The 111553-nt window shown below is 49.1% G+C and overlaps 1 protein-coding gene and 1 pseudogene across 3 annotated transcripts; both read left to right on the forward strand.

The window, feature by feature from the left end:
* The first annotated feature begins 30561 nt into the window (after positions 1-30561).
* Positions 30562-31090, forward strand: LOC148164725 (uncharacterized protein KIAA1143 homolog pseudogene; annotated as a pseudogene).
* A 26663-nt stretch (positions 31091-57753) lies between these two features.
* On the forward strand, positions 57754-109119 carry STEAP3 (STEAP3 metalloreductase). 3 transcript variants are annotated; one of them, XM_028101276.2, is made up of 5 exons: positions 57754-57996; positions 89721-90220; positions 91847-92374; positions 98798-98962; positions 106300-109119. In XM_028101276.2, exons 2-5 carry the CDS (start codon positions 89729-89731, stop codon positions 106579-106581), a joined length of 1467 nt encoding a protein of 488 aa, XP_027957077.2. In that variant the 5' UTR covers positions 57754-57996; positions 89721-89728; the 3' UTR covers positions 106582-109119. The 3 variants fall into 3 exon arrangements, with proteins under 3 accessions (XP_027957077.2, XP_087877887.1, XP_087877886.1); XM_088021761.1 differs by lacking the exon at positions 57754-57996 and adding an exon at positions 65526-65655; XM_088021760.1 differs by lacking the exon at positions 57754-57996 and adding an exon at positions 89301-89407.
* The last annotated feature ends 2434 nt before the right edge of the window (positions 109120-111553 follow it).

Here is a 111553-nt window from a genome sequence, read left to right on the forward strand (position 1 = left end):
GTCTATATCTCCTCTGTCTTCTGACCCCCAAGAATATGGCAGGCCCCTGGCTTCTTCCTGCCTCTCTTGAAGCCCTCAGAAGTGTGTCAGGCTCTGGGGCACCCCCAGCAGGGCGTCCGTTCCTCCACTGAATGACAGACGGAACCCCAGCCCTCGCCCGGCAATCCGGTCTGTCCCTGGCCCCTGTGAGGCTGGGGGGCAGGAGAAATAGCTGGCCCTGGCTCCTGACAGGGATTCTGTTCGCATCTCAGCTGCCGGGCCCTGCAGTCTGACATCTGGTTCTTCCATGGTCCTTTATCCCCCTTTCAGCTGTCTAGAAATGAGATGGGCTGACCCAATGCTGGGCGCAAGCCTGCCTTCCCTTCCCAACAGCCTCGTCGGCAGCTGCAGGACTCCTCCCCTACCTTCAGCCCCGACCCCCGTTCACCCAACCCCACCCCACCCCCAAGTGACATCCACAGCCTGTGTTTCCTGCCCAGAAAAGATGAGCTTTCACAAATATTGAGAATTTGCCATTTCTTAACGAGGCTGGAGAGACAGCAAAGCTTAAGCAAAGGGGGCAAGCCACAAAAGGTGGGCTTTCCAGCATGGGCAACAGGACACCACAGAGTGTCATCTAGATGCTGAAGGGACCGTATTCTGCCCGAAGGCAGGCCTATTGGTGGGCAGGTCAGACTTGCAGTGGAGAGTCCACATGAATGCTCTCAAATTCCAGACAACCCCTCTCCTCCAGACTCTTACTCCCCGGATTCAAACTCAGGCTAGTCTGAGTCCAAAAACCATGAGTTTTTCCCCAGAATAGGGATTGGGATGAGGGTGGAAGAAAACAAAGCAGGCCCCTCCCCCAACCACCCCCTAATTTTGCCTTGGGGTCGGGAGAAGCCACAGAGGCAGGGACCCCTCTCTCCCTCTCCCAGTTCTAGCTCTGTCCCCCGGGCTGGATCCCATTCTGCTGGGTCCACTGGGGCTCCCTGTGTCCTCCCTTGGCCCGCAGGCCCCAGGGGTCAGAGAGTCCAGCCAGCCCCAGCCAGCCCCAGCCAGCCCCCTGCCCACCCTGGGCCCTGTTCAGAGGACAAGGCTGAACTGATTCTGTCAGGAAGGGTTAGGCTTATCTCCCAGGCTGGCTGGATTCGGGGGGATGAGACAAATGCATCTGGACAGCCTGGATCCAGAGCGCTATCTGTCAAACACAATGGCCACCTCTCTGGCAGGCAGCACACATCCCAGAACGATCAGGCAGACTCCCATCCATCCTCTCTTGAGAGGGCTGATGTCAGGGCCTGAGGTTCCAGAGAGGAGACAGGAGGAAGCAGGTGCCTCCAAGCCGAGGATCCTTGCGGGCAAGGCATCAGGATGGCTGTGTCTAGGCCCCAGTGGAGAGGCCAAAAGCCAGCACCTTCTTCTCTCTGCCTCAGGTGGACGCTGATGGGTGCCTGATTCCTGGATGCGGTTATAGATCACGAGCCCCGCCTGGGCTTTTGCCCCACCTGACATGTTGCCCCTGACTGGGTGGATGAAGGGGGGATTGATGACGGGGTGAACACGACAGGCCTCACTGTGAGAGGGCTCTCGCTTGCCTCCTGAGGAGGCTCCTACCCTCCCCACCCCCTCTCAGACCCCCCACAAGCTTCCTGCCCAGACCATCATGGCAGGGGGAGCAAGCATGCTGGATGGGGTAAGCAGGAAGGAAGGCCACAAGCCTCTGAGCCCCTCCTCAGGGTGAGCTTGCAGGGGGCAATTCCACAAGGCTGAACGCCTCATGAGCCTTCGGCCTGTCAGTGGCCCCATGGATGGCTAACCCCTTATCCCGAACCTTCCACGGCCTTCTCCTGATAAATGCAAGAACCAAAACCTTCACTGAGGTGATGGAGTTCCACTAACAGGAATTTCCATGCGTTGGGTCATCTTAAGGGCACAGAAAATCTGAGCATCACCCCACAGCATTGGGCAAAGCAGATTGTTTGTCAATTAGTTTAGCTCGTTGGAGGCTGCCACCAGGAACACGACGGTGTCAGGGTCTAAATAACATGGGCAGGTGTTGTGAACTGAATGTGTCCCCCCAAATTCATGTGTCGGTCCGCTACCCCAGCACGATGGGATTAGGAAGTGGAGCCTTTGGGAGGTGACTAGGCTTGGGCGAGGTCATGAGGGTGGATCCCCAGGAATGGAATGAGCAAACCCTTAGAAGAGTCCCAGGAGAGCTTGCTTCCTCCACACTCTCTGCCACGTGAGGATCCAAGGAGAAATTGGCCATTTACAACCCAGAAGAGCTCTTGCCAGGCACCCGATCTGCCAGCACCTTGACCTTGCCATCTCTAAAGCTGTGAGAAATACATTTCGTTGCTTATAAGCAACACCCAGTTTGTGGTGTTTTGTTATTCTAGCCTGAGCTAGGACAACAGGTTAGAGCAGGAAAATTAGGCTGTCATTAGAATCATTCCTGGCCATGATTCCTGGCCTGGCCTCTGACTGGCTATGTGACTCTGGCAGGTGCTGGAGCCTCTCTAAGACTCAGCTGCCTCCTATTTGGTCTGTTTTGCCCAAAAGATGATGGGGGAGCAGCTGTCGCCAACTTTCCTAACAGCACATCCTAGGTGCTCAGGTAATGACCATCGGCCCTGTGCCTGGTGTTTTTCTAGGTTCTTGGAATACACCGAACAAGGCAGACAAAAGTTCCTGTCCTCAGAGAGGTCACGTCAGAGTGGATGCGTCATAAACATGCGCCTTCCTCTTCATAATGTACTCACGAATATCGGAAGTCTTCCCCTCCCGCAAGCGCACGCATGCTGCGTAAAGCAGGCTGGCCCCGTACTGACTCGTGAAAGAGCCAGGCGGTGTGAAAGGGACCGCAGGTGGGTGCAGATGGCAGGCCCACCCTCAGGCCAGAGGCAGGACACTCCAGTTAGACCCTGTAGCTGCGTGTTCAGGGCCCGTGAGCCTGTCGGCACTAGAGAGGCTTGGGGCCTTTCTTGAGCCCTTTTAAGAAATGCTTCCTCCAAAACGACAGATGTTGGCAGGGATGTGGAGAGAGGGGAACCGTCTTACGCTGTTGGTGGGAATGAAGGCTGGTGCAGCCACTCTGGAAAACAGTATGGCGGTTCCTCAGAAAGTTGAAAATAGAGCTACAATACGATCCAGCAATTGCACTACTGGGTATTTACCCCAAAGATACAAATGTAGTGATCCAAAGGGGCACCTGTACCCCAATGTTTATAGCAGCAATGTCCACAATAGCCAAACTATGGAAAGAGTCCAGATGTCCATCGACATATGAATGGATAAAGAAGATGTGGTGTGTACACACACACACACACACACACACACACACACACACACAATGGAATATTACACAGCCATCAAAAATGAAATCTTGCCATTTGCAACAACGTGGATGGAACTACATGGTATTATGCTAAGTGAAATAAGTCAATCAGAGAAAGACAAGAATCAGATGATCTCACTGATATGAGGAATTTGCGAAACAAGACAGAGGATCATAGGGGAAGAAAAGGAAAAATGAAACAAGACTAAACCGGAGAGGGAGACAAACCATAAGAGACTCTTAATCTCAGGAAACAAACTGAGGGTTGCTGGAGTGGTGGGGGTGGGAGGGATGGGGTGGCTGAGTGATGGACATTGGGGAGGGTATGTGCTATGGTGAGCTCTGTGAATTGTGTAAGACTGATGAATCACAGACCTGTACCTCTGAAAAAATAATACATTGTATGTTAATAAAAAATTTTTTCTTAAAATAAAAAAGAAATGCTTCCTCCAGATGTAGACCCTCCAAGGTTGGCCCTGTGAGCGGCTCAGAGGTGGGAGGTGCCCCCATCCCAAGGCCTTCCATCCTTTCCTTGGTTGGTTACCTTGATATCAACAAACCCCAACCCTGCCCCATGAGGACTTAAGTGCTGCTTTCTCCATGAAAACTGGTCAAAGAGTGGGTTCAGGACATTTTCCCCAAATCTCCACCCCATAACATGAGACAGCAACCCAGGGAGCTTGCAGTAAGATCTGAGAAAGAACTGGGGGCCTAGAAAGGGGCCTTAAGGAAACCTGAACCCTTATAATCCAGCTACAAAAATGTGGCTTGCTTCCTACCACCTTCTTGGCCACTGCAAAGACCCTCACCCAGCACCACCCCTGGGCACTGACTGAGCCCCCACACCAAGTCTACCAGATGCCACCAAGTACAGACTCCAGAAGAGAAAGCCAGCCCCTTCTCCTCTCACTACCTGAGGCCCATCCTTACATATATGGCTCACTGGCAGGGAACCCTATGGGGAAGAGCTCCCTTCCAGAAGCCCCAGCTTCTATCAACAGGTCTATAGCCTCACTACCGGGGGCCACAACAGAGAGACAGTGTCTCAGTGCGATACAAGAACCCCAAACTCAATCAGAGGAACCCATGCAGCAGCCGAGGGAGCTGGGCCAAGGGGTGCAGTGAGGAGCTGTCTCCCTTCAGTGGAGAAGGTGCAGCGGGGAGGGGAGCAAGGTTAATCAGATGGTTCCACAAAGCTGAATGGAAGCTCGGCCTAAAACTTCTCCACCTGGGCCACCCACCTGCGCTGCCCAGAGAGTTCTGCTCCCCCAAGAGCCCCCAAGCTCCCCCAGAAGGAAGCTTTAGCAGCTGTTTCCAAACCAAGCCAAACGTGTGTGCAATGTTTCCTAATGAATGCAAAGGCTGTCGGAGGCACTCCAGCCCCCTCATTTAGCTCTGAGGTGTAATTAATACATAAATTAAGCTCCTGCAGACTCACAAATGCCCAGGAAAAAAAACTGAAAGATATAATTAGTTTGCCCATATGACTCCATCTGTCAGCTCTGAGCGCAACGCCACATAGCAAATCCGGAGGGCTTCGGCCGCATTGGCCATGCCAGGCACTGCTCCTGCCCTGCTCTGGGGAAGCGGGCTCGCTGTGGCAGCTGCACGGAGCCAGGGGGCTCTGGTCCTGGGCGTCTGGGCCAGCAGAAGGCTCTGGAGTATGTGCATCGCAGGCTGGCAGCATCCAGAGACCTGCCGATGTGGCCCCGGGGGTGGCGAGGGGTGCGCAGGGCATCCACCGGGAATCTGAGTTTGTGTCTTCCAGCTGCATCCTCCAGGCAGAAGTGAGGGTGGGGGGACGGGGAGCCGAGAACTGCAATGGGTCTAAGACTCGTTCTTCTCCAAACTGTCATCTGTGTCACATCTTATCTACGAGAAGAGACAGGCTGGAAAGGGTAACGGGAACTTGAGGGGAAGGAGACAAGAAGTCGCAGGGGGCTCAGAGGCAGACAGAAATAATGGTAGGGGGGTAGAATTAAAAACTATGAAAAATGAAAAAGAGAAAATGGAAACTATTCTACCATATTTATGTATAATATAAATGGTATATACTATGCCAAGAACTTTCACGTATAGCCTATCACCAGATTTTCAGCACTTTGGGAAAAGGACAAACAGGGTTTTTTTTCCTTCCAAAAATTATTTCTATCACATGTTGGTTTAAAAACATTTAAGTAAGAGTATGGAGTAAAAAAAAAAAAAAAAACAAATATTTCTCCCCCTCAGTCCCCAGGGGATTATATCATTAACAATTTGTCCTTTTATTGTGTATCCTTTTGTTTTTTTAAGATTTATTTATTTATTTTAGAGAGAGGGAGAGAGAGAGGGCGTGTGTATGTGTGTGAGCAGGGGGAGGGGCAGAGGGAGAGAGAATCTCCAGCAGACTCCCCACTGAGTACAGAGCCTGGCGCAGGGCTCGATCTCTTGACCCTGAGCTCACCACCTGAGCCTGAGCTGAAGCCAAGAGACAGAGGCTTAATTGACTGCACCACCCAAGAGCCCCATACTGTGTATCCTTTTTCAGTGCATTAATATTCAGGGCAATGATTATTTTTAAAAGTGGGATGGTACTGTGCATATGGTTTGGCAACTTACATGCTCACTCCCGGTTATGCACACCATCACGTACGCATCTTTCCACCCTTATTGTTTTAGCCAAATGCACAGTACTCCAGCATATAAATTGGTTTATACATGTTTTATTTATATTTACCACTTAATTTATGTAACCTTCTATTGATAGATTTGGGGCTTACTTCTAAAATTCAACTTTTGTAAATAAAGCTGTGGAGATACTTAGGGCTGATATTATTTTTCTTGCTTATTTTTAAAGACTTCATCTGATAGAGCAGTTTTAAGTTCACAGCAAAATTGAGAGGAAGGTACAGAGATTTCTCATACGTTCCCTGTCTCCACACATGCACAGCCTCCCCCGTTATCAACACCCCCCACCAGAGTGGTACATTTGTTACAGTCAATGAACCTGCATTGACACATCATTGTCACCCAAAGTCTAGAGTTTGCATCAGGGTTTACTGTTGGTGTCATACATTCTATGGGTTTGGACAGATGTTTAATGACCTGTATCCATTGTTATAGTATCATACAAAATATTTTCATTGCCCTAAAAGTCCTCCAAGCTCTGACTATATTTTTGTTATTTTTAAAGATAGAAATAAAACAAGATCTGGGAAGATCGGTTGACTCACCTAAGAGCTGCACAGCTAGGACATGGCAAATCCCACCCGTAAGAGAGGGGAGAAGGGGAGGAAGGTTCAAGAAAAGAGGCAAAGGAAAAAAGGGGAGGGCAAAGGATTGCATAGTAAGAAGGCCAGCAAATAATTATATTAAAAAAGGTTAAAATGTTTTAAAGCCACATTTATTAAAGCAGTTCTTTGCAACCTTGTACACAATTATGAGAAATTGACCCCGCTAAGTGTCCAGCCATCTCTGGGAGGTTGGACATCTAAATCTGTGACTGATGTTTTACTCCTGTTAGACTGGAGACAAGGGCCCTCTGTGAGGCTCCTGGTGGGCTGCCTTCCGCCATCCCCAGCCCAGCCCTTACCTGCTGCCTCCCCAACCTGACGCTCACCTCAGACCCACAGAGGGTCGCGGCTGGTCTCCTCTTCGCCTCCTGCTCTGGCCTCAGCCCACCAAGTGACACACATGGCAGTGGCTTCCACCAAGGTCATCAGACTTGCAGGTAAAGCAAGCCCAGTGCACACATCCAGACTCTCAAGTTCTCCGGATGGCACACCCACCTGTCCTTCATCATGGCACACCAGGATCAAATGACGAGGCTGCTCTCTCCTGGAGGTGACCTGCCCCAGCTCCTCCTCCAAGGTCACGGGGGACCGACATCCCACCCTTCAGGGTCTATCAGCACCACTGGGGCACTGGGTGGGAAGCTGTGCTCTGCAGGATTCCAGGTACCCACCTTCACCCTTGAAGTGCTTCTCTTTGGGATGGTGGTGGCCTTGTGCTTCCGCCTTTTTCCAGGGAGGCAGAGTGATGTCATGAGACCCCGCCTTTCATGATTATGCACGTTTCCAGTCACCCCAAGATATGCATACTTAATTATTTTTCTATCTAGGAACTAGATCATTAATAAACACATCGATACATTAAAAGCACAAGCAAAATTACACATTAAAGAGGAACATATGTTGATAAATCTTTTCAAGAAAATGTTTTCATTTTACTCATGAATAGTACTCAGTAAAAGTACTATTATCATACTCAGCTCTGCCACCTTCTTTTCGTTCACGTGCGCTCTCCTGATCAGTACCTTGGCCAGTCCTTGGTGACTCGGCAGATCTCTTTCTAAGTTTGTGCTTACATTGGGAGGTTTATTTGGTGAATGGACCCACCTGAGCGTGTGAAACTGCATGCATTCCAATAAGCTAGAAAGGATTTTCTCATTTCAGTTAAAAAACGTATAGACTTAGGGGCGCCTGGGTGGCTCAGTTGGTTAAGCAACTGCCTTCGGCTCGGGTCATGATCCCGGAGTCCTGGGATCGAGTCCCACATCAGGCTCCCGGCTCAGCGGGGAGCCTGCTTCTCCCTCTGACCCTCTCCCCTCTCATGCTGTCTCTCTCTCTCTCTCTCTCTCTCAAATAAATAAATAAAATCTTAAAAAAAAACGTATAGACTTATTTCATTTAGCATAATACCCTCTAGATCCATCTATGTTGTCTCAAATGGCAAGATCTTGTCCTTTTTTATGGCTGCATAATATTCCATTGTGTATACAATATACCACATCTTCCTTATCTACTCATCTATCTATAGACACTTAGGCTGCTTCCAAATCTTGGCAGTATTACTTGGCTAAGTAATACCACAATAAACATAGTGGTGTGTATATCTTTTTTGAATTAGTGTTTTTGTTTTCTTTGGGTCAATACCCAGTAGTGGAATTGTTGGATCATATTGTAATTCTATTTTTAATTGTTTGAGGATCCTCTGTACTGTTTTCCACAGTGGCTGCACCAGTTTGCATTCCCACTAACAGTGCACGAGGATTCCCCTTTCTCCACATCCTCGCCAACACCTGATGTTTCTTGTGTTGTTGATTTTAGCCATTCTGACAGGTGTGAGGTGATACCTCATTGTGGTTTTGATTTATATTACTCTGATGATTAGTGATGTTGAGCATCTTTTCATGTGCCTGTTGGCCATCTGGACATCTTCTTTGGGAAAACATCTATTCAGTTCTTCTGCCCATTTTTTAATCAGATTGTTTGGGAGTTTTTGGTGTTGAGTTGTATGTATTGGTATTGGATACCAACCCTTTATCAGATATGTCATTTGCAAACATCTTCTCCCATTCCGTAAGTTGCCTTTTTGTTTTGTGGATGGTTCCTTTCCCTGTGCAAAAGCTTTTTATTTTGATGTAGCCCCAATAGTTTATTTTTGCTTTTGTTTCCCTTGCCTCGGGAGACACATCCAGAAAAATGTTGCTATGGCCGATGTCGGAGAAATTACCGCCTGTGCTCTCTTCTAGAATTTTTACAGTTTCAGGTCTCACATTTAGGTCTTTAATCCATTTTGGGTTTACTTTTGTGTCTGGTTATGAAATGAATAAGTCATGGGAATAAAAGGCAAGCATAGGGAATATAATCAATGGTATTGTAATAGCCTTGTATGGTGACAGATGGTAGCTACGCTCCTGGTGAGCACAGCGTAATGTCTAGAGAAGTTGAATCACTATGTTGTGCACCTGAAACTAATGTAACATTGTGTGCCAACTATACTCAAGTCAAAAACATTGCATATCTATGTGATATGGCTGGCAAGTGGGTGCTGGCTGTAGGCTTGGGAAGGGGTCTTGTTTCCTCACCGCTGGCTGTTTGAGAGAACTTAGGGCATGGTAATGGCTTCCCCCAGAGCAGGTGATGCAAGAGGACAAGATGGAAGCAGCAAGACCTGTCCTGACCTAGCCTGGGAGGTCACACCCTGTCACTTCTGCCATACTTTGTCAGCCACACAGGTCAGCTCTGGGAAGAGACCCAGGCATAAGTGAGAACGGGAGGTGAGGGTCGGTGGGACCCTCTCAGAGCTTACGGCATCACTCACTGGATGTGTGAGCTCAGGGAGGTGTCTGTGTGGCCCTGTGCTCTGTTGCCTTGTCTACAAAATGAAGGAGATGATACCCGGAGCTAGTTTATTGAACAGACTACACTGCACTAAAGCATAAACTGGCCCTATTTTCTCCCTCCCTGTCTCTTGTCACCTGGGCGCTGTCCCTGAAGGTCATTTGAGGCCAGTGTCCAGTGTCCAGCCCAGTCCTCTTTGTAACTTTACTCTCATCTCCAATCAATCACTTGTTTCCTCTACTGTTGGCCAGGCCAGGCCTCTGGGCTCTGCAGCAAGGTGGGGACATGGGATCTGCCTGTCCTTCCCTGACCTCCCCTCTGCTAAGTTCCTTTCTCTCTCAGGGGGTTGGGCTGGGAGGAGGGGGTAGGCAGAGGAATGACTGTCACCTCCTGACCAGGTACTGCCCATAGGGTGAGCCCATCTGTGTGGCTGATGCCCTAATGCCACTCTCTGGGGCATGAGCAGATCCTTTGACAGGTTTTCTCAGAGCTGCAGGGCTGCAGCGTCCTCTAACATGAGTGATCCCTTCCGTGGACCCCCTTCTGCCACTCCATCCCAGAGGGGACCCCAGCCTACTCCTTCCACAGCACCCTGGTCAGGCCACCCCTCAGCCAGCTCCTTTCCACCCGCCTGTCTCCCACCAGGAATGAGGTGCCAACCTGCCCTGCTTGCAGGCACCCCACTGGCTGGGAGGCCTCCTCCTGGGTCCCTTCTTGGCTTCATAGAGGCCAGGACCCACTTCCCTGCGGTAGGAGGAGAGCAGGGACAGCTGCCATACTCTGTCCCCAGGCCAGCCACTCACCCCCTGTCCTGTCTCTAGCTCCAGCTCTGCTTGCAGACTCTGGGAGAGTCTGTTGGACTAGTTTATCACCTTGTTAGTAAACCCTGGAGCAGTTCTGGTTCCCCCATTGTTTTGTTTTTGTTTCAAGATTTATTTATTTGAGAGAGAGAGCACAGGGTGGGGCAGAGGGAGAAGGAAAGAAGCAGAGACTGCTAAGCGCAGAGCCCAATGCGGGGCTCGATCTCATGACCCTGAGATCGTGACCTGAGCTGAAATCAAGAGTCGGACACTTAATCGACTGAGCCACCCAGTTTTCTGGTTTTCTGCTCTGTGTAGAGCAGAGCACTCGGTAGCCCTCTGTCCTCAGCTTCTATTTACAGGAGTCCCACTTCTGGTGTGATTGGGCAAGTCCCACCGCCTAATGCTGTCTGCCTATCCCCAGATCTTGGTATGAAGGATCAGTGGGAGGAAGCTCTCCCCCTGTGACCGCTTGATTTCGCTGTCCCCAGGGCCTTTGCACTCTTCCCTCTCCACACACAGGGGTCAACTCTTCTGTCCACACCCTCACTCACTGACTCTCCTCTCCCATCTGCCAGAATGACTTTACAAAAAGGGAATCTGACCCTGCCACACTTGTGCTTAAAATGGCGCCTCTCAGGTTAAGTGCCAACTGCTAGGGATGGACCTCAGGGGCCTCCATGTGAGGGCAGAGGACAGGGTTAGCCACTGATGACCCTAAAGGCTCTTTGGGTCACCCAGCAAGGACTGAAGGTGCCCCCACCCCAGCATGTGGTCCCAACTGACCTCCTGGGTCTCAATACAAATCATCCTACAAAAAGGGGAGAGCCATGGGGTTGGGGTCCCCTTCCAGGAGCACAGCCCTGTTGTGAGTACAGCTGCATGGAGTTCGTGGAGCAAGCATCTCCCCAGGGCGTTCAGAGAGCCCCGCAGTCCTGGCTGCCCAGCTGCCTGTGAGTCTGAGCCTGCTGCCCATCCTGCGCTGTGGTTTGCCTGGGCCGGTGGCTCAGAGCCTGGTGCCATCTCCCAGAGCGTGCTCCCCCTCTCCTCCCCTCCATGCGAGACACCTCCTCACCCACTGCCGTCCAGCCACAGGAGCCGCCCGGCTCACGCTCTTCCTTCTGAGCAGAGCGTTCCTCGGTGTCTTCCCCACGCTGCCCCCACCGCCCACCCCCGCAACCATCAGTCCCTAGGGTCGCCTCCTCTGCTCCCCTGAAGACTTGAGCACAGCTGCAAGGAAGCACTTTTCACGGGGCAGTAGGCGCGGGACCACAGAGAACATTTGGCCCCTGCCTCAAGGAGCTCCCGGTCAGTTGGAGACACGCGGCGGGATGATGCAAACACAGAGCGTACACAGGCCCACTGTGGTGCAAGAAAGAGGAATGGATTCTGCTGATTGGTAGAGGGGAGGCTCCTGCTGAGAAGGGGCAGCTGGGCCTGGTCACCCCAAGCTGTAGTTGACTCTTCTTTCCCCGCCCCCCACCATGATTCCCTGCTGACAAGACCACGTGGTAAAAGGAGGGGGTGCTTTCCTCTGACACAGTGACCTAAGCCGGGATGCCGCCGCCATCTTCCCATACCCCATGACACAATTAAGTAAGGCTGGGGCATTGAGTGTTCAAATAAGTCTCCACTGAAAGCTCCCAGAGAAACAAAATAACAACAATACGGCTAACATTGGTCAAGTGCCGGCTATGTTCCATACACGTCCACATGCTTTGTAAATATTAACTTACTGAATTTTCACCAATAACACATCCCCATCTTATAGATGAGAAAACCCAAGTTCAGAAAGGTTAAGAAACTTGCTCAAAGTCACATGATTAGTATGGCAGAAGCAGGAGATGAACCAGGGCATGAGTTTGGTTCCCAAGCTCACGCTTTTTAAATTTCTTAACTTTCCTAAAGGAAAAAAATTCAAATGTATATAAAAATGGAACAATATAATAAAACCTCCTGTACCCTTCACTCAGCTTCAACGATGATCAGCTCATGGCCAATTTTGTTTCACATACGTGGGCACCCACTTTACTCCTCCTGTATTATTTTGAAGTAAATCGCAGACTTTGTATTATTTCATTCATGAATACTTCAGGAGCATTTCCTAAAAGATAAAAACTTTTTTAAAAAAATATAGCCAGGATACCATTATCTTGCCTTAAAAAATTAACCGTAATTACTAAATGTCATCAAATATTTAGTCACTGTTCAAATTCCCAATTGTCTCACAAATGCCCTATTATCATCTCAGTGTGTTTGAATCAAAATAGAAATTAGATCCATGCATGGCTGCTGGATCTATATTTTTTAAGCTTCTTTTAGTCTGTGGGTTCCCCCAACTCTCAATTCCATCTCTCTCCCTTTCTCAGTGCTGTGATTTATCTGCTGAAAATACTGAATTGATTTTCCTCTTAAATTTCTCACAGTCTGGATTTTTGTTGATGGCAACCCCCTGCTGAAGATTACTCATGCCTCTGTCTTCTGTATTTCTGTAAATTAGCAGTTGAATCTTAATCAGGTTAGGGTTGGAATCCTTGGCAAGACTCCTTCAAAGGTGGCGTGGTGTTCTCCCGCAGGAAGGCACGTTGTTCCGAACTGTGGTGATAGCAGTGGTTGATGCTTAGTGCTTAGTTCCCTAATTCACCAGAGGTTGCAATATGGTGATGTTCCAATTCTGCCATCTCTTCCTCCCTTTCTCAAGTCCAGTATTTGGTCACCAGGGGCTATGATTTATGCGGGAGAGGCAGGATGGTTCATTCTCTCCCTTTATTTACCAGTTTTCAATACAATGTATTCATTTACTGGCATCCTCCGCAGAGATCAAATAGATCTGGGTTTCTTGGGAGTTTGGTGAAATATCATTTTTTTTTGGTATGGTTTGGTTTTTGGGTTTTTTTAATTTCTTTTTTATAAAAGATTTTATTTATTTATTTGACAGGGAGAGAGAGAGAGAGATTGAGAGAACGAGTGGGAGGAGAGGCAAACGTGGAAGCAGACTCCCTGCGGAGCAGGGAGCCCAACATAAGACTCGAACCCCGGACCCTGGGATCATGACCTGAACCGAAGGTAGACGCTCAAATGCCTGATTCACCCGGGCACTTGAGAAGTGTCATCTTGAACATGTGGATTTAACTATATCTGGTGGTTTTCAATTTATTGTAGTTATTAGGATTAATTATGTTCAAATTAATCCCATCTCTGGCCAGGGGAGCTCCAAGATAGAGCTGGCTTCTGAGCCCTTGGGACAGGGTCCAGTCGTGTTTGAAAATGTCCTTGTTTTGTGATATGACAAGATGTTCCAGGCCCCCAGCCATCTCTTGTAACCCCTGCACACAAAGATGAGTGATGGTACCCACCTATCTCTCTGGACATCTAAATACCTGGTGCATCGCGATTGCTCACCTCATAGCGGAGTATAAGGGAGAGTCACGCATCGGGATCTGGACTGCTCAGACTTTCTCAGATGCGGAGACGACCCTTCCGTGCCTCCTAGCCCCCACCTGCCACCCACAGTATGCCTCCATCTGCCCCACCTAGAACAGAGGTTTCCTAAACCCACTGGATTATTGGACTCCACACGCCAAGTGGCAGGATCTCCACCCTTCCCTTCTTCCAAATTCCTGCTGCCGTTATGGGGCTGCCCATCTCCTCATCTCTTTGAGCCACCATCAGCCCCCAACCACTCCTCACACAAATGCCAGCTTCACTCTCCCCTAAGCCGCTGATATTCCTTCTGGCCCATCCAGTGAGAGGGCTGCTCAGCAGTGACCCCCACACTTGATTCTGCTTTGGGGCCTCTGCTCTCTCTGAGGCTGCCCCCACTGGGGCCTCCCTGTCTGCTAGCCTCTGGGCCCTCCACCTCATCACCCCTTCATTTGTTGGGTCCAGCTCTTGTCTCTCTGGGAACTGTGCTCGCTCAGTGGTATGATCTCTGACCTTGGCCTTTGACATCCCTTAAGTCCAGTCTCTGGCCACCATCACCCAGATATATCTCTTCAGACCCTGACCACACCTGACTTTCATCTTTCTTTCTCTTTGTCTGCTCCTCTGCAAGGGACCCACTGGCCTGCCCAGCTCTCTGCTGGGGCAGGAATGCACCCAGAAAAGGCTGAGCCACTGTTCTGGGAAGGAAACTGAGCAAGGCCATTCCTCGACTCGAGGCTGCCAGGGCAAGTGCTGGAGGATAGGAGGGCTGAGGCAGCAGGTAACCTGCTCACATGATTTATGAGCATTCTCCAGGCCTGAGAAAAGTTGGATCAGGTGGCTCTGCCTGCCAGGATGGGACCAACGTCTGACTTTCCCACTTTGGCAGGGGGTGAGGAGGGTCTGTGGGTCAGCACACCACCAAACTTTCTACTCCCGGCAGCAGGCTCCCATCCCCAGCCAGTCAGCAAAATCATTCTGAGCACCTCCCATGCAGCAGGCACTCTGTTCTGTGCTGGGGACACTGCTGGGCAGTGGAGAGGGGGCACCCATACATAGGGTCCTATTCTTACTCCCCACCAGCTCCTGGATCATAGGAGCACCTTGAAGCAGGACAGGTAAGCCTACTGTAGGGAGATAGGCATCCTTTGTTGGGGCAGTTCCCTGGTACTCCACAGGACTAGAGTAAAATAGAATCCCACACCCACCCTCAGCCCCATTTTTGGTCCATTTGGAGGTCACAGGAAGCACTGTGATACCCTCCCGGTCCCACCAGCTGGGTTGCCCACTCCCTCCAAGACTGCTTTAGAGCAAAAACACAGCACCATGGGCACCCATGCGGGGGGAGCAGCAACCCACAATACCACCCATCACACCACCCTTGAGAGATGAGATTGAAAAGCTGAACACCCTCTCCTGGATTAGAAGACTTAATATTACTTAGGATTAGCATTAATATTAGCATGAATATTAATGTTAGATTATAATATCAATATTATAAAAGGCTCAAACAACCAAAGTGATCTACAGATTTGGTGTGATCCCTACCTAAATTCCAATGGCATTTTTATAGAAATTTTTAAAAATCCTAGAATTCATATGGAATCTAAAGAGACACCAAATACTGAAAACAGCCCTGGAGACCTCATACTTCCTACCGCAAAGCAACAGTAATCAAGATGGCGTGGTACTGGCATCAAGACAGACGTATGTACCAATGGAACCGAATAGAAAGCCCAGAAATAGGCCCTTGCCCTATATGGTCAGATCATCTTCAACAAGGGTGCCAAGACCAGACAATGAAAGACAGTCTCTTTAACTAAAGGTGCTGGGGAAACTGGATATCCACAGGCAAAAGAATGAAGTTGGACCTTTACCCATACCTATACAAAAATTAACTCAAACTGGATTAAAGACCTAAATATTATGCCAAAAACTATAAAACTCATAGGAGAAAACACAGAAGAAAAGTTCCAGGAGACTGGGTTTGGCAGTGATTTCTTGGCTATGACACAAAAAGCAGAGGCAAAGGAGTACCTGGGTGGCTCAGTCGGTTAAGCACCCGACTCTTGATCTCAGCTCAGGTTTTGATCTCAGGGTCATGAGTTCAAGCCCTGCATTGGGTTCTACACTGGGCATGGAGCCTACTTAAAAAAAAATAGGGGTGCCTGGGTGGGCTCAGTCATTAAGCATCTGCCTTCAGCTCAGGTCATGATCCCGGGGTCCTGGGATCGAGCCCCACATCGAGCTCCCTGCTCCTCAGGAAGCCTGTTTCTCCCTCTTCCACTCCCCCTGCTTGTGTTCCCTCTCTCACTGTGTCTCTCTCTATCAAATAAATAAAAAAAATCTTTAAAAATAAATAAATAAATAAATAAAGCAGAGGCAAACAAAAACAAAAACAGACAAGCAGAACGGCATCAAACTTAAAAGTTTCTGCACAGGGATGCCGTGGTGGCTCAGTCGGTTAAGCGTCTGCCTTCAGCTAAGGTCATGATCCCAGGGTCCTGGAACTGAGCCCCAAGTTGGGCTCCTTGCTCAGTTGGGCTCCTTGCCTGCTTCTCCCTCTTCCTCTGCAGCTCCCCCTGCTTGTGCTCTCTCCCACACTCTCTCTCTTTCTCAAACAAATAAATAAAATCTAAAAAAAAAAAAAGAATTAAAAAAAACTTCTGCACAGCAAAGGAAACAATCAACAAAATGAAAAGATAACCTACAGTTTAGGGGAAAATATTTGTAAAGCATGTATCTGATAAAGTGTTAATATCCAAAATATATAAAAAACACATACAATTAAATATAAAAAATATAAACAATCTCATTAAGAAATTGGCAGAGAGACTGAAAAGGCATTTTTCCAAAGGAGACAGACAGGTGGCCAACAGGTACATGAAAAGATGATCAATATCATTAATCATCAGGGACATGCAAATCCAAACCACAAGGAGATATCACCTCACACCTGTTAGGATGTCTACTATCAAAAAGACAAGAGATAACAAGGGTTGGCAAGGATGTAGAGAAAAGGGAACTCTTGCACACTGTTGGTGGGAATGCAAACTGGTGCAGCTACTCTGGAAAACAGTATGGAGGTTCCTCAAAGAATGAAAAAATAACACTACCACATGATCCAGCAATGCTTTGTCTGTGTATATATTTAAAGGAAATGAAATCAGTCCCTTGAAGAGATATCTGCACTCCCATGCTCACTGCAGCATTATTTACAGTAGCCAAGATCTAGGAACAACCTGTCTGTCAATGAATAAATGGATAAAGAAAATGTGAGATAGATAGATGATAGATAAATAGATAAGATAGATAGATAGAGAGATAGATAGATAGATAGATAGATAGATAGATAGATAGATAGAATATTATTCTGCCTTGAGGGGAAGAATGAAGGGGAGTAAGTCGGAGGGGGAGACGAACCATGAGAGACGATGGACTCTGAAAAACAAACTGAGGGTTCTAGAGGGGAGGGGGTGGGGGGATGGGTTAGCCTGGTGATGGGTATTAAAGAGGGCACGTTCTGCATGGAGCACTGGGTGTTATGCACAAACAATGAATCATGGAACATTACATCAAAAACTAATGATGTGATGTATGGTGATTAACATAACAATAAAAAAATTTTTAAAAAGAATATTATTCTGCCTTAAGAAAAAAAGAAAGAGATTGCCATTTGTGACAACATGGGTGAAGAGGGAAGACATTTGTGCTAAGCGAAATAAGGTAGACACAAGAAGAGAAATACTATATGATTCCACTTACGTATGGCACCTTGAATGGTCAAAATCCTAGAAACAGAAAATAGAAGGGTGGTTGCCAGCAGTTGGGGGATGCTGAATGGTGAGTTATTAGTTAATGGGCCCCGAGTTTCACTGTTGCAAGATGAAGAGTTCTGGAGATTTGTTGCATAACAAGGTGAATGTACTTAACACCACTGAATTGTACACTCAAAAATAGTCAAGATGGCCCAGCAATTGCACTACTGGGTATTTATCCCAAAGATAAAAATGTAGGGATCCAAAGGAGTACGTGCACCCCAATGTTTATAGCAGCAATGTCCACAATAGCCAAACTATGGAAAGAGCCAAGATGTCCATCGACAGACAAATGGATAAAGAAGATGTGGTGTATACATACAATGGAATATTATGCAGCCGTCAAAAGGAATGAAATCTTGCCATTTTGCAACGACATGGATGGAACTGGAGGGTATTATGCTGAGTGAAATAAGTCAATCAGAGAAAGACATGTATCATATGATCTCACTGATATGAGGAATTCTTAATCTCAGGAAACAAACGGAGGGTTGCTGGAGTGGTGGGGGGTGGGAGGGATGGGGTGGCTGGGTGATAGACATTGGGGAGGGTATGTGCTATGGTGAGCGCTGTGAATTGTGTAAGACTGTTGAATCACAGACTTGCACCTCTGAAACAAATAATGCATTATATGTTAAAAAAAAAAGAAGAAGAAGAAGAAGATAGCAGGAAGGGAAAAATGAAGGGGGGGATTTCAGAAGGGGAGAGGAACCATGAGAGACTATGGAGTCTCAGAAACAAACTGAGGGTTCTAGAGGGGAGGGGGTGGGGAGATGGGTTAGCCTGGTGATGGGTATTAAAGAAGGCACGTACTGCATGGAGCACTGGGTGTTATACGCAGACAATGAATCATGCATGGAACACTATATCAAAAACTAATGATATAATGTATGGTGATTAACATAACATAATAAAAAAAAATAGTGTGCTAAAAAAAGAAATATCAACTACAAAACAAACAAAAAAAATAGTCAAGATGGCAAGCTTCGTGTTTCGTGTGTGTGTGTATCACCACAACAATGACAACAACCACAAAAGCTGAACACTCTCCGGCACCATAACGCCCTGTGAATTCTTGGGGACCTCACCCTTTCCCTGGGATCCTGCCACAGGCGGTCACTGCACCCATGGGTTGCTACTATGCCAGTTCCTCCAGCCGCGGGACTTGGAGGGGAGGGGGCTGGCTTAGACCAGGGTCGCTATCCCATCACCAGCTGGGCCCTGGGCCCTCCCGGACTAATGCTGCCTGGGTTCTAAGCAGGTCTATAGAGTCTCTGGCAGCCAGCCTCAGCAGCCAAGCTGTAGACCGCCCCCCCCACCCATGTGGCTGGCCGCATCTGCCCAGAGCCCCAGAGAGGAGGCCAGGGCAGGCTCCTAACAGAGGGTTGAAATGGTTGGCAAGAGAGAAAATGGAGATAGATGTTCCAGGAGAGTTGGTGGGTTAGGGAAGGACAGAGAGCAAGGGCAGTAAGCCAAGCACAATGTGTTGCTTGATTTTTTTTAAAATGGGAGGGTAGAGGGTGAGAGCGAGGAGGCTAGAGAGATCCACAGAGGGGTAACACTGAGGCTCTGAAGGGTGAAGCAGCTCCTCGCCCAGCGCTTTCCCCACAACCACCCACCCCCTGCAGAACTCAGGTGCCTCAGGTTAGGCTAGAGGCCTCCACAGGAGGACGTTGGTGCCAGGCTGCCTGGTGCTCCCAACCACTGCATTACCCCCTTCCCCCTCTGCCAAGAAGCTTAACTTTATATTCTCAAAAGCCCTGAATTATATTTTTATAAAGGGCATTGCATACTTAAATTTTGGAAGTAAGATGACAGCATAAGAAAATACATACAAGTCAAATGGGTTCAAGGAATTATTTACACGGAGTTTTCCACTTTGCCATGCCAAGAAGAACACTTCCCTAATTAGCCTCCTTGTAGGGAAATATCAGATACTTGCTTTCTTAATTCTATAATCATTTGACAAGAAAAAGAAGAAGAAGGGAAGAACCTACAATATAGGGTGATACATTTGAAAATGAAGTGTGCTTGTGTATGCACAGAATATTTCTGGAAGGATATGCCAGAATTGGGAATGTGTTGCCCCCAGGAAAGAGCCGAGCAGGCTGGTGGAGGCAGAAGGAGGCTGACGTTTCACGATAAATACTTTTGTTGTGTTTTCGTTTTCTGTCATGTGCATTATCACTTTCTTCCTCTGGAAGGGAGCTTGTTTTTGTTTTTTGTTTGTTTGTTTGTTTGTTTGTCTGAGGAAAGAAATTCTATCTATTAAAAAAATGACAGTGACATTCAGTCACAGTGCCACCTCATATCAACTGATTTACACGCGGTTTAAATGTAAATGGGGGGTAGCCCTAGGGCTGGTTATTGAGCAGCTCAACAATATGACCAAGGACCAGGTCCTCTCCATCCCTCTGCTCTGTTGTCTCAGTGTCTGGACTTGGTCCTCAAGCTTTCTAACCTCCTGGCAACAAAAGTCAGGCAACTGATAAAATAGGACAGTGCCCAGAGGTGGAAAAGAGGCCAGTTCTTCCTTGGGTCTATTTTTAGGAGTAAAGAAACCTTTCCCCCAAGCCCTTCTACAGATGTAGTGCATATATCTCCCCTGGCCAGAATTACGTGGCATGTCAATGCCTGAGCCAGGCACTAGCAGGGGAAGGGACCAGTCTGACCACCTTAAAGCAAGCAGTACACCTCAACCCATCAGACCCAACCAGCCCTCCTGGAAACAATTATTCTTAAAACAACCCCCCTTTGGTCCAGATACAAAATTCATAGATGACATAATTTACCTATAAATACACATTTCAAAAAAGCATCAAAGTATGCTTTAACTGTAACGTAAAATAGAAATGAAAAGTAACTTATAATAAATGAATATACTTTTGAATAAGCAAATGCCCAGGCAGCAGAGTCTATAGGATGGGATGGAGTCATGAGATGCTTGCAGCTACACATGGAAATGCCAAGGCTGTGACAGCCACAAATGCAGACGGATGCAGGAGATGACTCAACCAGCACAAGGCCATTGCCACAGAACAGCACGATTTTCCAGAATGGTGAAGAACTCTTGAGAAAGTTTCAAGCGAAACACTGTGCAGTCTTCCCTTGATTTATATGGCAGTTACGTTCCTAGGGAAGTCAGAGTGTACCAAAAATATGCAAAAAGATACTTGGAGTTTAATGTCAAATACAACGAAGTCCTAGGCTTCGAAACGGTATTTGTTTTTTTGTTTGTTTGTTTTAACCTGTATGAAGTATCATGGGACATCAAAAAGTTTTCATGGGACATGGGACAATTTTCTCAAGAAGGACCGTCCCACACTGCTGGAAATTTAGCATTCCTGGACCCCTTTCATTTGGTGCGTGTGGCAGGGGCCCTCCCCACAAAGCCTCCACCTTTCCAGAACACACTTAGGGAACGGCACCAGCCCCTCTGAGGACTGTGGGCTTAGACAAGCCAGTGCTCCTGACCCGCGTGACTTCACAGAGTGGGGTACCTGAACAAAACTGCGTTTTTATAGGAAACATGCAAGGCAACTGAGATTAAATACAGAATCAGCAGTCTGCTAATCACAGGTAATGTTTGGACATATTTGCTTCAAGAGTTTCCTACAGTATACATATTTTAAACTACAAATAAGCATATCTCATTGATTGGGCAGAACTCATTGGCAATAAATGAGAAGTGGCTCTGTTTTTAATTGTCTTGCTATTCTTTGGTTTGACTCTGTCAGTGTTCCTCTCCTAGTCCCAGATGACAGCTCAGGCGGTCCTGTAGCTTTTCAGTCACTTTGAGCTATCCTAACCCTTGGGGTATTTTCAAGCAATGAAAGGCAGCCTCGGCTTGTCTCCATCGAGTGAGGCTCCGTCTGCCATAAGCTGCTTCCTTCCTCCTGCTGCGACCTACCCTGGCACAGAAGGAGGGGTGGACCTGTTTCCTTGAGCCCTCTCTACCTCCCTCCCCAAGAAGTTCCTCCATGTGAGTGATGCGCTGATCTTTTGTGACACACCCTCTCCGGCCCTCAGTGGTTCACCCTTCACAGCCCTTTCCCCAGGGACTTTCTCCCCCACAAGCTGGCAGTTCTGTTGAGTAGACTTTCAAGATAACCTAAGCCAACTTCTGGGAGGGGGGTGTCCCTTTGGTTCCTAGAAAACGTATGCATCTTTGCCTTGCCCAAGAGGGGAAGCGCATCTTCCCAGCAACTGACTCTCCCTCCTTACCTGACATCACAGCTCCAGGTCTGTCTCCCGCCTCGAGAGTTCTCCAGAGAGGAAGCAAAAGCCCTTCTCTGCTCATCTTCAGTCCCAAATTGTCATGGACCCTTGCCGTGCAGTACCCAAAATTTCCTCACCAGCCGGCCACTCGGGCACCCCGGGCAGGGCAAGCACACGGCTAAGGGAGAAATGTCATTCTCTCCCTCCTGTAGGAATCCCACCGTCCACGAGATTTTTTTCTTGGAGCCTCTTTTCTTGGCTTGGGCAATCTTGTCCTGCATGAAGAAAGGGAACAAATAGACAAACTCTATAATTCTATAACTATAAATTAACTTCAGTGAATCTCTTTTTGAGTTTCTAATCTTTTGTTTTTAAAGCTTGGGGAAGAAAGGAAAGTTAGGGAGTCACAGAAAAACCTAACATTTTCTTAGAGGACCCCCACTCATACCCCAGATTTCTTCCCTTGCAAAATGGTGTGTATAAATCCAACACTTTAAATCAATTTATGTGTGTGCGCTTAGAAAATATAGGGATGCCTGGGTGGCTCAGTTGATTAAGCATCTGACTCTTGATTTTGGCTCAGGTCGTGATCTCAGAGTCCTGGGATCGAGCCCCGTGTCAGGCTCCACGCTCAGCGGGGAGTCTTCCTGTCCCTCTCCCTCTGCTTCTCTCCTCCCCCTGCACTTCTGTGCGCACGCGCTCTCTTCACTCTCTCTCTCTCTCTCTCTCCAATAAAAATAAATAAATAAAATCTTAAAAATATATATATACTATTACCTGGATGGTTTTGTAACTTACATAGATGACATCTTGCTGTATGTATTATTCTGCAACTTGGTCCCCCCCCCAACATCATGCATTGGACATCTTTTAGACACCATCTCACATTCTCCTGGCCTGTCTTTTGCACACAGTTGCTGTGGCAACCAACTGCTCCCAGGTGGACACTGACAGCCTCAACCTCAGCTGCACCTCCTGTCTTCCTTCCCACCCCAGGCATTCTGGTCATTGGTAAACCCAGAAGTGCCAAGGAGTTCACCCTCCTTGGGGCCATCTTTGACCGAGGGGAGGTGGGAACCGGTGAATCAATATACTACACACTTCCGGGTCTCAAGCACACAATCCTACAGCATATTCTACATGGTTTCTCGGGGGTCCCCAGTTAAACTGAGTCCCAGTTGCCCACAGCAGTTATCACCTTACTAACACACCCCCCAACTGGCTTTCCTTGCCTCCCCATTTTATTTTTCTCGGTCCTCCAATGCCTGATCCCAGAAATCACTTCCCAAAACACATTATCTGAATGCAGTCTCTTGTCTCAGGCCTTTGGTGGAACCCAAGATCAAACACTAAATAAAAAATATTGTTAAAATCCATATTGATCTATTTGAGTGTTTCTTAAAAATGTGATCTGGGGACTTAGTGCCTGAGACTGTTTCTGGGGTCAAGCCATTTCCATAATCACAGTGAAGTTATTTGTCTTTTTCACTCTATTCTCTCATGAGTCTACGGTGGAGTATTCAAGAAACTACATTCTATGTGGGAGTGCAATAGTCTGAATGCAGAGGCAGATGTGAGAATCCAACTCTCTTCTAGCAAGCCGGAAGTTAAAGAGATTTGCAAAAAGATGCAAAATACTGTTCTCGCCACTAAATTTTTTGTTTCGGCAAATAGAGGTATTTTTTCATTAAAATATTATTTGTATTAATATAAATATTATGTTAATATGTAATAAAGTTGACCTTTGAACAACATGGGTTGAAATGCATAGATCCACTTACATGCAAACTTTTTTCCAATAAATACCATAGGGTATTATAAATGTATTTTCTCTTCTTTATGATTTTCTTTTTCTTTTTCTTCTTTTTTTCGTGAGAGAGAGTGAGTGAGTGTGTGCACGCACAAGCGGGGGGGAGGGGCAGAGGGAATGAGAGAGAGAGAATCTTAAGCAGGCTCCATGCCCAGCGCCCAGCCCCATCAAGGGCTCGATCTCACGTCCCTGAGATTATGACTCGAGCTGAAATCAAGAGTCAGATGCTTAACCTACTGAGCCAGCCATGTGCCCCACTTTATGATTTTCTTAATAATGTTTTTCTTTTCTAGCTTACTTTACTGTAGGAATATAGTATATAATATATATGTCATACAAAATATGTGTTAACTGGCTGTTTATTTTAGCCATAAAGTTTTCCATCAACAGCAGACCATTTGTAGTTAATTTCTGGGAGTCACAAGCTATATGGGGATTTTCAAATATGCAGGGGCTAGTGCCCCTAGCTCCTACAGTGTTGAAGTGTTAACTATAATGGGTTTTTTTTTAATGAATTAATAAATACTTTTAAAATTCCTCAGTTTTGTAATTTCTAATGCTGTAAATATCAGTAGATATAACCCATATTTTTTTAAAAAAGGTTTTTGAGGTCCTCCATAATTTTTAAGATGGCAAAGAGGCCCTGAGACCAAAAAGTTTGAGAGTCACTGATCTGTTACATTCTTTTGACTTCTAAGTCCAATGAAATTCATTCTATCAGTGTATGTGTCCTATCGATTTTATCTATTTTCTTGGTGAACATTTGGACTATTTCATTTTCTTCTGTCACAAAGAATGGTGCATAAATATCCCTGGAGCTTCTCCTTGTACATGGGTGCAGGTGCTTCTTACGGTCGACTACTGGAAATGGAATGCTAGGTCAGCAGGTATAAGCATTTTTAGTTGTAAAACTGTGCTCTGTATTTGCCTATACAATTTACATTTCCTGTAACAGGATACAAAGTACTTATTTATTCAAACCTTGTCTCAACACACTTTATATTGGCCAACTTTGATTTTAACCAATGTGAGAGTCGCACTGGAATTCTCTGACCACTATTTGTCTTTGGATTTCCCTGATTACTAGTGAGGCTGGTCATCTTTTTACAGGATTACTGGCCATTTGTACCTTCTATTTTATGAATTGCTTGTTCATATCCTATGTCCATTTTTTCTGCTGGATCGTGCATCGTTCTTTTTGATTTGTGGGAGCCCTTCCTATACTCTGTATATTAAACCTCTGTTATATTTAAGGCCAACATGCTCTTTCATTCTTTACATGTTTTTTAACTTTGCATTTTCTTTTGTCATGTCCAAGTCGTTCCTTTTGATGTTAGATTTATCAGTTTATTCCTGTATATTTTTTCTTCATGTGTTTTGTTTAAAAATCTTTCCTACTCCCAAATCGCAAAAATATTCCCCCGTATTATCTTCTAACACTTTTTAGTGTTATTATTTCACAAACAAGTTTTTAATCTACATGGAATTTTTGTTTGTTTGTTTACAATATGAAGTAAAGATCTAATTTAATTTTTCCAGATAGCTAGCCAATTATCCCAATACTATTAAATAGTCTTTCCTTACCTCATTGATTTATGACACCAAGTTCCAACATCTAACAAGTACCCATATAGACATAGGCTCTCCATCTCTCTATCTACCTAAACCTGTTCAGTACTTCCCTGTGGGAATTACCATAACTTTAAAGCATGTCCTCTTACAGGAGAGTTATTTTTCCTTATTGTTATTCTTTTTCAGAATTATCTTAATAGTTCTTGCCCTTTTAGCTTTCTGGCTTAATTTTAAATCAATTTGCCAGGTTGCATTAAAAATTTTGTTGGCAATCTCATTACGATTATATTAAGTTTACAGATTACTTTAGGAAAAAGTATTATTTTTTATAATATTAAGCTTTCTAATTCATTTATCTGAGTCTTCTTTCAATTTCTTCAAAAAAATTTATAATTTTTTGCATAAGATGATTATGTATTTTTGGTTAGGTTAATTCCAAGGTATGTTATAGGTTTTTTGTATGTTTGTTGCTGTTTGGTTTTATTATTATTTTTTGCATTATAGTTTTGATTTTCTTTTTTCCTATTGTATTACTAATTGATCATAGTTGGAACATATATATGTACATATACATGTACATATATATATAAATGTTATTGGTTTTTATATGTTGGGTGTTTTTTTTTTTTTAAGTAAGCTCCACACCCAGCATGGAGCCTGAAGCCGGGCTTGAACTCACAACCGTGAGATTGAGACCTGAGCTGAGATCAAGAGCAGACTCTTAACCGACTGAGCCACCCAGGTACCCCTTTATATGTTGATTTTATATCTGGTCACTCTTTCAATCCTAAACCCTGTATTTGTTTTAACAGTTTGTCAGTTCATTTGTTGTGAATTCTGCGTATATGATAATATCACCTATAATTGTGATACATTGTATTTTTCTTTTTATTTCTTTATTCCTGTATTTCTTTTTCTTGTCTTATTACACCATTTAGCACAGTATTCAGTAGTAGTAGTGATAAAGGATATCGTTATCCTGATTTTAAATCTGTTATGTGGTGAATTTCTTTGATGGATAGTCTAATATTGGGCCATTGCTGGGATAAACCCTACTTGATTGTGATGCAGTAATATGTTAATAAGCTGCTTGTTTCAGTATAGAAATATTTTGGTTTTTTGGTTTTTTTTTTTTTTTAGAGATTTTAATAACCACTTGGGGGAGGCAGGTCTTGCATGTAGAGGTTGGAGGGTGGAGGCCAACTGCAGGGCACAGCTGGAGGGGCAGGTGAGGGATGAAAAGGTGACAGTAGCTCAGAAGGGCACAAAGGATGGCAGAACTTCTACTTTTAAAGTAGTGGTAGGGGACACCTGGGTGACTCAGTTGGTTAAGCGTCTGCCTTCAGCTCAGGTCATGATCTTAGGGTCCCAGGATCAAGTCCCACATCGGGCTCCTTGCTCAGCGGAGAGCCTGCTTCTCCCTCTCCCTCTGCCTACTGCTCCCCCTGCTTGTGCTCTCTCTCTCTCTCTCTCTGACAAATAAATAAATAAAATCTTAAAAAAATAAAGTGGTGGTGGGACGCAGTTAATGAAAAAATAAAAATCAAGTTACCTCTGCCATCAATGAGAAAGAGAAGGCAAGGGCACAACCCATTTGTTCAATTCTGCAAGAGTGTAATGACATTGGGAGTACTGATTGTCTTGGCAGGGTGGGTGCACATCCAGTGGCCAGACACACTCTCTCTGCTGCTCACCAGCTGTGTGACCTTGAACAAGACAGCCAACCCTTGTGGACCTCATCTATTGGAAAATGGGGACATTAATACCCATATCACAGTTTGTAATGAGGCTTTAGAGTCCACATGTTTATTGTTCAGAACACAGCTTGAAAAATCTAGAACTTCTTTTCCAATCTAATCCCCCTGTCCTACATGAGGACAAAAGTTGAGTCTTACACACCCATGAATTCCTAATGCTTAACACAGGATCTGGTGCTAGAAGGCATTCAATAAATGTGAAGCAAGAAAATAGTGTATAAACACCAGATGAGCTAGTTCTCCATAACTGGTAAGGATACAAAGGTGCAAGGCATTGTCAATGTTAACAATGATAGTGGTCCAGGCAGTGGAGAATGAGTGCTTTCATCTTGGTCACTAGGTCCCTAGTGTCAACAGGACTCTCCATCAGGAGGTGCCTTCATTAAACTAAGAAGCAGATATCTACTCTGAGCATTAGCAATGCTAGGGCCATTGGCTCAGGAACCTGCAGCTAAAGAGGAAAGAAGTAACTGGCACACAGTTCACCCCTTGGAGACTTCTACCCTGGAAAGACCTGAGGGGGACCAGTGTGAAATCTGTTCTTACTTCATGGACCGGTCTGAAGTCTCAGGAACAACAAATGCAGATATTTGTGGAGTAAATCAGTGAATGGTTACTGGACTTATGGAGAAGATGACTAGCTGCTCATGAAGACTAGGAGACATTTTGAAATATCCAGAGAGGATGAGGATTTGGGCACAGTCCTTGTCCCTTTCTTCATCACCTTAGACCTTTCTTCTTCCTATGCCTCCCCTGCTGAGCTCCTTCTCTGCTTAGCCCTTTTCCCTGCCCCTGCTGCAGGATTCTCAGGCACTCACCACCATGCCCCCTTGAAGTTTTGTTTCCCTTATTCAGTGTCCAACCACTCCTTTTTTTTTTTTTTTTTTGACAGAGAGAGACACAGAGAGAGAGAGAGGGAACACAAGCAGGGGGAGGGGGAGAGGGAGAAGCAGGCTTCCCACTGAGCAGGGAGCCTGATGCGGGGCTCGATCCCAGGAGCCTGGGATCATGACCTGAGCCAAAGGCAGACGCTTAACAACTGAGCCACCCAGGCGCCCCTCCAACCACTCCTTGATGTTTATTTCCCGGATTCTGAGGAAGCTGGGTGTAAGGTTCTGTTTGCCCTCTCCTTCTTCTTCATCTTCCCCTTAGTGCTATCTTGCCCCATTTCCCCTCTGTCTTGTACTGTCTTGTCTGCCCAGGGGTGTCCACAGAGCAGGGCTGAGCTGGTATGGGGTCAAGCAGAATGTCCAGGGATTAAAAGCAGCCTGAGACTGAAAGAAAATCAGGGTGGTCTAAAAATAGCAAGGATTTTGGAACCACGGGGAACTGGGCTCAAGTTCCAGCTCTGCCGGGTACTAGCTGGGGGACAGTAGGCAAACAACTTACCAGCAAATTTAACATTTATAAAGTGAGGATAGTAAGAATAATCTCATTACAGGGTTGAGTTAATCATGTGAAGTGCTCAGAACAGTGCCTGGTACATCATAAGTGATTAATAATTGTTGGCTATTGTTATGTCACTCTGCACAGGAGACCAGAACACTTCTTAGAAAAAGGAACTCTCCCAACCTGGATTATTCTCTAGGGTTGTCATAACAAAGTACCACAATCCAGATGGCTTAAACCATCAGAAATTTATTGTCTCACAATTCTGAAGGCTCGAATTCCAAAATCAAAGTGTGGGCAAAGATGTTCCTTCTGAGCCCGGTAGGGGAGAATCCTGCCTTGCCTCTACCTAGTTTCTGGTTGTAGCTTTCAATATGGCAACATCTCTCCCATCTCTGCCTCTGTTGTCACATGGCATTCTCCCTGTGCATCTGTGTCCAAATTTCTCTCTTCCTATAAGGACATACCGGATTAGGACCCATCCTAATGACCTCATCTTAACTTGATTACATCTGCAAAGACCCTATTTCCAAATAAGGTCACACGAACAGATACCAGGGTTTAGAGCTTCAACATATCTTTTTGGGGGACACAATTCAACCCATAATACCCGCCAATTATTTTAATATTTATCTTCTTGGCACCCAGATTGTTACAATCAGGTGAATTTGGCTGGGGTCCTAGACTGAGAACGCTAACAACTCTTTCTTTTCAGACATTGGCATCCCTTTGCCAGCATCACAAATTCCTAGAAGCCTTCCCATACTTCCTTGGGAGTTCACGCATTTTTAAGGTCGCCACCTGTAAGCAATGGTTCCCCAACCTCTATTTCCAGGCCTGACCTTATCTTGCAAATCTAGCTGCTTAAAATTTGGAAAATAAAAATCTTACCCAGTTGCCTCCTACATGCTTCATTCTGAAGGTTCCCTCTTCATCTCAATCTTGCCACGTCTAAAGCTAATCTCAGTGCTTCCCCAGCCCTGCTTGTGCCAGTCTCTCAGGAGAACCACCCTTCTCCAAGACTATGAATCTCGGAGTCATTCTTGATTCATCCCTTACCGTAGTAGGTCCCAATGCTATAGCTCCAAGATGGCAGTGAGGGAGTATCCACAAATTATTTTCAACATTTCAGGAAGCTAAATGGAAACCATGCCCATAATAAAACATCAAAGGTAACTAAAGGTCAAGTTCTTTGTTGTTGTCTGGTAAGGTATCGATTCTGGGAGGTAATACCAGCTATATAATGATGGCCAGAAGCCCTGATTGGCTGTATTTGAGCACAGCTCCCGGCTTCAGCATAGGTAACTAGGCTCTTGTGAGTTCTAACCTCACAAGCTGCCTTTCGGCTGCCTTTGTTTTTTCAAGACAGCAGCCAGGCATGGACTAAGCCACTAGGACTCTCTGGCAGGTTCTGGACTCCAGAATCCATCTGATTTCACCTTAACCTGCTCTCTGAGCTTCAAGACCAGAATATCCACATAGCCTGAGATGGTCCTAGCAGGGACTGGCCAAGAGATTGTAACCTGTTCCTACATGTAACTCCCCCTTCCCAATCTTCCTTCTCACAACCCCTTCCCACCACCATTCACTCTCCTTGCCTGGATTCTCAACACCCAAATTATGCAGAAGGACTTGGATTCAGATGCTCTGGGGTGTCCACACTTTAGGAGGTGAGTTTGAGACAAGAAGGAAATTTGAGACTCTCTAACCAACTGAATCACAAAACTGCTATGTGCCTGAACTAACTTCCTTTCCTTCTCTGCACATCTGGACCAGGAGATCTAGGTCTTGCTTCCCTGACAAACTATGAGGAACAATTCCAGGGTGCAGAAAATAAAAAGTCTCAGAGAATTCATCACTAGCAGACCTGCTTTGAAAGAAATGATAAAGGAAGTTCTACAGGCTGAGGTAAATGCTACCAAAGGAAAACTGGAAATGTCAGGAATGAAGGAAGAACAATAAAAATGCAAATATCTATGTAAATGTAAACTACTTTTCTTAAGCTACTTATGACTATTCAAAGCACAAATTATAATGGTATCTGGAGTAGTTTTCATGTAAGACATGTATTACATGTAATACATATGACAACTGTAAGATGAAGTCCAGTGGGGGAGGGTAAGGGGACCTATATAGTTACTTCCACATATGATTTGAAGTCGTAAAGTATTGGGGCACCCGGATGGCTCAGTCAGTAGAGCGTACAACTCTTGATCTTGGGGTTGTGAGTTCGAGCCCCATGTTGGGTGTAGACATTACTTAAAAATAAAAAATCTTTTTAAAAAATGAAGTGGTAGGGACACCTGGGTGACTCAGTTAGTTAAACATCTGCCTTCGGGCCGTGGCCGATGTACCATCTCCAGGCGGCCCCGGTAACTTGTTTTTCCCCGGAGCAGCTACGAGCAAGCGGAACCAGGTTTCGTACGTGCGGCCGGCCGAACCGGCGTTCCTGGCTCGCTTCAAGGAACAGGTCGGCTACAGGGAAAGGCCTACCGTGGAAACCAAGAGAATCCAGCCTCAGCTCCCAGATGAAGATGGTGATCACAGTGACAAAGAAGATGAACAGCCCCAAGTGGTGGTTTTAAAAAAGGGAGACCTGTCAGTTGAAGAAGTCATGAAAATTAAAGCAGAAATAAAGGCTGCCAAAGCAGATGAAGAACCGGCTATAGTTGATGGAAGAATCATGTATCGAAAACCAGTCAAACGTTCCTCGGATGAAAAATATTCAGGTTTAACAGCAAGCTCAAAAAAGAGGAAGGCAAATGAAGATGAAATAAATAAGCAGGACTCAGTTAAAAAGAACTCACAAAAGCAAATCAAAAACAGTTGCCTCCTTTCTTTTGACAATGAAGATGAAACTGAGTAAGTGTAAATATTTTGGACCTAGTCGTCTTTACGAGTATATGGGATGTTTTTTACAGTGACACTTTTTTTTTCTATTTAAAGATAATACAAGTTCATTATAGAAAATTCAGAAAAAATTTAATATGATAAAAATTTTGTCTACCAATACCCCTTTCACATGAGGCTAACTCTGTAGATATTAACTACTATTAACATTTTGGAACTCCCACGTGTGGGGTATGTATTTTTTAAACAACATTGAGATTATATTGCATATGTTTTCTGTCCTGCTTTTCACATGACATTATATTCTGAGCATTTTTCCAGATCAGTAAAATTAAAAAATTTAACATAATTGCTACAGAGAATTTTGTCATTCAACAGATCTTCTTCATTAGCAGAAGCCCACTTTGGAGGAAGATGATAATGTGCCTATTTAAGAATACTTCCCCAGCTCCTGCTAAAGGTAGCCATATAACAGCTCTGGCAATTTTAGAGATAAAAGTGGATCTTGTACAAGTGAGCTTCTAATAAAAGGGATCTTGATAGAAGAGAGGATCTAATGCATAACATGGAGACTGTAGTTAATAACACTATAAAAAAGAGAGATACAAGTAGAAGTCTGCTTAATAAAGCTCCCAGGCATTTGATACAAGAAGCAGATCTGGCAAGCACAAACCTTTGTCCTTCTTGCTACATCCTGCTACATCCAGGAGCACATACATGAAACCTAGGAGTATTGGAGCCATTTTTTGGCCTAAGGAAGGCAGATCCTTTCTCTGGGTGGTACAGTGGAAAGATTCAAGGCACTTGGATCCTGACAGCATGCCTCTCGAGGAGCTGCTGCACCAGCCACAGGCTGCGAACCTCTGGACTTCTTGTTACACGAGAATAAACCAAAAGTTGTTGGTCAGTAGTACCATTTGCTGACACCTGAGGGGGGGTGGGGGGAAACATCTGCCTTTGGCTCAGGTCATGATCTCAGGGTCCTGGGATCGAGTCCCGCAGGGAGCCTGCTTCTCCCTCTGCCTGCTGCTCACCCTGCTTGTGCTTGCACTCTCTCTCTCTCTGGCAAATAAATAAATAAATAATCTTTAAAAAATAAAATAAAATAGGGACACCTGGATGGCTCAGTCGGTTAGGCGTCTGCCTTCAGCTCAGGTCATGATCCCAGGGTCCTGGGGTCAAGTCTCATGTCTGGCTCCTTGCTGAGCAAAGAGCCTGCTTCTCTCTCTGCCTGCAGGTCTGCTCCTTGTGCTCTCACTCTTTCTCTCTCCCATGCTCTCTCTTTGGCAAATAAGTAAATAAAATCTTAAAATAAAATAAAATAAAGTGGTAAATTATTAACTCTAAATAGACTGTAAAAGTTAATTATTGTTATGGGTTGAACAGTGTCTCCCCTCAAATTCATACACTGAAGACCTCAGAATGTGACCTTTTTCAGAGATAGGGTATTTACAGAAGTAATCACATTAAAATGAGGCCATTAGGATGGGCCCTAATCCAATATGACTGTGTCCTTATAAAAAGGGGAAATTTGGGCACAAAGATAGAGACACAGGGAGAACACCATGTAAAGATTGGAGTTATGCAGCCATAAGCCAAGGAACTACCAGAAGCTTGGAGAGAGGTCTGAAATAGATCCTTCCCTACTGCTTTCAGAGGGAGCGTGGCCCTGCCAACACCTTGATCTTGGAGTTCTGGCCTCCAGAATAAATCTCTGTTGTTAAAGCCGCCCCGTTTATGGTACCTTGTTACAGCAGCCCCAGGAAATAATACAGTTGTATATATTAGATTCTGTAGCACTATCAGTGAAACATACAAATAGATATAGGTAAAAAACCAATAAACTAAAATGGAATACAAAAAGACTATATTTAAATAATAAAAAGAAGGCAAAAGCCAGAAAGCAGGGGGGATAAAAGCGGGAATAAACAGAAAACAAATCATAAAATGGTTGAAATGGGGCACCTCGTTGACTCAGTCAGTTAAGTATCAGACTCTTGATTTTGGCTCAGGTCATGATCTCAGGGTCGTGAGATCAAGACCTACGTCAGGCTCTGCGCTGCGTGTGGAGCCTGCTTAAGAATCTCTCTCCCTCTGCCCCTTCCCCCACTCACATGCACATATGCACTTTCTCTCTCTTTCTCTTAAAAAAAAAAATGGTTGAACTAAATCTAACCATATAAAAAATAACATTAAATGTAAGTGACCTAAATCCCAATCAAATAGCAGAGATTGTCAGATTGGAATTTTTTTTTAAGACCAAGCCATATACTGTCTTCAAAAAAAAAAAAAAATTTAGATATAAAGATATAAATAAGTTAACAGCAAAAAGATGGAAAAAGTTATGCCATGCAAATATTAATCAGAAGAAACTGGAGTGACTATATTCATATCAAAGTAGTCTTCAGCACATGGAATATTATCATGCACAAAGAATGACATTATATGGTGATAAAAGGGTCAATTCAATCTTGAATATGTATGCACCTAACAACAAAGTTTTAAAACACATGCAAGGAAAACTGATTGGAATAAACACAGAAATACATAAATGCACAATTATATTAGGAGACTTGACAGTAATTAAGAGAAAAAGTAGACAGACAATTAGTAAGGATATAGAACGAGTGAATAGCATTATTAGCAAGCTTGACCTAATTGACCCAACAATAGCAGAATACAGTCTTAACATGTGCACACAGAACACTTACACAATAAAACGTATTCTGGCCCATTTGGGAGGAAAAAAAAACTTAAACAACTTAAAGGAATTGAAAACATACAAAGTATCTTCTCTGACCTAACAAAATTAAATTAGAAATCAGTAACAGAAAATATCTGGGGAACCCCCCCAAATATTTGAAAATTAAACAACAGACTTCTAAAGTTTTTCATAGGTCATAGATGATTGCACCGGGGAAACTTGAAAATATTTTGAATTGGATGACAACAATACATCAAAACTTATGAGATGCAGGCAAAGTAACACTTCTAGGGAAGTTCAGAGCACTAAGTGGTTATATTAGGGGGAAAAAGATCTCAAATCAATAATATTAGCTTCCAACTTAAGCTAGAAAAATTAGAACAAATTAAACTGAAAGCAAGCAGAAAGAAGGAAATAATAAAGATAAGATCAGAAAACAAATTCTTTCACTGAAACTATACTAAAAACAATAGAATCAATGAAACCAAAAACTGTTTCTTTGAGAAGATTAATAAAATTGATAGATCTGTAGCCAAGTTGACCAAGAAAAAAAGAGAGAAAACAGAAATTTCTAACATCAGGAATGAAAAAACGAACATAATTGGAAAAATCTATGAAATGTTAGCAAATTGAATCCAACACAATGTAAGAAGGATAATACATCGTGACCACTTGGCATATATCGCAGGAATGCAAGGTTTGTTCAACATTCAAAATCAATCAAAGTAATTTGCCAAATAAAAGACTAAAGAAGAAAAAATGTACGTCAATCAAAATAGTTGCAGGACAAGCATGTAACAAATTTTAATACCCATTCCGAATAAAAAGAAAACTCTCAGCCAACTAGGAACAGAAGGCACCTCCTTAACCTGATTAAGGGCATCTACAAAAAACATACAACTAACATCATGCCTAACAGTGAAAGACTGAAAGCTCTCCCCCGAGTTCAAGAGCAAGGAAAGGATGTCCACCCAGCACTCCCATTTAACATTGTTTTGGCGGCCCTAGCCAGTGCAACTGCTTGTGTACACAGACATACAGATGCAAACGTGTGTGTGTCTACATACATACATACATACATACTCTCACACATTGCTTCTATATACAGACAATACAAATGCAAATATGTATGTGTGTGTATATATTTATATATATATATATATACACACACACATACATACTCCCATATAGTGCTTGTATATACATATGTATACATACAAACGTGGGGTGCCGGGGTGGCTCAGTTGGTTAAGCAACTGCCTTCGGCTCAGATCATGGTCCCGGAGTCCGGGGATCGAGTCCCACATCGGGCTCCTGGCTCAGCAGGGAATCTGCTTCTCCCTCTGCCCCTCCCCCTTCTCATGCTCTCTCTCATTCTCTCTCTCCCAAATAAATAAATAAAATCTTTTAAAAATAAATAAATAAATACAAATATGTGTGTGTGTATCTACATACATAGTCTCACACATTGTGTGTATATGCACGCAGATACAAATAAATACTTGTGTGTCTATACATATACATACGTACAAACTCTCACCCTTTTCTCGTGTGTATACACATATAAAATGGTTCCGCCACTTTGGAAAAGAGCTTCGCGGTTTCTTACAGTTAAGCATAACTTATCACATGGCCCAGCAGTCCCACTCCTTGGTACATATCCAAGAGAAATAAAGCATATGTTCACACAAAAACCTGTATACAAGTGTTTATAGTGGCTGTATTCGTAATCACCCCAAACTGGAAACAACCCACCATGTCCTTCAAGTGGTGGATGGATAAGCGAATTGTAGTACCCACAGACAAGGAATCCCTGTTCAGCAATATAAAGAAATGAACTACTGGGGCAACTGGGTGTCTCATTCAGTTAAGCATCTGCCTTCTGCTCAGGTCATGATCTCGGGCTCGGGGTCCTGGGATCGAGTCCCAGGTCCGGCTCCCTGCTCAGCAGGGAGCCTGCTTCTCCCTCTGCCTTTGCCCCTCCCCCCTCCCTGCTCTTTGTTTCTCATTCACTCTCTCTCTCAAATAAATAAATAAAATCTTAATTTAAAAAAAAAAGAAAAAAAATGAACTACTGATACACAGACAACAACATGATGAATCTGAAACGCATTACACTAAGTAAAAGACGCCAGACTCGGAGGGCTGCATACTGTATGATTCCACGACCTTCTGGTAAATGTCATTGACATTTTATGACATTCTGGAAAAGGCAAAATTATAGGAACAAATCAGTAGTTGTCAGGGGCTAGAGACTAGGGGAGGAAATGACACAAAAGGGACAGCAAGAGGTCATGGTGGGGACTGGGGCTGTTCTGTAAATTGATTATGGCAGTGATTACATGACGACATGCATTTGTCAAAATTCCTGCACCACGAAAGTGTGGATTTTCCTGTATGCAGATAAATGTTTAAGAGTGAATAAAGGAACATGGAACCTGGGAGCAAAGGGGCAGGGGCTGGGTCAGGGCTGCAGCCAGACTTAGGAGGGCTGGGGAGACAGTTCAGGCCAACGATACGGAGCAGGGTAGCAGGAGGGCTCAGGGTGGGCAAAGACTCGGCGGAAGGACCCATCAGGGCTCCACCGGAAAGACAACAGCGACATAAAAGCCTGAGACTGATCTCAGACATCATGTCCAGCGCTTCCCCAGCTCGATGTGTCTCAGAACCCCTTGGAGAACGCATTAGAAAGACAGAAGCAAGCCATGTCGCTCAGGTGCTCCCCTGGTGCCGAGTGGGTACCTCTTTTGTGGACAGCTGAGGAGGTTCCAGCATGGGTCATGGCCCCTGAGAACGGGGACAGGTTCAGACCTGAGAACAGCTCTCTTAGCAGCGTGAAAGGGGACAGGCTGGAGGTTCTACAGTGAGGTTTTCAGGGAAGAGGCATGAGCTACTCTGTGAGCCCAGATTCAGGCTCGGACAAAGTCGGTAGCAGAGGCAAGCTCACACAGCTGCCCAGGGAGGGTGTGAACAGAACTGCTACATCCCGGGGCACCTGGGTGGCTCAGTCGGTCTAAGCGTCTGCCTTTGGCTCAGGTCATGATCCCAGGGTCCTGGGATGGAGTGCAGCATCGGGCTCCCTGCTCAAGGGGGAATCTGCTTCTCCCTCTCCCCCCCCACTCATGCTCTCTTGAAAAAATAAATAAATAAATAAAATCTTAAAAAAAAAAAAGAATTGCTACATCCCAGCGGCAGGCAGGAGGGGTCTACTACATCCCGATGACCCTACCATATTTTCTCCATCCTTCCGCTTCCTTTATGGTACGGAAAGCTGGTAAGGCACGTGCACAAGCATACTGCACTGTTCTCTATTTGCTCCATGACCAGTGATTTGTTTGGATGGGCATCAAATGGATTTGGGGGGGGGGGAACTATTTTATAAAAACTCCCCCTTTCTCCGTTACTGGCTGGCTCGTCCCATTTTTATCTTTATCTTTCAGTAAACTGTTTTTGCTCTCTCTCTCTCTTTACCAAAAACAGATCCTTGCATATCTTATTTGGAGAATTTGAATGCTTTTCACTGTTTTCACAAAGCCAGGGACCATTTTGCCACTTTTTGTGCACACGGCTATTTCTATAGGGCAATCTGTCTTTAGGAGGGGACACAGCACTCTAAGCAGAGACTTTTTCCCTTAAGTCAGGCATACGGTTATTTAACTACAGTTTGTTTGTTTTTTTTTTAAGATTTTATTTATTTATTTGACAGAGAGAGACAGTGAGAGCAGGAACACAAGCAGGGGGAGTGGCAGAGGGAGAAGCAGGCCTCTGGTTCTGTGGCCCTGGCCTAGGGGTCTGCATTTTGAACAAGGGCACCAAGTAAGCCTGACGCTACAGACACCCACGAGCCTGTGGGACCTGCTAGTCTAATCTAGAGATGGAAAAACCAAGGTACAGTCCCGCTGTTTGATTGAAGCTGGAAGGCTCTGTTGGAGGCGGCCCCTTACTTTACCTAGAGGGAGGAACAGAAAACATTTTATTTTATTTTTTTATAAAGATTTTATTTATTTATTTGAGAGAGAGAGAGCACATGAGAGGGGGGAGGGTCAGAGGGAGAAGCAGACTCCCTGCGGAGCAGGGAACCCAATGTGGGACTCGATCCCGGGACTCCAGGATCATGACCTGAGCTGAAGGCAGTCGCTTAACCAACTGAGCCACCCAGGCGCCCTGAACAGAAAACATTTTAAACGCCAGCAGGTGCCTGATTCAGTGCTTGCTGACATGAAGGCACAACAGGCCTTTAACAATCGAAGGTGGATGGGTTGTGGAATGGGGTCCAGGCTGTCAGCACCTGCGCAAGGCTTGCAGCTGGAGTCTTAGGCTGGGTTTGAGGCAGTAGAGAGGGACAGCACAGTGGCATTCTGGTACAACAGTATGGGTTCCTCTTACAGGATCTGGGGTACTGGAAAGGGAAGCGTTCCCATCTACCTGCCCAGCACCCCCTCCACCAGGAAACCAGTTCTTCCTCCCACGGCTGTGTCATGCATAATCGTAACCCCAACTTTCTATCCACAGTGCCCAAGGAGCAGCTCTGGTTTGCGGCGTGTGCTAAGGGCCGAGTATGGGGATGTAAAGCGCAGGGGCCAAGAGACGGGTGAATTGACTTGGGGGCAGAAGCCGGTGCCACCTCCTCCCGCCCCAACGGTCTGAGTGCCCCTCTCATCCCAGCCCCCTTGCCAGCCCCCAGGTGGGGTGGCGAGCAGACCAGGAGAAGCACTGGGGTTTCGGTTTCACATTCAAGCACTCCTTGTCACCGTTCTCCCTTCCTTCCCTTTCTTCCCACTCCAGGAAACACTCAGGGTTTTTTTTTTTTTTCTTCCCCCTTCATTCTGTGCAGGAGACAAAGGCTCTTCCACTGTCATGGGTAATTTCAGGCTCTTTTCAAGGCGGAGTTTCTCATCACACCTAAGCCTGACGTCCTTACTTGCGTGGCTTTGCAGATTACTCAGAGGGCATAAACAACAGTAGCACAGAGAACAATTCCACTCCTTCTGGGCAGGAATCCATTTTCCAATTATTTCTTTATCCCATTTACTTAATGACCAAATCCAGTGTCATCCCCTCTTTTATGGCTATGAGCAGACCCATGATGAGGGGAAATGGCTTCATGCCACTGCCAACAAGGGGCCCTGCTTCCTCTGAGCCTAGAGGGACCCAGGGATGCTTCCAGGCTCTCCCTCTCCCTGCACCTGTGCCCCTGCCACTCCTCCAGGATCTGCCACCCCTTCCCACCTGTGAATCTCCAGCTCTGCCCACGCCTGGGCCCCTCCCCGTGGCAGTAAACCCCGGGCTCCAGCTCCACAAAGCCCCTTCTCACCCTGGTCCCCCTTTAAGAAGCCTCACCTCCCCGCCCCCGCCCTCCACAGGAGCTGCTCTACCTGGCGGTAACGCCAGCTGCCGGTGACTGCCACTCTCCACAGCAAGGCTCCACGCCAAGTGTTCTCCCAACTATGTGTCCTTTAGTCTCGGTGACGATCGCGTTTTATATAGGTTGAGATACGGAGAGCAGAGAGGTCAAGTGATTTGCTCAAGGTCACACGGGCAGCAAGTAAAAGAGCTACAAGCTGAACCCGGCTCTGATTCTGAAACCCCGTGTTCTCAATCACTGCCCTGGCCACCAGGGGCCTCCCCAAATCAAGCCCCTGGCCCCCCTTGACATCCAAGCAATGTTCGACCCTTCTGACTTTGGAGACCCCCTTGGCTCTCCTCCTCTCTCTCTCTTCCCCTCAACCCTCCCCTCTGGGCCAACATTGCCCTCCTCCGCCATCTCCCCACCCCAGCTTGGATCTTCAGCCTTCTCCTCTCACTCAAATTTACCCAGTTGGCTTCCCAAGTTTCGGCTCTTATCTCTATCCCCATGCATGTCCAATCTGTGTGTCCAGCTCTCCCCAGACTTCTCCTCAGCTTCAGAGGTGTGTTTGCAAGGCTTCACCCACCCTCCCACACACCCTCTACCAGAAGCACTGGAGCTAACCAGGTGCCGATCTTCCTGCTCTTCCTGACACCCCAGGGTCAGCTTGGCCTCCTTCTGTATGGCCCAACTTTTCACTGTGGAATCGGCCGTCCACATAGATCTATGAATTCTCATCTGCCATGTTGCAGCTTGGAAGGCACCAGGGGCTCAGAATTGCCACCCTCTTCAGGAACCTGCAGCCCCTGATGGGTACCATTCCTAGAGCCCCTCACCCAAGTTGAGTCCTCTGTACTTAGCTGGCTAGTCAAGTTGGCACACACAAGGTTAGCGCTAGACTTGGCTCAGAAGCCACCACCCCCTGGAAGCCAATCCTCTTATGAGGGCACGTTCTCAACTGGGTTCCAACAGCACCTGGACGAAACTTAGTGTGCTGTGTTGTTCTGTGCTGCATGCCGTGGACAGCAGTGAGGAGAACATAGAGTCCCTGCCCTTGTGAAGTTCCCCAGTTTTATTGGAAGAAACCAATAGCCACGGAGAAAATGTGTGAGGTATGTCTCCGGTCAGGTCTGAATGCCAGAGGTTGACGCTGGCAAAGGAATGACAGAAGCAAGCCTGGGCCAAGGGCAGAGTTAAACTGAGATGCAGCCACAACAGAGTCCTCAGCCAGCCCTGTGAGGAGCTCTGCGCTTGATGACTTTTCAGAGTTTTCTCCAACTGAAGCAAGAGGACTGGCCTTTCCCCCACTCCCATCCCATAGAACGTGGGCTGCTCCCAGCAAGGGCCTGAACTTGGCCAAGGCATCTGCCTCCCGCTGAAGACAACGGATAAGAGAGAGCTGCTCCATTGTACCTTTGCAGCCCCTACTCACGGCAGCTGGGGAAGCAAGTGCTTCCGTCCAAAAAGTGCAGCCCACCACAGCATCCACTCCAGGGTACAGGATGCCTACAGAGGGGCTAGCCAATTCTAAGCTGAAGGGAAAAGAAATAAAGGATCAATAGGAGATCTTCCCATTTGTTCTGGATCTTGAAATATACATTAGGTCTTTGTAAAGTAGACATTTCAAACATCTTCAGTTCCTTCCGTCCCTCCTCATATAAATACAACAAGTATGGTTAGTATTTCCTCTGTGTTTATCATGCGTCAGCTCCTATGCTAAGCTCTTCGCTTATATAACTTACTTAATCTTTACAGTACCCTAGGAATGAAGTATGGTTATTGCCCTCATCTTATATAGACAGAAAGGAAGGCTGAGAGAGGTCAAATGACCAACGTCACACGGCAAGTAAGACTGGCAAACCTCACATAGGAGATACCTTGGGAGGCTGACCTTAAATCCTGAGGGCCCCAACCTCCAGCTGCAGCCTGCCTGGGAGCAGAGGGACCACACTTGCTGGAATGGGACTTAACGGAGTAACCAATGAGAGCAGAAGACAAGGGGGCTTTCTCCGGAATCTATACCCCTGGTGAGGCCCGCCCAAAACACGACAAATAAGATTTCTCATCTATCTTGACAAATGGGGGCTTGCAGTCAGTTTAATTTGACTTAAAGCAGAAAAAAATAATGTGACATTCTTTCACCCCCAGCAAGAATGAATCCCTTTCTTCAGTGTTCCTACAGCATGGAGTCCATTTCCCTGATAATGGCTCTTCATATGACTGTCCTACCTCCCAAGGAGACCCTGATCTCTCCTTAGGGGAGAGATGGCAACTTTTTCACCATTTCTGCATCCCGTGGACCTAGCAAGGGCCCAGCACACTGGGGGTCTTCAATAAGTGGGATCTATTGTAACCAAACTTCCTCTGGGTCAGCACAGAAAACACCACAGTGTTGTTGCTCATTTGCATTTCTATATCCCCTCCCAGTCCCCTCACCTCATTGCTCTCCAAGCACATAGAACAGTGCCGAACCCAGGGCAGGTGTTGTGTGGATGCACATGTGGGTGCAGGCATGCATATGTGGTTACGTGGACTGACAGATGGGGCTAGTGAGCAAGTGAGAGAATGCTTGCTGTGGCATCTCCTGCCTATTTGGGCCACTGCTATTTCCTGTTGGCTGAGCAGTGAGCTTGCCACAGGGCCAATCAAATTTAAATGCAAGGAAGTGTATGGCCAGAGGAAAATTCTGCTGTCTCTCCTTCATCCTGGCAGCCATAACCTTGAGGGCTAACAGAGGCCCCCCCAGACCAATTCTGCTATCGGGAAGGAAAAGCCCTGAGAAAACACTTTGCATTCAGAAAATTAACATTTACAATGCAGCCAGAGAACTAGGAAATATTTCCCCAGCCAAGCACAGGACAATGCCATTTTGGTAGGGTCTGAGGGGCACTGGCAAGCTTACCTCCACCTTCCTTACCTCCTCCATATTCCAGATTCCCCTGGTATGGGACAAGGGGTCTCATTCCTGTATGTTGCTCTTGGGAGTGCACACCAATACAACCCCTATTCAAGAGCAATCTGGCCATATCTGGTGACATTTTAAATGAGCATACCGTTTGATCCATGCATTCTATTCCTAGGAATTCATCCTGCAAATACAGTCACATATATGTACAAAAAACAAACAAAAAAACAAAAAAACCCACAAAGCCCCATAAACATTGTTCGTAAAAGCAAAGCATGGAAACCACTGCACTTTCCATCAAAATGGAGATAAATAAATAAGGCATATTTTGCAGCCATCACAAAGAGTGAGAGAGTTCTACTGCCCTGATACGGAGCAATCTTTAAGACTCAATGCTGAGTGGGGGAAAAGCAAGGTGTAGACCTGTGCACATCATTTGCCACTGTTTGTGATGGTCTTATTTAGCACAGAGGGAAGAGAAGGGACTGTACTATTTTTTAGGCCCTCCAGTGATCTAGGGTTCCTCAGTTCATTGCAGAGTTTGTGGGTGGAGTGAGCATCCCCCTACTTTTCAGCAGGTCCTTCTTTCCTAATGAGGTTTTTTGTGGTCCTGGCCTCTTTGGGATGCCGCCAAGCACCAAGGTCAGAATGGCCACCAAGACGCTCTCTGGAGATGCTCGGCAGCACTGAGCCAGGCTCCCTTCTCCAGTATTCCCAGAATGTATGAGGCCAGCCTATGACCAGGCTGCTATCTCCTAGGGACTCAGTCTCAAGCTGCCTTGTCATGCCTTGGCTATGAGCTCTCTAAGACTTGGACCGTGTCCTACACAGGAAGACCAGGAATGTACAGAACACATAGTAGGAGGGACCTAGTATCTGGACCACCTCCCCATGTGTCAGGAATGGGCCACTAGGTGAATCTTGGGGTGGGGTAGCCCTACCTCCTCCAGAAGAGCTTCAAAGGCCTGAATTTGCTCTCGTTAGCCTATGTGGCTGGATGGCAGCAGGTGCCCTAAGTTCAGACGATGGGTGCTCCGATTTAGGTCTAGAGTGAATGAGAGCTAGAAGCAGGGCGGACCAGAAGTCCTGCTGCCTGGGGTGGCATTGCTGACCCCGGCAGCAGAAGGGGGGTGGTGGTGGCATCTGGTGTGCACACTGATGACCACAGCGTCCTGTCACATGACCTCAGCCATCTTTCTGGCGGCCTGCGGTTCCTCCCTTTTTCTTCAGCCTCCCTAGATCCTGTGAGGGCCCATATTCTGCTCCAGACAGTCAGGGCCCAGGTCCATTGTGGGCAGTCCCGAACCCTGATAGGGGTTGGGGGAGGGAGGGAAGAAGGAAATAGATGGGGGTAGATCCCTCTGTGGCATCTGGGGGGATTCAAGGTTGTTTTCCACCCAGTTCCCACCGTCCCAAGCAGCTGGGACAAATGGCTTCACGTCTCTCTCATTATACGTGTGTTCCTGGCACACACGTTTGCCCTAACACTCGTCACCTTGTATTGGTTAAACCTCATCCTCCTTCATTTGCTTGTGGGTGTTTGGAGGGCATTTCATTATTCCTCTCCCTGAGCCTTAGTTTTCCCATCTTTAAACAGGTGATCGGATAGCATTACCTCCGAGGCTGCTTCCACTGATCATTCTGTGGGTTGGTTCACACATTCAACCAATCAGCCCTCCTGGAAGACTCTGGCTGGATTAAAAACTTGGGGAAACTTAGGCCCAGAGAGACGAAAGACGACTCATCCAAGGTTAAACAGAACCAGAAGTGCAGACATACTACTTTAGGACTCTGAATTCTATAAAAATTGATGCCCGTTCTGTAAACAGAGCCCTCTTCTCTTGCACTTAAGCATTTGTTTGCAGATCAATACCCATTAACAATTGGGGGAGATGGGCAAAGACTCTAGCAAGGGCCCCAGGTCTCCCTGAGTGTGTCCAAAACAGCAGGGAATCACCGTCCAGGGGTTCGATAAGTCAGCAGAGGGCCTGTCACTCCCCCATCTGGTTCTCTCGGACCCCTCACCGTACCCCTCCAGGACCTCATGTTGAATCAGTCAACACAGAGGCCACCTTCAGAGGTCACTTAACTTCTCTCTAACAAAGCAGGCACAGTTGTTGACCAAATGAATAAGTGAACCTCAAAATCGTTGCATCTCTAAGTGAGAAGGTTACACTAGATTAAGACTCCTTGAAATTCCTTCCAGCTCTGACATCATCACCATTGCTAAGTGGCTGTGAGACTGGATTATACAGGGTCCTCTGGCTTTATCAACTGTTTGGAACAATCCTATTTTTTACCCCAGCTAGAGAATGATGTGCCCGAGGTCAGGGAGTGTGTGCAGGCCTACCTCAGTGTCTGTGGATTGTATGGTGGGGGTCTCAGCGCCGGCCCGCGGGGTCTGCCCCTTGCTCTTACCTCTAGGGCCCATCTCACACCCCTTCTGACCGCAGCTGGGCCGGCCTACCCCTGCAGGTTTTCACCCCTCTCCTGTCCCAGGGCTTCTCTTGACACCGTGACATGAGTCAAGTGGACAGCCTGTCCCACAAGCAGGCGTGCATGGTCCAGAGACGCAGGGCAGTTAGGGATCCTCAGAGCAGCCCCGGGCCATGGCATGGGGGCGGCAGGGCACAAGCAGATACACTCCCCAGGAGCTTCCAGCAGACTGGAGACCAAGTCAACGATGTACCCTTGATTTGGATTTTCCTTCTCCCCCTCACTCATCCCTGAGCTCCCCTCCCAAATAAACACAGGCACACACAGCCGGCCTAAGGCTCTGCCCTCAGTGGGACTCCAGGCAGAGGCACAGGCCCCGGGGATCTGAGCTAGAGCCAAGAGAAGGCAGGAGGGTGGCAGGAAGCCGCCAAGGAGGGCTTCCAGGGTGCCGAGTAGAATCTCAGGCAGGAGAGAGGGAACCTGATGTAGAGCAAGGAAGAGAAACACTAAAGCAGAAACAATCGTAGGAGGATTTCTCTCAGACAGCCATTGGGGGGCTTTGGTTGATCCAGGGTTTCTCAACCCATGGATGTCTGTAACCGGATAATTCTTTGTTGAGGAGGGGCTGTCCTGTGCACTGCGGCATCTCTGGCCTCTACCCACTAGATGCTAGCAGCACCCTCCCAGTTGAGATGACCAAAATCGTCTCCAGACATTGCCAAATATGCCCCGGTCTGGGGAGGGGTGGGGGAGCAGTGCAATTGGCCCAAATAAGAACCACTGGGTTAATCAGAGATGATTCAAGAAATATACCCCAGGGGGCAGTTTGAGGGCTAGTCACCAGAGAGAGTGGGTAAGCCTATGGACTCTGGAGTGCCATGGTTTCTTCAACAATAAAATGGGGCTGATGGTAATGGACCTAGCTCATGGGTTGGCCAGAAGGCCTTGATGAGATCATTAATATATGTCAGGACACACATGACAGAGCCTGGTACATGTAAGGGCCATGGAAGTGCCTTTCAAGGAGAAAGGACCCTAAGGCAAAACCGGAGTGCAAGCTTCCTTTAGGGGGATCTTGGTTTCTCCTTACTGATTCCCCAGCCTAAAGAAAATATGAAGGCAGGAGCGCCTGGGTGGCACAGTCGGTTAAGTGTCCAGCTCTTGGTTTCAGCTCAGGTTGTGATCTCAGGGTGGTGAGATCGGCCCCATGTCAGGCTCCACGCTCAGTGGGGAGTCTGCTCGGGTTTCTCTCTCCTTTTCCCTCTGCCCCTCATTCTGTGTGTGCACTCGCTCTCTCTCTCTCTCTCTCAAATAAATAAATACATCTTTTTACAAAAGAAAACACGTAGGCAGAGTTAGCAAACACTCAGCAAAGAACAATGGCAGCCTAGTGTGTGGGAGGCAGCAAGAAGCATAGGGCCGCTTCTGAAAGTCTGACTGGAGAGACAGCTACAAAGCCAGAGGGTGGGCCGCCTGACTGTTGCAGAACCAGAGCTTCTTGGATGTTCAGGGGCTCATGTTTTCCTGGCCAGTCCACACAGCAGCCTGCCCCCAGCCATCACTGGGGCTTATCCAGCTCAGTCTGTGTGTCCTCAGGGCCCCAAGACAAACATAGCCTGCTCTCTTTTCTGACAGCATGCCCCCCAAAAGTTGTTACAAGGCAGGCCTTCCAGACAGGCACTCACTGAGGTCTGGGAACACTGGAACGTAACTGACATGTGGGGCTGGAACCACTTGCACAGTTTCTAGAAAGAAAGATGCTCCTAGATCTCTCTTGTTTCAGGGACCCCTTCTTTCCAGATCTCCTTCCTATCCAGCGTGGAGCTTTGACTTCTCACCCTTCCCTTCCAGGTTGCCTGAAATTCAAAATCCCTGCTATTTAAAATGCGGGACAATTTATCTCCCACGAGTCTGGTCCCTCTCTCTGTCTTTGGGGGTGAGGTGAAGGGGTCAGAAGGGAGTTTGCCTTTTGGGCGAACGGGGTTCTTAAAGGTGGCATCCCAAAGGAGCAGATCTCTCTCTCTCTCTCTGTCTCTCTGAGAGAACTTCCGCCTTCCTTCTGGTCCAGGTGGCTCGAATTATAGCCTGTTTTCAAAAAATAATGTAATTGTTCTCCTCATTAAAGAAACATCCTCATGTACCACTAGGAAAGAGATAGAACCTCTAAGTGGTAAAGAGCTTGCAGGAGAGCAGGGCGAGCTGATCTGGAGCTCAGGCCCCGGCTCATGGCTTACAGGTGTTTAACTGTGATTTCTGCATTGCTGCATCCCGGAGGCTGATGTCCAAAGGGCTGGAGAAGGCCTGGCAGAAAGGAACATCACAGGCATCCTGGAGACCCATCCTCAGCAGCCAGCCTCAGGCCCCTCTCCTCTCCTGCCGCCCTCCTTCCCTATCCCCCTCCTCTGCCCTGCTCCCCCTGCACAGTTGCTACCCCCCACTCGGCCTCCGGTGACTCACTCATCCCTCCATGGCTCTGGCCTCTATGAAGCAGGATTTTATAGACTAGGAAGCCAAGTTTAAGTTGCGGCCATCCCAGAATGCCCCAGCTGCAAAGGCCCGGGAATGTGTTCAGCTGTAACCTCAGCGCTCGGAGCAGGGAGATGAGGATGACTAAGTCAAAGGCACACGGGCCCATTGGGGAAGCTGGGGTCCCTGCAGGATGCAGAGTATCCCTCTGACCCCAGCCAAGCCTTTGAGTACCTGCTCAAGAGGGTGTGCGGCTGGGGCCATCCTCTATCTGTTTCTCACTTACAGGGGCTCCAGTTTACAGATCCCAAAAGCCACAACCCACCAGCACGGCAACCACCATGCCCTGGCAGCCCTATATCCTGACCCTGCACACGTGGCCGCCAGCCAGCATTTGCAAATTTCAGCATACAGCTTTATTAGAGGGTTGGGTCAACAAGCTTTCTCTTTAATGCAATGGAATAGAATTAAATGTAAAATATCAGATATTATCACATGTCATAAAGGTAAGTCTCGTCTCTAAACGCTTTTGTTTCAGTTATGGATCTATAATCTATACTTAAGTGGGTCTGTACTGGGTTGGGTTGTACAACCCTATGAAAAAGCCAGAAAGCCGTTGCCTTACAACCCATGTGACAAATCAGCCACCCAATAAAAGCTGTCAAAAATAAATATTTGCCAACCGAAATAGACACCTTGAGCCAGGAAGAACTCTACTCAAGTGCCCTCCCCATAGCAAGAAAAGGTGGAGGCCACATTCCCACTCACACTGTACTGAGCTCGGCCGCCCCTAAAGAACCGTCCACCACATGACTTGGTTTGATTTCCACCGCTAGAGGATCAGTGTTCTCGGCTGAGAAACGGGCAGATGGAAGACCTTCCTGGAAGAGTGCCAACAACATCAGAGGCAATGAAAGTGGAGCGCCCCGCACCAGCGAGTGAGTGTTCAACAACAGTTGATGGCAGCTGGTGGGTGAGGAGGCCCAGTGGCAGGCAGAAGGAACTCCAGGGTCTTCTGGGCCCTCACCCAGCATGCTCTCCTGCCCAGGCTTAAGTAGGACCTCTGTGCAGGAGGGTTTAAGACCAGGCTTCTGCCTCAAGAAAGCACCTTTGGGGGCTGACCGGGAAATGTCCTGTCTTCAGAGCACATGCCACGATGGTACGCCCTCAAGGAGAGAGGGCAGAGCCTTGGAGTAAAGTCAAAGGCGGGGACACTCAAGTGGGGACCATGCAAGAGACACCCCTCAGGGTCACTGCCTCAAACACACTCAAGGAGGGAGGTGTGGGGCTGACTCCGTGCCTTTTCCTTCTCTTTTCCAAAAGGCCCTGCCCGCCTCTGGCCCACCCCTCAGGTCAACAGCTTGCATTTGAGCACCTGAGGGGATGCTCCTCTCCAAAGTGCATTACTGAGGCCTGTGGTTAATTTTTCAGTAGCTGCTTGCCTTGCTAATGGTCTGGGAAACTGGCTGGGCCTCCACCCCTGCCTAAGTGCCCAGGCCTCCCCCACCCCTGCCCTACTTGGGCAGGAAGCCCAGCGCTGCCCCACAGCCAGGCCCACCACACCACCATCAGCTCCTGTGTGTCCTCTGCCAAGGACTTGGACCTCTGCCGTGAGGCCTGGCATTGTATTTTACCCATAATTGTACCTGGTCCTTGCATGATAAGCCCAGGGAAGTGAAAAGTTGTGTCTTATTTCACCTAGAGAACCAGTCACGTTCTGAAGTAAAGGCTACTTAGGAAGACATCCCAGGTCTCCAAAGTTGATGGGAAAAGGAAAGTGGCCTTCTGGGTCTGGAGACTCTGCACTGTCACCAGGGCCATTAGGATGCCCAGCCCCGGTCAGCTCTAACTCTTCCTTCTGCCACCACCACACTGGCCTCAGTGGGTCTTCACCACGCTGTGCCTCGCCAGGCCCCAGGCCAGAGACCAGGCTGGAGTGTGTGGGTCTCCAAGCCCATTGGCCTGTGACCCCCCAGAAGAAAGCACCCTTGCTTTTTAGGCTGAAATCATTATAGTCTAAGTCCCTACCACCATCTACCCTAAGTGTACCTGCCCCACCTCCACCACGGTTTTTCTTAAGAGTGTTTCCCAGAAGACCGCCGGCAAGGGCTTCCGAATGAGGCCCTTCCTCCAGCGTCTGGTTTTGCCACCACGTTGTCAATGACAACATGAGATGGCCATGTGCCCACTTGTGCAGGCATGGCTCTTTCCACAGAAACCACTGATGTCCCCACTTGAGGGGGAACAGGATCCCCGGTGGCCCACAGCACAACCAGGCCCAAGAGTCTCTGGGCAAAATGTCCCACGAAGCTTGGAGTTAACCCACATCCAGCACTCTGGGCTCACACAACCCTCGTGCTGACCCTGCCACTCCACTCCCCTTGCCTGCGCCAACATGATTCCCTGGAATGGAAGGGTGGACCAGGGGCTGGGGGGACAGGTGCAGCTCAGTCAGCGGGAACTCTGAGCTGCCAGGCCAATGCTCCCCAGGCCCAGAGGGCACCTCCTTGCCCAGTGCTGAGACCCCCTCATTTCCCACCCCAAGGGAATGACCAGCTAATAGAACATCCATTCTCTGCAGCAAGAAAGCCACCCAGCGTGTGGTCTGGCCTGGACACTGGCTGACTTAAGAAAAGAGCAACAAATACCCACCTTAAAGGCACGCTTTCCATCCTTGTCCTTCATGAGAACAGTTGCAAAGCACCTGCCAAGGGCCAGGCGCTGGGTCTGGGAATGGAGGGATGGCCCGGGGCTCACAGGTTAAGTGGGTTTAGGCCCCACTGCAGGGATGTGGAGGCTCTATGTGGCCCGATGCGCGCAGCGCGTGCACACACACACACACACACACACACACACACAGCGGGGCATTTACTTACGTGGTGGGGGGGATAGGCACAACATTGGAGCTGGAAGTAGTGGGGAAAGGGCATGGAGTCAGCCTCGGGCAGCCTCGGGCTGAATTCTGGTTCTCCTTCCACCAGCTATGTGATGGGGAAATTCACCGCACTACGCAAACCTCACTGTCCTTTCCTATGGAATGAGGACACTGACCCAAACCAGACCATCTGTGCCTGGAATCTACCTCTCTGGTGTCCCCTCAGCACCCCTGGTATCTTCCTGCCCAGTGGGGTCTAGGCATGGGGGGCGGCTGATCCACAGTTGCTGGTCTCCTGCCTAAGCCCACTGAGAAGGGACTGTAAGGGACAGTGCAGAGCAGAGGGAAAGTGGTGGGCCTCTCCCTGTGAAGTCCTCAGAGGCCTTAGGCAAAGTCAGAAGTGACAGAGGCACCCCATCCCCCACCAACCGCCATCCCAGGGCACCCAGCCTAAGGCCAGCTGTATTTGCATGTTGTTTGCATAAATTTGCATAAGCACTGTATACGTGTATCTTGTAGCCAATTATTTCATTCAGGCATCGCTGCATTCCAGGAAAGGGCACCAGGAGAGATGTGGCCCTGTGGGCTTCAGTGTCAAAAGGGCACCCAGAGCCCCTGCCCCATCCCTCCCAACCCTGGGCCTGCACCTCCCCTCTCCCAGCACCTGCTGACCCTGAACCCTTCTCAGGAGCTATTGTCTACTGCCTTCGGCTGCGACCACCAGAAATTCCAGTTTCCTGGGGAAGGCAGAGTCTTGACACCTCCAATCTTCTCCTACTCTTCAGTGGCCTTAATTTAACCAAAGGAGAATCTTATAGATGTGGAGGGGACTTTTGGGATGTTTAACACAGGGATGGTCAACCTGATCCCACCTATAGATAAGTAAGAGGGACCCTGATCTAGATAAGGGACGGGACACACACCCACCCTTGATCCAGGCCCTCAGCCCACAAAGGCAGCTGCGGAGACCTCAGGCTCCTCAGAGCATTTGCAACCCACTGCATTTTACTTCTGGGGGAATGGAAGTCTGAGGAGGGGAAGGTCCTTGGCCAAGGTCATGGCAGAGGCGGCAGAGCTGGAACCAGAACCCAGGGGAGCTGACATCCTCATGCACCCAGCAAAAGTGGAGAGCATGCCCAGGAGACTGCAGGCCTCACAGAACAACTTCCAGAATCAGAGCAGCCAGATGGGCCTGGAGCAGAAGTGGGGAGACAGGGGTCCCATCCTCCTTTCCACCCTGGGGGAATGAGGGTTTCTGGAACTTCAGGAAAGACTGTGACCCTGAATGGGAGAGGGGAGGGGAGACGGGACCTTGCTGCTACCAAATCAAGCCCTCGAGCCCCGGCCAGCCTAAGGGACAGAGTGCACCCAGGGTCCTAGGACTCTCTTTTCACCCTGCCTCCCACCCTGCTTCTAGATAAGGGGTAGGTAGGGCCTATAGTCTGCAGTCCAACCCTTGGCCTAAGCCCAGGGGATTGATTGTGGCAGAGGACAAGGAGCCAAGGTTATCTAGGTGAGAGGAGGTAGGGACTTAACATGAGTACCATCTGTCCTTAGCTTACTGCTCCCACTTCATCATCCCCATTTCACAGATGTGTTGAGCTGGCAGGAGTGGGAAGCCTAGCAAGGGGAGATTTGATGGTCAGCTCCAAGGTGGAGCATGGCCAAGTCAGGAGACTTGGCTCCCAGACTAGGGTGCCATGGCACCTGCTGACCTCTGGGACAGGGGAGGGGTGGTGAGCATTCACTGCCTACTGGTTCCTCGCCATGGGCTCAGAGCAGAAAGGGTTCCCTGAGCACTTCTCAGCAGAGGAGAGGATCTAGATCAGGACACAGGACCAAAGAAGAAGACTTTTCCAAGGGGGAAGAAGGGGCCTGCCAGGAAGTGTATTTCTTATGAAACTGGCTTTTTCAGTGGTCTGTCTTCCTCTCCCTGAACACACTTGCTTTTTCTCTCAGATTGGCTGGCAACGTTTTACTGAATACCTACGAAGGACCAGGCACTTTCCTGGCAATTTCTCACTTCACTCTCACACCACCTGAGGCGGTGTATTCTCTCGGATTACAGCTGAGGGGATCAAGGTTCTGTGGGGAGACCACATTTGAATCCAGGTCAGCGTGTTTCTTTACCCTACAGACGCCTCCAGAGACCAAGCCCGGGCCTCTCCTCCTCCTAGGAGACGCTGTGCCCAGCTGACTATGGTTCCTGGCCCTTGGCACAGATCGCAGCTCTTGGGCCATCACCCACCTGATATCCACCTTTCCTGCCAGGGCCCAGCAAACATTTGAGGGTGGCTCTGAGGATGATGACGCACTCGAGTGCAAGCCAGCAAAACCAGCACCACGCCAGAGAGACGCAGGCTCTTGGCAGCCTACCTGGCACTCCACAGACCTGCTCCAGGCTGTGCAAATCTCAGGGGGACAGGGTCGTGGAGCCATCGCCCCTGTGGAGGCTGGGAACAGCTGATGGAAACTCACCTAGGCACGGCAGGCACAGTGAGGAGTGTTGGGAACAGAACCCCGCTCCATGGCTCATGTCCCCTCTGGTCGCACCACACAGACTGCCCCTGTTCCGCCCCCGCACCACGCTGGCCCCAGGCCTGGGCACTAAAGGGGATCACGAAGGTGTGCTGGCCACTGCCCACAGGAGCCTTCCACTTAGCAAAGCAAAGGTAGCAGAAAGATCCGGGAGTCAGGCCTCTGTCGTTGCCTCAGTGTGGGAGGCCAAGCAGGTCACTTTCCCCATCTGAAGAATGGAGCTGATCCCATTCACCTGGCAACCCCGTAAGTGAGGCTTATATGGGGTGATTTACACATGGCACGGTGCTGGCCTCCAGGTGGGACTTCAACAAATGTCATTTGCCTTACTTCGCCTTTCCTGGAGAACCAAGACGCACAAAACAGAAGGGAGCAGGTTGAAACACAGGGGCAGGGGCGGGGGGAGGGCTTATCTCTGCTGCTGACCACAGTGTGTTTGTAGATGAGCCTGAGGTCAGTGACCCCACCTCTGCCCTGTATAGCGGTGACTCTCTGAGTCCCAGTCCGGGAGCTGACTCTCTCTTCCGTCCACCCCCGGCACTCAGTGAGCCAAGAGCATACCACCCAGCGGAAGGAGCAGCCCGTGCAGAGATGGCGGCTGAGGCCTCTGGTGAGCAGGATCCCTCCACCCCAGGCTGTGGGGAGTCCCCTGGCATGAAGGACAATACCTTGCACCCCCCATCAGGTGAGACAGACGTGCGGAGGGACGGAGAGGAAGCAGGGAGGGGCATGGGGTGAGCACCTTATCATGATCTCCCCCCATGTGACCCCAAGCTGGTGGGATTTTCTTTCCTCAGTGATGCCTGGCTGAAGTGCAAGGGCACACCCTTCTCCCTAGCCCTCCATCCGCTTCTCAAAAGTCCAGCGGAGGACGTGCCATGACCCTGCTCTTGCCATGAAAGGGTGATGGCCGCTGAGGGGGGAGAAAGGACTGGCCACGGCAGCACCCAGGTGTTTTCCTATTTAGTTTGCTTACACAACTGGCCTTTTCCAAAAGCAACTTAAAACGATAGCTTAAGAGTGAAAAGTTTAATGCCAAGGCTTATGGTAAACTTGACACCAAAAAAATCATGGACTAGGGGAAAATAAAGTAGAACTTAAATATATTCAATGAGGATCATATAGTCAGGACTATGGGCCTGAGTATCCTAGTTACCATGGTAAAAAGAGAAATAAGATCAGTTACTGGAAAGGAGTAAGCATACTAACCTTACATTTTTCTTCTTGGAGCTTTGTATAATAGGCATTGAGTGTTGTGAAGGACAGAGTCATTTACACCCTATTTATAAAAATTCAGAAGCAGATTAAGTCAGGACGTTTGGCTGATAAAAACCTCTCAGAAAGCCAAGGGGACAGTATTAAAGTGCCACCCGGTGAGGCTGAGTGTAGCCTGATACAGGCTCCTGATCATCAGCCGTGGCCCAGGTGTTCAAGGAGTTGCTGCTTTCATGTGTACCATAGACCAGGGTTTCTCAAACTTGAGCATGCACATGATCTCTGGAGGATCTTGTTAAAATGTACTTCGGATTCAGGACATCTGAGGCGGGGCCGAGACTCTGTTAATTCTAAACCCTCCCTGAGGCCATCACACGCACCACCTTTGGAGCAAGGGACTAAAACCCAGACTTCTTTAGTTGTGTGCCTTTGCAAAGTCCCCCAACTTAAAGGCAAAGTAATTCTACCATAGACCGACAAGGAGGACCCACTTCTGGGGCAGGCTCATTGAATGTTCCCGGGAGGTACTGGGCCAGCCTCCTATATTCTCACTGGCCACCAGCAGTCTAGTCACAAGCCAAGACACTTGATGATACACAGAGAGTTAAGTACCTACTATGTGCTAGTGAGCTCCCTTAGAGGAGTGGTTGCTCCTACCCACCCCATCCCCAGTCCATTATCCATACTCCCCTTTTAGCACTTGCCTTTAGAACCTTCTCCACATTCTTAGGCTGGCCACAGTTAAATCTCCTGTGGATGCACGGTTCATTCCACTGAGCTGAGAGAGTTTTCCTCTCGGGAGGGCTCACGTTTCAACAGAAGACTGGAAGAAGGGCAGCCTTATGCCAGAGTACTAAGCTCAGGGGTACTGAGGTGGGGGTCCCAGTGCCCTGGAAGCCACCCTTATTATGCCATACAATACTGGTTCGAAATGAGATGCCAGGTGGTGACAGAGTTTGTAAACTTCGATCCCAGGCCCCAAGCACACTTTTGCCAGCTTGCTTCTGCATTCGGTGCCTCTTCCTCACAGACTATTCCTACCATCGGCCGCTACCTCAGCTCTGGGTGGTTCCCATATGCTTTTACCCATTGGGTCACCTCAGTGGCCAAGAAATTCCTCCATTTGCCCAGATCACCGTCAGGATCGCCCTCCTGAATTGCAACCTCCTTCCCTCCCTCATGAGAGAGAGCAGTTCCTTGCGCCCCGAGGCTTGAGCACCCTCCCTGGGGCTGGGGCTCCAGCCCAACCGCACTAGATGGGGGGGGGGGAGGGGGGCGGGGAAGGGCAGGCTGGCTCCCAACCATCAGAGTACGCTGGGCACATGGCTTCTCGTGGCCATCTCCTCACAGTCAATTAGGGTGTTTATTTTGTGAAATGGATGTGCTCTGTCCCAGCCTATAAATGCTCGATCAATCCAAGAAGCTGAGAGTGCACATCGTTCTTCTCTTCTCTGGCCCAAGAAGGAGGTGAACCTAGATTCTCTTCCTGGACACTGCTAGCCAAGGGGCTAGGCTTGTCTTCAGAGAAAAGGGCAATCTCAGGAGGTTGACACCAGGGACTTCATAAAGAGAATATTCGGCAACTCTAGGCCCAGACATCCAGCAGTGCATGTACCAGGCACTTCCTCTGTCCCAGCACCACGCTAGCTCTGGGGCAGGCAAGCAAGGACAGCAGAGGGGGTCAAGAGCCAATGGGGGAAGCTTCCCAGAGATGCTGAAGGAGGTGAAGAAGGGTAAGTATGGGGTTACATTCACTCAACTATGTGCCAAGCACTGCGAATACAGAAGTAAATGAGGCAGAGCTAACTTCCTGCCCTGGGGGAGTGCACATTTCTGTGGGAGCAGACAGTTGATACACAACAAATGGGAGAAGTGTGTTTTATGGCATGTTAGGAGAGAAACGCTTTTAAAAAACAGAAAAGAAACAGGACATGCTACCTGGATGAGGGATGAGGGATGATGGGGTGGGTCTCCCGGAGATGATGATATTTCAACAAGGACCCGAAGGAGGAAGGGGGGGGCACAGGGATGCCCAGGGGCCAGGCAGAGGGAACAGCAAGGGCTGTGGCCTGTCTGGGGACCCTGCCTAATCTACTGGAGGGAAAGAGAGGAGGCCACCAGGGAAGGATGGGGGCGGGGGGTGGAGCAGAGAAGTAATACGATCTGCCAAACATCTCAAAAGGATGGTTCTGACTGCTCTGCCCTTGGCCTGATCAGACATGAGGCTGGCACAGAGGAGGTCCTCAGCCAATGTCAAAGCACTGTCCTACCCGCTAGATCAGGACAGAGCTCTTCCAAAAGTGTGGCCCTCCAAGGATTCAGGAAACATTTCCTGAACCCTCACCCACACCAGACCCCTTGCCAGTTAAGCTTCTCCCAATCCTGGGGGGAAACAGACCAGCAAAGCACCAAGGCCAACGGAGTAGGTGGTGCTCTGTCCACTTAAGTTCTTGGCCTTCAGGAGGGCATTCACCGACCTCCCCCATCCCTGTCTCCTTCAGGCCCCTGGATGTTCTCTTGTAGAAGTTCATGCTCCCCTTAGGACGTTCCTCCCTCTATAGTCCTCGGTCAGGCCAGCCTTTATCTCTCTCCAACTCATGGGGAGCCCCATGAAGAGGCCCACCAGGTCTCTTTGGAAGGATGCTGGACGGGTCCAAGGGTCCTTCCAAGAAGGCTGGAAAACCTCTGAGTGCCTCCATTCCTCAAGCTCAGTCTCCTTGTACTGCTCCCTAGCATTGCAGGAAGGATGCTCAGAAATCACCATCAGCCAGAGATATTTAAAGAGCACCTAGTGTGTGGCGGGGGGGGGGGGGGGGGACGACCAAAGGGGGCTAGGAACTCGTTCCTGTCTTCCTAAAGTTTACAACCCACTGCGGCAGCAACCCACCATCCAAGGGCAGGGACCAGGCATTGGGCACCTGGGTCCCTGGCACATGGAAGAACATTGTGTGGTATGGCAGGATTCCCTGAGCCGGGAGCTCAGAGAGGGTGTTGCCCTAGGGCAGCGTGGAGCAAAAGGAGGCAGGAGAGGATCTGGGCCTTGGGGCCTGGTGGCAGAGAGCTGGGGACAGAGGGTATTCTAGGCAGGAGGAAACCTGTGGAGGTGAGCAAGCACAGGTGCTCAAGGGCGGATCTAAGGGGGGCGGGGGTGGGAGTGGGGAGAAGAGGCACTTCACAGCAGCATTCCCACCACCATGGGGGAAGGTCAGAACTCTGCCTCTTCACCCCCTACTGTGCTCTTTGGGGTCCATTTGTAGGGCCCAGTCCCCTGAGTCTGGCCTCAGGGCTCAGATAACCCCTCCCTAGGGCTTATCTCCCCTGCCCATTAGGGCTCCCTGGAATAATCTAAAGCTCCTCATCAGGGGCTGGTGGAATATGCCCCCCAGGCATTTTCTAGATGGAGTCCCAAGGGTCTACCCCAATCAGTTTCCCAGGAGATGAGTGACCTTAATGCCAAGGGTGGCCCACTTAACCAGAGCCCCCATCTCCTCACCTATAAAGGAAGGGGAAAAAGTCAGGAGCACCTGCTGTGAGGTTATAGGTGAGAAAGGGCTTCAGATGGGTGCCCAAACCTCTAGAAAGACACCCCCAGCATATTCTCACTTTAGAGCCGCCTCCCTGCTGTGCTGGGACCCCCACCCACATGGGGCAAGGGAGGGCAGCAGGCAGTGTTGGGGGCCACCCTTCTCAGGGGCAGGGGAGTGTGTGGGGGCCTCGGAAGTTTAGACAGGAAGGCAAATTGTCCCCAGCAGCTCCTCCCAAGCGCTCCCCCCCCCCACCAGCTCCCCTGCCTTGAAACCTGAGGATATGGGAAAGGATCAAAGGTCTACCCTATGCCTGGACAAGGGACAGAAAAGTACCAGGACCACAGTGCCTTGGATGCCGCCTTGTTGAGAAGGGGCCTCAGTTGCCTGTTGCTTCAGCGGCAGGAAGGAAGGAAGCAGTATCCAGTCTGACACCTTGGCCTCTTACCCTGTGTGCAAACCTGACCGACCATCACCCTCGGTTACAAAATGGCAGTGGATCTGAGGCGTCCCTCTGATTAAGGAAGTCACCCTGGCCTCCACGCCCTCACTGTCCTGGCTAAGTGGCGGCCCGGAGTTCTGCACACTTTAGCCCCGGCAGGGAGGAGGGGACGCAGATCAGGAAGTGGGCGGGTTGGCTCTGAACGTCGGGCGGGGGGCGGAGGGTCGGCGGTCGGCAGTCGGCGGTCGCTGGGAATGCAGGGCCAGGCGGGGATGGGGGACCCTGCAGCTCCCCGATTGCGGTCCCCGGGGAGGTGGCCGAGGCGGATAAGCAGCGGCGGGCTGGCGGGCGGCCACCTCCCCCGCAGGTCCGTCCCCGCGGGCGGGCGGGGCGCGGGGAGAGGAGGAGCCTCGGGGCCGGGCCACCGCCTCCAACGCGGACCTTCAGCCGCCGCCGCGGCTCCGAGCGGCGAGCCGGATTGGTGAGTGACCCCTCCGCCGCGTCGCCGCGGGCCTGTGGGCTGCGCCCCGCTCGGGACCCCCGCCCGGGATCCCCGGCGGCTACCCCGCTGCGCCCCGCGCCGCCGCCGCTCGGAGGCCCGGCGCCGCCACGCATCTGCAGGCGACCCGGGCCGCGGGGACCGAGCCACGTGCGTCCAGCGGCAGAGAACCCGGATCCCCGGTCCCCGACTCTGCGCGCCTGCCTTCCCCGGGGACGCCGGCCGCGTGCGCTGGGTGGGGAGGCAGGGCCGGGGGCGCCCCACGCGGGGCGGGACGAGGGAGAGCGGGCGTCCCGACCCAGGCTGCCTTGCGGACCCGCCGAGGGCACAGGTCCCGGGTCCCCGAGGCTCCGGCCGGCCGGTCTCCGGGGAGGGCGGGACCTTACCGTCAGGCCTCTGAGCCGCTTCGCCGCCCCAGCAGAGCCGGCGACAAGGGCGGGGGCGCCCGACCTTGAACTGGAAGAGGCCAGGCTGACCATTGCTCACCCCTGCCCGCCGAGCTCTTGCCTGGCAAACTTAACCCTCCTGACCATTTCCCCGAAATCTGGGGGCAAGGTTGCCCACAGCGGTGTGGTTGGAACTTTGGGCACTCGGAAGATGAAGGGGAAGGTACTGAGCTAATGTCGTTTTGGGGGCCAAGAGGCCAAAACCAGGGAGAAAATGTGGGCAGGTCCTGCTGGAGCCCTGGCAGAGGGCACCGAAAGGCCTCCCAGGTGTCTAGGACCGCGTCTGAAACAGGGTCCAGAAGTGGGGTTCTGGAAATAGCCCCAGAGAAGTATTTCTGTCCATCAGAGTGCAGTGATGATATAATTAATAGCAGACATTTATTGTGCATTTATCTGTGCCAGGCAGCTTGCTTTGCACACACTGTCCCAGTTAATCCTCAGGGCAGAAAGGCACCCCTATCGTCTCATTACAGGTGGAGAAACTGAGCCTCAGAAAGTGTGGGTATTTGGCAAAGAGACACAGGTAGGAAGTTGTCGAAATAGGGATTTGTACCCAGATTTATCCGACTTGGCAGCCCAGGGGAGCCTGCTAGTGGGACAAACAGGGCGTGTTCTCAGAGGTGGCAGCCCAACAAAGGCAGTGTTGGGGTCCAGGATGTCCACAAGATCAAAGGGTCTCACATGGGTGTGTCCCTTCCGTGACTTGCATGGTTTGTTAAAAATACAAATGCCTAGGTCCTCCCCATGGCTGACTGAAGCTGAGTCTGCATGAACCCCCCCTGTACCCAGCCGGGAGCACCTGGAGGACTGTCTTACTCATCTCTGTGCCTGTCCCTGTCCCTCCTGGCCGCGGGGGATGGGGGGGAGGGGTGGTGGGAGGGCCGCTTGGAGCAGGTGCTTGATCATCGTCTGATGGATAAATGGCCTTAGCGGGGTAGAGGGCATCACTGGGGTACCAAAGGTTCCCTGAAGGAGGCCTTGAATGATGGGCAGGTGGGCTCAGCCAGGCAACCTAGGAGTCGGCATGCGGTGACGCTGGCCTCAGAGCCGACCGGGAGCTCAGCCCAGGCCACCCGTTCACTAGAGGGCGGGACAGCTAGTCCCAAGCCCGCTGACTTCCCCGGGACCTGTGGGCACTCTAGGACCACAGGTGTGCCCTCTCCAGCCTAGAGATGCCAAACAGGTAAGTTGCTCTCCAGTTCATGTGTCCTGTCTTTGCCCCATAGCCCTTCCCTCCTTGCGCTTATCAGAGTATTGGGCAGGGCTCCAGGTAATTAAAAAGTGAGAGTTAATGACCATAGTGCAAAGCTGCGCCCCTGAACAGTGGAGCTGCCTGACTGTAGGTGAGAGCCCCGGCTTCGCGGTCCCCTGGAACCGAGTCAGAAGCTCAGCTCTTTCCCATGTGACCTTGGCCAAGCCCTCAACTCTCTGCACTCCCTTCTTCGTCTGTAAAACCTCGCTGAGGATGCTGCACCTGATATTTCTAGATAACAGCGACAGTAATGCCTGCCTGGGGGATTAGTTGTGCGAAGTGCTGAGTTTTAGGAGTGCAATAAATTAAATCTCAGAACCCTCCCACTTCCCCCCGGGATTTGAGCGTTAATAGGCTGGGGACCTTCTAGGCTCATTGCTCTTCTAGTCCAAGCCCCTCAGTTCCCTAGAGAAGGTGGCTAAGGCCCAGAGAGTGGCTTCTTCTCTGTTGCAGAGCTGGCCACGGGCCCAGGCCTCCAGGCTCCCAGCTTGTTGTCTTGGCCACTGCCTTCCAGACTGGGAGAAAAGTCTGTGCTCCTGCTTCATTCCCTGGCCAGCCTGCAAAAGAACACCTCAGTGGCCGGGGTGATTTTCAGGCACGTTGGGAAGGGCCAGGGAAGCAGGTGATGCAGTGATGTCCGGGCTCCCTATGGCTGGATCTGCCCCTTCCTGCCCGCCCCCCGCCCCCACCACCACCAGTATAGTGGCCATGACTTCCTTGGCGGGGCGGGCCAGGCTGCGTCAGATGAGCCCTCCCTGAAATTGCTTTTTATTACCGGGACCGAGAATGGGCCTCTGGATTTAAAACAAGGAAGCTTGCCTTTTTAAGCAGTTATTAAGACCTAAGGTCAAGCTGGCTCTTTTCATCCCTCCTGGGGGTTGGAGGGGTGTGTGCCTCTTTTTTCCACTCATATTCTGTCCTTGCCAGCCCCGTCCCAATCCAGGAGGCTGTGGGGGTTACGGACCTTGGAGAGGGGAAGAAAGGAGGGGTGGGGATGGGCCACTCTAGGTGGTTTTCAAACATTCAACTACAAAATTCTCACCTCCTCCAGCTGCTCTCTGCAGCTGCCCAGCCTGCCCAGACCTCTGCACATCTGCCCCTCACATCCTTGGCATGCCACGGGCACCTCTTGGATCACACCTGAAATGACAGTCATCATCCCTGAACGTTCAGTTCCCCACATGCCAGGCCCTGGGCCGAGCGCATTATCCCTGTGCGCACATTTGAACCTTCAACTCTCTTAGGAGGTAGATAGTATTGTTCTCCCAACCATATAACTTTCTCAAGGAAACAGGAGGCTTCAATCCATTCATCCCACCCAGCTTGGGGCTCCTAACCACTAACTATACATGCTTGTCCAAATTCTGCCTCATTTATTCATTCAACAAGCATTTCCTGAGCACCAGCTGGGTACCAGGCACTCAAGATGGAGTCCCGCTTCTGGTGGGATGAGTGTCCATTGTCATTTTCAACCCTGCAAAACACCCGCCGCCTCCACTTATTTCTGCATAGAAGTGACGGGATTTAGCAGCACTGAGGCCCAGGCCCCAAGGCTAATGGGATCCAGAGCCGGCTCAGGCTGAGCAGGCTGTCAGGGTGGGATCGGGTACTGCTCATCACTTCATCCCAGGGCAGAAGGTTTCCCTCCCCCTCAGAGGCAGAATGCGGTCCCTGGAGAGTTACTTACACAGCTCTTCACAGTCAGCACCTGGCAGAACGTGCAACAGGTGGACGCTAACCATCCTGCTATCAGGCCGTAAATTCTTCCTACCTTTCTCCTGCTTCCTGGGAGCTAGGTAGGATGTAAGCCAACACATTCTTAAACCTTCCAGAGCTATCGGATTAGATTAAACTGTAAAAGATACAGCCCCAAGATGATAAACTCAATCCCAGGGAAATGTAAAGGCATTTGGGGACTGGTGAATGGGGTGGTCTCTGTTTCCCGGGGGAACAGCAGGTCTCCTAAAGTCGGGGTGCGGGGGTCTGTGCTGGATGACCCTTGACTGTAATGTCTGTTTGTGGTACGGCCATCAGGCTGTGGGGAGGGTGGGCTCAGGAGGTGCCAGCATGCCCGGCAGTCGGGGTGAGGGTCTCTCTGAAGGTGAATCATTCAGGGCACACAGTGGGAGGGTGTTGGCCGTGACATGGGTCCTACGGGTGGAGTCTGCACCAAGATAGGGTGACCTGCAGCATCACTACGGTGGCCTTTGCGAGGGGCCTGTGCCGGGGCGGCATGACCAGCCAGGCCTGTACATGGGCCAGGGTGGGGGAGCCAGTCCCCACTGTCCAGTGAATCAGCCCCAACAAGAGGTGGGACAAGGCCCCCTGTGGTTGGTCCACGCAGGTGGCTTCAAGCTGGCCAGAAATAAGGTGGTGCCTGGAACTGGAAGGGAAGGAAGAGAGCCTGTGCCGGGCAGGGCAGCCAAGGATTGTGTTGGGGGTTGAGGACTTCTATCCAGGAAAGCCCTGCCCTCCGGGTGTTCCTGGTTTGGAGGGCTGACAATGATCTGTTGTGTGTTGCCTGTTGGGCCTGTCCGTCCTCCTGTAACCTTTGCTACAGTTCTTGAATGTTCTGGTCTAGCATGCCTGTGTCTGACGAAGGGAGAGGGGGAGCTCGGGGCACAGCTGAGGGCTCACCGAAAATCCCAGGACACTGGGGATCACAGCCAACCTGGACATGGGCGTGCCCCCATCCACTCACACCTGGAGGGATCACTTTGATAAGAAAGGGTGAGGTCCTGGGACACCTGGGTGGCTCAGTCGGTTAAGCGTCTGCCTTAGGCTCAGGTCGTGATCCCAGGGTCCTGGGATGGAGCCCCGCATCGGGCTCCCTGCTCGGCGGGGAGCCTGCTTCTCCCTCTCCCTCTGCCTGCCACTCCCCCTGCTTGTGCGCTCTCTCTCTGACAAATGAATAAATAAAATCTTTAAAAAAGAAAGAAAGAGTGAGGTCCTGACAGTACAGGTTCTCCAAGGGCATGGGAGACCCCCTCCAGAAGCCATGATGACAGAGAATGCCGACCCGTCCCAGTTACTGAATTGGGGGCGCTGGAGCTGCCCAAAACCCGCAGCCTAAGCTCGCCCATGATCCTGTGTTCGCTACTGTTTGAGAGCACTACCTGAGCCCTCATGGGCCCCACAGGCACCTAGGGGCCTCCCAGTGAGCAGCATACCATGAGCCAAGCTGTGAGGATGCATAGGGCTACAGGGCACCAGGTCCCTGCCCTTGGGGAGCCTACAGTCTCATCGGGAAGCTGAGTGACCATACAAAGTACCAGCAGGCAGCAGAGGAAGAAGATTCCAGGACAGCAGTGGTCCAGTGAGTGGTCCACAGCAAAGCACAGGCAACGTGTGAACCCAAGCAGTCTGAAGATGTGGTTCGGGGGGCTTTCACGTTCACTGTTTAACTAGATCATCAGAGCAGAGAAGGAAAGGCATCTGAGCAAGGTCACGTGCCGGCTGTGCGCACTCGGGGGAATTCAAGACTACCCCTGCCCGCAGGAGATATCTCTCTCTGGCCCAAGAGACAGGACACGGACGGGCTCAGCGGTCAGACAACCGTGCATGCCCTGTTCTGCCGCTTGTAATAACAGTGAACCCGCCCAGAGCCCAGTGGTGTATATTCTGGTTCTCAAAATGAACAGGGTTACTCAAAACTACCATTTTCCAAGATCACCAGTTTTCAAACAAGTTGAAAGCAGTTGAATATACTTGTCCTAAGACTGGACATGGTATAATTAACTTGGATGATAAAAAAAGCCTCCAAACCTCTGGGCTCCCTTTGGGTTGCCAAGGTGGCCTCCAGGGTTCCTAAAAAAAGTGTCAGCAGCAGGCAGGCACACGCCTCTCCAGGCTTCGCCCTTGTGACAACGCTGTCTCCTGTCTGCGGGTCTTTCTGTCTGTCCTTCTCCCCACTGTGGGCACCGACCAGCAAATACAGACGACCACGGAGCCTTTGTTGGCACAAAAATGCTGAGAAAATGATCACGAGGCCGATGACAGCCACGGCAATTGCAATAAATCACCCCCACAGCGATTGATAAATTGCCACTTTCTGCAGCCATTATGTTTGGCTTTGTAACCCGAAGAGTAAACGCACCTCCCTCTCTGTCTCTCTCTCTCTCTCTCTCTCACACACACACACACACACACACACACACGTGGGCAGGCAGCCTCCACCCCGCCTGGATGACATTTATTCACTTTATGCATCCTGGGTTTTGCTGTTCCTGAGGCAGGACACTTGAGTCTGAGCCACACATTATCACCAGTGAGGTTTCCTCCCCAAACAGGAAGTACCAGCCAGTGTGGCTCTCTCGTAGTGCATCCGTAACTGAGCCTCAGTCACCACTCCCGGTCCAGGAGCCCGTGCCTGTGGCCGGGAGCTGGAGTGTAGGCTGAGCGGGCAGCTGCCTGGCGGGTCCCTCGCCTTGGAGGGGCAGCCTGAGCCCCAACTTCAAAGACAAAGTCGGGCTGCTCATTCATCAGAGGGAGCCCCGAGCAAGAAGCTGTGGCCTGGATCACGGTGGGGTTGTCAAGGGACTCAGGCTTCGGACGCTGGCGTGGGCCGGATGTCACAGCAGCCCGCTGTCGGTAAGTCTCGGGACGGCAGAGATCCATGGCGGCACGGGTGGCACGTGCACTTCTCCTACCAGTGCCACCAACTCCTGGCTGTCTTTGTGTGCCCCGGCATCTCGGGGAGTCTGAAGTATTAGAGCTTCGCGGCCTCTGTGCAGGCGCCCCTAATTTGGAACTGGCCACAAAGAGCGCAGTGAAATGGAGTTCTTGCCAAAGTAAAATGGGAAATATGATCATCTGTACATTAAGTCAGGAACCTTTTGCAAAGTAAAGCGTTCGAGGATTTATCGCACAGGGTGCCTTCGGTTAGTGGGAGCAATGGCTTTGTGGGTTCTGGTGTATTAAAAAAAAAGATGTTAATGTCTACGATGCAGGTCTGAAGGCTGGCCCATTGGGAATTGTAAATTTTACTTATTGGGAACCATTTCTGGGTTGGTTTAGCACAGACCTGCTGCTGTAAGTAATCGAACCGGATTTTTCTAGAATGATTAAGAAATCTAGATGTTTGTAAAGAGCCCTATAAATTATTCATTCACTTCTATTTTGCAAAGCAGTGTAGTGATAGACCTCCCTTTTCTGTCACGCTAAACTGGCACGTATGTGTACTTGTGTGTAGATTGGCTTGTGTGTGTTTGTGTGTGTGTGCCCGAGCTTTTTGTGCTCTCTTTTGTAGGAATTCTCAGCCTTTCTTTTAAAAATATAATGATTTTTTTATGATGTCTAAATAATGATTCCAGGCAGTATTACAAGAAATATAACAGTAAAATGTTTGTAAGAGTCCATCAGAAAGGAAAAATGCCCACAGAGAAAATAGAAATGCACCAATTAAGATGTGTGTGGCTGTAAACCAGCTTTTAAACCCGGATTTGAGACCGGCATCCTCTATCTTGTCCCTCCTCAGGTCAGCCGTGAGGGATCGGAGGGCCGGGTGCCCAGACTCAGGTGGAGCCTTCCTCTTGCCTCCTAGACCCTCAGCCAGAGAGAGAGGGAGGGCCTGGGACCTGTGCTGCTGTGGTTTGGAATCCAGGATAGAGGGCGGCCCTGGATTTGCAGAAATAGCTGAGAATAAGAGGCTGGAAAGTCTGAGTCTGGGCGGCTCAGCAGGGCAGAAGGAAAGCTGGGCGGAAGGGAGCAGACCACCCCAGAACCGCATGTGACCAAGTGACCAGCTATTACTCATTCCCACAGCAACGAGCTGCCCGCCCTCACCACCCTGGAAGCAGCTGGAATGCTGGAACCGGATGGGACTAGGGCCAGAGCCAACCTTGGGACCTTGTGGAAGTCCTAACTGGACCTCAGTTTTCTCATCTGTAAAATGGAAGTAACGATAGCCTTCCGCAGGCCACACCCCGAGTGTGCAAGTCCAAGGTCAGGATCTCCATAGTGTGAGTCTGGCCATGCCTCCCTGTGACTGCTTTTCGATGATTGCGGATGTGCCGCCTGTCAGGCCCTGGCTAGGTGCTGGCATGTGACTGCCCAGCTGCCCCTGTAGGAGGGCAGACCTCACAGCCCCGGGGAGGCCCGGAATTTCTACATGATGTGGCTTTTGGAGCAGTCATGTGGAGGAAAGGGGGAGCTAGGGGACTTCTCTTAAGCTGCTTCTCTTTGCATGGCAAGTAGCCGGCTTTTTACTTGGATTGTTTATTTCAGATTCACACAATGGGAAAGGTTTTACAGAAGCTGTTACTCCTTTGACCTGCCTGGGAAATGTAAATTATTTATATCAAAGGGTATTAGTTTTAATGTCAACATTAGCACCTGGGGTGGGGTGATGGAGACTAGGGGCGGTCAGGGACCTTACCACCATCCACCCCTTGGACCTCTAAGGGAAAGTACGCACCATCGTATGCCGGTCCCATCCTGGTACCTGTGCCGCAGAGTCAAAAGGACCAGAGAGGGGGTGTTAATTCTGTCTCGAAGAGGAGGTAATGTGAGGGCTTCACAGAAAATCCAGCCTTTCTGCTGGACCTTGAATTTTGTCATTTGGAGGGAAGGGGGCCTTCCAGGCAAAAAGATTACATCTGTGTCCGGAGCAGAAAAAAGGCATGCGGTCTGAGTGGGGAGGCCACAACAGGGCCTCGCTTGCCCCTGGACAGCCCTGCCTCATGGAGACTGGGCAGACCATTTTGAATGGTTCTTCCCGCCAAACCCCAGCCACGCCCCCCCCACCCCACCCCCTGCCCCAGGCTCAGAAGCCCACAGGCCCTGGAGCCATTGACCCAGCATTCCTGAAGCCCTCTTCCTTTGGGTACTCACATACCAGGCTGTACCTTGATAGGCCTCACAGCTGGTGTTTGATTTTACACTTTGGACAGAGCTGCATGAGCCTCTTTGTGTTTTTCTGTTTATTTTCAGTGTTTAAACTCATCTGTGCATACGTCTTCCGTGTGAATAAATGTATCAAATAGTGAAATGTCTGGCCAGGTCTACCAACATGATCGGGCCATGGTAGGGATTAGAAAGTCCTGGTAGTTTTTAATCACCACTGACTGTAAGAGGGCCCATTGGGTTCTGAGTAGAACAGCCAGGAGTCCTAAGTACGCTCTGCCTTTAGGCACAGAAACTAGAGGTTAGGTTAAGTCGTTCAACCCACAAACATTAATTGAGCACCTAGTCGGTGCCAGGCCCCAGGCTAGGTGCTAGAGACACAGAAATGAGTACAAAGTGGCCCGTATAGATGGAAAAGCAAACCAGCCTGTGCAGTCAATGGTCACATGTCAAATGCAAAGTGAGGCCCGGAGTATAAGATCCCCTCTGTTTTAAGGATCCTGGAGGAAATCAGGTTTCCCAGGGCTGCCTGGACCAGCCTTTTGAGCTCTCAGGGATTCTTGCAAAAGTCAGAGGTCTGCATGGAGCCAGCCCATGGTGGGTGGGTGGGAAGTCAGTGCAGGACCCTACCTACACAGAGCATTTGGAGAGTGGAGGCTGACTTCCAGTGTCCCTCAGAGCCCAGGGGAAGATGCTGCGCAGGGCCCAGGAGGGCCTCTCAGAGGCTTCTTTGAAAAAAGCGGCCCAACGGCTAGGCAAAGCAGGGGAAGCATGCATCCCCAACCAGACCCAGGAACCAGGCCAGTCATGCAGGCTGAGTTCCTTGGCAAAAGACCCTGGGGCTGCCCTGCTTTGTCTTGGCTGCTTCTGCCCCTTTCCCTGTCTCCACACCTCCTTCTGCCCAGGAATAGGGGGCTCTGATCCCTGATCCTGCAAACCTACACCATGGCAAGGGGAGGGGGGCCGCCACAGCCCACAAGACCCATCTGACCCCAGGCTTTGCGGCTCCAGGTGTCCCTGGAAAGCAAGAAGGCACCCAAGCCCAGACGCTGAGACTGCAGATTCAGCTGCCGCCGCCTGATAGCCTCCAGCCTGGCTGGATTAACCAGCCCGTAGGGAGCTGGCTGCCCCCACATGCCAGCGCCCTGACCTCACTGGGCAGAGATAAGCCACTCCCTGACTCCCACAGCGCCTGGGCATGCCCTCGTGCAAGCGCTCTTCTCACCGCAGGCTGTAGCTGGCCTTTCCCCAAAGAGCCCCGAGAGGATAGACCCATCTTCTGGCTACCTGCCAGAATACCTACTGGATACATAGTAGGTATTCAGGGAATATCAAATGAGGAAATTTTCCAGGATTGGTAGGACCAGCTATTGCATAACACTGCACAGGGTGTGCACTGCACAACTCCAGAGGTTACTATTCACATGGATTACAATGTGGATGGTGCCCCCTGGGGTTGTGCGGCATGAGGACCCTACGGGCTTGAGCATCTTCCCAGCTTCAAGCCGCTGGCCTTGGTGTTGACCATGGGGACTTCCCCCTTCTCGCTCCTAACCAGCACTGACCATCCTGCCTCCGTGCTGGTGGTGGGTGGTAATGAACTGGTCCAGTGAACACTTCTTCCCGGCCTTGCTGTCAACTTGTAGTGGTGGAAGAGCCCCGGATGCCGAGTCAGGCCATCTGAATTCTTGGCCATCCAGGAAACTCAGTCCTCCTGGAAGATGTCCCCACTCAGGGTGTTGGGGACTCCCGGGTCCCCAGAATCTGTGTGGGGACAGCCCAGTGCTGCCCCCCTCTTTTCCCTCAGCCTGCAGTGGACCTGGTGACCCACATGTGGGAGGGGAGGGGCCATGGGAGCACCTCATGGAGAGTTTGCCTCACTGGCTCAGGGAGCAATGTTGCCATGGCCCTGACCCCTTTCTCCCCGGAAGGACCCAGCTTTAGGCAGCCAAGGGGTATGGAGGGATGGGGCACGTGCACCTGACCCCAGGGCTGAGAGGAGCATGGGGAGAGAGCACTGATCTGACTAGGGGTCCCGGAGGGCAGGGAGGACCTACAGAGCAGGCAGGTGGAGAGCTGGGTCTGACTGTAAAAACCCAGGAAAAAAGTCGAATCTGGAGTGGTTCACACCTCACACAGCACCTTTTGCGAGCATCTCCTGCAGTGGTTTTCAAAGTGTGGTCCGGGGAGCAGCAACAGCAGAAATTGTGGGGAGGGAGCCCAACAATGTGTTTTAACAAGCCCTCCAGATGACCCCGGTGAGGCTCAGGTTTGACCAGATACGTGTCTGGCGCTGGGCTAAGTGCCGGGCTAACAGAAGTGAGTTTGACTCAGTTCCCATGCCTGAGGAGCTTAGAGTCCGGGGAGGAGACAGACGGAACAGACAGCAATGCTGTCTGTGGGGAAGGGGCTGCTCCCGGGGCTGTGGAGGCAGATCGGCAGCTGGTGCGGGTTTGATCCAGGAGCTGGGGGTCCTGGTGAGGAAGGGTGGCCTGGGGACACCCGTGGCATGAGGACCGTCCCTTGTAGGGAGCCGGATGTTGGGACTAGCAGTCCTTAGAGAGCTCAGGGGGCCCACTGCCCAGTCCCAGACCACCCTGGTGCCCCACTCCTGACCACCAGCCTCTCCCTGTTCTGCCGCCCCCTCTTCTTCCCACTCCCCGAACCTCAAAGAGCCGCAGGTCCCTCCCTGCAATTGCCTTGGTGGGAAATGTGTGCATACCTCCAGGCCATTATCTCCGAGCACATTTTTAAGAAAATTTCAGAGTAAATTTTTCCATTCAGCAGAGAATGCCATGTATTGATTTAGGTGCATCTATTTCTGCTTTACACAGACAAAAGGTCTTTAAAAATCCTAGACCGAGAGGAACAAAATGAAAAGGGAGTGAATTTAACAGGTGCAGATCGTGGCACTTTGCTGATCCCGTATAATCCTTACTATGTCTCCTTTAAGTAGGTAACGTTACTCTGTAGTACAGAGAAGGAAACCGAGGCTCAGAGAGGTAAAGTGACTTGCCGAGGCCACCCCGCTAATAAGTGGTAGGGCTGAAATTCAACCCCAGCCGCCTCCAAGCCTGTGTTCTCGCTGGCCTGCCTTGCAGTTGACCACGGCGATTGAACCTGAGTAAGTCCGGAATACCCAGATGTTTCCTGAGCCCATGTTCTGATGGCTGCACGCAGAGGAGCCAGCCTAGCCTAGACGGACAAGCTCCCAGTGACCATGATGGCTCCCCGGGGCTGATCCTCTGCCTCATTAAGGAGGGGATGCGTTTGGTGGGGAACGGGGAACGAATCTGACCTAATGCTAGCGGATTGGTGGCTACGTGCTAGTTTCCAGCTGCGTGTCCTGATATAAACCCTCTGCCATTTGCCAGAGTAGCAGATGATGCTTCCTTACCCCCTCTCATTGGAACGAATCTGCCTTGTTCATTGACCCATCCCGGGAGCTGGATGGGTGGGCATCAGACCTCAGCACCTTCCTTGCGTGCCGTGCACTGTGATCCTCAGCAGCTGTCTGCTTGCATGGGATGGAGCGCAGGGCAGGAGCTTCGTGAGCAAGAGCTGCAGGTCCACTCAGAAACCAGAGGACTAGCCCATGGTACCATCTCCCCTACAACAGTTATTAATAGTGTTGACTACACACTCACTTTTCTAGAGGTCGTGGGGCTTAGAAACTCAGGTATATGGGAAACAACCAGGCAATAACTTAGAGCCACCAGCACCGATGTCACGGAATCCTTGCTCTAAGCTCATGAGCTTGGACTCTCACCCAGAGCAAGTTTACTCTTCGTTCACACACATCAGTAACACACATCAGGCTGTGCTATCTCAATTTCCTTTTTTTTTTTTTAAGATTTTATTTATTTATTTGTCAGAGAGAGAAGGAGAGAGGGAGAGTGCTTGTGCACAAGCAGGGGCAGGAGCAGAGGGAGAAGCAGGCTCCCCATGGAGCAGGGAGCCCATGCGGGGCTCGATCCCAGGACCCTGGGATCATGACCTGAGCCGAAGGCAGACGCTTAACTGACTGAGCCACCCAGGCGCCCAGTCACAGTCCATTTAGAATCATGCCATCACCTCCGAAAAGAAACCCTGTGCCAATGAACACTTTCCACTCCCCCCACCCAGCCCCCTTCAGGGCAACCGCTAATCTACTTGCTGTCTTTGTAGACTTGCCTCTTGTAGGCGTTTCATATAAATGGAGTCATACAGCATGTGGCCTTTTGTGACTGGCTTCCTTCATTTAGCATAGTGGTTCCAAGACTCAGGGTGTTGTGGCCCCGGAGCCATGCTTCCTTGCTCCTTGTTGCTGAATGATGCTGTGTTGTGTGGCTAGAGTATGTTTGGTTTCTCCGTTCTCCAGTCGGTGGACATTGGGTTGTCTCTACATTTGGGGTGTTACGAATAATGCTACCAGGAATGTCGGTGTACACATTTTTGTGTGGACAGGGTGCTTTCAGTTCTCCTGGGCGTTTAACTAGGAGTGGGATCGCTGCATCATATAGAAATTCTCTGTCCCACCTTGTGAGGAACTTCCAGACTCTTCCACAGTGGGTACACATTTTATTTTGTTGTTATGCCAACACCGGATGTGGGTTCCAATATGTCTGCATCCTCACCAACACTTACTATGTGTGCCTTTGTTGATTAAGCTGTCCAAGTGAGTGTGAAGTGGCATGTCATGGTTTTAATTTGTGTTTCCCTGGGGACTCATGACGTTGAGCATCTTTGTGTGTTCTTCGTGACGATTTGTGTATCTTCTTGGGAGAAACCTCGATTCAAATCCTTTGCCCATGTTTATATAAGTTATGTGTCTTTTTAGTACTGAGTTCTTCATATATCTGAGAGCAAGCCCCTTATTAGATAAATGATCTGCAAAATTCTCCCATTCTGTGGGCTATCTTTGTGCTTTCTCAGTGGTATGTGGCCTGTATTTCTTGTCCGCAGCAGGACCTGGGAAGGCTTTAAGAGGCAAGCAGGCAGAGAGAGAGCTGTGATCAATGTCCTGACAATGAGGGAGGATTTAAACCTGTAAACTTATAAAACGGTTTTATAAAAACACGGACAAGACCCAAGGACATCCCCTCTTGCAGTTCAGGGTGATGCCAGGGTTCTCAGTGAGGATCTGACTGCTTCCCTTGAAATATGCACTACATTTTGGAAGGATTTTTGGTCCCCAAGGATAAGCAGAGTAAGTTTTGAAGCTGTGAGATCCAGGGTGTTTGCCTTCGTTCAGAAATATGCATGAAACCTCTCTGATGTGCCCAGCACAGGGCTGGAATGCAGAGTTAACAGCCATGCAACTGAACGTGGCAGTCTCTGCCTTGCCAAGGTTGACAGGAGGGTAAAGCAGCTCAGTGAGCACAGGAGCCACCAGGCGAGGACTCTCAGAGAAGTCCCCAGGCACCGAGCAATGCCCTGGGTACCTGTGGCCCCCAGCTGCCCCAGGAGGGAAGCTGGGCAGATATTGGTCCCTTTGGGCTCAGGTCTCCAGGATGGGTGTGGACCTCCCAGGGATTGTAAAGGATCATTCTCTGGGGCCAAGAAGAACACTTAGAACTTCTATAAAGTTTATCCTTTTACATTTATCTACATTGACATTTATGTTAACATAATGGTTTATCCTGTGTATAACATTATACACCACAAATTAGGACATTTTAAATATATTTAACTTATAAGTAAAAATAGCAGTAATAGGAATGCGTCTCCCCCCTCCCCAATTTAAGTTTACTGACCAGATAAAACCTAAACAAAATTAGAAGATAACAGTGGGCCTCCTGAGGATAGGAGCTGTGCCATAGTCCTCTCTCAGCCCCTGGGACCAGCCAGGGCCAGAAATGTTAGCGCAAGTCAACCTCTGCATGGGAGGGGGTGGAAGGCATCCCAGCTGACCCACAAGCCACCCCTCCTCCATCCAGCCGCAAGGTGCCACAGCCAGCCACCCCACCCCCGCCACCACATGTGACCCACCCTGACCCCTCCATGGACAGGGACTGCCCTGGCCACATGAGTCTGAAGGGTTGTCTGCTGCCCTAGCAGAAGAAGCTGTCAGGCTGTCCGTGGCGTGACTGGCCACCATTAGTGGCTGCCCGAGAGCAGGCGGGAGTGGGCGGAAGCGGGCAGGCCAGCCAGTGGGCCCCGTGACATGGCTCCCAGCCACAAACACAGCCCATGTCATGACCTTGCCGGGAAGTAGGAGGGACCAGGCAAGCCTGGGCAAACACCCAGAGAGGACTGGGGCCTGTGGTGTGTGCCAGTTCCTGCTCAGCGGAGCCTCAAAGCCGTTTTGTCCTCAGCTTGGGGGAGGACGGGATGGAGGGGGGGCGGGCAGGTGGGCAGGTTGCAGCGGGCAAGCCCCAGCCTGCCACCCCCACTCCGGCTGTAATTTGATCCCCTCCCTCCTCCTTCCACCAGCTCTGTAAATAGAACCACCAGGGAGCCAGGGCCCAGCCAGGATCAGTCACTCTCTAATCTTAGGGCCACGTGGACAGGCGACAGGCGCTCCTCTGCCCACCAACCCCCCCCACCCCCACCCCCACCCTCACCCCAGGCCTCTAGGACTTGTACCACCTGCTGTCCCTTCTCTGGCCTTCATGCCAGCAGCAGACCCTGTGCTGGGCACTGGGAAGGCAGAATTTTGGGAGGCAACCGCAGCCCGTGAAGCCCCCTCAGCAAACCATACATACACACGTACACGTACATGCACGTGTACACGCAAGCACACGCATTGGTCAGAAAACCCGGCTCTGAGCTCTTGCACCCATTAACTCATTTCATCCTCAGAGCAACCCTTGGAGGAAAGTACAAGTGGTGCCCCCATTTTAAAGGAGGGGGACTGAAGCACAAAGGGATCTCCCCCAGTCACGCAGCGCCCTGATTTGACCCCAGCGCCCCAGCCGGCCTGCCTACAGCTCTGTCCCTGCATCAGAACTTGTAGAGGCGGGAGCTGCCCCTGCGGCGGGAGGCCTCACAAGGCAGCATTACAACCGGGCACTTTCCTGTCCTGAAGCTCCATCTTGGTGGCAAGAAGCACTTAGGGATGTTTTGTGTTTAGTTTCCATGCGGCCTACGACTGAAAGCAGGCCCCTAAGTGTGGGACCATTAATACACTGGGAGGGGCTCGCAGGTGATTTGGTGCAGCGGCTTGGTCAGAGAAGCCACCCGGAGAGGCTCAGCAACACTCTGACGTCCCAACCACCAGGTCACCAGCCCCAGGTCTCCCCAGCCCCTGCCCGAGGCTTCCCTATTCTGCAGCTGCCTCCACTCCGGCCCCCTGAAGGAAGCGATACTGAGTCATGTTCTGAGCAAAGAACCTCGGGAGCCAGCCCCACATAAGTGCTCCCCACCTCCACCTTGGGATGCTCAGTCTGGGGTTCAACGTGGACAAGATTCAAAGTCTGGGTGTCACCAACTTCGGTTCAGTTTGCTGTGAGGCTGTAAACCATGGGGGAGTTCTTCAAGAGCCAGCCGATGCCACACGTGCCATGATGCTGGCTTCCCCTTGGGAAGTGGTGTCTCCATCCCCTGTCGCTCTGTGTCCAGTCATGGCTGGATGCATCTTATCAAACGCGTCTCCCACCACACATGCGCAAACATGCAATTGTCAACCATCCGAGAGTGGGGGCCACATCTTCCTCATCTTTATTCTCTTCAGACTGTTCAGCACATGGTAGTTACTCCAACGTTGGGAGAAGAGAGCAAAGGAGACGCTTCTGGGAGAGACCGACTTGGGACCCTCTGAATTGCTAGCAGACGTGGAGAAGATGATCTGGGGGCTTCAGGGTGGTCACTCCCGCTCCCCATAAAGGCAAGCCTCACCCCAGGGCTGGTGTCTTCAGGCGGCTGATGCAGGGACGGGGGAAGTGCATCTTCTCAGTGCATCTGTCTCAGCCTTGACTGACCACAGGGAATGCTGGAGGCCTCGTGGAGGGGTTTATATTCACCTCAGCCTAAATCCCCCATGTAGGCCTGGGAGCCCGAGGCCACCGGCAGAGCCCCTGTCATGATTCCCCCCTCCTCTCCCAGGGCTAAAATGGGGTTTGGCAGGGGCTTCTGCATCCTTCCTTTGCCTTGTCCCTGCCACTGGTACAGTGCTGGTACCAGGATCTGCTTACGATTACTGACCAACACCCACTGAGTGCCAAGCCAGGATCAGTCACTCTCTAATCTTAGGGCTTTTAGGTTTTAGGTGCTTTATTTATATTGACTTATTTATTGCCACAACCTCGCCTTAAGGAAGGTGCTGTGATTGTCTCCCTTGGATCGCTGGGGAGACCGAGGCACTGACAGGCCCACAGCCGCCGCTTGTGAGTGGCAGAGTCAGAATTAGAACCCAGGCAGAGTTGGGTGCCGAGGGTGACCTTCCATGGTGACACACGACTCCAAGTCTGCACTCGAGGGATCGTCAGGAGCCCCGCTTGCAGCTGCAAGGGCTAGCTCATCACCATTCGGAAAAAATATCCTTGTCCCCAGAACCAGACAGAAAACACTCTCCCATTTTGCAGGGAGGGACTGTCCCCATCAGAGCGTACAGTGGAGTCCCACGTGAGCAGGGTGGGGGTCCTGGCCACAACGCATGTCCCCTGACTCTTGGAATCGACAGTCAATGCATTCCCTTCGACCCTGACCCCCTCTTCTCAGCCACAGGGCTGCAGCTCTGCCACTCGCTGGGGGATCTCTGGACAGGTCCTCTGTCTGGGCAATAAGACTCTTGGTGAAGCTCACTGCAGAGGCTAGTAGACCTGCATCCTGTTCTTTCCCCGTTATCCTCTGTGCTGTCTGCAGCAAGTTCCTTAACCTCTCTGAGCTCAGTTTCCTCCTCCCTGAAGTTGGGGCTAATCATAGCACCTACTTCGTGGGGTCCTGTGAGGCCTAGATGACCATCACTTGTGGAAAGGTCTTAGAGCAGTGTCCGGCACATGGTAGGCATGCTGCCGCCTTGTCAAATGTCCAGGTCACAGTTTTCAAAACCTTTTAAGATTCCATTATCTGTCATCTTGGAGCTGAAATCATGACCTGCGTTTGCAAGGGTGGAAGCTGGGGCCCAGAGAGGCACAGGGGCTTGTCCAAGGACTCACAGCTGGTCCATGACAGAGCCTCCTGGTCTTCCTGCTGCCCCTTGCATTATTAGACCCTGAACCCACCATACACACACACACAACCCTCACCCAAGAGACTGCTATGGGAAGTGGGAAGAGGGGGTGAAGAGCCGTCCCTGCTGCTGCACTGGGTGGCAGTGGTTCTTACCCCTTCTCTGCCGAGGATTCCCATGGACCCATAGGCTGGTGAGGCCTCTGGACTTCTGCTCAAAATAATGCTCTTACAGAAGGGGGAACCCTCTTATTCTGTTGGTGGGAATGCAGACGGGTACAGCCACTCTGGAAAACAGTATGGAGGTTCCTCAAAAAGTTAAAAATAGAGCTACCCTATGATCCAACAATTGCACTACTAGGTATTTATCCAAAGGATACAGTGATCCAAAGGGGCATCCGCACCCCAGTGTTTATAGCAGCAATGTCCACAATAGCCTAACTATGGAAAGAGCCCAGATGTCCATCGACAGATGAATGGATAAAGAAGATGTGATAGTGATATATATATACAATGGAATAGTACTCGGCCGTCAAAAAAGAATGAAATCTTGCTATTTGCGAGGAGGTGGATGGAGCTAGAGGGTATTATGTTAAGTGAAATTAGAGAAAGACAAATACCATATGATTTCACTCATATGTGGAATTTAAGAAACAACAGATGAACGTAGGAGAAGGGAAGGAAAAATGATGAAAACAGGGGGGCAAACCATAGGAGACTCTTAACTCTAGGAAACAAACTGAGGGTTGCTGGAGGGGAGTGGGGTGGGGGGATGGGGTAACTGGGTGATGGGCATTAAGGAGGGCACGTGATGCAAAGATCTTTGGGTGTTACGTGCAACTGATGGATCACTAAATTCTACCCCTGAAACATAATAATAATGACAATAATAATAATAATAATAATAATCACTTCTAATATCAAGAAAGAAGATGTTAGTTGAAAAAAAAAGAATAATGCTCCTACATGCACAAAATGACATAGGATTACAAAGGAGACCAATTATAGTGAAACATAGTTCCCAAAATATGTTTTTAATGTGTCATAGTAATAGGCATGCTTCTTTATGAATACATTAAATAACATCTAGTGGCTGGTCTAATATTTACTATAATTTTATTTTTTTTAATTTTCCCTCACCCTCACTGCGGTATGATTAACAAAACTAAAGGTATACATTGTGATGTTTTGATACACAAGTGAGATCATGCATTATTTGTTGTTCTGTGTTGGCTGATTTCACATAACAATGTCCTCCAGGTTCATCCATGTTGACACAAATGTCAGGATTTCCTTCTTTTTTGAGGTTGAATAATACTCCATTCTGTGTATATACCACATTTCCTTTGTCCATTCATCACCAATGGACACTCCCGTTGTTTCCATATCTTGTCTACTGTGAGTGATGATGTAGTGAACATGGGGTACATATATATCTCTTTGAGATAGTGATTCTTTTTTTTTTTCTTAAAGACTTTATTTATTTGTCAGAGAGAGAAAGTAAGAGAGAAAGACAGCACAGGCAGAGGAAGAAGCAGGCTCCCCATTGAGCAAGGATCCCGATGTGGGACTCGATCCCAGGACCCCAGGATCATGACCTGAACCAAAGGCAGATGCCTAACCGACTGAGCCACCCAGGTGTCCCTGAGATAGTGATTCTATTTTCTTTGAATACATACTCAGAAGATGGATTGCTAGATCATATCATATTTCTATTTCTAGTATTCTGAGGAGCCTCCATGCTGTTTTCTATAATAGCTGCACCAATTTATATTCCCACCAACAGTGCACAATGGTTCTCTTTTCTCCACATCCTCCCCAACACTTATTATCTTTTGAGTTTTTGGTCTTTTTGATAATAGTCATCCTAACAGGTTTGAGGAGATATATCATGGTGGTTTAGATTTACATTTCCCTAATGACTAGTGATGTTAAATATCTTTTCATATACTTATTGGCCATTTGTATGTTGTCTTTGGAAAAATGTCTATTCAGGTCCTTTGCCCATTTTTTAATGGAATTATTTGTTTGGGGGGGTTGTCTTGTTTTATTTACTATTGAGTTGTATAAGTTGTAGGAGTTCCTTACATATTTTGGAAATCAATCCTCTTTTGGATAGATGGTTTGCTAATATTTTGTCCTATTCCATAGGTGGCCTTTTCATTTTGTTTATTGTTTCATTTACTGTGCAAAAGCCTTTTAATTTGATGTAGTCCCACTTATTTGTCCTTACTTTGTTGCCTGTGCTTTTGGTGTCAAATCAAAAAACAAATAAAAAAAATCATTGCCTAGACCATGACAAGGAGCTTTTTCCCATGTTTTCTTCAGGGAGTTCTACAGTTTCAGGTTTTACATCCCTTTTGAGTAAGTCCTTAATCAATTTTAGGTTGGTTTTTGTGTATGGTGTAAGGTAAGGGTCCAATTTCATTCTTTTGCATGAGTACATCCAGTTTTCTCAGCACCATTTATTGAAGAGACTGTCTTTTCCCCGTTGAGTATTCTTGGCACCTCTTTTGAAGATTAGTTGCCCTTATATGCATGGGTTTCTTTCTGGACTCTATTTCATTCCATTGATCTATGTGTCTGTTTTCATGCCAGTACTATACTGTTTTGATTATTATAACTCTGTAATATAATTTGAAGTCAGGAAGTGATGCCTCCAATTTTGTTCTTCTTGCTCAAGATTGATTTAGCTATTTGCGGTCTTCTGCAGTTTCATACAAATCTTAGGAATGTTCTTTCTATATCTGTGAAAAATGCCATTGGAATTTTGATAGAGATTGCCTTAAATCTGCAGATCACTTTGGGTACTATGGACATTTTAACAACATTAATTCTTTCAATCCATGAACATAGGATACATTTCTATTTATTTGTGTCTTGAATTTCTTTCGTCAGTGTTTCATAGTTCTCAGTATACAGATATTTCACCTTTTTGGTTAAATTTATTTTTAAGTATTTTATTCTTTTCGACGGCATTGTAAATGAGATTACCTTCTTAATTTCTTTTTTGGATAGTTCATTGTTAGTACTTAGAAACACAATTGATTTTTCTATGTTGATTTTGTATCCTGCAACTTTACTGAATTCGTTTCTTAGTTTTAACAGGGTTTTTTGGTGGGGTCTTTAGAGTTTTCTATATGTAAGATCATGTCATCTGAGCAAACAGAGACAAATTTTACTTCTTCCTTTCCAATGTAGATGCCTTTTCTTTTTTCTCTTGCCTAACAGCCCTGGCTAAGACTTCTTGTACTATGTTGAATAGAAGTGTCAAGAAGGTCATCCTTGTCTTCTTCCTGATCTAAAAGGAAAAGCTTTCAGCTTCTTACCATTCAGTATGATGTTAGGTGTGGGCTTGTCATATATGATCTTTATTATGTGGAGGTGTACTCCTTCAATACCAGTATTGAGTTTTTATCATGAAAGGATGTTTAATTTTGCCAAATGCTTTTTTTCCATGTGTTGATATGACCACATGATTTTTATCCCTCATTCTGTTGATGTGCATCACATTTATTTACTGGTTTGCATATGTTGAACCATCTTTGTGTCCCAGGGATGAATCCCACTTGATTGTGGTATAGGATCCTTTAATTTTCTTTAATTTTTTATTGTTATGTTAATCACCATACATTACATCATTAGTTTTTGATGTAGTGTTCCATGATTCATTGTTTGTGCATAACACCCAGTGCTCCATGCAGAACGTGCCCTCTTTAATACCCATTACCATGCTAACCCATCCTCCCCCTCCCCTCTAGAACCCTCAGTTTGTTTTTCAGAGTCCATTGTCTCTCATGGTTCGTCTCCCCCTCCGATTTCCCCCCCCTTCATTCTTCCCCTCCTGCTATCTTCTTCTTTTTTTTTTTCTTAACATATACTGCATTATTTGTTTCAGAGGTACAGATCTGTGATTCAAGAGTCTTGCACAATTCACAGCACTCACCATAGCACATACCCTCCCCAATGTCTATCACCCAGCCACCCCATCCCTCCCACCCCCCCCCACTCCAGCAACCCTTAGTTTGTTTCCTGAGATTAAGAATTCCTCATATCAGTGAGGTCATATGATACATGTCTTTCTCTGATTTACTTACCTTGCTCAGCATAACACCCTCCAGTTCCATCCACATCGTTGCAAATGGCAAGATCTCATTCCTTTTGATGGCTGCATAATATTCCATTGTATATATATATACCACATCTTCTTTATCCATTCATCTGTCGATGGACATCTGGGCTCTTTCCACAGTTTGGCTATTGTGGACATTGCTGCTATAAACGTCAGGGTGCACGTACCCCTTTGGATCCCTACATTTGTATCTTTGGGGTAAATGCCCAGTAGTGCAATTGCTGGATCATAAGGTAGCTCTATTTTCAACTTTTTGAGGAACCTCCATACTGTTTTCCAGAGTGGTTGCACCAGCCTGCATTCTCACCAACAGTGTAAGAGGGTTCCCCTTTCTCCGCATCCCCGCCAACATCTGTTGTTTCCTGACTTGTTAATTTTAGCCATTCTGACTGGTGTGAGGTATTATCTCATGGAGGTTTTCATTTGGATTTCCCTGATGCCGAGCGATGTTGAGCACTTTTTCATGTGTCTGTTGGCCATTTGGATGTCTTCTTTGGAAAAATGCCTGTTCCTGTCTTCTGCCCATTTCTTGATTGGATTATTTGTTCTTTGGGTGTTGAGTTTGATAAGTTGTTTCTAGATTTTGGATACTAGCCCTTTATCTGATATGTCATTTGCAAATATTTTCTCCCATTCTGTCGGTTGTCTTTTGGTTTTGTGGACTGTTTCTTTTGCTGTGCAGAAGCTTTTTATCTTGATGAAGTCCCAATAGTTCATTTTTGCCCTTGCTTCCCTTGCCTTTGGCGATGTTTCTAGGAAGAAGTTGTAGCAGCCAAGGTGGAAGAGGTTGCTGCCTGTGTTCACCTTTAGGGTTTTGAAGGACTCCTGTCTCACAGTTAGGTCTTTCAACCACTTTGAGTCTATTTTTGTGTGTGGTGTAAGGAAATGGTCCAGTTTCATTCTTCTGCATGTGGCTGTCCAATTTTCCCAACACCATTTGTTGAAGAGACTGTTTTTTTGCCATTGGACATTCTTTCCTGCTTTGTCAAAGATGAGTTGACCATAGAGTTGAGGGTCCATTTCTGGGCTCTCAATTCTGTTCCATTGATCTACGTGTCTGTTTTTGTGCCAGTATCATACTGTCTTGATGATGACAGCTTTGTAATAGAGCTGGAAGTCCGGAATCGTGATGCCGCCAGCTTTGCTTTTCTTTTTCAACATTCCTCTGGCTATTCGGGGTCTTTTCTGGTTCCATACAAATTTTAGGATTATTTGTTCCATTTCTTTGAAAAAAGATGGTATTTTGAAGGGGATTGCATTGAATGTGTAGATTGCTCTAGGTGGCATTGACATCTTCACAATGTTTGTTCTTCCAATCCATGAGCATGGAATGTTTTTCCATTTCTTTGTGTCTTCCTCAATTTCTTTCATGAGTATTTTATAGTTTTCTGAGTACAGATCCTTTGCCTCTTTGGTTAGATTTATTCCTAGGTATCTTATGGTTTTGGGTGCAATTGTAAATGGGATCGACTCCTTAATTTGTCTCTCTTCTGTCCTGTTATTGGTGTATAGGAATGCCACTGATTTCTGTGCATTGATTTTATATCCTGCCACTTTACTGAATTCCTGTATGAGTTCTAGCAGTTTTGGGGTGGAGTCTTTTGGGTTTTCCACATAAAGTATCATATCATCTGCAAACAGTGAGAGTTTGACTTCTTTGCCGATTTGGATGCCTTTTATTTTTGTTGTCTGATTGCTGTGGCTAGGACTTCTAATACTATGGTGAATAGCAGTGGTGATAGTGGACATCCCTGCCATGTTCCTGACCTTAGGGAGAAAGCTCTCAGTTTTTCCCCATTGAGAATGATATTCGCTGTAGGTTTTTCATAGATGGCTTTTATGATATTGAGGTATGTACCCTCTATCCTTATACTCTGAAGAGTTTTGATCAAGAAAGGATGTTGTACTTTGTCAAATGCTTTTTCTGCATCTATTGAGAGGATCATATGATTCTCGTTCTTTCTTTTGTTAATGTATTGTATCACGTTGATTAGCGAATGTTGAACCAACCTTGCAGCCCAGGGATAAATCTCACTTGGTCATGGTGAATAATCTTTTTAATGTACTGATGGATCCTATTGGCTAGTATTTTGGTGAGAATTTTTGCATCCATGTTCATCAAGGATATTGGTGTGTAATTCTTTTTGATGAGGTCTTTGTCTGGTTTGGGGATCAAGGTAATGGTGGCCTCATAAAACGAGTTTGGAAGTTTTCCTTCCACTTCTATTTTTTGGAACAGTTTCAGAATAGGTATTAATTCTTCTTTAAATATTTGGTAGAATTCCCCTGGGAAGCCATCTGGCCCTGGGCTTTTGTTTGTTGGGAGATTTTTGATGACTACTTCAATTTCCTTAGTGGTTATAGGTCTGTTCAGGTTTTCTATGTCTTCCTGGTTTAGTTTTGGTAGTTGATACATCTCTAGGAAGGCATCCATCTCTTCCAGGTTATCTAATTTGCTGGCATAGAGTTGCTCATAATATGTTCTTATAATTGTTTGTACTTCTTTGGTGTTGGTTGTGATCTCTCCTCTTTCATTCATGATTTTGTTGATTTGGGTCATTTCTCTTTTCTTTTTGATAAGTCTGGCTAGGGGTCTATCAATCTTGTTAATTCTTTCAAAGAACCAGCTCCTAGTTTCATTGATCTGTTCTACTGTTCTTTTTGGTTTCTATTTCATTGATTTCTGCTCTGATCTTTATTATTTCTCTTCTGCTGGGTTTAAGCTTTATTTGCTGTTTTTTCTCTAGCTCCTTTAGGTGTAGGGTTAGGTTGTGTATTTGAGACCTTTCTTGTTTCTTGAGAAAGGCTTGTATTGCTATATACTTTCCTCTTAGGACTGCCTTTGCTGCATCCCAAAGATTTTGAACAGTTGTGTTTTCATTTTCATTGGTTTCCATGAATTTTTTAAATTCTTCTTCAATTTCCTGGTTGACCCACTCATTCTTTAGTAGGATGCTCTTTAGCCTCCATGGATTTGAGTTTTTTCCAACTTTCGTCTTGTGATTGAGTTCCAGTTTCAAAGCATTGTGGTCTGAAAATATGCAGGGAATGATTCCAGTCTTTTGGTACCGATTGAGACCTGATTTGTGACCTAGGATGTGATCTATTCTGGAGAATGTTCCATGGGCACCAGAGAAGAATGTGTATTCCGTTGCTTTGGGATGGAATGCTCTGGATATGTCTGTGAAGTCCATTTGGTCCAGTGTGTCATTTCAAGTCTTTATTTCCTTGTTGATCTTTTGCTTAGATGATCTGTCCATTTCAGTCACGGGGGTGTTAAAGTCCCCCACTATTTTTGTATTGTTGTCGATGTGTTTCTTTGCTTTTGTTATTAATTGCCTTATAAAATTGGCTGCTCCCATGTTAGGGGAATAGATATTTACAACTGTTAGATCTTCTTGTTGGATAGACCCTTTAAGTAGGATATAGTGTTCTTCCTCATCTCTTATTACAGTCTTTGTTTTAAAATCTAATTTGTCTGATATAAGGATCGCCACCCCAGCTTTCTTTTGGTGTCCATTAGCATGGTAGATGATTTTCCACCCCCTCACTTTCAATCTGGGGGTGTCTTTGGGTCTAAAATGAGTCTCTTGCAGACAGCATATCGATGGGTCTTGTTTTTTAATCCAATCTGATAGCCTGTGTCTTTTGATTGGGGCATTTAGCCCATTTACATTCAGGGTAACTATTGAAAGATATGAATTTAGTGCCATTGTATTGCCTGTAAGGTGACTGTTACTGTATATTGTCTGTGTTCCTTTCTGGGCTATGTTGCTTTTAGGCTCTCTCTTTTCTTAGAGGACCCCTTTCAATATTTCTTGTAGGGCTGGTTTCGTGTTTGCAAATTCCTTTAGTTTTTGTTTGTCCTGGAAGCTTTTTATCTCTCCTTCTATTTTCAGTGACAGCCTAGCTGGATATAGTATTCTTGGCTGCATATTTTTCTCATTTAGTGCTCTGAAGATATCATGCCAGTCCTTTCTGGCCTGCCAGGTCTCTGTGGAGAGGTCTGTTGCCAATCTAATGTTTCTGCCATTGTAGGTTACATATCTCTTCTCCTGAGCTGCTTTCAGGATTTTCTCTTTGTCTCTGAGACTCATAAGTTTTACTATTAGATGTCGGGGTGTTGACCTATTTTTATTGATTTTGAGAGGGGTTCTCTGTGCCTCCTGGATTTTGATGCCTGTTTCCTTACCCAAATTAGGGAAGTTCTCTGCTATAATTTGCTCCAATATACCTTCTGCCCCTCTCTCTCTTTCTTCTTCTTCTGGGATCCCAATTATTCTAATTCTCCCCTTGTGATCCAGTAGTTGTTTATCTCTCTTTTTCTCAGCTTCTTTATTTTCCAACATTTGGTCTTCTATATCACTGATTCTCTCTTCTGCCTCATTTATCCTAGCAGTTAGTGCCCCCATTTTTGATTGCACCTCATTAATAGCCTTTTTGATTTCGACTTGGTTAGATTTTAGTTCTTTTATTTCTCCAGAAAGGGTTTCTCTAATAACTTCCATGCCTTTTTCAAGCCCAGCTAGTATCTTTAAAGTCATAATTCTGAACTCTAGGTCCTACATCGTACTAATGTCCGTTTTGAGTAGGTCCCTGGCAGTTGGTACTACTTCTTGTTCTTTTTGTTGAGGTGACTTTTTCCATCTCATCATTTTGTCCAGAGGAGAATAGATGAATGCGAGAACAGAATGCTAACAGGGTAATAACATCCCCAGAAAATATACTCTAAACAAATCAGAAAAGACCTGAAACTGGGGGAAAAGAAAAGGAAAGAAAGAAAAAAGAAAAAGAAAAAGATAAAAACAAACAAAAACAGAACAAAACAAAACAAAAACAGAATATGATCAAATATGATCAGGCTGGTGCATAGATCAGTGCCACACACTAGATTTTGGGTGTATTTTTGTCTGTTAGAAGAAAGTGCCTCCCAAAATTTTAAAGAAAGAAAAACTTATATATGTACAAAAATAAAGGTTGATATGATAAAGGGATGTAATATGACTGTAAAGATGAAAATTATTTTAAAAAACTATAAAAGGAATTGATAAAAAGTTGTTTGAAAAAAGAAAGAAGAGGATTAAAAAAAAGGGAGAGAATGTGATCAGGCAGGAGACTAGAACAAAGGCATACACTAGAGATTTAGGGTATATTTTGATCTGTTAGAAGAAACTGTATCTCAAAATTTTTAAGGAGAGAACGACTTATATATATATGCCAAAAATAAGGGTAACTACTATGAAGGGATAGAATATGACTCTAAAAATGAAAAATAAAAATGTTTTTAATAAAGAGATTGATAAGATGTTGGTTGAAAAAGGGAAAAAGGAAAATTAAGAAAAAAAGACAGATAAAAAAATTAACTTTGAAAGACTAAAAAATCATGGTAAAAAAAGCTATGAATTCTGTGTGCAATATTCCCCTAGCGCTGGCGTTCTCCCATTCTCATTGATCGGGTAAACTTGGTCTTGGCTTGCTGGCTGTTCCTGCTGATCTTCTGGGGGAGGGGCCTGTTGCCGTGGTTCCCAAATGTCTTTGCCGGAGGCAGAATTGCCCCGCCCTTGTCCGACCGGGCTAAGCAAGCTGCTCAGGTTTGGTCTCAGGAGCTTTTGTTCCCTGCAAGCTCTCCGTACAGCCTTGGAGGACCAGGGTGAAAATGGTGGCCTCCCAATCTCCACCCGGTGGAGCTGAGAACTCGGGGCCCCACTCCTCAGTGCGCCCCCAGAGAAAAGCAGTCAGTCACTCCCGTGTCCCCGGTCTCCGGCCGCACTCCGTGCTCACCCGGCCTGTGACCGAGTGTTTCTATGTCTGGCACCCGACCCCGTGTGGAGTCTCCAAACCCAGCAGATCCCTGCAGTGCGTTCCCGCGCCGCTCCTCCCCGGGGAGGAAGGGGAGTCTCCCCGGATCTGCCGCTTGTTGGGTCCCTGCTGGAGGAGCAGTGGCCCGACTGGGCCGCAGATCACAGTTTATGGCAACCCTGAGCTGAGAGCCCGTGCCTCGGCTCCGTCTCTGCAGCCGGCTTCCCCGCTCCGATACCTGGGAGCTCTGCTGCACTCAGGCACCCCCGGTCTTTCTGTGACCCCGAGGGTCCTGAGACCACACTGTCCCGCGAGGGTTCCACCCCCTGCTTAACCACTGGAGCGACGTCACTCAGCGGAGCCAACTTCTAAAAGTTCCGATTTTGTGCTCTGTGGCTCTAGCACTTGCCAGAAGCGGCCGACGGAGGCCCCTCCCCCGCCGTCTATCCTCCCGAATATCACCTCGGATTCACTTCTCCGCACGTCCTACCTTCCAGTAAGTGGTCGCTTCTCTGTTCAGAGAGTTGTTGCTACTCCCTTCTTCGATCTCCTGTTGAGTTTGTAGGTGTTCAGAATGGTTTCATCCCTATTCAGCTGAATTCCTGAGACCAGACGAAATCTAGGTCTCCTACTCCTCCACCATCTTGCTAAGCTGGGTATAGGATCCTTTTAATGTGCTGTTGGATTTAGTTTGCTAGTAGTTTGTCAAAGATTTTTTCATCTGTGTTAATCAAGGGTATTGGCCTGTAATTTTCTTTTCTTGTGGTGTCCTTATCTGGCTTTGGTATCAGGGTAACACTAACCTCATAAAATGAGCCTGAAAGTGATCCTTCCTCTTTGATATTTTGGAACAGTTGGAGAAGGGCTAGCATTAAATCTTCTTGAAATGCTGGGTGGAAGGGCCACGGGGGTGGCTCAGTCGTTAAGTGGCTGCCTTCGGCTTGGGTCATGTTCACGGGGTCTTGGGATCAAGCCCTGCATCGGGCTCCCTGCTCGGCGGGAAGCCTGCTTCTCCCTCTCCCACTCCCCCTGCTTGTGTTCCCTCTCTCTCTGTCAAATAAATAAATAAAATTAAAAAAAAAAAAGAAATGCTTGGTGGAAAATTTCTTATTACTGATTCAGTCACCTTACTCATTATTAGCTTGTTCAGGTTTTCTATTTCTTCATGATTCAGTCTTGGTAGATTATAGGTTTTTAGGAATTTATCCATTTCCTCTGGGTTGTCCAGTTTGTTGCCATATAATTGTTCATAATAGTCTCTTATGACCTTTGGTATTTCTGTTGTATCAGTTGTAATGTATGTTTCATTTTTTATTTGGAGTCTGTTTTTTCTTAGTCTAGCTAAAGTTTTGTCAATTTTGTTCATCTTTTCAAAAAACCAGGTTTTAGTTTCATTGTTCTTTTCTATTGTTTTTCTAGCCTCTATTTCATTATTTCTACTCTGATCTTTGTTATTTCCTTCCTTCTGCTAGAACTTTGGAATTGTTCTTTTTCTAGCTCCTTGAGGTGTACAGGTAGGTTGTTTGAGATTTTTCCTTTTTTGTAAGGTACACATGAAGCTACAAACATCCCTCTTAGAACTGCTTTTGTTGCATCCCATAAGTTTTGGTATGTTGAGTTTCCGTTTTCATTTGTTTCAAGATGTTTTGGATTTCCCTTTTGATTTCTTCCTTGGCTCATTGGTTCTCCAAGAGTGTATTACTTTTTTGGGTGTTGAGTTTGATAAGTTCTTTATAGATTTTGGGTAGTGACCCTCTATCAGATAGGTCATTTGCAAATATCTTCTCCCATTCCACAGGTTGCCTTTAGTTTTGTTGATTGTTTCCTTTGCCGTGCAGAAGCTTTTATCTTGATGAAGTCCCAATAGTTCATTTTTGCTTTTGTTTCCCTTGCTTCTGGTGACGTGTCTAATAAGTTGCTGTAGCTGAGATCAGAGATGTTGCTGCCTGTGTTCTCCTCTAGGATTCTGATGGATTCCTGTCTCCATTTAAGTCTTTCATCCATGTTAAGTTCATTTTTGTGTGTGGTGTAAGAGAGTGGTTCAGTTTCATTCTTCTGCATGTGGCTGTCCAATTTTCCCAACACCATTTGTTGAAGAGACTGTCTTTTTTCCATTGGACATTCTTTCCTGCTTTGTCGAAGATTACTTGACCATAAAGTTGTGGGTCCATTTCTGGGTTTTCTGTTCTGTTCCATTGATCTATGTGTCTGTTTTAGGAGCCAGAGTGTGTTATGCTAAGCAAAATAAGTCAGTCAGTGAAAGACAGATACCATATGATTTCACTCATATGTGGAATTGAAGAAACAAAACAGATGAACACATGGGGGGGAGGGCGGAAATGGAGAGAGGGAAACAAACCATAAGAGACTCTTAGAGAACAAACCGAGGGGTGATGGAGGGAGGGGGGTGGGGGATAGGTTAGATGGCTGATGGGCATTAAGGAAGTCACTTGTTAGGATGAGCACTGGGTGCATGTAAGTGATGAATCACTGAATTCTACTCCTTACACCAGTATTGCACTGTATGATGACTCACTAGAATTTAAATAAAAATTTGAAAAGAAAAAAAGTGTATTACTTAATTTCCACATATTTGTGAATTTTTCCATTTTCTAGTTATATACCACTGTGGTCAGAAAAGATACCCCCTATGATTTCAGTCTTCTTAAATTTGTAAGACTTCTTTTATGACTTAATGTGTGATCTGTCCTGGACGATGTTCTGTGGATGCATGAGAACGTGTATTCTGCTGCTGTTGGATGGGATGTTCCGTATATGTCTGTTGGGTTTGTTTGGTCTCACGTATAGTTCAAGTCCAACGTTTCTGTGCTGATTTTGTCTGGATGATCCATCCATTGTTGAGAGCAGGGTAGTGAAGTCCCTTATTATTATTGTGTTGCCATCTATTTCTCTCTTCACATCTGTTAATATTTGCTTTATAAATTTATTATATATTTATCCTGTCTGCCATAATTTTAAGTGAGTGATAAGCTTAAATAGTATCTGAAGAACTCTTTCACAATTAAACTTGGGATATGGTCAGCACTGGCTACCACTGACCACTATTGTGGTCTGCTGCTTACGTTCATGCTCAAAGGAAATGGCAAATTTCAGTTTGAAGCTGGTGCCAAGGCCAGCAGAACTTTTCCCACCCAAGTTTACTATGAATTCCTGGCCCAAGGCCAGATTTTCCACCGTGGGCACTCATCTGTCAGGCTCAGTAAAGGAGATCCCAGGGCACCCATGCAATCTCAGGGTCCCACTCACTGTCACGTTCCACTCCAGTCCTACCCTCAGAGAGCAGATGTCAGTGTTCGTTTGTTCACTCAGCAGACGTCGAACACCAGCTCTGTACCAGGCCCTGGGACGAATGGTGAGACCCAAATTCAAGTTAGATGAGGTCCCTGCCTCCAAGCTGCTCATCATCTACTCGAGGAAGAGCACAGAGGTACCTTCCCAAAATGCAAAATGTAAACAAGCACAGGGACATGTCGCCGTTCCTGGTAATCAGATAACACTTGGTGGGAGTGAGGTCGGGGTCACTCCTAGACAGTAACGCTATCCCTCCATCTCTCACATACTCCTTTGAAAAGAAGTATGGCACCGCATAGCACTCATCATGGAAGGTGGTGTTTTGTTTTGTTTTAAGCATTCTTTTTTTTTAAAGATTTTATTTATTTATTTGAGAGAGAGCGATCACGAGCAGAGGGGAGGGATAGAGGGAGAAGCAGACTCCCCGCCGAGCATGGAGCCCTACGGAAGGCTCGATCCCGGGACCCTGGGATCATGACCCAAGCTGAAGGCAGATGCTTAACCGACTGAGCCACCCAGGTACCCTCATCATAGAAGTTCTATATACTTCTTTCTCAGCACTCTTGCAAATTTGCACATTTGTGCCAAGGAAATAATTCAGGACAGAGGGTGGAGGGCAGAGGTCCTTCCCCATCTTCCTGACTTTGTGCCGTCCTTGGGAAGGTGCTAGGTCTCGCTCAGCCCACCCCCTATGCTGGCACCTGCTAACGCCATGGAGCTCTGTTGGGTGAATGTTTGACCACCATGTGGTTACAGTGGACAAGAAAGAGGAAGGTGGTATGAAGGACAGTCTGGGAGCTCTCCACTGATCAAGTTCCTGCTTTCCTTCCAGCCACCCAAATGTCAGGAGAGATGGACAAGCCACTGATCAGCCGCCGCCTGGTGGACAGTGATGGGAGCCTTGCCGAGACCCCCAGTGAAGCCCCCAAAGTGGGCATCCTGGGCAGTGGGGACTTTGCCCGCTCCCTGGTCACACGCCTAGTGGGCTCTGGCTTTAGCGTGGTGGTGGGGAGCCGCAACCCCAAACGCACGGCTGGGCTGTTCCCCTCAGCGGCACAAGTGACTTTCCAGGCGGAGGCAGTGGACTCCCCTGACGTCATCTTTGTGGCCATGTTCCGGGAGCACTACTCCTCACTGTGTGGCCTCAGCGACCAACTGGCTGGCAAGATCCTCGTGGATGTGAGCAACCCCACAGAGCAGGAGCACCTCCGGCACCGTGAGTCCAATGCTGAGTACCTGGCTTCCCTCTTCCCCACCTGCACGGTGGTCAAGGCCTTCAATGTCATCTCCGCCTGGACCCTACAGTCCGGCCCAAGGGATGGGAACAGGCAGGTAGGTGCTGGGGGCATACCAGCCATCAAAACAATAAATATAAATGGCTAATTTTCGTTGCAGGCCCTCAGTGTGCCAGCCTCATCTCACATGACTGCAGAGTTCCATTTTACAGAGCGGGAAACTGAGGCTCAGCGATGTTAATGAACTTACTTATACCAGCTCCCACAGCTGGAGAGCTGGGATGTGAACCCAGTTTATATGAACCTGAAATCCATGTTCTTTCTTCTGTGGTAACTCAATTTCTGAGGGGGCAAGGAGGAAGGGGCTTTCTTTTTACTATCTGGAGTCAAGAAGAGGAGAGATTGTGCTTTGAGAATGGACTTAGAAAGAGGAAAGCAACACATTTATGTGCCAGGTCCCAAGGAAGCAGGCAGGTCCCAAACTTCAGTGCTTGGATTCCAAGAACTTCCAAGAACTAAGTTGGTTTCCTAGAATAGTCAATAGTGGGTTTTTTCTGGGGGTGGAAAATGGCTCCAGGAAATGGCCAGAGCTGCATACAGTTCTTGGCAAAAGGGGCTCCTATGACGAGGTGGTTTTTAATGCTGAGAGGCCACCTGCATTTGCCTGGAGGAAGGATGTCAGGCTCTACGTGTGTGAGAACTTCCACCAATTTGTCCAGCCCAGATGCCTCACCTGCTCAGCTCTGTGCCAGCCTGTGGGAGAGCGCACAGGGGTCTTGCCGCTCCTGACTGGAGGGCCCTACGTGTGGCTTGCGCTGTGGGACTCCCGATGTGGACAGGCAAGGAACAGGGCGTGAAGGCCAGATGGCAGGGCCTAGAAGGAAACAGAGCTAGCGGCTGGCTAGGGAAGACTTCCAGGTCAGCTTTGGCCTGGTCCCACTTCCTGGCGACAGGGAGCGGGGAGGACATCCCAGTTTGCAGGGACAACCTGCAAAGGTACAGAGGTGAGAAATGATGCTCCTGGACCTCAGTTTCCTCACCTGCAAAATGGGGCCATACCCACCTGCAGGCTTGTGGTAAGGTGGAGGGACTGCGTGTGTAAAGCCTAGCGCACAGTAGGTGCTGAGCCAGCGTCGGTGGACCAGACTAACCAGAGCAGTGTGAGCAAGGCCACAGTGTTCAGAGATCCAAGGACACTGCCTGGAGCTCGTGGTGAGAAGCTGTGGGCTATGAGGCTGGGGCTGGCTTGTGTGTTGGCTGAGGGCCTTGGGGGCCCGAGGGACACCATCAAAGGGGACACTTGTGGACTGAGGGCTGGAGCTGTAGCCACAGCTGCACGTTCCGGGCCATATGCAAAGCCCAATTACTGAGCAACCCCCAGAGCAGGCCACCGTTCTCAAAGCACCTACTGCAGAGGCTCCTGGGGGCATGTTGCTCGTGGTTGCTGATGGCAATGAAATGGACAAAACGCTCACTGTCGGGTGAGCCCTGGGTCCTCCCTCTGCATCATGGGTGTGCTGAACCAGGGGCTGGGTGGCTATAGGGGCCCCAGGAAGTTGGGGGAAAACCCCGGTCTGGGAGTCAGAGCCACCGTCCACGCTGTGGCTCCCTGGCCTCGGCTTCCTCCGCCGCTTGGTGAGGAGTTTGGCCGAGACACCCTCTGAGGCCCTGCCCGCCCCTGCAGCCTGTGACCCAATTTGATCCACCCCCTTCCTCCCCACAGGTGCCTATCTGCAGTGACCACCCGGATGCCAAGCGGGCCGTCTCGGAGATGGTGCAGGCCATGGGCTTCATGCCCGTGGACATGGGGTCCCTGGTCTCGGCCCGGGAGGTGGAGGCCATGCCTCTGCGCCTCCTCCCGGGCTGGAAGGTGCCCGCCCTCCTGGCCCTGGGGCTCTTCATCTTCTTCTACGTCTACAACTTCGTCCGGGACGTCCTGCAGCCCTACGTGCGGGACGGCAAGAGCAAGTTCTACAAGCTGCCCGTGTCCGTAGTCAACACGACGCTGCCGTGCGTGGCGTACGTGCTGCTGTCCCTAGTGTACCTGCCTGGCGTGCTGGCGGCCGCCCTGCAGCTGCGCCGCGGCACCAAGTACCGCCGCTTCCCCGACTGGCTGGACCATTGGCTGCAGCACCGCAAGCAGATAGGCCTGCTCAGCTTCTTCTGTGCCGCGCTGCACGCCCTCTACAGCTTCTGCCTGCCTCTGAGCCGCGTGAACCGCTACGAGGTGGTCAACCTCGCCATCAAACAGGTACGACCGGCGCGCGCAGCCCGCCCTCGGCTGCTTCTGGCCCCGCGGGGGTGCTGCACCGGCCACCGCCCGACGTGCCGAGGACCCATGAGCCCGGCGGGGCAGTGCCAGTGCTGGTGGACGCAGCCCAGGGCCGGGGGCGGGGGACGGACGCAAGACAGCTGAGAGTTTTCGAGGCTCTGTAGGAGTGCTAAGGAGAAAAGCCAAGCAGGGGAGTGTGGTGGAGCACAGTCTTGAAGCAGGTCAGGGGAGACCTTGCCGAGGTGGTGACGGGTGAGCAGAGGTGGAAGGAGGTGAGAGCGGCCAGTTTCAGCCAGTCCAGGGAGCGACAAGAGCAGAGGCTCTCAGGTGGGAGCCTCCAGGAGCCCAGGGAGGGGTGGTGGGCCAGGCCTAAGTAGTTGAAGGCAGACCAGGGGGGTCCTGAAGGCAGGGGAAGGGCTTTGGCCTTAGGCTCTGAATGAAACAGGGAGCCAGTGAAGGGTTTTGAGGAGGGGAGATTCTCTACCTGACGTTTTAACTGGCTCACTCTCGCTGCTGCAGGGAGAACAGGCAGTAGGGGTCAAAGGCACATGCTGAGAGACCCATGGCCAGGGCGGGGTGCGGGGGGGGGTTGTTGCGCAGGACCCCAGACGAGAGGCCACAGGGGCCTGGAGTGATGTGGGAACAGCAGAGGGCCGGAAAGCATTGAAGGCGTATTTTGAAGCCCGAGTACACAGAATTTTGAAATAGACGGGGTACGCGGGTGGTCAAGGATGAGTCCAGTTTTTGGCCTGAGCATCTGGACGGAGGCAGTTGCCATCAGCTGAGGTGCAGAAGGCCGAAGAAGCAAGCTGTTTTGGTGTGGGGTTGGGGGGAAGCGTTAATGATTCATTCGTTTAGGAAACCCGCGTGGTGCTCTTTTGCCACAGGATTCCTGGAGAATGGAGGGCCTTACGGGCCAGGCCAGGTAGCAACCAGGTAGACCCGGTTTACAAAGCTCACAGGGCCCAATTCTGAGTCCCAGGCAACACTGCCCCACGTGCTAATCCTACCTCCAGTCCCCAGCCAGGCACATGGGGCCTTCCCGCTGCATGCAGGACATTAGTCACCCACTAGAGATTGGCCCAGGTGCCAGTGAGACCCTCATTCCAGCCTGGGTGGCCACCATAGTTCCTGTTCTTGCTTGGGAGGCAGGGATCTCCCCAGCTGTGCCCCCCATGCAGCCATCCCCTCAGAAGCCCGGCCACCTCCCAGAGCAGGAAACTGAAGTCAAGGCTGGGCCACTTCCAGAGAACCGTGGGCCTCAGCCCCCATTCACTCTTGGGGTTCCTGCTCCCCTGCTTGTAGTTTCTCAAGTGCCCTTGTCCTTCCCTGCCCATGGACACCTGGCATCACTGTGTCTGTGGGCTTAGGCTTTCCTCAGAGAAAGGAAGAACCCCAGACTTCAGGCGGAGAAGCAAGACGCCCACTGGAAATGAGAAGAAGGGAAAAATAATAGACACAAACCGTGAAAAAGAACGTGCTGCGTTCCAGGTGCCATCCTAAGTGCTTCACGTACTCCCCGGAAATTCATTTAACCCTCATTCCTCTAAGGCACGTGCTAGGCTACCCTGATTTTACAGATGAGCAAACAGAAGCACAGAGAGGGTAAGTCACTTGACCAAAGTCATGCAGCCAGTAAGTGGCTGAGCTGGGATTCAGATCCAGCCATTCGACTCCAGATCCATACTCATATCCTTATTGCTTTCTATGGGGAAACTAAGTCCAAATTAGCAGTTGAGTAAATGATCCCAGAACTCAGGTCATTCCCTCATTCATTCCCTGAGCGCCGACTCTGCCAGGCCCTGGGGCCCCAGAATGGAATAAGACCGTCTCATCTCTTGCTGTAGCTGATGCTGGGGTGGGAGTGGGGGTGGCGCCTACACCTGAAGGCCAGAGCCCTAAACTCTTGCCCTCCAGCGTCACTGATTGGAACAAAGACCTTGACCTTCAGCAAGTCACAGCCCCTGTTTTGTCCTGAAGGCCCTAATACAGAGTGAGGCCTCTCCCACTGCTAATGTCTGTGATGCTCTGTGATGATATTTTCTTCTAAAATGAGCCAGCCCGCTCAGCAGGAGGCTCTGTGTGGCTTCTCAGGGACTGGCACAATGTTTGCTGCCCAGGAGGTGGCAGATCTGGGTGGCAGGTGTTTCAGGCGGTGGGCGGTGAAGAGGGTAATGCCTCCTACCCCCTAGAGCACAAGGCAGACCCCTGTGCCCTCCCTTCCCCCATCCACCCTCTGATTGCCATTCTCTAAATTCTCTAGCCTGCCAGTGTTCTGCTTGATATTATGTTAACCCAGTTTTGCCACGATGCAAATACCAGAGCGCAGAGGGGCAAGTGAGAGGTAATTTTGCCGGAGTTCCCAAGCCCTGTAGGGCTGCACCCCGCACCCCCCCCACTGATGGAGGTGGCCAGGCAACCATCCCTCCCACAGGACAGAATCACTTGGAGACAGTGAAGGCCTGTCATGCAAAGGGGCTTTCACTTGTCCTGTAGAGTTCTGGAGGGTAGAGCCAGGGCTGAAGCCAGGGCAGAAGTGAGTGTGTTGGGGACGAGGAGGAGTTAGAAGGATGGGGAGGGCGGAGGCTGACACAGGGCAGGGCAGCCCAGCAGTGGTGAGTCGCCTGAACCTGGAGGTGTTGGAGAGGCTAGAGAGTCTGCAGGTCACCCCCGCCCTCAGGCCCTGAGACTGGACCACTGAGAGGCTGTTCTGCATTCAGCCCCTAACTTCAGGCTCCTGCCTGACGCGTGACTTTTCCAGCCTGCCCTCAGGCCCTCCTCACCATCCCGGCTGCCCTGCTGGGCCTTAGGGGAAAGGGACCAGGTTAGCCCGGGCACAGGAAACTCTCCGCGGTCCCCTTCAATCCCCTGAGTCGCAGATTTGGAAACAGAGCAGCATCTCAGCTACAGAGAGAGTCTCTGAGACCGTTTATTGACGGTAGTATCACCTACAATACCTAATATTCGTACAGTGCTTTCTGATTTGCTTGTGTGGCCCCCTAGAAATGCATTTCAAGATCAAAAACAAGATCAAAGATGGGGCGCCTGGGTGGCTCAGATGGTTAAGCGTCTGCCTACGGCTCAGGTCATGATCCCGGGGTCCTGGGATCGAGCCCCGCATCGGGCTCCCTGCTCAGCGGGAAGCCTGCTTCTCCCCCTCCTTCTGCTTCTCCCTCTGCTCATGTTCTCTCTCTCTGTGTGTGTGTCTCTGTGTCTCGAATGAATAAATGAAAAATTCTTAAAAAAAAAAAGATCAAAGAAAATGTAACCCACATACTGTTTTCTCCTTGCCTTTGCCCCCATCCTCGGCTAGGCGCTGTTGGAGAGTCTAAAATTTGCATCTTACCATGTCCCTGCTGAAAAGCAGCTCAGTGATCCCCCACCGTCCTCAGGGTAATGAGAGACCCTTCACAGGACAGCTATGCTCTCCCCCCCACACACTGCTCCTGTCTTGTCCTCTGAGTGGCCACAGCTCGTTCCTCCTGGCCCGGACCCCCCACCCTGGGACACCCTGGGACCATCCGACAAACTTGTATTTCTCTTTTATTTTGTTTTTAAAGATTTTTATTTATTTACTTGAGAGAGAGAGAGAGCACAAGTGGGGGAAAGAGAGGAGCAGACTCCCCGCTAAGCAGGGAGCCCGACACGGGGCTCGATCCCAGGACCCCGGGATCATGACCTGAGCCGAAGGCAGACGCTTAACCGACTGAGCCACACGGCACCCCTGTATTTCTCTTATAAAACTCTGCCTCCGTTCAGCTCCTCCTGCCTGTCTTGCCCATTCCCCGTACCCACCTCTATAATCTGTTGTATTTTGTCCGTGCTTCTGTGATGTTGATCATGCAGCACTTGTCTGTCTTCTGCCCCCATTCAGTTCTGTGACTGGGCCTTCCACCCCTTGAGGTCCGTGGCTCCTGAGAGATTCCCAGCGCACGTTCATGGAGCGGCTGTTAAACTAGCCACCATGAAGCCAGTACAAGGCATCTCTTAGGAGGAGAACATGTAGGGCTTAGGGCAAGAACTAGTCTGACTTCCCAGCTGCTGTTAAAAACAGCACCAGCCATTTATTGTACTAATCACCTACTGTGTGCCAGTCATATGCGACTCGTTGCACAAACATCATCCTTTTTCCCCCTGTGATAACACGGCCAGAAAGAGGCCCCGGTTAGCCAGGGAAGGGACTGCCCAGGGTCTCGTGACTGCCCCCTAGTGGCAGCATCAGCATGGAGCCCGGCCTGGGGACTGAAGCCGTTGTCCTATTACCAAAGGCTGCCTCTTCTATGTCCGTATCCCCCTTCTCTGGGTTTGCCTGGGGGTCAGCACCACCCTCTTCCCACACTCTGACCACCCTTGGGACAAGGAGAGGGGCTCATGCCACAGCCTCACTGGTCCTCCTGCCCCGGGGTTCTTCAGGCTGCAGCCTGCAACCCACGGGGAAAGGAAAGCCTACACGTGAACACCACTATTCCATCTCCTGTCGGCGAGCACTATCCTTGTCATTCTCAAGGGGGCCAACTGGATGAGCTGTGAATGTGGGAGAATTACCAGGGGAGTGAAGAGCTGTTGAATCGACATTCCAGGTAGCCGTGGGTGACACTGGGCACTGGGGAGCCCTGAGTCCAGCACGGTGGCCCAGCCGGTTGGTGAGAATCCCACAGGCTATTGAAGGCGGCCGGGCTGCAGATCCTCAATCAGGTTCCTCACCACCCATTGCTCCGCTGCCCACCTCACCCCACCGCTTCCCAGAGTCATTGCAGAGTGGAAATTGTTAGAGGAAAAAAACAAGACATTTTGCAAGCAAGTGTGGTATGTGTGTGTAATCATCCAGACTCTGACTTGTGACATTAACCGCCTGATCTTACCGAAACGCAGAGAGGAATGACTAATGAAGTCTATCTGAAGAACAAACAATTTGCAATGAGATGACTTACTTAGTGACAGTTGTCAACACCTTGAAGGGGTGAGTAAGACTCGGAGCCGAGTTAGGCAGGAGACCTCGCCGCCCTCTGCGGGGCAGTGTCAGTCAGAGCCTTCCGGCGTGTTTGGTACACAAGCCCAGTTATGGGATCGTAGACATCACCTCTCCCAGCCCGCAGCCGAGGCCCAGAGCCAGGGTTGCCCACAGTCACATACGACTTGTGGTCAGGATGAGAACCCAAGTCCCCAGACTCCTGGTCCTTTTGTGGCTTAAGGACACCGACGTGAGCCAGCCTGCCCTAAAATAGAACCGAGGCCATCGTGTTTCTCAATTGCAGGAAAAGCACCCGGGGGATGGCATTTTCTCAGTTTCTTTAAGCTTCGTCTCATCAGCTTTTCAACCATTTTGCTCGGCCCACCAGACTCATTTTTAATACTGTGTCTGGTAACTGGGCCTGGGTTTTTTGTTTTATTTTGTTTTGTTTTTTTCCTGCTGAAAGAGTTTCTTACAAACTTCTATGAGTCATTCTATTTTGCAAAGCAGAGACCAGCCTGCTAAGGCAGAGCCACATTTCCTAATAGAAAATACTGTTCCTTGATCTGCTGCTAGAATGAAAGGACCAGCATTTCATGGGGTTTCTCAGAGAACACCTTGACTTCCAGGAACTCTGCTATCTGGTCTGGTTGGCAAATGACGGTTCCAACGGAAAGACCTTAACAAAAGCTTCCTCGAGTGTGTGCGCCGTATGAGGGAGTGCCGGCCGGGCTGGGAGTGAGGAGGCGGGGGGTAGAAATCTCCGGGCCCGCAGGGGCTCCCCGATTTGTGTCTACCTCTTGCTCACTGGGGGATCCCAGAGCTCCGGAAGGGCAGGCACCCTGGCTCCCTGCAGCCCAGGGCACAGCACACAGCAGGTGCTCCATATGTGCTCACGACTTGGTGATGGTGATAGATGTCAGTCTCTGTAGCCTGGCAACGGTTGAGCCAAAGCTATATTCCTCAGGTAGAAATGGGGAACCGAGTGGGAAGTCAGGAGCTGGTGGCTTTGAGTCAGGAAATGTGGAGGGATCTAGTGTCTCCATGCGTCTTTGTGTGCCCTGAGTGGAAGCCGGTGGTCAGCATGGCTTATTGGGCTGGTTGATTGGCCCCAGGAAGATTTGAGAAAGCCAAGACCCAGACTGCCTGGGTCCCAATCCCAGCTCTACCCTCTACTGCCCTGTGCATGACCTTGGGAAAATGACTTGATCCTTGTGCCTCGTTTCCCTCATCTGTAAAATGGGGATCATAGTGCACCCTACCTCGTGGGGTTGTTGAGGATTAGAGGAGCTGCTGCCTGAAAAACACTTAGAACGGGACCAGGCCCATGTGGGACGTGGTGGGAGTGTTAATCATCACAGTGTTTCTCCGGCCCTAAGCTACCCTGTCGCCCACACCCCGGGGCACCAACCTCTGCCACTGTGCTCATGGTTCCCCCCCCCCGACATCAGGTCCTGGCCAACAAGAGTCACCTGTGGATCGAGGAGGAAGTCTGGCGGATGGAGATCTACCTCTCCCTGGGAGTGCTGGCCCTTGGCACGCTGTCCCTGCTGGCTGTCACGTCCCTGCCCTCCATTGCAAACTCGCTCAACTGGAGAGAGTTCAGCTTCGTTCAGGTAAAGTAGTTCTGCCTGTGCTGGTGAGCCTCAGCTCGCGTGGCGCTGGCCCTGACCCTCCATGAACCAGCTTGACTTTCATAATCCGTGTGACATGACCACTCCTTCAGACGCCGGGGACTTCCCGAGCCTTGAGGGCTCCCCCCAAGTCTCCCGATAAAGGGGCTGCAGGACAAGCTCATCATCTGGGGAAGCCAGATATAGACATGTGAAAAAATTAGACAAGGGAACAGTGAACCCTGGACTAAACACTCTCCATTCCTACAGTTCTTGAGCTTCCCAAACAAAATTGCATGATTTTGTGCAGTCATTGCATATCTCACTGGTCTAGCTAGCAGTCAGTGAGCCAGTGAGGGAGCCCCGCCGACCACTCAGCAACCTCCTCTCACGCGGCTCTCTGGTCCCCTTTAGCCCCTTGATTCATACAGGGCCAAAGAGGAGGTGAGCATTAGGATCACCGGTTTATCGGGGCTAAAACTTAGCATGTCCCGAAGGACACCATTCCTGTGAGACATCAGAGAAAAGGAGATCTGTAGTCAAATAAATTTGAGAAAAGATCTGCCTTCCCTAAGATATTCACAATGCACTTTGGCACATCAAAGATTCTGGTAGCATCTACCACAAACCAACCCTGTTAACCAGACTTATTTGAGCATGAACACCCTCCCTCCCCCCACTTTTGGGGGTTTGGTTTTTTGTCTTGTTTTTGGTTTTCAGAGTATGGCAACTGCACTCCACCAAACACCGTTTAGGAAATGCTGCTAATAGCACAGGGCCTTTATGCAGGTATTCCTTCGGGAGGTGTTTATTGAGCACTTACTGCATGCCAGGCATTGTGTTAGGCCTCCGATGCGATAGGGAACAAGACAGGCAGAGCCACGTTTCAGTCACAAGGCCAACTGAGACAGGGACAGTTTTTACACTGCTTTGGCATCCCCCACTCTTCTCTATACAAAGTACGCGGTCAGCCCGCAAGTGTTGGCGGATTAACTCATCCCCTCCGTGGATAGGTGGTGACTAATACTGGATTCTGCCATTGATACTGGATCAGGGCAGAGAACAGCGCTCATATCCACCCCCAGTATCAACAAAAATCTGTCACATCTCTTCTCTGTGTGGTGAGGACATAGTACAGGATTCACAGAGGGACGCTGACCGTGCAGTGCTCTTATGTAATCCAAATTAACTGTTCCCGAATGGGGACGCTAACATACCTAGAACAAAACACAGTTGTGGTTGTTTTGGGTCTGTTTTTTTTGTTTTTTGTTTTGTTTTGTTTTGTTTTTTGAAGTCTCTCTGTTTCTGAATCTCACTGGCTCTGCTCATCTCGGAAGGCCTCCGGAGGAATGCTCAGGGCTGACACATGCCGGCAGCAGAGGGGGAAAACAGAATTTTATTTATCTGCCACTAATCCCCATGTGTCGCACACCCAAATCTCGGATTTTCCTGTTCCTGCTTGGAGTATCCTGCGGTGCCTGGTTTATCCACAATTAAAACAGACTGCAGGTCGCTCCCTTCACCGAAAAGTTGCTCCGTTAAGCAGCTGTAGGTTACAAGCCCGGTTCTGTCTGCCGGGGAAAGCCAGAGGATTTGATTTTGTTAGCGAAAGCGGACTGGAACCTGAGGAGCCGTGCTCGACTTTACCTACTAAAGAGTTGAAATGTAAATATGGAAGTCCCTCGGCCACTGCAAGAACAGTGGGGGGGTTGCAAGGCTGGGAGCTGGGTAAGAAAGGCAGGGTTTTACTTGGGGAAGTCAAATGCCCACAGTCTGTCCATGAGAACAAACGCTCTGTCTCCCGAGAGCGCTAATATAGGGAGGAGGAAGTCAGCGCCCAGAGCCTGGGGTCCAGCTCTGCGTCCCCCTGTCGCAGCTCTGGAATCGTGGGCAGGTGACGAACCCCACCCGAACCTCACCTTACCTGTAAGATGGAGTTAATGCCCACGGAGGTGTCATGAACCACCGTGAGAAAAACGACATGTGGCAGAAAGTAGAAAGTATTTTGCTATTATTCTTAGGGTATGCGGCCACATTTCCATTACCCCTGACTAAGCGACCAACCACCCATTTCTGAGTTCACGAGCAGCCAAGAGACTCCCGCCCTGGGCGTCAGAATGGTCCAGGGCTGGGTTTGCAAACCGCGGTCAGTACTCACTGGTGGGTCGTGAAATGAATTTTTTTTTAATGTTGATTTTCTCTTTTTTCTTTTCTTTTTGTCTTTTTTTTTTTTAAGATTTTATTTATTTATTTGACAGAGACAGCGAGAGAGGGAACACAAGCAGGGGGGAGTGGGAAAGGGAGAAGCAGGCTTCCTGTGGAGCAGGGAGCCCAATGCGGGGCTCGATCCCAGGACCCTGGGACCATGACCTGAGCCGAAGGCAGACGCCTAACGACTGAACCACCCAGGTGGCCCACAACCAGCTTTTTTTTAAAAAAAATAATGTTATGAAAATGTCAGAGGGCTTTGCATGGTCTAAGAATAGATTTTTTTTCAATTATATTGATTCGATAGTTATATTTACATATGTGGCGTACCTGGTTGTGTCCAGGACAGTAATGAAAAGTGTGGTTCTTACTGCAAGCCACCATCTCCAAGTTTGAAGTCACAGAGCTCTTTTGGAGAATGACAGATACCCAGACCCACCCCTGACCTACGGACTCAGATGTCCAAGCAGTCTGTTTTCGTGAGCTCCTTGGGTGACAGGCACTGTGTGGTAACCACTGGGGTGGCGGACCGAGGTTGTGGAGCCAGCAGATTCTGGGTTTCAGTCCCAAGCCCGCCGGTGCCCCGACCCCGTCTCCTCCCGCTACCGCGCACGACCACAGGGGGTCACCAGGGCTGAGCAGCTGGCTGTGGAGAGCCGTGCTTCTCCATGGACTTGGCCTGACTCCTGGGTCTATGATGGTTTATGGAACCAAAAGTCATCAAAACAGTGTGTGGACTCTATAGTGGTGACTTGTGTTTATGTTTATCCTTTTGTTCCTGAGGCTGGTTTCAAAGGTTTAAATTTGAGGTTTTGTGGTTATGGCTTTATGGTTTTGGTTTGGTCTTGGTGTGCTCACTGCTCGAAGTTAGCCAGCTAAACATTGTTAGGTTGCAGAATTGCCAGGTCAGGGCCTCTCACCTGCACAGAGACATGAGGGTTCTCCTCTAGCAGCTCAGTTCTGCCCCAGAGTTAGAGGGACTTCCCGTGACCTCGCCCACTCTAGCCACCTGCCTGAAATAATGACAGGCCAGCTCTGACCCCAGCTCCGTGAACGATCGTCCAACAGCCCCTCTACACCACAGTAAGTGACCAAGAGCAGGAGCCACCGACAACCTGGCTGTTTCTTTTTTGCTAACAAGTTTACATACAATATAAAGGGCCTTAGCTTGGGGAGTGCGGGGGGGGGGGGGGCGTTGTTGCGGGGGGGGGGGGTGGTGTGGGCTGATTGTTGTTTCAGATTGTTGCCAAGGAGAGAGAGTGTGAGGAAAACAAACTCACTGGAACCATCTAGGTGTCCCATTGGGATTGCAAAGTCCAAATGCCCTTTGTTACTGGCTGATCTTTGGCTGTCAGCCCTCTCTGTAAACCATTAGCCTGAGGCTGGGGCTTCCTGCCATCTGTCACCATGGAATTTTGGATAGCGAAAGGATGGGGATGCAGCAATGGGAGCAGCATCTTGGTGCCCTCCCAGTGCACGTCCACATTGTCTAGCACAATACATCACTCCAAATTAGGGGTTGGGGATGCTGGCCCACGTGGGTCAAACACTGGAGCTCTAGGACATGTCCCTAAAGGAAATGCTGAGGCCTCCCCGGGGGGCCACCAGGGCTAGGTCCCTCGGCCTGGGTGGGTTCCCATTTCTTCAGCATCTGGGGAAGCCCCATGAGGCTTCAGTGGATCTTTGTGGAAGGCACACATAGTATCAGGTCCATCCTAATCAAATAGCCTGGGCAGAGGGACACACAGAGGCTTCTCATCCTGATGCTGGAAAGGCTTGCGTGATGAGAGTCCCCTAAATTAGTTGTTCTTAGTCCTTACTGCACATTAGCATCATCACTGAATTTCTAAAAGCTAATGATGCCTGAGCCCCACCCCAAACCAATCTCATGTGCATTTCCGGGCCGGGCTTGGGCATTCATCTTTTTCCCAAGCTCCCCATTATTTTACCCTGGAGCCGGATGTGAAAACCGCAGTCTCAGACTCAGGGGTAAAAGGCACTTCCCAGCCATCTGAGCAAAGCCCAGTAAATCCATGTGAGTAAGGGGAGCCACGGTTTGGGGCCGGACAGCTGGTTGGGAATGTCAGGGCAGTTGTCCAGCTTGTTCAAGATTTATTTCTGATGGTCAGTGCTAGGGACCTTCCCTTCCCTCTCAATTCTTTTTATTGTAGTAAAATAACGTAACACAAAATTTACTCTCTTAACCATTAAGTGTACAGTTCAGTGATACTAAGTACATCCCCACTGTGGGGCAACCATCCCCACCATCCATCTGCAGAGCTCTTTCCCGTCTTGCAACACTCTGTCCCCATGAATCACTAACTCCCCACGGTCCCCTTCCCCAGCCCCTGGCGACCGCCATTCCACTCTCTGTCTCTATGACTTCACCAGCTCATATAAGACAATCCTACAGTATTTGTCTTTTTTGTGTCCAGCTGACTTCACGGAGCATCATGTCCTCAAGGTCCGTTCATGTCACACCAAGGTGTCAGAACTGCCTTCCTCTTTAAGGCTGAATAATATTCCACTGTTTAGAACTATCCCGTTTTGCTTGTCCATTCTTCTGCTGATGGGCACTTGGGCTGCCTCCATGTTTCGGCGACTGTGAGTATAGGGTGTCCACATATCTCTTCAGGACCCTGCTTTCCATTCCTTTGGGGTACAGGTCAGAAGTAGGAGCACTCGAGTGTGCGGTAATTGTATTTTTAATTTATTCAGGAACCGCCCCCCACCTTCCACGCAGCTGCACCTACCCACAGTGCGCAAGGCTTCCAATTTCTCCACATCCTCTCAACCTTGTTTTCTGGGTTTTTGACTGTAGCCATCCTCATGGGTGTGAGGCGACATCTCATTGTGGTTTAGACCTGCATTTCCCTGATGATGAGTGACGTTGAGCATCTCTTCGTGTGTTTATTGGCCATTTCGTACGTCTTCTTTGGAGAAATTTCTATTCAAGTACTTTGCCTATTTTTGAAATGGGGTGTTTGGTTTTCTGTCATTGAGTTTGGGAGTTCTCTATATAGTTTGGATATTAATCCCAAATAGTTCCTCAGTGCTGGAGACCTTCTTAACCCCAGTCTTCAATATCGACAGATCAGAACTTTTAGACAAAGTGGGTGTGGTTCAGAAGTTTCAAGGAGATTTGGAATTCTTGATAGATACATCTAGAAGTGACGAGGAGCTGGTTGTGACTCGCAGTCAGGGAGCCTTCTATTTTGGGGGATGACCATTTTAATATGACATAACTGTGGGTAGAAGCACAGAGCCACCCCATGGCTCTTCCCGACAGGCTGTGTGGAGCCAGGAAATTGTTAAAGATGGGATAAAAACATCTTCTAAGTTACTGAAAGCCAAGAAAACACAGAGATGGCTAGGAACGCTAGAAACTGGGGACCTTTTGGCAACTAGTGTTTTTTAGGGGTCAAAAATGCTGTACCTCGGAACCTATCTATGAACATATAGTGTAGAGCCATTAGAAAATGTTTTGTTTTTTTCATAGAAGTATTGAGAGCAATTCTTCCGAACAGTGTTCTTCCACGTACCGAGGTTGACCATCCTGGCATAGGCAAGGCGTCCCCCACAATAGAGAGGAGCAAGAATGAGGCATGGTAGCAGAATCAGACCCACTTAGAACCGTGCCGGAGGGGAGTGCAAGCAAGACAGTGTCTCTCAACCAAACCCCCTGGATCAATGCTGACAAGTGGGGCTAGAAGGAAATCCAGGAGGCCCAACTGTAGCTTCTCTGTGGAAAGCTCCAAGCCAACCTATAAAGAGTACCCCGAGGTACCGTCATACTGCCACATTTCAATTAAGCCCTTCCAGCGTCTCCTTGGAGAAAATGCATATGTGTTCATGGCTTGATGAGTCACTGCTATTTTCATTCCTTATGTAATAAACACAGGGCTCTCCTGCCCCAGATCTCTCAGTGGTTCCTTGGTGCTTACGGAATACAGTCAGAACCGCCCAGTGCTTCCCTGTGCCTTCCACAAAGCCCTGCCCCTTGCTGCGCCAAGCTCTCCATCATCCCTGGCTTCTCTGCCGGCTGCAGAATGCCCATCTATATAGCGCTTCCCCCACATCTCCAACTTTAGCTTTGGGGACCATTTACTTGTCACTGAGGCTCAGTTAGTGGCTTGCCCAGGGTCACAGTGTCATTTGAGTAGACTCTGGAATGCCTCATTTGTTGTCCACAAGAAACTGCCAAAGATTCCAAGGCTAGAGCTACAGATCAGCACTTCCCAGCTATTTCCATGCCCTGGCTCCCGTGGAAAGTCAGGATTGTATAGCCCTTGGGGTGATGAAGAGCTGCTCTTGGCTGGAGGTGGCGCACAGAAGCCCACCTGTGGCTCAAGGGCTGGGACGTTCACCTTCCCTGCAGGATGGCCTAAACTGCTTCCGTTTGGGTTTGTGACTGTCCCGGTCTCCATGCAGTACCCACTCCCTTCTAGGCAAGAGAGGAACCTGGCAGGGTTTCCATCTGAGGTGTTGATGAGTCAGGGTGTGGGTAGGAGGGGAGGGACCAGCCCCCACCAAGAGCATCTACATGATGCTCGAAAGCCGAGGGCTTCACAGAGAGTGTCAGGTCACCCGGCCTACAGGCCTCGGAGCCGCCCTCACTACTGGTGCCAAATCCACATGCCAAGTACGTTTGTTACTTTGTGTCCATGTTTAAATCAACTTCAAACCAATTCAGTTTTTTATCTGGCCTCATCTTAGGCCAGATATTATTGGTGAAATTATGGCTTGGGTAGCTGTCAGACATCTGTTACTCTACTATACATTAAACTATGCACAAAACTAGTAAAATGTTTTTAAACGTCGTTGAACTTCATTCCATCTAAAGTCCACCAGAGGTACGAATAACACAGGTTGAGGAAAAGCAGCATCATTTACCAGATCCTCATGATTTAGTCGATCCTTACACACCTGCAGGGTAGAGGCATTATTCTCATTTTTCTGTTGGGGAAACTGAGGCTCAGAGCATTTGGACAGGGCTGGGATTGGAACCCAGAGTCTCGACTACCAGAGCAGTCCTCCTTTCTCCCCCTCAGCCAGGCAGGCAGAAGAGCCCTTGGTGGAATCACCCCGTGTCACCACCCTGGCCCTAACTCCATCCTTCCTTTCTCCTGCAGTCGACCCTGGGCTTTGTGGCCCTGGTGCTGAGCACCCTGCACACACTCACCTATGGCTGGACCCGTGCCTTCGAAGACAGCCATTACAAGTTCTACCTGCCTCCCACGTTCACGCTCACACTGCTCGTGCCCTGTGTCGTGATCCTGGCCAAAGGCCTGTTCCTGCTCCCCTGCTTCAGCCGCAGGCTCTCCAAAATCCGGAGGGGCTGGGAGAAGGATGGTGGCGTCAAGTTTACTCTGCCCATGGACCACGCCCTGGCCCAGAAGACGAGCCACGTGTGAGGTGCCTGCCTCTGACCCCAGAAACCAGACACGGGCAGGACAGTGCCCTGGGCCTGTCAGGGCTGCTTTTCTGGGTCATGCGGTCTGGTGAAATTATGCGCCAAGTGGTGGTTCGAGGTCTGAATTCCTGGGACCCACATGTATGCGGTAATATTCAGAATGGCACACGCACAGGTGTGACATATATGTTCATATAGATTTCATATATATAACGGGATTTGCATTTATAGTTACTTAGCTAAAAAGTTGAGTCCCTGAGATTTCAACTTGTAGATTTAAAAGCCAGTGCCAGACGTTAGGAGAACAGCACCTCACCCTATGGGGATCGCTGCAGGGACGGACACACACTCTGCACAGAAAAGGCGGTGAGTGGCTTGTACCTTGGTGGATTCGATCCATTTGTGTTCCCACTCCCTTTTTGCTGCTTTCCCGAGGCTTTTGCAGAGCTGGGGCTCTAAGGGGGCAGATAAGAGCGCAGCCTGGAGCCAGATTTGGTGCACTGGGCTAAAGAGTCTCCAGCAAGCAAGCAGAGCAGGGGGAGGCCTCCGCCCTCATTCACCTTCGGCAGCAGCAGGAGGTCAGGGCCCGTGGGGGGTGAGGCTGCTGTCTGTACCCTGGGAGCCAATTGTTGAGTGGTCCTTTGCCAGGTCAAGGGGGCAGGGGGATCGGGGCCCAAGCTGATCTTCCCAGTCCTCCCTGAGCTGGGGAGATTTTTTTTTTCCCTGAAAGTCTGACGTCACCACAGGGGCGGCACATTGATCTCTTGTGGGAGTGTGAAGTCACCTCCGTGCAGGAGCTACTAATGAACCATCTTGAGAACAAGTGTAATTTCTTTCCCTCCTTTAAGTTGGTGATGACCGTTCTTTAAACCACTGTGCCTTCTCACCTTTCAGATCATTAGTGCGGATATCTCTTAGGAAGGCCCAGAGCAGGCCCTCTAAAAGTCAGCCCGAGGGGGAGGGGAAAACAAGGCAGACAGCGCTCAGCATCCCAACTAAGGCTTTCCTGGGCCCCACCCAGCACACGGAAGGACTGATTGTCTCCACTGAATCCGTCCCGTGGAAAAACACGGGGACCTCATCGGTATGTCCCCGCTGCTGCTGCCGGGCAGAGAACCAGCCAGAAAACCACACTGGCTCCAAGTTCCCCACTGCTCCAGGGAAACAGGGAGAACGTGGGCAACAGGACACCCCAAGAATCACCAACCCCAGGCGGTCACACTTCAGAATCATTGGGGAGGGTCTTTTCTACCAAAGCTACAAACTTGAAGTGCTGCTACCCCAAAGCACAAGAGGCTGGACCACAGCCAGGGTCATAGGACGCATGTCCTCAAATCCCATGCTTGTTCCTATTGAAACCGCTTTTATGTCCCCTGTGGAGAAAAAGCTGTTTTGGGCTGAGCCCCCACACCCTAGAACCAGGATGATCTGTCACCTCCACAAAAAAAGCACCTATGAACACAAAGGGGATAAAGCCCCAATGGAAGACACAAGTGAGGCAAACGCTGAACTCTGCTCTGAATGGGGAGCTCTGGTCATGCTTATGGCTCAGGTCTTCCCGGCCAGAGGGCATCTTAGGAACAGAGAGTCGAGCCAGCAAAGGCTAATAAGACCCCTGTGAGAAGAGGAGGTCCCTGCTTCCCTCAGGGAGGCCTCAGGAGCCCATGTCTGTAGAGCACATTAGGGTCCTTTAGTGAAAAGGGGGGGAAAAAAAAAAGCCAAGTGCAAGAATATCTCATTAGGCCAGTGACTGATGGAGGGAAGGCGGTGCAGGCGAAGCTGTGTGCTTCCTGCTGATGTTTTCCATCTGCTGCTTCAAGGCTGAGCGGCAGAAGCTTGTCTTCCAAATGGGCCCCGATGGAGCGGCCGCCGAGTTCCTCGGAGAAGCTCACTGGAAAGGAGGCAGGCGAAGCACAGATTCCAGCATTCGATTCATAAAATGAGGGCCCGTCCATTTCCTGCTGATTGGAAGCAGGGAGAACAGGGGCACCTGGGATCCACTAGGGCTCTCCAACCCCAGTCAGTATTGGCTGCCTTCCTTCTCCAGCCCTCCCTGGGCCCAGGGAATTTCCTTATACCAAAGATGCTGACATCCAGCAACATCCAGTATGCTCCCTCCCCTTCCCTGCCCCCCTCCTGCTGCAGGTGCTCCTAGGGGAGGGAACTGGTTCCAAGGTGGGTGGCAGGAGGGAACAAGTGCAGCAGAGGACCTGGCTGCCTACCAGCTGGACAATCAACTCATGAAAGGCAGGGTGTGCTGTGTGCTTGGGCTTGATCTGGTGTCTGTTGCTCTTCCCTACCTCACCAGGCAGCTGGCAACAGCATCCCCATGAGAGCAAGTCACTCCCTTTCAGCCTGGTAAACTCTGTGTGCCTCTGGGTACAAAAGTGCCTGAACCAATGTGCTCCAGAAGTCCTAAATGCCATGGTCTGAGGTTGACGTTTAAAATCAATGCCACTGAAACAGTCTGTGTATTTTGCGTTTACCTTGTAGAGCTTGTCTAAGAAGCAGCAAAAATAAACACCTAACCTTCTGTGAATTTCAGGCTTTTATTTCTGTCCTGCCGATCACTGCCCACTCATTCATTCATTGGCTCCATGAGCCTTCTGATTGGCGCTTGCTCTGAGTCAGGCAGTATGCAAGGTGGGGCACAGAATGATCTGGGCTAGAGCTCACCTCTGAGGAAGGACAGGCATGCAGACCTACAGCAACAGGCTAGGAAGGACAGACGAGATCCAGGCGACAACGTGGTGGGGGTGGGGGATGGGGATCGGTTGTGTGTGCGAAAGGAGCCCCCTAACCAAAGCCAGTGGAGTCAGGGGAAGGCTTCCCAGAGGAAGCAGTGTCTGTGCCATGGTCGGAAGGCTGCAGCTTTGAATGTAGGCTAAGAGCAGTGGTGCTTGTCCAACTAGAATGTGCACAGGAGTCACGTAGGGATCTTGTTCAAACGAACAGGCTCTGGACCACTGATCTGGGATGAGGCTGAGCCTGTGCATTTCTAATAAACTCCCAGGTGACATGGATGGTGTTGATCCTCAGACACTCTAAGTAACAAGGGCTTAGATGGCTTCCTTTGTCCCTGCTGTGCTGCGTCGCTGCCGTGTTAATCCTTCCCAGGACGTTGGTTCCCTGGCAGCCCTGGAGAGGTAGGCCCGTGCACACTGCAGATGCAGCTGCAGCCCCTGTTCTCTGAAAGGCAGAACACCGACCTATTATGCAGTCCAGCTTTTCTACTAAAGCAGAACTGTCTTACTGTATAGGGGGAAAAAGAAAAAAGAAACCCACGTGCACAAAGCAGTCTAGTGGCTAAAAACCATTTCTTGGGAACAATAACCAAAAGATGGCCTTGAGCCCAAGAGAAGAGCCTTCCAAAGAAAGAACGACGGTCAGAAAACAACTTCACTACAAATCATTTTCAACAGCAAAAAACATCTCACACTTGGAGTTTTGTTTTTCTACTCTGTGTCCTCCCACACATGATGCTGAGAGTTAAGCTTTAAAAGAAGTGATGAAAGAATGTCCATTATTAAGGTGGTTCACACAAGAACTACAGAGCAACCAAAATAACTCCTAGAAGTTTAAGAGAAGATTTGTCACTCAGCTCTTTGACAAGCTGAATCTTTTCCAAAAGCAGTGACGTGGGCCCTTGGCTTCTACTGGGTCACTGCCCTGCTCTCTTTACAAAGAGGAAGCTGGCAGAAACTCTCAGTCCCACCAAACCAGCACCAACTGTTTCTAATAGATCATTTGAAAACGCTTTTTACTCACCTAAAATGAAATTTAGAAATAGAACCTACCTATGCATACACTTTTTAAATCAATAGAATAAGGTCTTAATTGAAACATGAAGTAGAAATAGAATAATTACACTAATATATACTATACTAATAATGAGTAGTGATTATTACGAGTAATAATCTTACGGTAATTGGTTTTAAGAGAAATACAATGAACGCAACATTATCGACCTCCTTTATGACTGACATTTTAAAGTAAGGGTTAAAGAAGTGTATGAGTGTGTATGCGTGTACACGTGTGCACTGAGTGTTTGAAACACGGTTGAATGCTATGGAGAAGTCAAAGAGGGTGAAGACCAATAAATGTCCACCACTGGATTTGGAAATACGGAAACTTTACAGTGAGAATGTCAATGGAATGTGTTGGAGGCCTGGGGATGAATGAGAACTGAGGAAATGGAGAGCAGTGGACAACTCATCCGAGATTTGGCTATGAAGTGGGGGAGAGAGAGGATTGGAAACTGGGGAGAAATAGGGGGGTAGAAGAAGGAGAGCTGGGGATTTTTTTCCCCATGGTTTTAACCTGAACATGTTTTAGGTATTCCTGGAAAAGAACAAGATGAGTAGGAGTAGTTGAAGGGGAGAGAGAGAGAGAGAGAGAGAGAGAAAGAGAATGGGAATCAAAGTCCCAGAGGATATGTAAAGAGATGAAGTCCAGAACACAGGAAGGAGTGGCTTGTCTTTTAATATTAGTAAAGGGGTGCCTGGGTGGCTCAGTCAGTTGAGTGTCCGACTCTTGATTTTGGCTTAGGTTGTGATCTCAGGGTTGTGGGATGGAACCCCACATCCGGCTCTGTGCTGGGCATGGAGGCTGCTTGGGATTCTCTCTCTCCCTCTCCCTCTACCCTCCCTCCCTCGCTAAAAAATAAATTAATTAATTAAATTAGGAGAAAAGGATAGGTGCCAATGGGTGGAGGATTTCCTTTGGTGATGTAAGTTGTAGAAGTTCTTTTCTGATGATGTCTGTATCCTTTGTAGAAAAGTCAGTGGCATTTGCTAAGCATAACCGTGAGGGAAGAAGATTTGACACTGACGGTTGAAGAGGGAGGAAAAGATTAAAAATAATTGTTGGAGAAAGTGAAAAGGGAGCTGTCCAGGGAAACTTGATACAGTTAGCCAAGACGAAACAAAACAAACAACTTGTTTATAACATTTTTTGTCTAAGATGAAACGTAC

Source organism: Eumetopias jubatus, unplaced genomic scaffold (genome assembly GCF_037043125.1).
Source record: "Eumetopias jubatus isolate StellerSeaLion01/CBP00866 unplaced genomic scaffold, mEumJub1_p1.0 scaffold_3, whole genome shotgun sequence".
NCBI classification, from domain to species: Eukaryota; Metazoa; Chordata; class Mammalia; order Carnivora; family Otariidae; genus Eumetopias; species Eumetopias jubatus.

What these genes read in the sequence shown, in the direction of transcription:
- STEAP3 (XM_088021760.1), top strand. Translation starts at nt 89,383, where the DNA reads ATGCTTAACCGACTGAGCCACCCAG. An exon ending in TAACCGACTGAGCCACCCAG is followed by an intron (nt 89,408 to 89,720) that starts GTACCCTCATCA and finishes CTTTCCTTCCAG; the next exon opens with CCACCCAAATGTCAGGAGAG. An exon ending in TCAACCTCGCCATCAAACAG is followed by an intron (nt 92,375 to 98,797) that starts GTACGACCGGCG and finishes CCCCGACATCAG; the next exon opens with GTCCTGGCCAACAAGAGTCA.